We start from the raw sequence: 101,200 nt of genomic DNA, 5'->3' as shown, positions 1-101,200 counted from the left end.
CCCCTCCCCCAGGTCCCCTCTCTGGTTCCAGGCTTTCCACCTGTTCCTGCTGAAAAGGAAACACTGTCTGCAGGAGAGCCCCCAGCTCCCTGCAAGAAGGGGTGGGAATGAGGGACACCAGAGACTGGGTCCCCAAACCGGTCTCCCAGCCCCAGACAAAAGAGGGTCGTCCCTACTGAGCTGAAAGGGGATACGTCTGAGCTGGATTTCAGGACAAGACTGGCCTTTGGCACCCCGCCTCCACCTCCTGGGGTGAAGGAGGAAGGGAGCCTGCCCCTTGCTTGGGCCTGGGAGACAGGAGTATACCTTTCTCTTCATTCTTGGCTGATGCCAACGTAGGAGATGACAGCAGGAGCTAACGTTTTCCAGCCTCTGTGTCAAATTCTGTGCTTTGTGTGTTATCGCATTTGAGGTAAGGTGCTTCATTATCTTCATTTTATAGCTGAGCAGGCAGAGTCCAGGGACAAATGACTAGTGCGCGGCGGTGGGACAGGGATTCACCCAGGCAGTCTGGCCCCAGCCGGGCTCCGCCCTCCCCCAGGGCAGAGGCTCCACGCAGCGGTGGAAGGTGGAAGGTCTGGGCACCCACAGGCTCTCCCACGAGCCACTCCGGGCGAGGCTCTCACCCTGAAGGTGGGTGGGTATCAGATGTGCCTGGTAAATCTTCCAACATGAACCTGCCCTCTCCCCACTTGGGCTTGTATCAGAAGAGGCTGGGGTGAGGGGCATAGCTCACAATTTAAAAAGCTCCCCAAAGATTCTGCTGCTGCCCTGCTCGCCCCCAGGCGGGACTTCCAGAGACCTGTGCCCATCAGCCCCCCTCCCCCCAGAAGCAGCTTCAGCCCCATTTCATGTTCAAAGGAGCCCCAGGCTGCTGCTGGGTCAGAGGTTCAGGCCATTTCTGAGCCCAGATGAAGGATGCGGGTGCGACCCCAGTAACACGTCCAGCTCCATGAAACGTGGGAAAGGCACGGAGAGAGGATCCGGACCCCGAGATTCCACTTCCGTCGCCTCCACTGCCCTGCCCAGCCCCGCCCCACAGGACCTCACCGAGCCAGGCGGCATGGGCTGCGCTATGCCCCCCACTTGGCATACGTTTGAACATTTCTATCATTAAAAAGTGGGTGATTTTTTCCCTAATGGTTTGCAGTGAGGATCAAAAGAAATAGTGGATGCGTGTGCTTTGCCTCTGCAGGCGTGAGGGGCGATGGCCGGATTAACGGGCTCATCTCGTTAATTCTCTGGAGGAGGTCCTGGCGGAAGGTCAGGGCACCAACCCTGACCAGGAGGAAACACACCGAGGCCCAAAGGGAGTGACCAGTTCATAGATCTGCAGGGCAGGGACAGAGGGCTTCCACTTATACAGTGTTTCCGGAGGGGGGTGGGTAGTGTTTGGGGAACCAAGCCTCTATAACAAAGAGAATACAAAATTATAAATACAAAATTAGTACAAACACGAGCATTTACCTAGAATGAGAAAAGAAAGCACAGCAAGTTACAAATGTTAAAAAGCTGGACAGGAGGGGGTGGGAGGAGGGGGTCAGTGGGGGAAAAGGGGGGACAGCGGTAATACTTTCAACAATAAAGATAAATATATATATATTTAAAAAATAAAATACTAATGTAAAATAAAAATTTTTTTAAAAGCTGAGACATACCACAAATATCACAAAACCCACAAAAATAACCTGTTATTAGTTTACAGCTCAATCCACCTCTATTGTACTTTTCTTCTATATTTTTTGGCTGCACCCTCTCTGGTTACCTCTGCTTTGTGATGTTTTTCCATTGAGAAAATAGATACCAAATAGAAACCAAGTCCTTCCTCAGACTTGGTTGATCCAAATTTGTTTTTTATGATGGACGGTTTAGAAAATGTTCATGTTTACAAGTGAGTAACGCTGTAGTCATCTAAATGTTTAGGTTTGTTGCTAAACTTGGGAAAGTCTCTGCCAGTTTCTTTGGACGTGGGCTCCAGGAATTAAGGGCATTTCACGTTTCCTTGTTCAAATCAGCCAGAAATGTAAACATCAATATCTGATAGATTCTATTTCAGGAGATTCCCACTTAATAAAATATAAAAGTATGATGTGTATGTATTATGTTAAAAAAATGTATGTATGCCGCTTGTTCAAGATGGTAACGAAGACTTTATTCGGGGAGGGGGGGGCTAGTAGGGTCTTTAGTAGGGGAAAGAGATCAGGGCTTAATATAAGGGAAAGTGGGAGTTTGTAGGAGCAGGGCTGGGGGTTGTGGGTGGAAATTACTAACAGGAAACATCAGGAGTTAGGGGAGATTCTGGCTAAACTGACCTATAGGCTTCTCACTGAAGACGGGCCAAGGTGATCAGACATTAACGGGGAGGCAGTGGGGGGGGATCAGGGGGATCAGGTATGGGGGTGGTACTGGCTAAACTGACTAGGCATGATTCTTGCTAAAGCGGGACGATGAAGAGAGGAACAGGGAAGCCCAAAAGCGAGGGCCTAGTTGAGAGGACAGTTCAGAGGAGCCTGGCTGGAGTTTGGCCCAGGAGAGACTCTGTCCACTGTAGGACTGCATTTCCGCTTTGAATGGGGACTGGTGGGAACCGAAGTTTCTGCTTTTATGCATCAGATGGTCCGAAGAATGCTCCCCAGACTAGCTTCTGGCTCCAGCATTTCAAATATTTCTCCCACGACACCCGCATGTCCCCCAGTCCTGCCTCAGAGGCAGCTCCTGTGCGACTCGACCTCCGGCCCCGCACCTTCGCACCTTTGTGTTGCTGCTCGCAGTGAGCCGGGAATAGTCCCAGACGGCACTCCTACCCGGAGGACCAGCAACAAGCTAATGATGGAAGTGACCACGTAAACAAATCTCACTTAACTCTCCCTGTCCTGAGTTTGGTTCAGCAAATAAGGTCATTACCACAGCCACTGTAGTGACCATCAAACCTAAATAGTTCTGCCTTTTTTTTTATTAATTAATTTTTGTTACAAATGTTTCTCCTTTTCCCCCCCACTGATTCCCCCCTCCCCCTCCCTCCCCTGTCCCCAGCTTTGTTGTCCATGTCCATTGTTCATGCATACATGCATATAAGTTCTGTGGTTTATCTCTCCCCCACCACCCCCTCTTCTGGGGATTGTCAGTCTGTACCCTACTTCCACGTCTCTGAGACTACCCCATTCCTCAGACTGTTATGTTAATTATATCCCACAAATAAGTGAGATCATATGATACTTGTCTTTCTCTGTTTGGCTTGTTTCACTTAGGATGATACTTTCCAGGTCCCTCCCTGTAGTCTCAAAGGGTAAGAGATCTTTCTTTCTTACAGCTGCATAGTACTCCATTGTGTATATGTACCACTGCTTTCTTATCCATTCGTCTACTGATGGACACTTGGGCTGTTTCCAGATCTTAGCTATTGTAAATAGTGCTGCTACAAACATGGGGGTACATATATTCTTTCTGATTGGTGTTTCAGGCTTCTTGGGGTATATTCCTAGAAGTGGGATCACTGGGTCAAATGGAAGTTCAATTTTTAATTTTTTGAGGTAACACCATATTGTTTTCTATAGTGGCTGTATCAGTCTGCATTCCCACCAGCAGTGTACCAGAGTCCCCTTTTCTCCACACCCTCGCCAACACTTGTTGTTTGATGATTTGTTGATAGTTCTGCCTGCTTTTGCAAGCCTTCTACAACCCTCTGTGTATCCATCTAAAAGAGTCTCTTCCTGCCCCATCCCTAGTCTATTTTTCAGTAAAGAATCTTCACACGTGCCAGAGACACATTTACTTGACTGTAATATGACATTTATTAAATTTTAAAATAAGTCAATTGCAGAAAACTTGGAAAAATCAAAACAGCCCAAAAGGTGAAAAGCATCTCCCAACAGCCCAAGTATTAATGTTAATTTTCTTGCCCTGGCTGATACAGCTGTTAGTTGGAGCATCCTCCCGTGCACTGAAGGGCTGTGGGTTCCATTCCTGGTCAGTGCATGTACCCAGGTTTCAGGTTTGATCCCCAGTAGGGCATACGGGAGGCAACCGATGGGTGTTTCTCTGTCACATTGATGGTTCTCTCCTCCCCACCCCTCTCCCTTCCTCTCTTTCTAAAATCAACAAAAACATATCCTCAGGTGAGGATAAACATACATATATTCATTTTTTTGCAGTCACTTTCTGATGAATGTATACTTAATTGTATGCGTCTAACAAAAGTACCCATTTTGCAGCACACTTGTTCCTCTGAGCAGTAACTGAACACATTTCTTTCTGCCTCCTTGACTCTGCCTCTGAATTCACAGATTTTGAGTTGAAAGGTACCAGAGCAGGGCAGGAAACCTCCAGCAACATTCAGGGAAGAATGTGACTAAGAGCCTGCTTCTGCTTGAATAATCCTGATGACTGGGAACCCCTCCCTCCCAAGCTGTCCCATTGGTGGGCGGGACTACCTCCTGGGAGGCTCTTTAATTGGGGGGGGGGGGGGTGCAAGACCGGCCTTTGGGAGCCTCCGTGTTCTAGCTCTGCCCACATTCTTCCCTGCAGCCTGTCCCGTCTTCAAAGACCGATAGAGCATGAACCATTTTCTAGGTTCGACAATCCTGAACCCACCATCTTAAATATCACCCGAATTCCCACCTGGCCATCATTCTCCTTGGTCATGCTATTAAGCCATGTGGTCTTTAGTTACTTCTTTATGACCGTCTATATTTTCCAAGTTTTCTACCATGTGCTTACATTACTCCCATTATTAGAAAAAATAATAATTTCAGGTATAATGTCACTTCTCTGCTGTTCTGCTATTAATTACTGGGTGGGGCAAAAACAGGTTTACAGTTGTGAGTACGTGAAATAGAGTTTATTCTAGTATTATTGTTAATTATTGTATTATTTTCCATGCAAACAACTGTAAAGTTACTTCTTCCCATCCTGTATCTTTTGCTCTTAATTAGCCGAGTCTCTAAGTGCCAATGACATAGTCTGGCGTGCCATCCCTCCCCACCATGTGCTTCCTTTGGCTCGGTGACGGGAGTGGGCCCCATGGCCTGCCACTAGGGACACTCTCCTGGTTGATGTCCATTCACTCATGCAGTTCTGGGGGGAGCTGCTTCAGTTCGTACAGACCTCACCCACCGTGCATCGCTCTGTCACACTTCTCTCCCCTGTCCACACGGGGAGCACGGGAAACTTCATTCAGTGCGTTGACAAGACCGTCTTTGTTTTTCCAACCATGCTGATAAAAATATGTTGAATTAAAAAAAAAAAATCCCTTGCTAATGAAAGTCACTGGTTTGATATGATTTAATGAATTAATTTGGGAACAGGCATGGCTCTGTAATGTGCTCCCAGACCATCTGTTTAATGATTCTACAATGCTGCTGAGTGACATTAAGCTTATATCCAGGAGACATATTCTCTTTTTGAAAATTAGAACATTTTGCTCCCTCTGGCTGGTTAGTCCTTCCTCTCTTCTAACCCATCCTGCGGGTCCTGTCTCCTCAGGCCATTCAGGTTCATTCGGTGGCTCCGCCCTTGAACTCCCTAACCAGTCATAGCCAGAATGAAACAGCAGCTATGGCAATAGCGACCACTTATTAAGAGCAAAGTGTGCCTGCGCTAAAGGACTTCACATGCTTCATCACATGTATCACCTAATTATCACTGTATCATACTTTTGAACATACAGAATTAGAGTTTTAGTCTCTTGAGTAACAGGTGCTGTTATCATCCCTATTTTGCAGATGAGGACATGGAGATTCAGAGTTCACTGCTCATTGTCCCTCAGCCGTGAACATCCCTGGTTTGTTCAGCTCCAAGTCCAAGCTCTAGTTACCTTACCCCCAGGTATTAACACCTATGTCACCCAATTCTTCCTTTGATTCCCCCTCTTCTGCTGTTTCTGGGGCTTCCATCTTCACATGCCTGGCACCGCCTAGGTAGCACCTAACATGGCCACAGGTACACAGTCACTGGGTCCTTGGCTTTTCTTGAGCACTGTCCTTGGTCCCAGCCCTTGCTGGATGCTGGCAGCATCCGTCATCTCCACCAGCAGGTGCTGGGAGAAGCTGCCCTGGAGGGGGCTGGGCAGGGTGCACAGAGGGCCCGGCCCAGGGGTCTCCACCTCTCACTGCAGGATGAAGGACAGACCACATCACAGAAACCAGAGGGATGTACCCAATCCTCGGAGACACGGGGAGGACGACACTGTGAGAATTTCCCACTGAGCCTCTAGGGGCTGAGGTCCCACCGAAAACTTCTGATGATCTAATTCTCAACCAGGCCTTCCTGGTTGGTAATTAAATTCTGTGTTTTCCTCCCAACCCAGTCAGGGGGCCTTACCCCCACATCTGTTTGCAAAATACTGGGCCGGGCAGCCTGGGAGGGGCAGAGGCGTGGACACCCTCCTCAGCCTGCAGGCACGTAGAGTGCATCTGCCACAGGTGGCTCATCCTTGCCAGCTCTCCTTTCCAGGACAATCGCTGTGGTTAGGAGGGCTTCAAGGTGAGCCCTGCGGTGCTCGTGGAGGAGGGGTGGGTGGAGAGCAGGGTTCTGACAGATGTGGAAGAAAGGCAGAAGCAGGACAAAGGCCTGGGGACATCCGAGTGGCAGATGCGAGCCTGCGGGATGTGCCTGCACTGCCTTCAACCAAGGAGTGGTCTCCAAAATATTCCAACAGTTTCTGGGAAGTGTATGTACCAGGGCGTGGGGGGTCCACCTCCCCATGCCTATCACTGAGCCTCTGTCTCCAGAATGAAGAGAAACCTGGAGCCGGGGCTGGGCTGGGTGAAGAGGGGTGTGCTCCAACTCAGTCCATGGACCGCCTAGTTTGCACAGTCCTAAAATGGGACGTGTCCTTAGCTCCAAGTCCTGCCTGTTTCCTCCTTCTAGCAGCCCTCCACCAGGTGGCCCTCTGTCACATCTGACGCCTCCTGTGGCAACTAGCCCCTCCCTGATCACTCTCCTCCAGCCCTGTTGCTTTCTAGTACATTCTCCACACACATCTGCGCGTGGCTGCCCCACGCCAGACTCTTCGGAGGCTTCCCAGAGCCTTTACCTCCCGCGCATGGTGACAGAGTCCTCTGTGACTCTGTCCCCCATCTCGCTAGTGTCGTCCCTGCCACACTAAGTTCCCACGACTTCCTGGCTCATCTCCGAGCCTTCACCTCAATTTATAATTACGACCCCATCCCAGCAGTAATCAGTAGCATTTCTACGTGCTCCATCCTCGTGGGAGCCCCACGTGGATGAGGAACAGAGGTTAAAAGACTTGCCTGTGGTCACACCAGCTAGCGAGGGCGCAGCAGAATTCGCACCCAGTAGACTTGTCTCCAGAGCCCAGCTTCTTCAACACTGGATTACAGTCCCTCTGAACTTTCTGTGGCCACCAGCAGCCCCCTCACCCTCACATTTCCCTGCAGCCCATGTTCACTGACAAGCCCCCAGTGCATGTAAGGGTTCTGTCCACAAGACATGCCTCCAGGAAGCTTTCGGTGCTCCATACCCTCGGTTTGGGTTGGGGCACAGAGTCCCCTACTTCGCTGCACATTGGAATCAGTAGTTTTAAAACTACTGATGCTTGCGTCCCACTCCCAGACATGTGATTACATTGGTACAGGGTGCCCCCAATGACTGTCAAGTACAGCAAAGTCCGGTAACCACTGGCAACCATTCTCAAATCGGAATGGGTGTCAGCATCACTGGGAGAGCTTACTGAAACAGAGAGCCGGGCCCAACCCGGGGTTTCTGATCCTCCACATCAGAGTTAAAGCCACTGAGCGAAGGCGGCTGTCAGGTGCCCCCGTGTTCCCAGATCGCCCAGGGCCAGTCGCCACCTCCACCTATCACATCCGTTGTGACTGTCTGTGCGCTCCTCAGCCGGGCCCAGAGCTTTCTGCTCAGTTATCTTTGGTAACAGGTGTCAACACACGTTGGATCACTGAACCCATGAGATCCCAGGCAGGCCTCCGTGGTGACGGGCACTCTGCAGCACCCTGTTTCTGGATGGAAAAGGAGCTGTTATTGTAACCAGCACAGTCTTTTACTGAGGGGGGGGTTGAGTAAATCACCCTGGCCACAGATGGACCAAAGGGCAAAGCCCAGACTCCATGCGGCTGCCTGGCGCCCAAGCCCACACATCTAACCACTGTGCTAAGAGGCCCTTTCTTAGGCGACCCCAAATACTCCCCCCACACACACACACACACTCTCCCAGCCTAGGCTCCCAGAGGGTTTCTGAGTACAGGTCTCCATCTATTGGTGACTGGGGGCAGCATTTCTGAAAAAAGTAGAAATCGATCAGACTGCTCATGTAGTAAGTATTGCTTAGCAAAATACACATCAGTGCATAAACTACACTGATGTGCAACTCTGGGTCATGGTCAAAAAAGCCTGCCAAACCCTAGTGTAGAGAAAGAGCCTCCACCAAATCTCTGTGCACCTCCGAGACGTGGACAGAGAAGAGCGAGGCCGCCCCCTGCTGAGCGGCGGCAGCACTGCACCTGGAGCCCTCGGCAGCCCTGACTGGCTGGGTGTGTGGGTCTGGGGTGGCGGTACCAATTTTCTCCTGGGATGAGATCAAACTACAAGAATCTATTAATTAAGAATTAACTGATAATTAATTAATCAATTAAACAAAGTGTTAATTCATCTTAATTTCCAAAATAAGCACTTCCCTGGTCATCGGCCCCGCCTCTCAGTCTTCACCCTGTCAAATCATGTCATCTCCCCAGCAAGAGCTGAAGCTCTTGAGGACACATTGGGGTCTTCTCCCTCCAGCTGAGACCACCGTGGTGAGGTTCAGGGTGGGTGTCCGGCCCTCACCTGATGACTGATTGATTGACTAGCACTGACAAAGCAAATTGTCTAGAGTCACCAAATGATCAGCTAATGATTTTAGGCACCCAGGCCAGAAACACTGAGGCTCGGGTCTCTTTCTTACTGCAGAGCAGAGGGGGCTGCGGGGCCTGGAGCCTGTGAGGTAGCCACTATGAGGCAGGTAGTCACAGATCCTGTTTCATTAAGTCTTTGCTCCTCCCTTGTCATGCTCACTTTGCAGATGAGAACACCAAGGCTTAAGACCACACGGCTAGCAAGAAGCGGAACAAGTTCTAGAAGCTGGGCCTTCCGACTTCTGGGCCAATCCTCTGAAGACAAGAGGAGGAGGAGGGTCAGTTAGGACTCTTTCCCAGTAGGGCCTCTTATTCGCCTCTAGCTTTGCTCTGCCTTCTAACTTCTCCCCGAACTGTCTGGAAGCGCTAACCCCTTACAAGGCAACAAGATGGTCTTGAAGAGTGGGGCCTTCCCGGTTTAGAGTAGCTGCCGTGGCTTCGGGCATTCATCTTAGATGTCCCCACACCCAAACTGCCGAATTTGTTGTCAGACTTTTCGAGCACAGTTTCGTCACTTTTAACATAACCACATCTTTTGGAACCTAACAGGAAGTTTGCTTGTCCTCTGTGCATCATGACGGTTTCGGTACACCTGTCTGTGGGTGGGGAGCTCATGAGGGCTGAGGAGGATTTGGAGATGAGGACAATTTATGAGAAACAGATGAGCAGTGAAGGGAAGAGGAAGAGCAGGGTGCTCACAAAATGGCACAAAGGTGGGCACTGCAAGACCCCAGACCCGGACACACACCCAAATGCTTGGTGTGACGTGGTTTTGTAGAAGGAAGGAAGGGTGTCATGTCCAAGTTTAAAACCATGGCAGAATAGAGTACGTACAGATACAGGAACTAGGAGCAGACGTGGCCCCAAACACCTAAACCCCAAGTCCACAAACATCTGGAGTTTCAGCTGATGTCTCAGGGGAAACCTGAGTTTCCACAATAGCCTTGTGCTCACCTCTGAAACACGCCAGGCAAGAAAAAGGACAAACTTCCCAAGGTGACTCTTTTGGGAGAACAGAGCATGCAAATCACAATAAACAACCATATATAATCAATCCACTAGTAATCTTTAATCATATGCTTCTTATCCCATCACCCTCTCCTTACATGCTGCAGACAACTGTCTCCTGGACACACAAAGAACAGTCTACACTCCTTCCCCAACTGTATGTATCACTATGCCCATCCTTGCTTCCTTCCAGCTTCACAAGGAAGGTTTCCTTAGCTGACCAAGTTAGTGCACCTGTGCTCTGGGTTTTGCTACCCAAGATGTCCCTGGGCTCTCTCTTCCAATCATCCCATTTCCTATAGCCCTACTGGTTCTTCATCAGCAGCATATACAGGATGTTTTTCTTTACAGTATCTTTTTAACTCTTTCTCCAGTCTACAGCTCCTTCTAGCTCATCTGAACACCCCTTCCTTTCGTTTATCTCAAAGCTCCTGGAGTCTGTACTTGCCTTCACTAACTGCCTTCCAGTCATGCCTTCCCCCACTCCAAATGACTTCTGCCCCACGTCGCTGCTAAGCAAAGGTTCTTGTTGCTAAACTAAGTATGCGAGTATGGGTTCCTTCGTCCCCAGGCCCCTCTGCAGCACTGACCTGCTGGCCCTCTGGCCTGGGGAAACTCTGGCTTCCACAGCACCACTCTCAAGCTAAACAGACTCCCATGGCTTTGAACAAGGTCCTAGACTGGACATGAGAATGATGCACTCCTGCTCTTACATTAGGGTGTAGTCAGCATGAGACCATGCTCACAAAGAACTGTCTACTATGGCTGCAGCTGAAATCAGAGGTTGACGAAGGGGATGTGATGCAGGGCACCCAAAATGTTCTATCCAGTCTGCCCCTTGCACCGCTCTGATCTCCTTATGCCCCACAGTCAGTCTATTCAGTCACTGAGTGCCCAGGGCAGTGGCCAGCCATAATCTAGCAAAAATACTTTGTACAGGAGAGTTAGTGGAAGAAGCTACAACCCCACTCACTGCTGCAGCAGATCGAGAGACTAAACTTGCTGATCTTCTTCCTTCTCCACCACCTATTAGAGATTGTCCTCATTGTCAGCTGGTCTAGGATGCTTGACTAGCAGAGTGACCCCGATCTACATCCCTGAGGGGACTGAGCACTCAACCAACTTTTCCTTGTCAGGCCACGGTTGTTGCAGGAATCCAGTCTCTGAGATCACCAGGTGTAGAAGCCCTGAGTTCTAGACATATTCCTGAGTTAATCTCCTGAGTTCCAGACATTCTCTCACCGGATGCAAGTGCACCCGAGAGTGATGGTGAGAGGGACCAATCCTACATCCACCTTTGATTCCTGGCCCTGCGTGTTCTGGCAGCTGGGGATACGGCACCTTATAGCAGCTCTATTCTGGATGAGGGCACCCAACTCGAGTGTCAGCCTGGAGCTGGGACCTTAGCCAGGTTTTTTACAAACAGCCCATCATTCAACCAGGTCTACTGCTTCCAGTGATTGGGTATACACCAGACCAGAGGATCCCACAGTCACGCGCCCATTGTCACACCTCCTTTGCCACAAATGGGTCTTAGTCTGAGGTGACGTTCTGAGACATTGCATGTAGATAAATCAGGCACTCACTCTGTAAACCCTCGGATTAACGCAAGAGTAAGTGTCAATCCCAGGAAGAGGCTTTGCTGCTCTTTCCAAGGTGGAAGGGGCCAACGTAATCAACCTCCCTGAAGTAGCTGGCTGGTGAAGGGCTCCGGCCTGCCTCTGGGTTGACAGATCAGTCAGCAGGGGCTGTGGCCCGATCTGCCTTGAGGGAGCTGGAGCTGTTGGGCCCGTGCCTACCTTCCATCCCTCAACATAGCTACCCCATTCGCGGGTTCATCGTGCAAGCCCTGGGATGGCTGAGGACAAGGCTGACCTCCAGAGCGTCACGTCATCCACCTGGCTGCTCGGAACCTCCTGTGGCGGGTGCTGACAAGCATTTGCGTGAACGTGAAGACCCACACACTTTGTGCCTGCTCCCACAGGATCATACACATGACCTTCCCCGGAGCTCTTTATTTTCCTTGCAGGCCCCTAATGGACACACCAAGCCCTATGCCACCGCCCAAGGTATGTATCTTTATGGAATACACAGCTTCCCCCTCTAGATCACGTTGATGCACAGGTATACTGCCTGAAGTTCTGCCCACGGGGAGAGGTTCCTCCAACCACTGCCTTTCAAGGCTACCCTGACGGGGCCTTCAGTGAAACCGTCAGTCTGCTGTTGGCTAACACCCACACACTGAATCAGACCTAAGGTCTTTGAACTGAGAAGCCATCGATGCAACAGGAGGGTGTGCCTTGGAGGGGAAGAGGCGTGTGCAGCTAGTCTGTGCATCTCACTGATGCCCTCTGGCCCTGCTCACTCCAATCCTAGAGGTGCCACTCCCATCTTAGATCAGATTGCTGTTGGGTCTGCCTGGATTGATGAGGTGAATGGTATAAAACCCAGGTCATGATGAGCAGTTTTGATGACTCAGTCAATTGATGTCCCATAGGGCCCAAGAGCATAGTGGGGGCTGCTTTTCAAATGGTAAATAGTTCTCTACTGCGTAAGGCATGGCCTTGCTCCAAAACCCGTAGGGTCCATGACTTAGCTTTCCTGCTGGGACTTGTCAGAGACTCCACACTGCATCCTTCTCCACCGTGAATACCACCAGCACCACTGGACCGCTAGGTCATATGGTCCAAGCAGCAGGGCAGCTGGCTTGGTGCAGAGACCTCTCTTGCTCCGAGTCACTCAGTGAATGGGCTGGAGCAGTATTTCCAAGTACGACATGTATTATGTCCCAAAGCCAACAAAGCCTGTCTCCTTCTTAATGGCAGAGGCAATCACCCGTCCTCATCTTAGAGGGCTGTGACATGGGACATCAAAGCCCTGCTACACTCTCCAAACCTGATCCCTGCATTCCTTCTCAGTGGATGCAATACCTGGGAGCCTCCTTCCTGCCGCTTCCTTCCTCATTCACATGCTCTGCACCCCTCAGCTCCCCAACACTCTGCCCACAAAGTCCTGAAGATTCAACCTCTTAAACGTATTTCTTCATTCTGACCTCCCTGCTCTCTTTCCCACCCCCTTGATCCAGCCTTCTCCATTCATCTGTTCAATTCCTGCAGAAGCTTCCTAATCAAATCCCCCACTTCCAACCTCAATTCTCCTCTAAATCATGCCCTCGCTGTACTGCTAGAAATAGCTGCTCTTCTTCCTCCCCTCCATACAAGACCTCTGAGCTCCCATCGTTTCAGAGGTACACCTTTATTGCACTGGTGCATTTTTCAAAAATCCTCACCTGAGGACATGCTGAGAGGGAGAGACAGACAGACAGACTTCAATGTGAGAAACGATTGGTTGTCCTGACCAGGGATCCAACCTGCAACCCAGGTATGTGCCCTGACCTGGAATGGAACGGGGAACCTTTCAGTGCACAGGACAGTGCTTAACCAACTCAGCCACTCAGGCTGGGTGCATTTATGTGTTTAGATGTTCCTTTTCTGCTTCTAAATGTAGACTTTTTTAGGGTAACGGACACGTTCCATTGGTGGAGACCAATACCCAGAGTGCCTGGGTACATCAGTGAGGCATTCAAGGCCCTTGCTGCATGGCTCCCAACCGTGTCTCGAATTTACTCCCCACTACTCACCCCTGTACCCAACTAGCAGTTCGCCTATTGAGCCATGCTTTCTCACCGACATGCTCTCCTGAGCTTTGTACCTAGAACACCCTCTCACAACCTCCACTCACTACTCCCCTCAACCCCATAGTTCCTCCCCATCCTGCAAACCTAGCTCCACCATCACCCGCTCATTCCACCCCAACACTGGCTTATGAAGCCTTCTCTCCCCTCTTCCTGCATTGAGCTGTCTTAGTGCTCATCAGGCTTTGTGACAATGGTTTGTTACACCAGCCAGAGCAAGTTACTTGAGGGGGAGGAGTGGCTTCCAGTCACCTTCATGTCCCTGGGGTCTGGCTCAGTGCCTAGCACATAGCAAGTGTTTACTGTTTGCAGAACCAGTGAAATTTGCATGGTACAAAGGTAGACAACTGGCAGCCTGCAGGCTAAATCAGGACAGCAGACACGTTTTGTTTGGCCCACACTGGCTGAGCTAGACCACAAAGGACTGATGGGGTTACAGGGGAGATGAGATGATGGCACAGAATTGGCCTTCGTTTGCTTTGGTTGACTGTCTAACCAACCAGAGAGATGTATTCAGGCAATATATCAGACCAAGGACACAAGTGACCACAGTTCCCTGGGGTGCACTCTGTTCCATAGAACACTTACCTGCAGTTCCAAAGTCTCAGCAGCCCATACAAAATAAGGGCGGGAGCCCCAGAATGTCCCAGGCCCTCTGCTTTTTATTCCATGCCAGAAGGGCCCAGGGGTGGGGAGAGGGAAGTGGGGAGGAGGGGACAGCACAGGTCTGCTCTATTTTTATATCTTCCTGTACCAACAGGTCTATTCAAGCTGTATATCCAGCAGGTCTGACCATGGCCACACAAGAACATCTACAAACCAGAAATTTTCACATTTATATCTTTAAAATCCAGAGTTCCGTTTTCTGTTGCAAGTCCACAGATCTGGCATCATCAAGCCTGTACTCTCTCATGGCAAGGGATGCAGCTTTCCCCTGTGGACAAAGAACAAACTGCTGTTTGCCACACTCCCCGCTTGTCTGGCCCAACGCATTACTCCCACTACCGGCCTTGCTCCTGTAGTCCCTTGAGTCCCTAACTTCTAGAGAGCTTTGAATCATCCTATGCTATTCTATTACCTTATGTGATCACCTCGCCCATACCCCTTCGTAGATAAACAAGGTGAGATCCATAAAGGTGAATGACCTTGGTAGGTCACACAACTGGTTAGCAATGAAGGCAGGACTCAGGTCTAGATCTCAGGACTTTGGCCAATCCATGCCAGCTGTACTCCACTTCTGTTCCCAGAATGCTGCTATGAGGCTGTCAGCAGCCTACAGACAAGTTTTATTTGGTCTACATGCTTCCCAGCCGAGTTAGCCAAACAAGGACTGGTGCAGGGCTGGCAAGACTGATGGCATGCACTTGGCCTCCATTCATTTTCTCCTTATAACAATCCCAAATGGCAGGTACCGTTTTCCTCATTTTATGGTGAGGAACCTGAGGCATAGACAGGCTAGGTGAATGCTACATTGATATTCTGATGGTATACACTAGTTTGGTTCTATCAGCTGTGAAAATAATGACATCATTTTTTTTAACCCTCACCTAAGGATGTTTTACTGATTTTAGAGAGAGGGGAAAGGGGATGGAGAAAGAAACATCAATGCATGAGAGAAAAAAACATCAATCAGTTAGTTCCCATACACACCCCCACAGGAGATTTAACCTGCAACCTATGTGCCCTGACAGGGAATTGAACCAGCAACCTTTTGGTGCATGGGACAACGCTCCAACCCACTGAGCCACACTGGCCAGGGCTAAAATAATGTCATCCTTTAGCTGCAGTTGACAAACAGTTCCTGCCCTGAGCCTCCACAGCATTCCCCACCACCCAGTGGCTCCCCAAAGAGCCACAGCCCAGCCACAATTGGGCCACTCTTATGCCGGTCACACTCCCAGTGCTAGTTCTGACTGGCTGGTGTCTGTGCTCAAAGGATTTGGACTACTTCACTGCTGAGCAAAAAGTTCGCATTTTTAATGGTACAAATTTTTAATGTCACAACAAGTGAATGTTCTCTGCCAGAAGCCCAAAGAGCTTATCAGAATTTAGTCATCTACTTTGGGATGTGGAAAATTACTGAATGGATGAAAGAGAAGACGTATTGCCCAGGACTGCCTAAAGCCAAGGTCCCAACACATTTTCTACCTCAGTACCTCCGAGGGACACCAAACTCTGAGCAGAAAATGACAGTGGTTCGCAGCCCGAAGCAGCAGCACAGGGAAAGGGGCTTGTACAGTGAGAAACGGCCCCACCTCCAGCCCCGTGTGACTCACGGCCCAAAGGATGCGGCCAGGGCCACTTGGCAGGATGTCAGCCTTCAGAAATGGTCCTGCAGGGTAGCTGCACACTTTCTGGGCAAAAGCCAGGGGCAGGTCGCAGGACTTCATAGGCTCCGGTCCTGACCTTGCCCTGAGGGCAAGCATTCACATTTCAGTGGGCAATGGTTGGTTTCTTTCTGAGTAATCTTCACCCGGGGGTGGCAGGTTTGCACATGGAAACCTCAGCAGGTCACATCTCTCTTCACAAAGGGTAGGTCAGGGCAGTCTGTACTCAGTGAGGAAGCTGGTCATTCTTGCCTTCATCTTGGTCTAATGAGTTCCTTTTCACAGCTGGGTTGCAACTTCCTACTCTTGAATCCCCCAGTATCTAAACCCAGTTTCTGCAGATTAACAATTTACAGCATGGTAGCCCCAATTCTAAAGGTAATTGGCATTTTTTATGAGAGCTTTATTGATATATAATTATACATCATTGATATATACCATAAAATTCACCCTTTTAAAGTATACAGTTCAATGGTTTTTAGTATATTCAGAATGGTGTACCATTACCTATGGAATCCTAGAATATTTTCTTCACCCCCACCCCGAAGAAACCTCTTACCCATAGCAGTCACTCCCTATTTTCCAGCTGCCCCAAGCCCTTGACATCTACTAATCTAATTGGTTTCTGATGATTTGTCTATTCTGGACATTTCCTATAAATGAAAAAAATACATGGTCTTTTGTAATTGGCTTAACATTTTCAAGGTTCATCCATGTTGTAGCATGTATCAGTATTTCATTCCTGCTATGGACAAATAGTCCTCAGTGGTATGGTTACAGGATACTTGGGTGGTTGCCACCTTTTGACTATTAAGAATAATGCTGCTATATACATTTGTGTACAGATTTTTGTGTTTGCATTTCTTTTGGGTGTATACCTAGGAGTGGAATGGCTGGGTCATATGGTAACTGTGTTTAAGCATTTGAGGAACAGTCATACCATTTTCAAAAATGGCTACGAGTTTACCTTCATACTGGCAGTGCATGAGGGTTCAGATTTCTGCACTTCACCACCATTTGTGGTTTTGACCTGGGCTCCGAGGCTAAGGTGACTAGATTCCATTCTGATATAGGCCCCTTGGCTAAGGCAACTAAATGACTCCATTTTTATCATCAATGGCCCTTCCTCCATATTTTTCCAATAATAGTTTAATTACCCCTAGAAGTAAAGGAATTTTGCCTAAGGTTATGTTGTCCCATGTGTTGGGAGGTATTTGCAGTTTCCAGATACTGCAAATCATGAGCCCAGTGAATAATGCTAATTTTGACTTCTATAATCGCTGTAACACCCACTACTGCACCGGTCCCCTGGGGGGAGGGGAGCAAAAGGAGGATGGAACTTCTGTCTTTAAAATCAGATGAGCAAGAAGAATCGGGGCTGAGGATCTGGGGAGGCTGTACCTCCCCCAGCCCGCGGTGTAATGAAGTGCTCCTTTACGATTCAGCTGTGCATCTCTGGTCATCTTGCTGACACGTTACAACAGTTTGACTGACACTTTGGTTCTATCTGTCCTCGTAAGTGTGAAGTTGTACCTCACTGTGGTTTTAATTTGCATTTCTCTGATGACTAATGATGCTGAGCATCATGTGTTACTGACCAATTATGTATCTTCCCTGGAGACATGTCTATTCAGAGCCTTTGTCCATATTTTTTTATTGAATTATATTTTAATACAAGGCCCTCATCAGATATAAGATTTCCAAATATTTTCTCCCATTCTATGGATTGTCTGTTCACTTTCTTGATGGACAGCATCTTTTGAAGCACAAAATTACTTTTGATAAAGAAGAATTTACCAAATTTTGTTGTTGTTGCTTGTGTTTTTGGGGATACATCCAATAAGTGTTGACGGCACCTAAAAGGAACTGGCTTCAGATCTTATTCATTCCCACTAATACCATCTGGAAAGTCATAAGGGGCTTTCACTCTTTCTACTTGAGACAGAGGAAAAAATAATTTTATTATGAAATGTCTAAGATATCCATAAAGGTACAAAGAATAACATACATCTGCGTCCCCACTACTCAACTTAAGAAAGTTTACCAATAAAGTCTGTGACCTCATCCAACCTCAACTCTGGAGGTAACCATTACCCTAAGTTTGGTGTTTATTATTCTCATGTATTCCTTTATACTCCTACATGTGTACACGTGCTTTATCAATTAGTAGTACTGGTTTGTCTTTTTAAACTTCGTATAAAAAGCATCATGTAGTTAATATTCTGCCACTTGCTTTCCTCCACATTGTTGAGATTTATCTATGTTGATATAACTGGTATAAGTATATAAATATAACTCTAGTTCATTAACTTCTGCAGTGGCTGAACATCGTATAAATACATTATTTATCTGTCCTATAGTTGTATATTCATGTTGAAATGGCCAAAAACTGGGGAAAGTGACACTAAGCAATTTTGAGCACATAAACTAGTTTCCCTAGAACCATGACTTTTCATTATCTTTTTGACTGAAGCCCATAGTAAAAAAATACATTTTATAGCTCAACCCTATGCACATATACATTTATTTGTGTGTAGATGTACATCAGTATGTATCAAAATGTTCACAAAGTACTATCTCCTACTATTCTTTATGTTGCTATAGCTCCTTAAATATATAAACAAAAGATTTACAGACATTGAATTGATTTTATGACTTCTCTATTTGGATACCATCACTATTTAAAAGCTGCTCATGACTATCATGCCAAGGAGCGGAACTGCTGGGTCATAGGGTGTCTTGGCTCGGGCTGCCATAACAAAGTACGATAGAGTGGGTGGCTTAAACAACAGACATTTTTTTCCCCTCAGTTCTGGAGGCTGAAAATCTGAGACCAGGGTGCCAAGTATGGTTGGGTTCAGATGAAAGCCCTCTTCCTGTCCTACAGGCCTTCTAACTTTGTCCTACCACATAAGACTCTCCTCTTCTTAGAAGAGCACTAATCCCATCATGGAGGCTCCACCCTTTTGCTTGCCCTAAACGTAATTGCCTCCAAGGGCCCTACCTCCAAATAACATCCCATTGGGGAGTAAGGCTTTTTAACATATAAATTTAGGGGGGACAAAAACATTCAGTCTATAGCTTGAGGTAGACACATATTCAGCTTTACTAGACAATTGCACTCTTTTCCAAAATAGTTGTAGCAAATTATGCTCACACAAGAAGACAAGCAAGTTGGTGGATTTCAACCTACTCCCAGCTGATCTGCCTATGTGAAATGGCATCCTGTAATGTAAGTATGCTTTTCCATGATCAGTAGGGAGCCCGAGCATCATTCCTATGTTTACTGGCCATCTACATTTTCTTATTCCATAAACGATGAGACAGGGAACCTACCCACAGAAAATGTTTCCATGGCTATTTCAGAGCCTGAGCTGGAATGCATACTCAAATGTGTGGTTCTGGTGTTTAAATCTGCCACTGGCGAAGAGAAAAGGGAACCAATCAAACATTACCTTCTCAGGAAGACTTTCTTTTCAGGGCAAAGCAAGTAGAATCAGCAGGGGTAAAAAAAAAGAAGAAAAGCCAGGTAAAGAGGTTTTGTTTTTCTTAAAGCTAAAAAGCCCTTATTTGAACCACAGGAAAAAAATCTTCTCTTGCAAAGTCTAGCTATATAAATCTGGATACGCTGTTCTTATTCTGTTTTCAGCCTTCCAATCTGCACAATTAGGCTAACAATCTGTACTACTTCTTACCCTATGTGGAAATTTTGAAATAAACATTCTTTTAAAACTTTGAAAATAAAGAGTTTATAGAAATTCAAGGTTCTGTGAGCATTACTCATCCAATGCCTTCCAAAAGCTTGTGAGATGACAGAACTGTGGGCCTCTGAACAGCTTTTTGGAATAAGCAATTCTCCTGAATTCCTGCCTTAAAAGCCCAACGGCTCTGAAAAACAATAAATTTTCTCCTGGGCAATTATATCCCATCCACAGCCCTACCTTTCAGTCTCCAAAAAACAAACAAACAAAAAACCCTAAGTAATTCTTCATTTTACAGGTACAGAAATGAAATCCCTCAGTGGTCAGATGCCTTTCTGGAGTCTCCTGTTCTCTGGTTCAGGCATTTTATACACTAGCAACCCCACCCTCTGGGTCTGATCCCCCTCCGGCTGCAGGTGCCTAGATCCACCCTAACGTCAGACTTGCTTGCTTAGACGCGGTCACTACACTCCACCTTCCCACTCTTGAGATGAAGCAATCCTGGAAAGGAAACAAGTGACTGCTCTGAGATGTCAATTACCAAATCACACAGGGAAGTTAGTACCAAATAGCCTTTTACCAAAGAATAATTAGCTAGGTCAGTGTAATTTACAATGAAGGGGTATTCCCAACAAGCAGGCCACCAGCTGCCGCCGCCACATCTTCTTTCTGAGGTCTGACTTCTCTGGCAGCAGGCACTCATCCTTTACTTACATCCACCCCACCAAATGGGATCTCGAGGCTTGGCAGAAAGAGATCCCTGCTGCCTGATGCCATCTCCAGCTGGAAGGCATGCCACCTGCAGAGTGGCAGCTGAACTGAGCCAACAGTGTCACAACCTAACCTCCGCTGAGTCAATGGGGTGCTCGGTTTGCATCACTTGTATTTTTTTATTGAGCTACTACTGCCTTCTTTCCCTCAGGCAGATCCTCCCAGCCAAAGCTCCACTGTAGCCCAGAACCTTCTCTCATTCTGTGAATCAATGCTCCCAAACATGGAGTCAAGCAAGTGAAGAAAATTATACCTGCCAATGACCTAAGAGGATTGCTCCTTCATAGATTAGTAACATGGTTAAAACAAAACCTAAAAGAAATTCACCTTGGTTGCAAAATTGGAACTGAATAGATATTTATATACATTTGGTAAAGATTTATAATTTTTCTGTTTGGACTAAAGTTATAAATAGCTGTTATCTACTGTGAAAAACATGCAAATAAGGGAAGGGAAGACCAAAGCCAGCAAAGATAGAAGGACCAGAATGAGATTAAGTACCACCCATGGATTATTTTACTTACTTATTATGTCTTGTCTAATTTTCAAAAGGACAGCATCCAAGGAAAAAAGGGTTAAAAAGCAAGGCTACAGGTAAACAGTTTTCTTCTCAAATCCACGAAAGAAGTGTCCCATAGCAAGCAATAATATGTTTAGATCTCAGATACAAGATGGTATAGAAGAAACATTTCAAAAAACTGAAAACATTTTCTAATTGTTAACAGATCTCTTTCTAGTGTAAGAAGCACTAAAAAATTCTTAGGAACATTAAGAGATCCAGGAGTGTATGGTTCCTCATTCTCCTTTATGTGAAGTTACAAAAGTCATGAGATGTTAATATGGTAGTTTCTATAATTTTGACAACCAAATAAAAAAAATTGAAAATAGAACCAAATTAGTACAGAAGAGTTATTTTGGCTATTTTGAAACACCCTGTATTTGCTTCATTGTTCAACCACGTGCAAAGTGCATGCAGATTGTGTTTTACCCTGGTGCTCTGGTCTCTGGGAAGTAACTGTCAACTGAGTTTTACTCCCAGGAACAAAGGTGCTTGGCACTGAGAGCCATCAGCCCTTTTGAAATCTCATGGTCCTAGCTGGAAGGGGTGGGGGGCTGCATTACAGGAAAGCTAATGCAAAGTTATTTTTTATCTAGATCTAACACATCAGAGGACACTTGCAAAACATTTTGGAAGTAGGATACAGCCACTGCTTGGAAAAATCAGGTATCTTATAACAGTAAGATCTGTTACCAAAATATAATCCACCTCACATCCAAAAACTAACTTAGGAGCTGCTCCAGGCACCATCTAATTAACTGAAGCAGATAGAGAAAAAAATCCTCAGAAATTATTATTGTTTAAATACACTCTATTTTATTTTTGTCTTAAAATAGTTTAACCTTTATGCTACAGACTTATTTCAAAAAACAGAAAATCTTATCTTGCACCAAAAAATATATATATAACACTCTGTTTTATTATTTTTTTCTCCAAAGACCATTAAATACTAAATGGAAACAAAAACTAAATAATGAATGTAAAGAAGAACCAAATTTTGTTTTAAAAACTAGAGTTGCACATTTTAAAACATAAATCTAAGCAATGATTTGTCGTCACTGCATCAAGTCCACACTCACACTCCAGCAACAGCAGATCTGTTCACCACCAAGTGCATGATTCCTAGCCATACAATGGCTAACATTTCATTTTCACGGTAAGAGGAGCAAAAGGCTTCAATGACCTTTGTACTCTTTGAAAAAAAAAAAACAAGAACAAAACAACAACAAAAATATTTCCTAGTTATCCAGTGATTTTTTTTTTTTTTAGATCACTACCCTTTAAAGTTTGTTAAAAGAATAGGTACATAGTGTTTTAAATAAAATGAAAAAAAAATACAACAGCATTGGACTAAAATACGTGATTATTTTAAACAAACAGTGCACAATCTGAGGAAGTTTGGTTAGGGTGCAATCATTTTTATATATACATGGAAGTCACATCATACACATACTAGAAAACAGGGATATGGGGCTCTCTGCCTTAAAAAAAAAGTTAAACCAGAAGACAAAATTGTCTCCCCAGCTTTTTCAAAAACTGTGACACAGTACAAAAAAGCAGGCAACAAATTCATTTTTAAGTTACCTATGGTGCTAACCTGCTCAAAGTAACAATGAACAATTGATTCAATTAGTAAATCAGATAGTTCATATTCACAATTGATAATAAAACAGTTTAAGGGATGCTCAATTATAAAGAATAATGGAGTCCATTCAGTCTGGCCCCTTCCAACAAAATGAAAAGACAAGTACTGGTGAGCAGCAATTCCACATTACAGGGCAGTCATGATGATGTAATAAATAGCTGGTTAGTGCTCTGTGGTTTCAAACTGGGTGGAGGGGAGACTTAACCAAATTAGTGCCATAAACCAATCTGTGACCTAAGTGCACCATTTAGAAGAAATACTACTTTGAATGGACAATGTTCTATGAAGAATAAAGAAGTATTTATGCTACCAAATGCAAACTTTGGTTAAAAAAGATCCCCTTACAAGAAATTTCAAATGTCACAGGAGTTGTTTACCACAGAATTTTGTCATTAATACCTTGCCAGAAACCACATTCCTACTCTACTGGATCTGGCAATGAAAAAAGAGCTGGAACAGAGTCTCTCTATAGTTAGTATGTGGAAAAGTTCCCATCTAGTAGGGAAAAAAGCTGACTGTCTCTACTGTCCCTTCCCCACCCTTTTTGCATCTTAATTTCTAATGATCTGTTCTGGTACATCAACTCAAGTAGGCAGGGTGCTGGGAGAGGCACAGGTGAGGACAAAGTGCAACCTGTTGTAAAAGCAAAAGGCCAGGAAAGAGCTGGGTTACAGCTTCACTCTGTCCCCAATCCACAGTGCACACAGCACACCAAAAGAATCCTCTTTAGGAGGATGACTACTAGGGGCTAAAGAAAATATGTCATGGGAAATCACCAGCTCTATGAAACTGGACGAACATATCATTAACATTAAGAGTACATAACGCAAAACATTCTATGGGGCTCTACCCTGATACTGGGGACAAAATAAGCTGCAATAACTTCAAGTCAAATAATCCATTCTATTCTTTCCCAATGATTTTCCTGAAACACACAGACCAGAAATTGTACATTTCTGCTTTGTCTAGCATTTTAATTCAAGTCAAAACTAACATGTAACAGTAAAATTTAATAAATTAATCCTAAAGTAAAATGTAAAGGTCCAATGATACACCAGTAGTGAATCTGCAGAAGGTCCTATTTTGCTCTGGCCTCTGGGTCTTTGGTTTTTGTCTAGAACTGTGGTCATGTGAGAGACTTGAGATATGAGGTGCTAAAACTGGAGATCAGTTATCTTTTAAAGGCCTGATCTATTAAAAGTAGATTGACAGAAAAATAAAAAGATGAAGAACAGAGGCCACATCAATATTATCAGAGAAGCTCCAAGAACACATGCTGAAATACACTCCCAGGGAAGAGGTGTATGGAAGTAAAGCAGCAGGAAGAAGAGTAAAGGAACGACTGGTCTTTCCGAAACATAAACAAAGGCCAGGCAGGTGGAGTCTTGTGGTGCATGCGCACGCAGGGGTTGTCTCATTCATCTCAGCGGCCCCACAGCACGCAACCCGCAAGTGCCTTATGCGGAACAGGCACTTAGTAAATGAGTGTCTACTGAATGAAACTAAGAAACGGTAGTTCTCATGCTCTTATGATAAGGAAGAGCCAGCAAGGTGTTGGGAGGGAGGCAAAGGGCTTTAGCAACATTATGTGGTAAAAATGGAACCAAAAACTCAAAAAAGGCCAAGAAAAAGTGTAGTAAAACAAAAGGTAGGGTCTTCTAAGCCAATATTACTTCATTCCTCCTTGTGCACAGTACATAGTGTTTTAACTCTAGGTATTGCTTGTAAAATAATTCACTAGTAACTATAACATGTCATAGGAAAAAAGGTAGTAACTAATGCCACAAACTCTAACACTGGTATTTCCTGAATTCCCTGAAGCTCCTACTACCCTTTGCTATACCTTTTAGATACTGTAAAACCTACAGTGCCATTAATGTGCTTTGCATCTGGTTTCTTATGGTGTATTTTGGTTTTTCTAATTTTAGATGGTAGAGGAGAAAAATACCCAATTATAGAATCAGGTAAATTTCAGCTCAAGTTTGAACAGTTGTCGAATATCTTTTATGGAGAGACCAGCCATGAAAAAAGGCACTTTCCTCTCAGATTTACAAGTGCCCAAAGCCTTAGAAGCCACACAACTCTGTATATTCTAGCTAAGTAACAGGTTTCTATGTTCTTCCGTTATTTGAATAAATCAGGAAAAAAAAGGTGAGGAAGAGACATTTTCCTACTGATCTCTCAGTACTCTGTTCATATGCCCAGAAAAGCTCGTGGTGGCTATCTATCCAAAATGCCTCGGCCACAAAAGAAGACATTTTCCAAAGAGTTATGAATTATTGCAACAAAGAGACCAATTAAGTCATCGTAGCAGTACTTATAAATACAAAGGGGCATGTCAATTATCCGTGATGTGGAAAGTCAGCCAGGAACAAAGTCAGGAAAGAAGTTAGAAGACTTAAGCTAAAAGAAAAGTAATACTTTTGTCTTCTATTTCTAAGGACAGGTTTCCAAATGCACATGCCCTACTAGGTGCCAATAAGGACCTGACTAATATGTGTGCAAATGCCCTAAGGTGGGAGTGCCAATGGGTGGGCTGACAGTGGTCAAGTCTAGATATTAATTTTATTACACAGAAAAATAAATACAAGATTCAAACACTAAAATTCATTTTACCTGGTAATTAAAATATTATTCTAAAAGGAAGGCAGAGCTTCCTAAGAAAAAAGTCACTAAGTAAAATGAAGTTGTCTAATAAATTCATCATTCTCATATTCCTACTGAGGGAAAGAAATTCTTTTCTCTGTAATTAAGTTATTTTCCTAAGTGACTTCTTTAATTTACATAAAAGAAAGAAAAAAAGGAGGGGGGCAATTTTCCATGATTTTTGATTATACAAATGCCACAAACAGCTTCTGAGGCTGAAGCTATGACAATGAACTTCCATGTCATAAAGAGGAGGAGGAAGTGGAAGGGAACAGTGCAGAGGAAACACAGTGACATTGTATTACAGTAGGTATTTACGTCTGCTATCCTCATCCAAGGTAAGGTCAACAACTTCTGCAGGCGAAGCCCAAGTCTGCTGGGGAGTCACAGCAGTCCATGACTGTGTTTGCCGGTTGCTAACATACGGCGTGCTCGAGCCATGCTTCCATGAAGAGACACTCTGAATCACACCTCCTCGAGGATGGACACACCTGCAATTAAGATAAAGAGCAAAAGCATGGCTAACCATAAGAAAGAGAAAAGGCAATATAGCTTCACTAGTACTGATCAATACTTTTACTGAGATCAATCTACTATGCAAGTTCATGTAATCCACAACCAATATTCTTCCTTTTTTTCCTCCCTCCCTCCATGTCTGTCTGTCTGTCTCCCCTCCTCTCTCCCCCGTCTCTCAGTTTAGCCTAAAAAAGGTCAAGAGTTCTGTCCCAGTCAGAAACTCCTGAGTTATGTCTAGGTCTGTTATTGATAATGGATAAGATGATGTTTCTCTGAACTCACTAAAAACCTCTGAATCTTCAGGACTGGACACCATATAAATCCAGAACATAATGAACATGCCCAAACAATCTTAGTCTGAACAAACGAAACAGTAAGAAATATAAGTGAAACTTGTTCTGAAAATAAGTCCTGTGCCATATTTGGTAATAACACCTTCAAAGACAGTAATAGTAATATCCCTTTACAGATTAAATTTCTAAAAATCCATAAGTACTAGGTCATGCATAAAGGATCAATCTCCCTCATTCTGAAGGTCACAACACAAACACCTGGCTCCTTCATCAAACCTTCTTGTGCTTTAGTTCAGCGTAAGTAACAAGTACAGTTTAGGTTCTCTAAAGGTTAACAAGTAGTCGCTCAGTTTCGATTCTCTACAAGTACTCTATTAAAGGAACAGAACTGACTTGCTGATGAACCTCACCAGGAGTTCATTGGAAGAAAATTATTTCAGAAGTTCTAACACTGAATTTCACATTCCAGTCAAATGATAAGACTGTGAGCCTCCAGTTTGAACAACTAAGTTTTGATTCAAGTGAGAGGAAGGCAGGAAACTTCAAGTTATCATTGCTACTTATGTTCTCACATCTAAATTACTAACAAGTCCCTATGTAGCATGTGAGAGGTGACAAGTGGCATGATTCTAGTCACATAATCAACCACAGTGGAGCCTGAGCAGCTACTTTCACAACCAGTATACATTGAGTGATGCAGGATCACATGAGAATTCCAGCATTGATTCAATGCTACCTGCACCACCAAGTTCAAAGAACATTAGGGTAACAATGAATATGATTTAGTTGCAGAACCATCCCCAAGAACCTTAAGCTCCTGGAAAGAGTTCCTGCTCCTACAAAGGCTAACCTAAAAAACAACCTCCTTACCAAGAGAGGTGCTGAAAAACAGATTCGCAGGGGCCAGAGCAGGGGGCAGAATGTAGATTTGTTACAATACCAGAGACCTGACACCTCATAAGAAATTAGCTACGTAGGTACTAACCCAGGACTACTCGCTACATTTCAGAGATTTGCTAATGAAAAGCTTTAAATTAAGAGACATAAAGTCTAAAATCTAATCCAAATTTGTGCAACCCATTAAGTACACTCAGATTAAGTGATCATGTAGTCACATAAGACTGTCAGCCAAAGGAGTCCATTCAACATTCACAGAAATTGTTTTTGTTATTTTTTAAACCCTCACCTGAGAATATTTTTCCACTAATCTTTTTTGGGGGGTTGGGGGTGAGAAAAAGAGAAACATCAAAGAGAGAGAGAAAAACATCAATGTGAGAGAGACACATCAAATGGTTGCCTCTCGCATGACCCTGATAGAGGCCAGGGATCAAACCTGCAACTCAGATCCATGCCCCTGACTGGGAATCAAACTTAAGATTCTTCAGTCGTCAGGCCAACACTCTAACCGCTAAACCAAACAGGCCAGGGCTATAGAAATGGTTTTAATGACTGACTGCAACAGAATACTAAGTTTATTAAGCAGTTTTACCTCATTTGATACTCTCAATAGACTTACAGGTAGACGTGGAAGTTACATCAATACTTTACAAACAGGGAACTGAGGACTAAAGAGGTTATATGATTTGTCCAGGGTCACATTGCTTGAAAGTGGAAGTTCAAAGAACTTCAAGTCAGGTCTGATTTTGGATCCTATGCTTTCCACGACATCATGCTGTCGCTTTACAAATGTGTATATTAAATTACGTAAGGCAAATAGTGACAATCAGCAGAGTGCAAAAATAGGCCCAGACTAACAATTTAAAAATGTAAAGTTCTTCAACAATTCAAAAGGTCATCTGTACAAGTACTAATTGAAGTAAAGCTGATACAAACTTAGAAGGAATTCAGAGAATGAATGGCTACAAAGAAAGTCCATGTAATCTTTGGCAGAATTCCTAGAAATACCTCTGCAGTAAGAGAAGTATTTATTCCCAAAAAAGTAGTAATAGAGTGTAACATCAGGTAGTTACTTTAAAGGAGATCTGATCCAATCTGCTTGTTTTATAGAAGAGAAAAGACAACTGCCCAGGGTCTTAAGCAAGTTAAGCATAAAACCAGAATAAAATCAGGTCTCCACTGGGGAGTTTATCTTCCACTAAGTAACTATGCCTTCCTCAGACTACACCTAAAGTACTATATTTGATTTTAAGGAACACTACCTCCTCCCTGGGGGGTCATTCAATAAATAGCAACGCAGATTCTAGAAAGTGTCCAGAATAGGAGAGTGAGAGGTTTAGAGACAGTATTTACTACTGAGGAATGGCTAAAGGAGAGAGAAGAATAAGGAAATGAGGCACTTCTTCAACTATCTAAGTTAGATCACTTCTGTGGTTATGTTACAAATGGTTCCAGTTATCGGAAACCAACTTGGGCTACTTTAAGCAAAAAGGAGAATTAGTTGGAAAGACACTGGCATGTCTCAAAAACATGAGGATGATGGAACAATTAGACACCACTCATCTGACTCAAGCCCCAACTTTCTCAGTCTGTTTCTCTTAGTTCAAATTTTTCAGTTCTCTAGAGATGTGATAATTCCATCTTTAGTCAAAAGCTTTCCAGGACCCTTATTAACTGCAGCTGGAAGGGCACTGTCCACAGAAGGGAGAATCATCACAGAAGGTGGCTACTCCACCTTGTACAGAGATCTAGAAAGCATAATAAGAACCATGAATCAGTTTCTGGAAGGCAAGTTTTCAATGATCATTACTATACAACAATTATAGTCACTATACAATGGAGTAAACTGCCTTTAAACATTTAAACAGGTGCTGGGCTACCTATTAGGATAGTTAAAGAGGATTCTAGGATGACTTCTAAGGTCATCAGTAACTTTATGATTTTGAACAATACAGACAAGACTTCCCCATTAAAAGTCAGAATAGTGCTTACAGGGAAAGAGGTGGGGAAAGGTCATGATAGAAAGGTGGTTCTATTTCTTCATCTGAGTGCTGGTTACTTAGGTATGAGCAGTTTGCAAAAATTAAAATGTACATCTGTAACCTCTGTGTGTATGTGTAAGCCAATAAAACAGTAGTTCTCAACCTGTGGGTTGTTACTCCTTTCAGGGTCGAACTACCCTTTCACAGGGGTCACCTAAGACCATCGGAAAACACATATTTCCGATGGTCTTATGAACTGAGACACCGCTGCTCTATCTGTCTCCAGGCGGGTCCGCCCACATGCAGATACACCACATACAACACGAGGAACTGTATTAAAGGGTTGTGGCATTACAAAGGTTGAGAACCACTGCAATAAAACATTCAAAATTTTTTTATGATTTAATTAAGTCAACCATCTTGAATAAATGGTAGCTAGGAGCTGGATGATGCATCTAACACTTTTTTTTTTTCAAGTTCAAGGAAAAAAGGTCAGGCTAGTAAACAAAAGGGTGCTGGAATAACATTTCAATTATTTTATAAGATGTTATACATTACAGACTAACTTCTAATAGATAAAGAAGAAAGAAATTTCAGGAGGAAATAGGACAATTGTGATGAGCCCTACAGAGATGTCCTATTAAAAAAAAATGTGAGTCTCAAAATTTTGTAAGGAAACTAACACAAAGCACAGATTTTCATGTATTATCACGTTCTTTTTCTTTTCCTACATTATGAAAGGCATGGGGTAGAAGCATACTCAGGTATTTTTTAATTGGTCCAATGCCAATTCTAGTGCAGATATAGGCTTTGTTCTCACGTCTGCATATGATTGGCAATGGATATAAAGCACTATCTCATCATATTTTGAGTCTTATAACTAAGAAAATGCTTAGACCTTATTTAAAAAAAAATACTTTATAAACAATAACTTTTGATAGAATAATTTCCTGCTCTTCATGCACTGAAACCAATTAATAAGAGATTTCACAATAGAAAAGAAGAAAAAAACAAAGAAGAGGGAAGGCTCTGATGGTCAGCTTCTGATACAGTTAACTTACTATTCCAGAAAAACACCATTAAAAATTAATCATTTTTGCTCTCATTTAGAGAGGCTGAAGGTGACCTCTTCGATAACACTCCTATTACTTTTCCTAACTGAGAATGAAATGAATCCTTGTGGCTTTAGAAAAATACTCATCTGTCTCCCTTGCCTTTTTAGGACTAATGTTAGCAATTGGTTCTAGGAAGCAACCAGACTCAAATGCAAAACCCTTCCCATAGCAATTCTTTTGCTAAGAGATGAACCAACATTTACACCAAAGACTACAGTGCAATGAGGTAGGGGTTTGATTATCACAAAAGCTTCAAAGAACAAGTAATGAAGGAACTGTTCCAACATAGTTTCATGACAGAAAGATCTGCACTATATGGATTCAATTTCCTAGGGCAATTACCATGGAGGCTGGTAGAAGAAGAGAAGGAGAAAGGACCAAAAACCAAGAAAAATATTGGCATAGGAATCATAAATTAAAACTGTTGGCAAAATGAAGTGGCACAGGACTAGAGAAGTTGGAAGTCTCTCATTGGCAAAGAACATCTCATGCAATGACAACATTTAATTCAGGAGTTCATCACAGCAATAACAAAGCAGCCATAAATGATGCATTCACTCACTAGTTGAAAAAGCATGCTTTCTAGTCTATGACTAGAACCACAGAAGTGAACACGTCAAAATCTAAAGTAAAGGAGCAGGAAAGATATTAACATGCAGAAAAACAAAAGCAATTGTTTATCAAATAATAATAATAATAATAATAATAATAATTGCATCACAACTAGAATTGCTAAGTACAAAGGTCAAACAAAATACTTCCGAATATGAAAAAAATGGTACCCAAAGCAAGCCAGAGCAACCACAATCCCAAAGAGAACTCAAAGACCAAGTCTGAGTTTTTAAAAAACTTTCAGAAAGCCCACAACAAGGTAGAATATCATAAGAAAAAAATAACAGGGTGACTAAATCCAAACAAAACATCTGTGCATGCAAATCAAACTAGAACAAAAAGATGTCGATCAAAACCTAAAACCTTTTTCCAAGTGATAACCCTGCCAGAAGCCCATCAATACTTCATAACTGCAACCCTAGACCTGTAAAAGAAATAAATTTCAGATGAGATACAGGCAGCCAAAGGGGCAATTCTAAAGCAACCAAGAAAACTCTCCCCCACCTGCTTCTCAGCTATTAAATCTCAATATTTGAAAGCCTATCGGGCTTCTCTTCTAAAGAAATAGAGAAAAAATTTCCAGAATAATAGAGTCAATGAGACTCTACTCAGTCTGCACCCAAAGACCAAAATAAAAGATAGTCCCAAAATGATACAAGAGTCAATTCAAAGTACTCTGATAAGATCTGTTAACTCCACATGCCATTGTACGAACAAGAACCACTGAGATTTCAGAATGGACTTGTTACCTCCAAGATATGACTTATCCAGGATTCAAACTAAAGAATCAGAATAAAACACATCTTTATACTTCAGATCATGTAAGAAAAACTCCTTAACAGTAATGTTATAGCATGCCATTTAAAATGTAGCTAAAGTCACTTGACTCAGTACAAGAGTGAAACAAACATGTCTATAGAAGAAAATGACAATCTGGATAAAAGGCCTGACAAGTTCAGAGAAGGGTGTACTAGAAATCATTTGTGTGTGTTGGAGGTGAGGAGGGACTTAGAATTTACATTTCCAAGTTTAATAGAAATATAATAATTTTAACTCCAGATACCAATAGTATTGGTAGAAAAAGAAGCAAAAGGTTCCATGATGAAAGAAAAGTTGAACAGAGAAACTGAAAATAAAGATGTCTGGCTCATTCTGCAACACTTAGGCATAATAAGATAGTCAAGAAGGGAGACTTGAGAGGAGTTACTAGAGAACTGGACCACGTAATATGTCTCACCAGAATAAGAGATTAGATAAACGACACAGGTTACTATCTACTCTTTCCTACTTAAGTAGGAACACATGAGTTAACAGTGAATTAAAATTTGAAATGTAACTCAAGAGGCAGTTGGTGAATGGATAATGTGTTCCTGGCACAACTGAAGATAATTTACCTACATCAGTCATCAGGCAGGGTAATCTATATAGAATGGAGTCTGCAATAAAAAATACTGTAATATTCTAGAAAGATCCTGACATGGGGCCTATAAGGAACAATGGTGAAATGAACTAAATAGACATATGCTGAAGGACTAAATCATAAGTTCTACTTCCTCATCAAATAGATAAGTCAGCTTGGAGGGAATAAACAGAAAAATAGAAGAGAACTTAATAGGTAAAAGTTTTTGAATAGGCAGAAAAAAGAGGAAAATATGAGATAAAGATTAAAGAATGAAAATTCTGTCCCACCAGAATAGGGAATATAACCATTAAAAAAAGAAAAAGGAAACAGCCATAGAGGAATATTTATGGCATAATAAAGGACAGAGAATGAAGTGGTAAGATAATACTAGTTCTAGTAAAAAGAACTGTCCCTCTTTTGAGGAGATGGCATGTTAAACTATGACCTAACTCTGTTTTCTTTTCTTTCTTTTTTTAAGCACATTTTCTCTCAATTTTTTTTCTTTATTGATTTTAGAGAGACAGGAAGAAAAAGGGAGAAATAGAAACATCTATGAGAGAACTGGCCACCTCCTGCACGGCCCCCACTGGGGATTGGGCCCACAACTTGGGCATGTGTCCTAACTGGGAACTGAGCTGGCAACCACTTGGTGCATGGGTCGATGCTCAGCCACTAAGCCACACTGGCCAAGGTTTAACTCTGTATTCTTAAATTTCCAATTGTTTAACTGAAAAATGCTCTCGGAGTATAACCAGTTTTCATTAGAAAAAGGCACCCTCAATTTCTGTGTATGTGTATTTCACCCCACTGTCCAATTCTAAATTCACCTTTTACAACAATAGAAGAAACACTGGTGTATGTTTTATTGCTAACCAAAGAGTAAAATCAGATCTAAGGGCAAGGTAATACAGCTATTGGAGAAATCAGGAAATCACAACTTAACTCTTGTGGCACAGGAGAAAAGTTGTTTGCTACACAGAATACAGATTTTCCAAAGTCTAACTTTTTGCCTTGTCTCTCTCTCTCTCTCTCTCTCTCTCTCTCTCTCTCTCTCTGTGTGTGTGTGTGTGTGTGTGTGTGTGTGTATTTAATCCTCACCCAAGGACATTTTTCCATTTTTTGTTCAGGTAGAGTGGGAGGGAGAGAGAGGGAGAGAGAGAGAGAGAGAGAAACGCTGACGTGAAAGGGACACATCAAGTGGCTGCCACCCGCACAACCAACCAGGACCAGGAACAAACTGCAATCAAGGTACACACCCTTAGCGAGAACCAAACCCAGGTCTCTCTGGATCACAGGCCGACGCTCTAACCACTGAACCAAACCGGCCAGGACTCTCTATGTATATTAAATGTTCCCCAGGAATACCTCTGAGGGCTGTAATTAATCCTTATCTTAAAGCAAAAGTCAGTAATTTCTTTTTCTACAAAGGGATACATAGTATCTTATGCTTTTGAGGGCTATAAGGTTATCTGTTGAAACTTCTCCACTCTGCCACTGTGGTATAAAAACACCCATAAACAATATGTAAATGAACAAGTGTGGCTCTGTCCCAAAAAAACTTAATTCATGAATAAATTTTATTTGGACTTCATATAGTTTTCACATCACAAAATATTCTTCTTTTGATTCCCTCCCTAACCATTTAAAAACGTAAAAACCGGGGCGGGGGGGCATATGGGGACAGGAGGAGGATGTCAATAGGGAGAAAAGTAGAAATATCTGTAACAAAAATTAATTAAGTAAATAAAATATAAATTTTTAAAAATGTAAAAATCATTCTTATTCTTAGCTCAAGGTCCATACAAAAACAGAAAGCAGGCCAGATTTGGCCAGTAGGCTAATTTGTTGACCTCTACCTTAAAAATGCCAAACTTCATAAATTATTTTCATAACTGGCTGTCTTGTAGCCTTTATTTTTATCCTGAGAAACAGGACTCCCTGAGTCACATAAACATCACTAGAAATACACTCTGTTAGCTATAGACCAAAGTAATTTGCAATTTTTAATGAAAGACCAGCAGAGGTGCTCTAAGAAACAAGCAAGAGAGGTATGATGTCAGATGCATATTTCCCAACTGTTTGCTCCTGATATATTTCAAGATAAAGTAAAAGGCAAGAAAATATGCATAAGAGGGGGGAAGTACAGTAATACTTATACCCTAAGAACAAAATCTGTCAAGCACTCTAAGCAAGAAAAACATCAGTTCTATGGCATACATATATGATCATGATGTTCTTGATATGAAACAATATGCAACACGTTCTGAAGCTCGTATCATGTCTAATCAAAAAGTGTTTAAGCCAAAGGAAGCTGAAAGAGAGTACCAGAATTCTCAAAAAAAAAATCCTACCTTGCATGTTCCTGAACTCCCACAATCTCCACTTCACTATCTGAAGAAGCAATATTAATTTCTTCATTGAGTGGTGCACTGCCAGCAGATGTCTTGTCACTTGCTAGGAATCCTGGATCTAAATGACCTGAGAGAGAAGAGGGGAGAAAATAAGCACTACATTTTGATTTCTTACAATAGCATAAACAACTCATTGAAAGACTTCTCATCCAGGTTCAATCACAGAAACAGAATGGTCTTATGAGATCTTGCCACAGCAAAACTGTTACCCATGTCAAATAAACCAGGTAGGGCACTGTTCTATTTGGAAAAAAAAATTTTTTTTTAATTGAAAATAATTCAACAGACCACATGCTCACAGCTAAAAGAATGTTCAAACAACATGGACGTACATGAAAGTAAGAACTCACTCTCTACTCATATTCCTTAGGAGAAAAACCTTGGAGTACTTTGATAAGTATGCATATCTAAATGTAGGTAAACATAAATAGTAATAATACTCTATATTTTGTTCCATAATGCTTTTTGCATCCAACTACAGTCTGTCTTTAAATGACCCACATAACAATTCTGTCATCACCTAGAGGGCAATGGAGTTCTCTACTGCTTTCCATTTCAATAGAACAAAATTCTACCAGAAAAGCTCAAAGGCATAAAACAAGAAAAGTAATAATTAATATCATGTTTATACTGAGATGCTTTATGAAAGACTTAATACTTTTCTCTAAATTTTAAACAAATTTAACAATTTTCTCTAAAGGAATGCAGATTTGACAAAATCTGACCCAAAACCACATATAAAAGGGAAGATCACAATTTTTGCTCTGAGCAACTAAAACATAACCTGTATGTTGTTGACAGTTCTCATTAGACGGACACAAATGACATCTATTACATAGTACAATAAAACACATTCTCTAACATCACAGGAAGCATGAGCTTCCACAGAATTCTCTCTCAAGAAAAGCTAATGACATACACAGCATCAAAGTACACAACTCTATAAACAATTCTAGCAAGAGTGAAAATTCAGCCTATGTTCCCAGTTCTGGAATGTTCTGACTTAAAAGGATGAATTTTAGAATATTTAGAAGTTAGCATGAATAAACAGTTACAACGGGTACAAATTTGCATTTACTCTTTAAATGGTATTTTTATTTAAATATATTGTCATCTGATACCAAGTTATTTCTCCGTATTAAAAAAAGTCCTTTGTGATACCTTACATAAACTAAACCAATGCCAGTAAGATTTATACACATACAACTCTCCCTTCCCCTCATCTCACTCTTTCAAATGCTTTAAGGTCATTGAGAAATCTTGTACTTTCAAACTCCTGCCAACTTTTAGTGTAACATTTCTGAAAGTTATAGGTAGTCCCAAAGCAAAAGCCTTACAATTTTTATATCCTTTGACCCTGTAATCCCACCCATGACAATTCAGCCTAACCAAAAAAACTAACTAAATAAAATGTTATGATGTCCAAAGGCAGACACTACAGTGCTATGTAAAAACCTGGGGAAATATATGAACATTGTTAAGTGTCACACATAACACTATAAAAATATGTAGGTGCTGGGTAAAAGCTGTTGAAAGTAATCAAGTGTGAATACAATTGTAGGTCTTTTTTACAATTCTTTAGTATTATTTTTACTTTTTCCGATTGAAAATGATGCATATGTAAGAAAACAGAAGATTAAAAAGCTTAAAATGGCTTCTAGATACAACTGGTGATTAAGATATTACAATCTAGATACAATGGTTCTATGACTGGCAGTGAGCACTCATCTTTGAACCCTACACACAAAACATGGCATTCGCCACACAAAATCCAGTCCTGTTAAAGCTTGTGGCTGCCTAAATGGAATTTGGTTAAGTTTAGATCTGATAATTGCTCTGACAAAACAACCTGTTAATTTAATTATAAACCTAGATTCTTGCTCTAACTCTAATACATTGCTTGTGGCCACGTCTTTTATCCAATTTCTACTTTAATGTGGTCATCACTATTGTCATGCACACTATTCCTCACTGCAGCTCTAGATAAGTCTCTCTTTTTTTCAATTATTTTGTCTTGCTTTGTGCAGCTATAACAGTTTACTTCATTTGTTTGTTCTTACAATAAATACTTGTTTATAACATGCTATGCACTGTGCTAATAGGTAGGACTACTACGAAACAAGACAGGTGTGCTCTCTACCCTCAACAAGCTTATAATATAGTAAAACCTCAATATAACAGACTAATTTGGGCAAGGGGGTGTCTGTCAAAGCCAAAAGTCTGTTACATAATAATGTAGGTTTTCCGAAGGCATATGTTAAAAAATTGACAAATTAGTTAGTTTACCTGTTTTTACTTATGTAGACACATTTGTGTAAATAAAATCACGTATGTATGAAGTTTAATTTCACAGAAAAGTTTTCTATATGTATTACAGTAATTTTAAATTTATACTGGATAGGTCTAATAAATGCCTGCATTCACCAGTCCCTGAGAGTAAACAAATGCACACGGCTGCTGCTGGAAGTCACGACACTCAAAAATAGAGCCAACTACCCCAGCTCGATGTGGTGTGATCAAGTCCTAATCATTCACTGGACACTGCTTACAAGTGGTGACTCTTGGATTTAAATATGTAGACCATAGTTGTAGACATATAATATTTATTTGTCTGCAAAATTACTACCATGTTTTTCCTAACATATGGCCTATTCACTAAAATTTGTTAAAAATAAATTGAATTAACAACAACAAAAAAACAACCTATTAATTTAATTATAAGCAAATCTTGGTTAAAAGCATTTTTAAATTAACAGTGTGTTAATTTTCACATATGACATGTGGACTGCAAATTTGTCTGTTTAATTCAAAGTCCATTAAATTGAGATCCACAAAATCAAAGGTTTACTGTATATTCAGGAATAATAAAAAGCAGTCCACTGCACAATGGCTTGAAATCTGCTCTGACAGGGAGTTAAAGTGCTCCAGAAACACACAGAAAAGGGACATTTCCCAGACTTGAGGATAATCAAGGAAGCTGAGCTCTCAGGGCTAAGAAAGCACAGGTGAAGAGAAGTAGCATAAGAGATACTGTATTGCCCTTTAGGGTATAAAAGTTTGTGAGATTTGGAGAAATGGTAGTAAAATGAGAAATGAGGCTAGCCAAGTCAGCAGAAGTCAGATCACTGTAAGGAGTCTGAACATGACCTTGAGAAGTAGAAAGCCAAGGAGGGATTTAAGGAGAGAAGTGACATGATCTGATTTTCCACTTCTCAAAGTATAAAAATGGAACTCATTTACGGTAGTTTCCTGGGTGAAAAATGGTAACTGAACTAGAGAAGAAACAAAATGGGGAATACGTTATGTGTATGTGTGTACAGGTTATGTAATGGGAAACCAGACAAAGGAAAGAACACAAGCAATAAAAAATGATGTCTAGGCTTCTAATGTAGGTAACTGGATAGTTCCAATGCCATTCAGTGCACCAATGAATAGCCTGGAACATGATGATGTTCCTCTAAGGTGTTCAACAGGCAGTTGGAGGTACTATTCTGGATCTCAGGTCAAAGGTCTAGAGAGGAAATACAGATTTGGCAAGTCCTCAGCAATAGGTGAGAAGATAAAGGTCATCTAGAGGAGGTGAAGAGGGGCTTAGAACAGAACCATGTCAAACACCAATAATTAAGGGATGGACAGAGGAAGGGGAATTCACGAAGGTACACAAGGTAAAAAAAAAAAAAAAAAATCCCAAAGATATGACGCCAGAATACCAAAGAAAGCATTTCTAGGAAGACATACTTACCAGTGCCCAAAAGAGCAGGCTGGAAAGAGAAGGAACTAAATAGAGCCTACTAGAATCAGCAGAATCAGCAATAAGTTGACCATAAATGACCTTGGCAAGAAAAGCCTCAGAGGGACTAATGGGGCTGAAGCCATTGCAAATCTATAGCAAGAAAGTGAAGAGCAGACACATTTTTAAAGTTTGGCTATGAAGGAAAAGCTGTTAGGAGGGGGCTGAAAGAGGAAGATGGGTTTGAGGAAGGGAATGTGTATGTATGTCATTTTTTTTTTTTTTTTATCCTCACCCGAGGAAATTTTTCCATTTTTTGTTCAGATAGAGCGGGAGGGAGAGAGAGAGAGAGAAACATCGATGTGAAAGGGATACATCGAGTGGCTGCCACCCACACGACCAACCAGGGCCGGGGACAAACTGCAACCGAGGTACGTGCCCTTAGCAGGAACCAAACCCGGGTCTCTCTGTACCGCAGGCCGACGCTCCAACCGCCGAGCCAAACTGGCCAGGGCTATGTATGTCATTTTTAAAGATGGGAGAGACCTGGCCATATTTAGAAAAAAAAGGAAGAGAATAAACAGGGTTCTCAGAAAGTTGAGGTCATTTTGACCTGAGAAGAACGTGGCAAGGCCATCTGCAGAGCACAGGTGTGGTAGGGTAGTAGCTATGAAGAAAGAATGATGCCTTCAGAAAAGAGCTAGGATGAGGTTGCCAATTTGGAAATTAACGCAACCCTTAACTCTGCAACAATGTGATTTTCTCCAGTTATACTTAGTGGGGATACAGACTCCTGTGTGAGTCCAGGGATCAGACTTTGCCAGCTGGGTATAACAGAAAAGCTAGCAATACAAGGAGCTGAGGATAGTGTGAAACTAGGAGGAGTCTGATAAAGAACTGGATGATGGGTTTTATGAGATAGAAGAATAGTGTAGTGCAGATAACAGTATGAGAGTATAGAAAAGTCCCCAGTGGAAAAGGAGAACGCATTAGGAAGAGGAAGGAGGTAAACCAATGGTTATGAGAAGTAAAACACTGTATTTCCACCCTCTTGGTCACCCACAAAACATAAGCCTAGAACTATCTGTTTTCCTCCCTTCTTATCCTCCACTCTAGTGTCCTTCTCCTTTACCCGTTACCCACTACTCACCTTCCTTCAACTTTTCCACTGCCCTCTGGAATGCCAGCTCCATTGAAAACAGCCCTGAACTTGCTTTCGTCTCGTCTCCTTGTGGAAACCTGATTCTCCTGAAAATGCTACCTCCCCTGAAGTTGTTCCTACACTTAAGCTTTGGGATCAGGATCACTTACAAATTACTCTCCCCCATCCTCATGCAGCCTGTACCTTCCAAGATGTTTTCCTTTCATTGTCATATATTGATTCTAAGACAGTTTCACTCATCATGAAACACTATCAGCCTGTGGCTTAGTTTCTCTTTCTTTATCCCCACTTTACATCCTGCCATCATTATTATATGAATACTCATTGTTTATATGTACAACCACCCCAAAATTCTCCATGCCTAGCTGAGCCCCAACAGACACTTACAGCCCCCTGTGGTAGACTCATAGCAAGGGGCTCAGTACTTACCAAAAAATACTTTTACTAAAAATAAACAAGCTAATTGAAATAAACTAAACTACAAAGGCAGATAGGAGTCAAACTCTTCCTCCTTGATTACTCATGTTTTTAAACAACAGTAATTAATAAAACATAATAGCTTAAGTTAATACCTAGTATCTCTGTGCCCAGTTCTTAGTATCTCTGTCCTCATAGTTCTAATTTATAATTCCAACTTGTGGAACGTTCTGTGAAATGTCTCTTAGTCATCAATATTTCTGAATAACCAGCCATCATTGATTAGGCCCCTCATCATGACCCTACCACCTACATAGCCTCATTTCAAATCTGGAAATATCATCCCTCTTCCTTAAAAAAAAAAAAGGGCAGAAATTAAAAATGACTATGCTACTTTTGCTCCTAATTTTATACCTTAAGAAGAATAACATAACCATCACCAATATTTAAGATTCTTCTAACTTTATTTATGGATCCAGAAACTAGTCATTTATATACTGCTTTCACATCATTAGATCAATCCAAACCATTTTAGCAGTGCTATTTTGGCCATAAAAACTGTAATCTAACCCTGCTGGCATTAGTACTATTACAGAACTTGTATAATGCTCCAAAATTGATCACTTAAAATCAACGTATGCTCTTGTAGCCAATATTCTTCATTACTTCATTTATAAATCAGTACAAGCCCTGGCCAGTTTGGCTCAGCAGTTAGAGCGTCAGTCTGCGGTTCAGAAAGACCTGGGTTCGGTTCCCGCTAAGGGCATGTACCTCAGTTGCAGTTTGTCACTGGCCCTGGTTGGGTAGTGCGGGTGGCAGCCACTCGATATGTCCCTTTCACGTCGATGTTTCTCCCTCTCCCTCCCACTCTATCTGAACAAAAAAATGGAAAAATGTTCTCAGGTGAAGATAAAAAAAAAAAAAATCAGTACAAGATAAAATAAGGCACACGAGGTTAGGGGACTAAATACAAATTTCCTGGTGAATGTTAACTCTAGACTGATGGTGTGAGTTTTGCCTCATTTCCTGTCAGAGCCATTGGCTAAAACATGCTATTTAGGTAAGTCAGTGGGATGCCGTCCGTGCTCTTCAAGAGACACCAAGGCATTCTCCAATAGCCAGAAATGCATATCCCCTTCTGTCTACTTCAGAGCCAGGACAGTTAGTCTCTTTCTTTCAATGTAACCCTCTTTAGCATGTCACACATTCCTTTGGGAACTCCTGTGCAGAACGACATTCTCAAGCCTTTGGGCCAATTCCCCACTGCTTCCCCACCCTCCGCCCTCACAGGAATCCAGTGGCAGAATACTGCCGAAAGAATACACCCAAGTGAGCAAAGATGCTCTGAGGTTCTTCAAATACTGTCAATGGTTGTAATCTATTCCCATTCTAGGACAAGAATAAGCCCTGTAGAAAAAGTGTAAATACCACAATTACCATATATTAAGCTGAAAATAAATCAGAAGACTTATATTTAGCCATGTGGCAGCTGGCTATCTCTGTGTAAATCACTGCCTGTGTAGCTCTTTGGAAAATTAACCTTTAACTCGGAGGAAATTCTAATTTGTTGTCCTCCCACTACAGACATTTCAATACATAAGTCAGAAAGAAACACAGAAAAAGTAGTAACTAAATGATCATAGAAGACATCTTTTTGTCTTCAAAAGAAATAATGTAGCTACTTTTTATTTTTTAATTGATATTAGAGAGAGGAAAGGAGAAGGAGAGGAAGAGGGGAAGAGAGACAGACAGAAACATAGATTGGTTGCCTGCAGCATGCACCCTGACCGGGGATTGAACCCCAAATCTGGGTATGTGCTCTGACTGGGAATCAAACCTGCCACCTAATGGTGTACAGGATCATGCTCCAACCAACTGAGCCACACCAGACGGGGCTGTAGCTACCTTTTAAATCACAAATCTACTGGGTAAGAACTAGTTCTGGGCCTATTTGCAGCACATTAAAGGAAACTATTACATTCTAGATGCCAGTGACACATTAGCTATAACACAGGTTAATACTTTAGGTAGCTACTCATTTAGCTTTAAAACAAATTATTACCTTGTGTTTCATCCGTTCAACAAGAATGTTAAAAATAAATTTTAAAAGTGGAAGAGGTGGTCAGAAATCTAAAATCTTACAGTCCATATGAAGCCAGTAAATAAGAGGAAATTGACCAAACTTGACCTCCTTCACAAGACTGATATATTGACTTTAAACTGCTAATGACAGAAACATGGCCATTCTGGTCTGATTATAAAAAGCCCTCTACTAAGGACAGGAAAGCCCAGATTTGTTTCTCTGGACTACAACAAAGCATGTGTAATGGACAAATCAAGATTACCATCACACTGACTTCCGGTCAAGATGGCGGCATTGGTTAACGCAATATCGCGTCCTCCCACAACCACATCCAAGTTACAACTAAACTAAAGAATAACCATCATTCAAAACCGCCTGAAATCAAGCTGAATGGAAGTCCTACAACTACGGAATTAAAGAAGCTGCATGGAGACTGGTAGGAGGGGCGGAGGCGCGAGGGGCGGTGGTGAGACGGTGGTGAGACGGTGGTGAGACGGGCTGGTCCCACACCCACGTGTGGTGGATAAAAATCAGGAGGCTACCGCCCTGGCCGGTTTGGCTCAGCGGTTGGAGCGTCGGCCTGCGGTACAGAGAGACCCGGGTTCGGTTCCCGCTAAGGGCACGTACCTCGGTTGCAGTTTGTCCCCGGCCCTGGTTGGTCGTGCGGGTGGCGGCCACTCGATGTGTCCCTTCACATCGATGTTTCTTTCTCTCTCTCTCTTCCTCTCTCTCCCTCCCGCTCTATCTGAACAAAAAATGGAAAAATGTCCTCGGGTGAGGATTAAAAAAAAAAAAAAAATTCAGGAGGCTACCTCGGCTGGGAAGGTCCTTCCTGAGGACTGAGGGGTCCCTGTCCCACAACAGGTGCCCCGCTCAGGGTTCCAGTGCCAGGAAGAGAAGTCCCCATAACTTCTGGCTGGAAAAACCAGCAGGAACTGAGGCTTAGGGAAGCTGAAGCGGCTGAAGCCCCAGGTAGCTCCTTAAAAGGCCCTGCGCAAGGACTTATCAGACTCTCTCCCTCTAAGCTTGGAGGGGAGGCAGCTCTAGGGGCACCAGAGACATACGGGGAAGAACTGAGCTGTTTGGCACTGGAGCGAGGGCTGGAGAGGGGGCTTTCTCCGGGACAAATGTGCTGTCAGAGGCCTTTGTTCCTTTGGTGAGCCCTTCCCTGGGGCGGCAGATAGCCACCATATCTGGGACTCTAGCAACCTGGCTCACACTGGTAGCCCCGCCCTGGTGACTCCCTGAGGCCCCGCCCCACCCCACCCAACTTTCAGGCCCACCCAAGCTGTTGGCATTTGTTTCACCATAGGATTGGCCTGTCTTGGATCCTGCTTCAGGTTTTTCCTAAATTGTTTCAAATGAGCAGCATCAGGTCTCAGCTCGATAAGTAATACACAGAAACAAACACAGGGAGGCAGCCAAAATGAGGAGACAAAGAAACAGGTCCCAAATAAAAGAACAGAACAAAACCCCAAGAAAATAACTAAGTGAAATGGAGATAAGCAACTTAACAGATGCTGAGTTCAAAATACTGCTTATAAGGATGCTTAGTGAACTCAGTGAGGGCCTCAAGAGCATTAAAAAGGACCAGACAGAAATGATCGATGCACAGTTAGAAACGAAGGAGGCTTTAACTGAAATAAAGAATAATTTACAAAGATTCAATAGTAGAGTGCGTAAATCCAAGAAGCAAACCATTGATTTGGAATATAAGGAAGCAAAAAACGCCCAATCAGAACAGCAAAAAGAAAAAGGAATCCAAAAAAAATGAGGATAGTGTAAGGAAACTCTGGGACAACTTCAAGCGTGCCAACATTCGCATCTTGGGGGTGCCGGAAGGAGAAGAGAGAGAACAAGAAATTGAAAACCTGTTTGAAACAATAATGGCAGAAAACTTTCCTAACTTGGTGAAGGAAAGAGACATACAAGTCCGGGAAGTACAGAGATTCCCAAACACGATGAACCCCAAGAGGCCCACACCAAGACACATCATCATCAAAATGCAAAAGATTCAAGACAAAGAGAGAATCTTAAAAGCAGCAAGAGAAAGGCAGCTAGTTACCTACAAGGGAGTCCCCATAAGACTGTCAGCTGATTTCTCAAAAGAAACTTTGCAGGCCAGAAGGGAGTGGCAAGAAATATTCAGAGTGATGAAAAGCAAGAACCTACAACCAAGATTACTCTATCCTGCAAAGCTGTCATTTAGAATCGATGGCCATATAAAGTTTCCCAGACAAGGAAAAGCTAAAGGAGTTCATCACCACCAAACCATTATTATATGAAATGATGAAGGGTCTTTTTGAAGAAAAAGATAAAATATATGAATAAACAAAATGGCAATGAATACATATCTTATCAACAATGGAATCTACAAACAAAATGAACAGGTAGAACAGAAACATTCTCATAGATACAGAGAACATTTTGTTGGTTGCCAGATGGGAGGGGGGTTGGGGGAATGGGTGAAAAAGGTGAAGGGATTAAGAAGTACAAATTCGCCCTGGCCAGTTTGGCTCAGCGGTTAGAGCGTCGGCCTGCGGTCTGGAGAGACCCGGGTTCGGTTCCCGCTAAGGGCATGTACCTCGGTTGCAGTTTGTCCCCGGCCCTGGTTGGTTGTGCGGGTGGCAGCCACTCGATGTGTCCCTTCACGTCGATGTTTCTCTCTCTCTCTCTCTCCCTTCCTCTCTCTCCCTCCCACTCCATCTGTACAAAAAATGGAAAAATGTCCTCGGGTGAGGAAAAAAAAAAAAAAAAGAAGTACAAATTCATTGCTAGAATGACAAACCTCAAAGGGAAAGGGGTTGGGGGGTGGGGGGTGGGAAGAAATAAACCAAAGAACTTATATGCATAACCAATGGACACAGACAATAGTGTGGGAAAAGGCGGGAGGGGGGCGGGATTGAGGAGGAGGGGGTCAATGGGGGAAAAATGTGGAACATCTGTAATACATTCTACATTCGATAATAAAGATTTAAAAAAAGAAAAAAAAAGATTACCATCACTGTTTTAAGAATGAGAAAATGTTCAATGCCTACCTTCTTGACAAGAAGGCTGATGGGAGAAAAATGAGATCATTTGTTTAGAATTTTTAATTTCCCAGAGGAAAAAACTCTTAAATAAATTTACTTTACCACAATTAAGTCTTCTACACCAAGAGAACTTCAGACTTCTGCTTCTCTTAGCCTCATCTACATTTATGTTTACAGTGAGCTATTACTAGCAATAAACAAAAATTATGCCATTTTCAGATATACTGGTACTATTTCATAAACATGTCAAATGCAAGAGTTAGCTTGGGGGTAGGGGTGATTATTAAAAACAAATTCCCAGATTCCATTTCAGATCTACTTATACAACCTTCAGGGAGAAACCTAGGAATCTGAACTTTTTTCAAAGTTTAAGAAATGCTGTAGCAAGAGTAACTTATTCCAGGGCAGTACATAAATCAGTGATGCATTAATTGGGTCCTTTAATCACCACCTTATTCAGTCTATTTCCACATAAATATATTAACATCATGCTAGTTTGCATTCCCAAGGGCCTACTGTGTGCTGTATCCTATACTAAGCACATTATAACATGTTATTTTACATTAATGGTAACTAATCTTTAGGAGTGGATACTAGTTTTATCCCAGTTTTATAAATAGGGGAAACTGAGGCTTTATGTAAGTTACCTGAGGTCACACAGTTTGTAAGTGGATGCTGGTTCAAAACCAGGCTGTTTGTTGCCATATACTGTTCAATTCTAGCATCAAGTAAGAAAAAATAAACACATAGCAACGGTTGAAATGGGAAGTTTAGGTCTTTTATTGACCAGGGGCTTTCCGAATTTCAACTCTTTTGCCTTGGTCAAAGTTAAAAGTAAACAGTAAAAACTATTTTGCATACAAGAACATGATCTAACTGCTTGGAAAAAGAGGCAAACTATTCTATCTCCAATGACTACTTATGTGATCCTAAATGCAATAGGGCTGCTGACCAGGTCTGAGATGCTGCTATTAACCCCTGAATAGTCTGTTCAGTGTATGAGTTTTTATTTTGTTAGGAGGGAAAGAAGATTAACCTTTAGACTATTTATCTTAAACTCAAACTACAATTGATATTAATTGTTCAAATCTCTAAACGATAAACTGGCAATTGAGGATAAATTCTTTTAACATTTTGTTGTAACATTCTCTAAGTATATTCAAATTCATAAAATGAGTTTCTACAATGACAGTTATATTAAAACTCAAGTATACTAAGTTTTTATTACATACCTGCATTGCCGTATTTAGGGGGCTAAAAAAGACTTTTAATGAGTCAATAAATGGCTTCGTAAGAAAATGTCATGGGGATCTGTTGAACAGTGATGACCACATCCTATGATATACAAAAATCAACACATAATTTATAGCCTGATACAAACATATTTTCTCTCTCTCTCGATATATATATATCCTAGAGAAATTATCACACACATGCACCACGGGACACACACAAGAAATGTTAAAGGCAGTGTAATTTGGAATAGCACCTTAAATGTCCAATAAGACAATGGGGATATCAATTGTGATATATTCATACAGTGGAATACTAAATAGCAGTAAAAAAATGAATGAACTAGAGCACATTTATTAACAAGAACAAAGCTCACAAAATGTTGAACTAAAAAAGCAAGTTGCAAGTGATTTCTTCAATGTAATACCAATTAGTATTAAAACATGCTTGTTTACAAATATGTAACAAATGCAATAAAAATATTAAAAAATACAGAGTAATACCAAATTCATGACAGCTTTCGGGGGGACGGTCAATAAGGTTGAAGCTATGGGTTTTTCCCCCCTCACATATTTTTGCCATGTTTTATTTCTTAAGACTGGTGGTACATAAGTAATATATTCTTTATAACTTTGTGTGACTGAAATTCAAAAAAACAATCAAATATAGAATTAAGCACACAAGGCTAGAGATGTTTTGAAAAATCAAGCTAACAATTACTTGAATCTGAAAATGTGATGCTATCCCCAAAGCTGGTAACTTTAATGATACAAGATCCCAAACCTTATACTATTTGGGTGAATCATGAAATTGCTGGCTTTGTTGTAGGTGAAAAGTCAAATATGAACAACTTCATATGGCTCAAACTAATATTAAAATTCTCTATATGAAAAGCAAAAAAAAAAAGCAATTGTCCATGCTTTTCTCAAGAATTTAGAATAAGGAATGGTCTACTTACTGGCAAGGCTAAGAAAACATGGAAATAAAACTGAAGTAGAATGAACCACTTAATTGTTGATGGACAAAAAATGAAGATAAACTACCCAACATACAGAACAAATTATAAAACTTGAAACACATATTGCAGAAAATGTGGTCAAACAATTCTCCTTTGATATAAAGTATTAATATTTAATTCTTTTAAAAATACTTGTACATATTAATAAATCCTTAAAAGACCTTTGTTGGGCAAAGCAAGTATTTATACATATAAAAATTGCAGTCCAGAGGAATAACGGTTTGTCTAAGGTCAAATAAGCAGTTAGCAGTTAAAACTAAGTCCAGGTCCTGCTCTGCTCCAAAATTAATCAAAACAAAACAATCGGAAGCTCAACAATAAGAGATTTTTATTCACTTCCATCAAAAAGTTTGAAAGGAAGAATTAAGGACAATGATCTATGGAATTTTCTTTTCTTTTTTATTTCCTAACAATTTCAATATTAAGAATTCTAAACTAAAACCCATTACTTGTGTAATACAAAACTCATTTCTCATAAACATTTTAGGTAGTAATTAAGTTACTAGATTCGCTCATAAAAGCCAAAGCAATTTATAATTTAACTAGAAAACTCTCTATAACATGAAAGAAAAATACACACTACATAAACAGTCTGTCAACAGCCTCCTGCTTCTTTCTTAAGCTTAAGTATTAGTACTTTTAGAAAAAAGTTTAAATAATAATGTTGAAAGAGTTTTGAGAAACATATTGAAGGAAATCTGGAGGTACCTGTGCAAGGTTTCAAAGGTAATAGCAATAGGATTTTTAGTGAATAAATATCACTCTTAAGAATCATCACAGGACCAAGATGGGTAATACAAGACGGGGGAGAGATTTTCCTGAGATAACAGAGGTAGAAAGTGAAAGAAAATGGTTATAAAAGACAAATATGAGTACAGTAGAAGAAATAATAGGAACATTTCACACCAAGCGGTGGAAGAAACAGTGCAGCACTATATAGAACAGCCCCCTCCCCAAGCTGCAAGGCTGCTGTGCAGCTAAGTGAGTGAAACCACTAAATGGGGATAAAATGGGAAAAGGGGGTTGTGGGAGAGCATTAGGTCATCTGAGTGGTTTTTACATGTCAGGCATTTTTAACTCAATATGCGTACTAAAATCTATCTCTGCCTACAATTATTGTCTATTGTCATTTTTGTTTCTTCCTGATTAGGAAAGATAAATGACACGTTACCCAAATCTCCTCTTTAGTCCGTTATAAATGGCACCTTGGATGGTCACAATCACCTGTCTTCTAGAAGCCTCTGGTTTGCAGGGCCCACTGAGAAACACAGTTGCCAGGACACATGCACATTACATTATTAGAGCAGGGGAAGGAGAGGGAGACCAACCTGCCTCCGCATTCAGCTCCTCTAGAAGCCCGCTGGTCCTCCAGGTAGCTCCTGTGTCCTGGCCTCCTACAGAATTACTGTGCTCTTGAACTACTGCAGCCGCCAATAAAGTGTCCACATTTACCACTTCTGGGTCAGAGCTGGTGTCAGACATATCATAATAAGCTACAACTGGAGGTCCATCTAGGGAGGAAAGAAAATGTATACTTGTATCTAACTTGTGGGGTGAAAATACTTCTGAAACTAAGAGCCCTCTAAACACCAATTGCCTTTATCTTATTACTCTAGCTGATCAGAAAAGCTATGAACTTTATACACTAATATTTTGTACATGATGTGAAAGTGAAAAAGATAACCCAAGCTTACAAAGATGAGGGACACATTTGGGAAGGAGGAAAAGGAGTGTTATGAAGAACACAGACAAGACTATACTGAACAATATTACACTGAACTGACATCATACTCTTAAAGAGCAATAGATTAAGAAAAAAGGGAAGATTCCACAGAGAAAGTGAAACTTATTTTTAAAGAAAAAAACAGATGCAAACTATTAAAACTCAATTTATATTTTTTAAGAAAATGGGTATAGTTCATTCTCTTAGTAGCTAATACTAAAATTCCTTAGTAGGCTCAAAGAAAATATGTATTTTCCTACTTCCTAAAGAAATAAGATTTAACACTAAGAGCACCACCTGATTGACTTTTTTCGAGGGAAGTCATTTTATGATATCGGGGATGTTACACATTTTACAACATTATACAAAAAGACAATACAAAATCCATCTTCAGAATTTTGCTTTGGATGTCTTGTGAGGGATACTTATATTTTCCTTTCCCTGAAAAAGACAACCAGCTCACACCCCAAGGAAATTATATGCAATCTTATGGGCTATTTTAGAGGAAGATATTAAAGTTCTTACTGGAAAAATAAGAGATGCCTTCTACCTCCAAATCACCCTAACTAGCTGAAAAAAAAAAAGGCAGCTAAATTCCAAAGTAATTACATGTCAACAATTCATGCTAAAATAACTCAGTATCATGCTTGTAGAATAGACACATGCTTTAAAATGCTAATATTACTTTTTTCTAATATAACAGCAAAAAGCAAATTTTTCATTCAAGTATGAAACACATCACTTACTACTACCTCCAATTTAGAAGAAAGCAAAAATAACAGAATGTTGTTCCCTACCCCCCACAACTATTTATGAAGTGCAGGTAAATCATTTATTTCCATAAAGAACTTTTAATATCACCCTACAAATTAACATTAAACACATCTATTTTATGAGACTTTTGACTATAAAGGAATACATATGCCAATTCATCATTAAACTAAAACACAATGAAAGATTACCCTTTTGATATAAACATCCATTGTGTAAACTGTCACTGAACAAAACATGGAACACATGGGATATTTATCTGTTAAAACTAAGTTCCCAAACCACAGGTTTATGTAGCAACATTAAAAAAAAAAATGACCAAACATAAAGGCAAATGAGTTGTTAAGTGCCACTGTATAAAGAACAGACATGTCACAATATGAAATTCTGATGATCATAACAATTTTTCACTACTTAAAAATAATTTCTAATTCCCCCAAAAGGGTAAATCAAGTTCATAAAATTCAACAGTGTGGCCTCAGTATCGGTTGGCAATGGATTTTAGTTCAAATAGCAAAAAAGTTGACTCATGTTTGAGGTTTTTCTTTTCTAAAAAAGAAAAGAAAGCTGTATCATTTATGGAGTTCTCGTCAGAGTTCAAAATGATTACTTGAGTGCAGAAAATACAAAGGTCAAGTACAATATTGACTATTTGACCAAATGTTCTATTTTTAAAAGGGCTTTATTTTTTAAGTGTTTTGTATTTACAAAAAATTAGTTACTTTAAAATGTGTATCACTAATACCATTCACAGCTACCTGCCCCAATCCCCCACCACAATCATTAAATTGAGACAACAGGTCAAGAGTCAAGTCAAAATTGTACCACTTCTACATGTATAATCATGCAAAAAAGTATTAAAGTGTATGTGTACATGCAGAGTGATATCACCTACCCATGGAAATAACTTGTCTGAAAGTCTTCATCAGTAGGAAATACAAGCATAAAGTTGTTATCTGGCTTCATTCTTGCATCTTCCACATTTCCAAACAGCACACCTTATAGCTTAGCTTAAATTTAGTATTCATCATAAACAAAGACAGTAATATTTTCATATTTTAATTACACTTAACAGTTAAAACAAATTATCACTGTCATTTTCTTCATTTCTAGGATAGTCAAATGATGACAAGTCAATACTATACAAACTTTAACAAAGTAAAAAAGTAGTTGCCTTTCCAACTTTCTTCAACAGAAAACCACAATTAAGGATCTTGTATTCCAAGGTCATTTTACACTTATCATTAGCAAATCAAGATTAACTAAGAGATGTTTGATGCACTTAACATCAGGGTTTAGACTTTAAACCACTAAAATGAGTATTAGCGAACTGATGGTGACAATTTGTAATATTCTTTTAAAACGTGACTCGCTGCATAGCAGAATTAGGAAACATGTAAGATCTTACAGTTATATTATGCGCCTTTTAAAAGAACTATCTCTCTTGCCCTAGTTGGTTTGGGTCAGTGGTTAGAGCGTCAGCCCAAGGACCAAAGGGTTTCAGGTTTGATTCCCGGTCAAGGGCATGTACCTCAGTTGCAGGTTCCATACCCGGCCCTGATCAGGGTCCTATAGGAGACAACCAATCGATGTGTTTCTCTCACATAGATGTTTCTTTCTTTCTTTCTCTTTCCCCCTCCCTCCCACTCTGTGGAGAATCAATGGAGAAATATCCTCGGGTGAGGATTTTTAAAAAAGTATCATTTAAAAATAAATAAAAGCATCATTTAAAAATAAATTAAAAAGGTATCTCTTATAGAAAGAAAGAAAAAAAAAGCAAAGCACTGAGAAGGAGCTAGGAAGCCATTAACATAAGACACAGCAATCTATGCTTCCAATAAGACACTTCTCAATTCGTTACAGGATGGAATAAACATGGATATTCTGTCCTTCCTCTCACTTGAGTACGCCTCTATGCTGTTAAAACAAAAGCATTGCTACTAAGATTCTGACTTTCCAAAACATCCAAATAGTCACTTCAAACAGTTATACATGGAAACATTTCCAATTTAAAGTTGTCATTAATATAAGAACATTCCATGTTATTCAAATTCCACATTCTCCTATCAGCTAATTGATCTGTCACAATCTTCAAACAAAAATTTACAACAACGCACTCACTAGTTTTTCTACAAAAGCATCTCTCTATAAAGGTAAATTTAACACACTTAGTTAAGAACTGTTTGGTCTGTGGTTAAGCCAAGTCCTATTTTTCCTCCTGATATTCTGAAATGTTGCTGCTCATCACAAGGCAAGCAAAATTAAAGGTTGAGCAATCCACCGGCTACTTTTTTTATTTAAGAACATCAACTCATCCACTTTATGCTAGAAATAGGTTTGTACCCTCTCGCTGACCTCCTAGCCTATAAATAGGTTCTAACTTTTCAAATACCAAAATGCAGATGTATCTGTGTCATCACACATTCCTGACTGTGAGGTTTACCCTTTTATGACCTTAAACCTTCTGTATTATTGTCATCAAATATTTAATTTCATGAATTAGTTTTCTTTCAAATATGTTCCCTTAATCTCATGGAAACAATCTGAATCACAAAGACACACACACACAAAAGCAAAATAAAACCTAACATCCTTTATTACAGTTATCCCTGACAAACCCATCTTTTCAAATTTGAGAATCAAAAGCACAGAATTTTGAAACTATACAGGGAATATAATCTACTGCTTGTTTTTACAGATAAGAAATTTGAACCCTATAAAGAAATGAACTAGAAAAAATATATAAATCCTAGTTAGGTGTAATCAGAATAGATTACAGCTGTTCTCCCAGTTGAGGGAATGAGGGATATACAGGATGAAACTGGGAGCAGCATAGAAGTATACACAGATTTTTGGCAGCAAACACATAATTTGAAGTCCTGCCTGCTATTTCCTGGCTGTATGACTCAGTTTCTTCACAAGGTTATGGTGAGGGTCAAAGAAAACATAACACAGAACTCAATAGGAGTTCAAATGTTGGTCCATTGCCCCACCTTTCCATTATAATTAGCACCTCCCTTACTTCATTATTTGTTTGCTTATCTTTGTATGTAAACTCTGCTATATAAGGCATTCATGCAAGAAAGCTTTAAGAAAAACTTCACGCCCTTACCGGTTTGGCTCAGCAGTTAGAGCATCAGCCTGCGGTTCGGAGAAACCCGGGTTCAGTTCCCGCTAAGGGCATGTACCTCGGTTGCAGTTTGTCCTCGGCCCTGGTTGGGTCGTGCGGGTGGCAGCCATTTGATGTGTCTCTTTCACGTCGATGTTTCTCTCTCTCTCCCTCCCTCCCACTCTATTTCAACAAAATATTGAAAAAATGTCCTCAGGTGATAAAAAAAAAAAAGAAAAAGTAAAAGAAAAACTTCACTGCCTGAGCTGGTACATTATATTAGTCATAAATTAACCCAACTTGTTAAGCAAATGCTTTGCTGGAATTAATTGAGATCATCACAAATGTGGCTTTCCTATTTTTATTTTTGTTTCAAATGAAATGTCAGCTTGGATTTATTCATATAAAAGTGACTCAAAGCCAAATAGAGGTTATTTGCATTATTTTATATTTAGCGTCACCCTTGCCTACAGAGCCCTTCCACTAATACAAGTGCTGTCAGTCTCCCCATATGAATTCTAATTAGATCTAGGAAGCAGGATTCCTCTAGTATCCCCGAGGTACTTGAAAATGTCACTCTTCCTCTTCTCTCTATTGCTAAATCTTAGGCCCCCCAAAAAAGTGGGGTAATGAACCAATACATGGTTTCCCCCTTCAACTCCCATTTCTCTGGCATAGTAACATACAATAAAGCCCAGAGAAAATTCCTTCTCTCCTCCCTACTACAGCCAACCTCCCCAAAACCCTCACTAGGAGAGGAAAAATCTATCTTGCTGCTGCCAAAAGACCCTACACAGGCTCTGTCATACCAGTCATTAAAGGACCAAGGCCCAATGTCATTATCTACATCATCAAGAGATGGTGGAGAGGGTGGAAATCACACACAGCCTCAATCCAGACAGTGAAATTTTTTGAAAAGTTTACCTCAAGAGTTCTTAGCACTTACCTAGTCAAAGTGTCTAAGAAGGACTGTGTGTGTGGCTAAGTGAGGAGAAGAGGAGCAGCTGAATGAGGTGTGGGCTTTAGGGATTAAGAAAAAAGGCAACCTCAAGAGTTGCAGAAGGGAATTTGCATTTTAGGAGACCCTATCTAAGGAAAAAAAGCAGCTTTTTCTCTACACACCAAAATAAAAATTTGTATTTGCAAATGAGAATACTTACAAGAATACATAAGCTCTATTTTTACTATTATCAATAAAAAATAAAAAATATATACATAGGACAATTTGAAACAATAGAAAGCTGGTATTTTCAAAATATCTCTTAGAAAAGTACACCAGAAAAAACAAAAATCTATATAGAAAAGTGCCATCTCTAGAAAAACAGCTTTAAATACAAAAAACTGCATTGTGTATATATTCTAGACAATAACATCATAAAGTGATTTTAGTAAAAAGAAAAATGTCAAGAAGAGAGCTAAATAGACATGAAATACAGTAATATGCACTGAAATTTTGTTTGGGAGTTGTCATTTATAAAACAATCCATGTCTATTTTGTACTTTACCCATTATACTCATCTCAATTACTACAAATTTAGATGTTATAAAGTTTCCAAGGCAGAAAATAAAATTTTGTCTATCCTTATATCATCCTGGTAAATGACAGGTCATTTGTCCACTCAGAAAAGTTACCTATGATAATGATGAAGAGTAAATTTTGGAAGAATCAGAGAAAAGGTAAAAGCAAATATTTAAGATTATCGTGGTAAAAAGTTGATCACAAGAGCCCAGCCTGTGTGGCTCAGTGGTTGAGCGTTGACCCATGCACCAAGAGGCCACCAGCTTGATTTCCAGTCAGGGCACTGGCCCAGGTTGTGGGCCAAATTCCCAGCGGGGGTGGGGGTTGGGGGGGGTCATGCAGGAGGCGGCCAATTGATGTTCTTGCTCACTGATGTTTCTCTCTCTCTCTCCCTCTTCCCCTCTCTCTCTAAAACCAATAAAGAAAAAAAATTTTTTTTAAGTTAATCACAAGAAAAAAAAGCATTTTAAATTATACCCTTCACCAGTAACTACATACTTGGAAAAACTGATTCAAGAGGTTATTCAAGACAACTCAGGTAATTTATATTGATATTCAAGAGAATCTATAAACAGAGAAAACAGGGTACTGGAAAAGGTCACCATCTTTCAATTTATCTTTCTACTTCAGGGACAGATCCATAGCCTGCTACTTTGAGGATTCAGATTTATAGAGAACAAAACTAAAATATTCACACTATAGACACAAAGGAAAAACATAAAAATCAGATATGATTTTAGCCATATCCAAATGTCTGATGTGCCCTGCTAAGGATTCACCCATTCCAGCTTTTTTATTACTCCACAAAGTAGTCTAAATTTTATTTTCCAAATATTCTTCAATTTTTAATAGCATAACCTGTAGGACATAGAAAGGATAAGAATCTTCACCTTTAATGTAAACATTGGTATTCTGTTATCTCCTTTTTCAATATACCAGTTACCAAAAAACTTAAAATTATCCCAGAAAACATGTAAAATCTATCATTAATTATACTAACTACAAACTAATGCCATTTATTTCATTATAGAGAAGCGGGTTTCTTGATTCAGGAACATCTAATGTGGATTAACAACTCATAGGGAATCACTAAAATAACAACACTATCCTCAATAGAGTAACAAGAAACATTTCCTTTAAAAAATTTTTATTTATCTAAGTTAGCTGTTACACTTCAAATTCATAAATAAAAGATGTAAAAGAAATGCACTAAAATAAAAATCACAGTAATTTGATAACATTCTTCCCAAATCTGAAAGTTATAAGTAAGACTTTGTTACCAAAAAATACACTTCCTTATGGATTATTATCCCTTCATTCTAGGGTATTCTATTCTATGTTGTGGTAATTTAATATAATATGAAAAGATCAACTCAATACCAGTAAACTAAAATTTGGTTTAAATTCTCACTACCTTTCCTAAACTTCTGAGGAATTAAAAACAGAATTAAAAATAATTTAAGTCTTTCATGCTGTTTACAATTCATATACTCATAAAACTGTTTTAGACATTTAAAACACAAGTTTTTTATCTATACAATGACTGAGGGCATATATGCCATTTTTGGAGATTTTGAGAGGAATTTTTCTTTGAGAATAATTTTATTTAACAAATTTAATAATGAGATAATTTTAATAAATTGCTGAAATTTTTTCATACTGTTTTTTGCCACACAAAGACTTCACAAGATCTTTTTCATTGTGCCCTTACTGTATGTACCACTTAAAATAATACAATTAGTCCCAAGTGAAACAAGCCAGAGAAAGACAAGTATCACATGATCTCACTTATTTGTGGAATATAATGAACACAGTCTGAAGAACAGGGCAGTACCAGAGACGTGGAAGTAGGGTACAGACCGACAATCCCCAGACAGGGGGGCGGGGGGATAAATCACAGAACTTATATTCATGTGTGCATGACCAATGGACATGGACAATAAAGCTGGGGACAGGGCGGGGAGGGAGGGGGAGGAGGGTGTCAATGGGGGGAAAAGGAGAAACATCTGTAACAAAAATAAATAAAATTTTAAAAATAATATGATTAGGAGACAGTGAAATCAATATAAGCTAAACAAAATATGACAGGTACAATTACTTAAAAGGTCACTGTATGTAGGATAACTTGCCTGTAATTTTTTATTCTAAACAAATGAAGATAGCACAAAGTCTGTATATCATCTTTCCTATAGTTTTCATGTAACCATGCCATTAGGCAAATTCAGTTGATATTAAAAATAAAAAGTATCAGTAATATCAATTTGGGACGCTTTGTTTGTTCAACAAAAGGATTCCTATAGCATTTCTTTCATTAACATGCAGATTTAAAAATGATGTCATTTCTAATATTCTGGCTTGCATACAAATTTATATAATAAGTCTTATGTAAATTGAGATGTACCTATATATTCAGAGACCCTTGCTGTTAAATCTACATACTAGTAGGGAATGACAAAAGCAAAGAAACAAAATAAATTTTTGTATATTCTTTTACTCAGTCTGCTAGTGAAACAAACATAAGATTCAAAACCCTTCACTGACAATTTTAAAAGATAAAGTAGTGTTTTCCCCACCAATTTAATCACCATAACTAGGTTTATATGTGGGCAACATTTTTTTTCTTACATATATTTAGGAAGCCATGAATGGATATTATATTAATGACTAAAATCCATGTAGACTATTGCACAGTTATGTCTCCAGCAACTTTTCAACTATGTTAATAAAAATACAGGATTGATTATTACAGAATTCTGAAGAAGGTCCATACCCCCCACCAGACTAGGTTTATTCCTCTGAATTGGTAACATAAAACCAGACTATTTGCCCTGGCCGGTTTGGCTCAGTGGTTAGAGCGTCGGCCTGCGGTCCTGAGAGACCCGGGTTCGGTTCCCGCTAAGGGCACGTACCTCGGTTGCAGTTTGTCCCCGGCCCTGGTCGGTTGTGCGGGTGGCAGCCACTCGATGTGTTCCTTTCACGTCGATGTTTCTCTCTCTCTCTCTGTTCCTCTCTCTCCCTCTCACTCTACCTGAACAAAAAATGGGAAAATGTCCTCAGGTGAGGATAAAAAAAAAAAAAAAACCAGACTATTCTCTTGGAGCCCCAAAATGACACTATCCTTTATTCTACTTCTAAGATAAACACTTCATGCAAAATATTAAATCTTAAGTTTTTAATTTCACTGTTGTGTTCTAAATTAAAATTTTATTAGTGCTTTTATTATATTGAATAACACAAATAATCAAGATAATTAAGAGAGTTATTTTATTATTATCTAATAAGTAGCTCAAACAACCAGATCATTCTAATCTGCTGGTTAAATTCTCTTAAAATAATTAGGTATCTATTGTCCTAGAACACTGAATTAGTACAAACTAGGCAGAAAGATGTCTGCAGACAGATTATCAGAAAACACATTTACCTTTAGTGAGGGAATAATGCCTTCTTTGAAATACCAGAAACTAAATTCCATATACATGTATTAGAGAAATGAAATAACCCAGATATGGAATTTTATTCCTAAATAAGTAGCATTTCAGTCATGTCTAGATTAATGTTATAGGTTGAAAGAAGTTTCTTTCCAGCATTAACCCTTTATAAAACTACAAGAGTCCAAAGAAGATACACTCCTTCATCCTTCTTAAAATTCTTAAGGGAAGACCACTATGCACTTCTAAAAACACCACCTACATAAAAATACCACCACACAATGCAGAAGTAATTCCCACTTCTTAGCATTAGTATTCATAAGCACTTCTAATCTTAGAAACACAGGTTTTGCCTCACTGAAAAGAGAATTAAATAATGCACAACAGCAGTCGTGTAAAAAAAAAAATTAAAACTACTTCAAATACTTGATGCTTATTTAAATGTCCGTAATACAGAAACAAAATTTTTTGAGACATTTTTAAATTGTGCAGTCTGAAAAAGATGTAATCATTTTAAAGCACAAAACAATACTCCTCAAAACAGCAACACACTTTCAACACCCTGTGAGAAACTGGAAATCAACACAAAACCTGTATATATGTTTCTGCTACACTGTTCTTAAGGTTATACTTTCCAAACCACAAAATATCAAATTGTACATTAAAATAAATTTTAACATTTTGGCATATAGTCTATGAATGTATCAACGTATCCTAATGTTCTGTTTCTTTTACAAAAACCTCTTTCCACAAAATCTTAATCCAAAATTATGTAGAAAGGCTTCCCAAAATTATTAGTATTTTAATATCTTCTAAATATTCATAATATTATTCTTACCTTGAATATCAATTATTAAAATCTATGTTTGAACTCTTGTGCACTGTTGGTGGGAATTGTAAACTGGTGCAGCCACTATGGAAAACAATATGGAGTTTCCTCAAAAAATATAAACAGAACTACCATATAATCCAGCAATTCCACTTCTGGGTCTAGATCCGAAAAAAACAAACACACTAACTGGAAAAGACATATGCACCCCATGTTCATTGCAGCATTATTTACAATAGCCAAGACATAGAAATAACTTGTGTCCATCAATGGATCGATGGATAGATAAAATGTAATGTTTCATAAATATGTATGCACATATATAATGAAATATTATTCAACCATATACAAGAATGAATTCTTGACATTAGTAACAACATGAATGAACCCCTGAGGGCATTATGCTAAGACAAACCAAGACCAATGCCTATGATATCACTTATACAATAAACCCTCAATTTTGCAGACCTCCATTTAACAAACTTCAAATTTAAATATGAAAAGTAACACCCTGTTAATTTTAAAATGCTTTTAACCAAGATTTGCTTATAATTAAGTTAACAAGTAATTTTTTTGTTATTAATTCACTGTTATTTTTAACCAATTTTAGCAAGTAGGCCATATGTTGGAAAAAACACTGTAGTAATTTCACAGACATAAATAAATATTACATGTCTACAATTATAGTCTACATATTTAAATCCAAGAATCACCGCTCATACACAGTCTGGCAAATGAGTAGCACATGATCACACAACACTGAACTCGGTAATCGGTTCTGTTGTCGGTGGCCTGACTTTCTGCAGTAGTTTTAATGTGTGCCAGTGGATCTCCCGACGTGGGCTAAGCCAGCCCCAGGTGCGTGCATTTGTTTACTTTCAGTGACAAGTGAATGGCACAAATTTATGACTGTAATTACTGTAACACATATAAAAAACTTTCCTGTGAAATTAAACTTTCCATACATATTTAATTTTAATTACACAAATGTGTCCACATAAGTAAAAACAGGTAAACTAATAAATTTGTCAACTTTTTAACTACGCATTTGGAAAACCTACATTATTATATAAGACTTTTGGCTTTACCGGGGACCGCCGCACCCCCACACAAATTGGTCTGTTATATCGAGGTTTTACTGTATGTAGAATATAAAAAACATGTTAAGCCAAAAACCAAGCTCACAGATTAGTGGCTGCCAGAGGCAGGGTGCAGCAGGCAGGGGGGAGGGGGAGAGGGGAGGAGGGGTTAAGGAAGGGGTATATGGGTGAATGGAGTCAAAAGTATAAACTTCCAGTTATAAGAGTAAATCTTAAGTTCTTGGCACACAAAAAAATTCTGTAACTATGTGCTGTGACAGATGTTAACTAGACTTACTGTGACTAGACTTATTGTGATCAATTTGCAATATATACAAATATTGAATCATTATGTTGTACACCTTAATTAATGTTGTATATCAATTTTACCTCAATAAAATAAAATACAACCTTTGTAATTTTCCATTGTAATTTTTCATTTTTCTCTTAATGACAAAAGAAAAAAAAAAACTCCAGACGTCTTACTTAGTTATCTAATAACAAAAGTTAGAACATATCCAGTCAATACTAGGACTAATCAGTGTATATGCTAGTCTTTAAAAATAAATTCATATTTTGTTTTAAACATAAAAAGCAACCCGGCCAGTTTGGTTCAGCGGTTAGAGCGTTGGCCCAGGGACCAGAGAGTCTCGGGTTTGGTTCCCGCTAAGGGCACGCACCTTGGTTGCAGTTTGTCCCTGGCCCCAGTTGGGGTCATGTGGGTGGCAGCCACTCGATGTGTCTTTCTCACATCGCTGTTTCTCTCTCTCTCTCTTCCTCCCTCTCTCCCTCCTACTCTGTCTGAAAATAAATGCAAAAATGTCCTTGAGTGAAGATAAATAAATAAAAATAAAAAGCATTCCAGAACATGCTTAATACATCAACTACTAAATCATAAAAAAGAAACCTGTTAAATGCTTGAAGCAGTTTATACATGCATAGAAAAGTAGTCATGTTAACATGCTGAAATTAAACTAATATTTTCTTTTGTCTAAAATTCCATGTCTAATAAAATCTGTGACCCCAGGAAAAAGCTGAAGACAGAACAAACTTTCCTGAAAACATCTCAATTTCAAGTAAAGGTTATGGAATTAGTTAAAATTTGGTCAGTCATCCAAAACCAATATGCTCTTCTCTTGGTATAAAACTTACTTTTTAAAAAATATTAGCTGAAGTAGTTTAAAAGTATTGCACAATCATTTCAGAGAAAAATCTATTGGTTATAATAAACTTATTTGTTTCATGGTGAAAATTCATACTAATGTTATGCAAGGGCTTAGTATATTATGTCAAGAAATTTATTGTGAATTGCATTGGTGTTCAAACCTTACTCCATTTGTCAAATTTTACATCAAGAAAATCTGACAGTCATTACACAATGACCAGTCTTTTTCATCAATTCATACATATGTCCTTAAATGAGAACTGAGCATATTAACATGCCTTGGGCAGAGATAACTCCCAATTCTCATACACCAAGTTCTAAAAAGAAAACACCAAATCACAGTTATTTTTCAGGTCAAACTAGAAAAAGAAAAAAAAACAGGCTCAGTCTATTACAGTTAATTACGAGCTGCAAATATTTGGATAAAGAACTGAATAAAAATGTGGTGACAGTTTTTCTGAGTAAAGTTACCGATAAATTATTAAAATAAAGGTCTTGATTATTTATATATGAAACTCCAAATATACTACCTATCCTTCCTCTTATAAAACACAGTATTAGATTTTTTTCCAAAGTTGTAACTTCATTAAATAGTACAATAATTAACCCTTTTCATATTGAGAAATGATTGTTATCAATCTGAAGGGAAATAATAAAATTTTATTATAAGTAAATCCAGTAGAAAGCAGTTTTTAAAAAACCAGTTAGTATTAGCAAAGTTATGTATTCCTATTGAAAAATTTCATCCTAATTTAGCTGTTTCTCACAATATTCCATACCAGTATTTCCCAATCCTAAACTACATATACAAACAAGTATGTTGTAAGACTTTCAATCTTGTGATATTTTCTTCCCTTTGACACACTCCATGGGAATTTTAACATGCTGAAGGCCATTTATTTTCAGTCCATGAACTGAAAACAAAATTAAATTGGTAGTACATTAGCTAATACATCTAACCACTAGTAACTTAAAAATCCATTCAATACATACCCTTTATAGAGACCATGTCATCTCTCTCCTCTAGAGTACCCTTTACACATCACAGGGTACCAAACAATTTCACTGGATGATGTCTGCGCCAGGCTATTCAGGCACTGAGCTTCAAATTAAAGCTCAAGATAAAAATTCACCTATGTAGCAAGGAAAAATACTATTTTTCTCATGCATAATACCAAATGCCAGTCTAATCTGCTTTCCTTGCAGTATCTTGCACAGTAGGTACAGGGTATATTATTTGCTCAAAAATTAATTCACTCTTGCCCTGGCCAGTTTGGCTCGGCGGTTGAGCATCGGCCTGCGGACCAGAGTCCTGGGTTCGGTTCCCGCTAGGGACACGTAACACAAAAAAGAAAAAAAAATTCATTCATTCTTCCTGCATACAAATACAATATTATAATTTATTAAAGGCCAGGAACAAAGGCCTAGTTCATCAAGTGATATATGGAAGAATGACATAAAAACATTCATGCAGTATTATCTAGTCATAATCTCCAGAATAAAATTAATTATGTGATTTCCCCCCACTGGAATAGAAGCAAGTCACAGAGTTTATAGAAAATAAATGCTAAAAGGAGTTAAACTACTTACCCATTTGGATTTACTAAGATTCCCTATTTTATACCTTATTTACATTTTACTTATATTTTAAAATGAGGATCACTGCTATTATCATATAAATATGATACTAGTTCCAACCATATGCAACTCAAGCTAATATCTGTCAGACTCTGCTTTGTTTTGAATATCTAATTTTTTAAAAAGAAATGGTTTACTATTATAACTTTTAAAACATCATCAAAAGAAACTTACAATGGGCAAATGCATATTACTTCTTACATAATTCAAAAAGCAGATAGTTAACACAATTAATTTTGTGATAGATTCAAAGATTATTCTGAAATATTTTCAGCAAAGTTAACTGAAAAACTATGAGAAGTCTTTGGGAATTCTCATGTACCGTCAACATTCCGGCAAGTCACATAAGAATCAAAGGGCTTCTGTGGCAGTTCTTGGGAACCAGGCATCTGCGTGTAAGCACCTGATGGGGTGATATGGGAAACGCTTTGGCCAATTAGCTGCATTTTCAGTTCCCTGGGTTCCAGTAGCGGCTTGTTCTCTTCACCAGTGTCAAGACGAGTTAACTTTTCCATCCACACTTGGAACTTCTCCTCTGTCTGCCTCTGCATCTCGGAAAAACATCTCATGGCCTCTTCTAGGACACTGCCTATGCAGTTCCTATCACACACAGCACCCCTGTCAAGTAATTCTGGAATTTCCCTGGGCGCTCCTTCAGATCCCCCAGCACGACTGAAGTCAGCTTTAAAGACATTGAGGCCATTTGATAAAACATCATTATCAGAAAATTGTATTTTTATTAAGACATGCTTATTCAGGAAAATAGCATAAGCATTAATAAGAACAGCCATATAAATGAAACATTGATAAGCAGCACTTAAATTAACCAAACTAAAATAAAATAACTAAGATATTACCATTTTTCATAGCTTCTATGTATCTTGGGAACACGTATTTTGTAACTATATAACTATTAATCTATAACAGTAATTTTAACCCTGTGCTAAACACATAAAAACTAGGAGTGGTTTAACAAATACCAAAACCTAGGTGGGCTCCAAGGCATTGTAGGTTTGTTTTGTTTTAAGTTCCCCAGGTGATTTAAATGTATAACCTTTGGTTGAGAACCACTATATCCTTGAGTATTTTTATTGCTTTGACTTTAAAATTCTAAAAGTCGTTTTGGCAGCTGACCCATAATAAATCAGTATACAATAATTCTTAGCAGACAGTCTCATCAAATGCTCATTTTAAGTTTTACAAATTCCTTATGGAAAACCACATAAAGGATATACACAATCCACGTATATCTCTCAGTCAGCTTTTTACAAAGTCTAGTCTGTGCAAGGTGTTACAAGGTATGCCTCAAAAAAAAAACAAAAAAACAAGTTTTGTGGTTAAGTTTGTGATATGCTACAAATCATATCCTCCCACTCTGGAGAGCACATTAATGCCTGAGTTGTCTTGCAGTAAAGAAACCTGTTTCCACATGTTCCAGCACTTCCCAAATGTGTGCATAGCATACAGGTAGTAATATCCAGTAGAACACTGGTTTCATAGGATTCAGTTTAGGATATGCTCCTCTACATATACTGTTTTATCCTTGAAGTAGGCCAGGTCATCTTTGGTTTGGGTCTCTACAAAAAAAATAATTATACTGAGCTCTTCATTTCTTCAGGGAGCTACAAAAAAATGTTACCTCCTCAGACCACTTTGACTACACTATTTAAAATGGCTTTGCCATCCCATTCCTAGTCTATCTTTATCTTGTATATCCTGCTTTATTATTCATAGTATATATTCCTACCTGATAGCATATGATAAATGCACTTATTGTTTGTCTTCTCAAAAACAAAAAAATTAAGTTCCATGAGGGTAGGGACTTCACATTCACAGTTGCGTTCCCAATGTTCAAATATTTGCTGAATAAATGAATGACTGATGGAATCAATCAATCTTGGCCTTATACCATCTACTTGTATCATGAAGTCTTATATAAAGGACAATCCTATGAAATGCTCAATTATAATTAATCCCAGGTATTTTTCAAAATATGGTTCACTTTATCTCATAGTGGCTTTTTATGAAGATGCAAAAGAAAAATTTATCAATTCTCAGTGTTAAGTGTTTCTCTTAGACAATGAGAACTGTTTAGTCCATCATGCTAACTCTTTTCAATCCCTAAAAAGCTATAAGACAAATGTCTAGCCCCATTCTACCTAGCAAAGAAAAACCTCATGAAGTTTGTTAACAACCTTCCCAATAACTTCATCTTATTTCTTTCCCCCTGATTATTCCATCCCCTTTCTTGTTATTTTTTTAAATCATTTTTATACATAAACTTCCTCTAGAAGGATGTACCTTTCTCCCAGAGGACAGTATATTTAACTTATGGAAAGACTAAGTGGAATTTAAAGAGTAAGCTTCCATTAAGCAGTTTATTACCATTTTTAATGCTGGGTTAACTTAATTATATAGGACAGGAAATCTGTTGGCTACTCCATCTGTTGCAGATTCTGGCATTGCTTATTTTTCAACAAACAACGAAAAATGGTACGTAAAAGCTGAATTCAGAAAATGTGAAAATACTTATGCTGGATAAGACACAGCCTCATAAAAATGTCTACCAGCAATAAACATGGATAAGCAAGGCAGTTCCAGATCTTAAAAACAGGGATCAATTATACATTTGTCAAAACCCATAGTGTATAGTACACCACCATAAGTAAACCCTAATGTGAACTATGGAATCTGAGTGACAATGATGTATCAGTGTAGGTTCATTGATTGCAACAAATTTACGGCTCTGGTGAGAGTCAATGATAGTGGGGGAGACTGCGCATGTGTGGGGGCAGGAAGTACCTGTATATGTGAAATCTTTGTATACCATCTGCTCAATTTTGCTGTAAACCTAACTGCTCTAAAAAATTAAATCTATTAAAAAAACAAAACAAAATACCAAACCAAGGACCATATTTTCACCTTAAACACACATACGTTCTTTTATTGATACTAAGATATATCCTACTTTGAAAAAAAGAATTATATCAAAAGCAAACCTTACGCTTTTGCATATACAAAGTTAATATAGGTAAACTCACTTCAGGAAATAAGTTAGAAAAGCATGCTGAAAATAATACTTTGGTGCTTTAACATTCAAGATTGCCAAAGGATAGCCTCCAGTAAGATATCAAAGCTTCTAAATTTAAGGTAACATTATCCGGACATTGTAGCATAGAGAAAACCACATTTAAACAATGCATGCTTTTAAAATTATCACTTAAATGGAGTAAAAGAGCTTATTTTTATTAATATAGAACTGTGCTGTGGTTTTTATAAGATTTTTTTAAACTAGACTCCACTGTTCAGAATTTGATACCCATTAGCAGTAACAGAACTTAACTGAACCAGACTACCAGTTTCACAATTGATATTTAGCTATGACTTAAAATATCACTGGCTCAACTGAGTTCTCAGCCCTGGCTGCTGACTGTCATCACTGGGAGAACTTTAAATATGCTGATGCCTTTATGCTAAATGAAATAAGTCAGACAGAAAAAGACAAATACTGTATAATTTCACTTATATGTGAAATTTAAAACTGAACTCAAAGAAATAGAGCAGATTGGTGGTTGAGGGAAGGCAAATGAAGGTGATCAAAGGATATGAACTTCCAGTTACAAGACAAGTAAGTTCTAGGGATGTAATGTATAGCATGGTGATTATAGTTAACAATACTTACTGTATTATCTATCTGAAAGTTGCTAAGACAGCAGATCTTAAAAGTTTTCAATATACTCACACATCATAACTATGTGAAGTGATAGACAAGGTGTTAACTGACCTTGCAGTGGTAATCACTTCACAATATAAACATTTACCAGATATTCATATTGTACACCTTAAACTTATAGTGCTATATATATGTCAATTATATTGCCAAAAAGCTGGGGGGGGGGGGTGTGCTGATACCTGGGTCATACCCAGAGATTCTTATATAATTGGTCTGGAGTGGGGCCTGGGCATCCAAAATTTTAAATGCTCCCCAGATGATTTATATATATATATATATATATATATATATATATATATATATGGCCAGATTGAAAACTGCATGGATTTTACCTACCTCATTTGCATTTACTAAACTGAAAATAGGCAGTTATCACCTGATTACTCCGTCTCAGTTGTTTTGTTATCAATGTATTATTGAGTCTCCTAAAATATTACCAGATTATAAAAGTGGGGATGTAGGACTTTTAGCCACTTCATATTCAATCTAAGAAAAAGGCTGCAGTATTCCCAGTGTAGGTTTCTGGTCTTATCATCTACCATGAGACCCCAACTGTTTAAATTAATATTAAATTTTTCCCAAGTAATACAATCCCCAATAGGTTAAGAACCCTCAAAAATTATAAGAAAAACAAATGTGGCAGGAAAACATGCAGAGAACATGAATGGACTGTTTACCAAAAGGATATAAATGGCCAAACATGATTTTTCAATTTCACTCATGATCAAAGAAATGCAAATTAAGATACAATTCTTCCATCAAATCAGCAATTTTTAAAAAAACACTCAATAGCAAGAATGTAATACAATAAATATTTAAGCTCCTAGATGGAATAAACTTAGTATATTCTTTAAAAGCAATCTGGCAGTATGCATCAATAGCCTTAAAGTGTTCATACCCTTTTTAATAAGAGCAAAAACTAAAAACAGCCCGAAGAAACATCGTTAGGAAAGTTCTCTTAGCTAAATTATTTTTTAAATATATTTTAGAGAGAATATTGTTTTTGTTAAATGCTCAAATTGCAATTAAGAGGGAAAGGAAAAAGAATTATTATGTATACATAATATATTAATTTTTGTTATATATTACAGAAGGCAGCATACTCAATGTTAACAAAAGCAGGATTATGAATGTTTTAATCTGCTTCACAGTTTTCCAGTTTCAAAAAGTCTACAAAGGATTTACTTCAAAAACTTTTGTTTTTAAATTTCCAAGCAAGAGTTAATTGATCAAGCATAAGTCTCAACCTCAGAAGAACTGTGAGGTAAAATGACAGCTTATCATGATGCATTTCAGTGTACAAATGTGTATGGTGAATAATGGGTGGTGAGATCCTGGTTTCAATGGGGCTAAGCTGTTCTGTCCTAATCACAGTTTTAGAATTCAGGTGATCTCAGACAGCTGTCTTCAACAGCCTCCCTGACATGCTCCAAAATAGACCAATTAGATTTTCTAAATGCAAACCAGACAAGGCAACTGACCCTTACCTACCAAGGTGGGTACTATTTTTGGAACCGCAGTCTAAGTAGGCATTTATATGGTGACTATTAAACCAAACAAAAGCAGGTTATTTTAGCCAAGACAAAGTGAAGCAACCCTATGGTTTTAATCTAGGGTAAATATTTATGAAAAATAACAGTTACTGAAAAAACTTCTCCTCACTGCCATGTACACTGATGATGAACATAAGTTAGTCTGTTCAGAGAATTTTTTGAACTGAATGAAGTCTGATGTCCATTATTCATAGTCACAAATCAAGATTTTCTGCAAAAGCAGAATTTACAGATCTAGTCTCAACTTAAAGTGATTTTACAGAGAGAAATACCTACCACCACCACCACCCTCCCCGGAGAAAAAAATGTTCTTGTAAAACTGCTGAGTGATTAATAGTATTTTAAAAATCATCAATAAAAATAAATGAGACATTTGATAACAGCCTTGAACACTCAAGACCACCACACAGTATTTTTATATTAATATGTGCTACAAAATACTCTATTTTCGCTCATCGCCAAATCCTCAAATGAAAGAACTGCCAAAATTATCTTGGTATGATACCTCCAAACAGATTCATTCTTAAAACAGTAATATAGTTTCAAAAACTTCAAGAGAATGATCCAGTGTGCATACTAAGCTACCCGCTAGTTAACTGTGAACTAAAAAAAAGGTTTTCATAAACACCTGTTGTCCAAATCCTAAGCTCAATTATTAAGCATTATCATGCACTATATATTACTTATTTTTACTCTTAAAAAAAAAAACACATTAATTGTTAAATTTGGCATAAGGGAACATTTAGCATAATTCCTTCAACATTTAAGCTGCTGCCCAACAAAAGCTTCTAAATGAAGCATTTTATGAATTATTAAATTACCTTGATAAAGCAAGAATCTCAGTTTTTACTTTTCCTCTTGGTTTCCATTCTGTGTAAACAGCTGGATTCAAATTACAACATCTAAGAGATTCTGTTAGGCATGTCCAGTTTAAGGTTCACCTGAATGTCCATGTTGTTGCAGTCAAGTCAGTTCAAAATTTATCCCATTCTTTATAATTTACACAACTTTTCAACTGCCCTATTAAAAGGCTGAGTATATCCCCCTTCTCCAGTCATGTGACTGAGGAAACGGTACAAATTATTATATCAAAAATACACAATGCCACAATTTCTCTGGGGTAACAATATGGTCAGTTGAAATGATATTTCAACTTAATATTTAAATTTAGGCTGTTCTATCTTTGCTGCTTTGCATAATTCTAGAAAGACCATTCATATTTGTCTTACGTGAACAGCACCTCCTGAAACTGCAGAGCACAACCTAGGCAGTCATATACATGCAGCGACCCTGCACCTTACCTATACCATTTGATTCTCCATGATTACCTTAGAAAACTCGACGTATTTTCAAAAGCCAAAACTTACTAAATGGTGTGAATAACAGAAACTAACTTATAGATCCAGATAATTTACTTTGAGGTTTTGGTTAGTATACAATTCAGAATAGACAAGAAACAAACCTATGATGTTGAGGTTTTAAACACTGATCAAAGTAGTCAAAGAGTAAAGAGGTTTGGAAAATATGAACAAAGCACACCTAACCTATGTAAACCAAACAGAGAGACTACCCATGAAGATATTTCTCATGCTACCTCTACAATAAGGTCTATCTTCAAAGAGATTTTTGTTCATCCACCTTCTTCTCCCTTCCCATAAAAAGGCAAAGTATTGGGGTAGTTACATCAAATTTTGTTTAGTGAGTGAAATCAAGCACTGTATCAAGAGATCCATCATGATCTTGATTAACAGATTAGTGCAAAACATAAGAATGCATGAACAATTTTACAGGCATTAAAAGCTTTCTTAAAAAATGAGTGCAAAACTGAAATATACCTAGAACCTGCTTTAGAACAACCTCAAAGTCTGCTTCTCTCATGCATTCAACTGATGAACTTCAATTAAATCCCCTCCCCATTAATTTTAACACAAAGAACTACCATAGGAATTCAATAGCTATTAAAATAGTAAGCATTTCTAATGACTGTAAAACTATTTAATATGCCATATGAATGAGACTTTATTATAAATTGAATACCTATAAAGTGCTTTAAAACCAATCATTCTTGTTGAGTTTATATAAGTTTGGTTAGCTACAGGTTTAATTAACCAATATTTTTTCTTCAAATGTTCTTCATATATCAGCAATATGTTGTTTTTATGTGTAAAAACAAACAAACAAAAACCTTTCAGGAAACTAAGAGGAAAAACATGGTCACCCATAAAACTTTGAAAACCAAAACTTCCCCCTTTAATGTAGTAAACAATGCTGTCATGTAGTTTACAGAATGTTCCCAATCATAAGAGTCTCTTTAATAAATGAGAACTCACCAATTAAAAACAATTCAGACCTCATCTTTCTTCTACTAACAGATCTCAAGACTGCCTTTGTAGTGCATAGTACCAGGTATGATAATATGGAGAAATCAGGTATGTCAAACGTAATAAATTAAACCCTTATACCAGTGAAAAGCTGAACAAGCAGATTTCTATCAAATTTTTTAAAGTTTCAGAGAGTAAGGGGGAAATTTTGCAAAAAAGCATTCTTTTCAGTGAGAGTGACAACTTAGAAAAGAAAAATGTGCAAGAAGAATAACTAGCTTATCATGCACTGAAAGAGGAAAAACACATAAAACTACTGTTTTAGGAGAAACAGTTATTAGAAAATTTTAACGAAAGATAAAACATGTTATTTCAGACACCATGAGCTCGAGTGCAGTGGCTATATAATAAAGCAATGTGCCTATTCCTGAGGATAATGTACTTAGTAATAATGCTGAGCAGTGAGTATTAAACCTAAGCAGTGCTAAAAAAAGGCAATGATGGAAGTTCAGGTAATGTGTTACAGAGAAAGAGACACGAGAAAGAAATTCCATTACTTAAAAATAATCTTGTCCCTATCATTAACCATTTAAATATTTTTTGCTAATGTGCTAAAGTGCACTGAAAACCTCAGAACAGGTTTTTTAAATTGGCCATGTCTTGTTAATACACTGCAGTCTTCAAATTTACACAGAGCTGCAGGTCTCCTGGATTTTTTCAAGTGTCACTCATTTAACTGAGCCTGACAGCTGAGAAACGCCATCAGGTGCTCTACAGTCAGTTTAAAAAACATCCTCTACCTGGTATTTCTGCAGTGATTGTCTTGCTGCTCCCTGAAACCTCTTCATCATCATCTGATGAGCTTGTACTTGAGTCACAAGTCAGGTCACTATCACTGGTACTACTGTCCTGCAACAGGTTATATTTCTTACGCGCAGCAGCCTCCCGTTTCTGCCTCAGTAGCCTGATTCTCTCCTTTTGCTTTTGGCTCCGGTGACCTTTCACCTTGGCAACTCGGCCATTCTGTTTATCACTGGACTGCCGGTTTTTCTTGGCAGCCATAGTGGATGTTTCACTTTCAGATCGGGACCGCCGAGACTTGCGCCCAATTGTGGCACCAGACACCCCGGAAGGGTCTCCTTCTACAGCTGTTTCTGCCTGGGACGGTTCATTCTCTTCTGCAGAAGACAACGTATCTGAATCAGCCAGGTGACCACTAGAGGAAGGGGAAAGCATGCAGTGATTAGAGGAGTCACTCTCATAAACTCGACCAGTTGTTGGCTTGTCGCTCTCTGTGGATGCTAACTGAGACTCAGAAGAGTCCCTTCTCAGTTCCATCAACAAGCAGGGCATTGAAGAAAGAACTGTAGAATCTACTACACCATCTTTCTGAACTTGAGATTCCAGTTCTACAGATCCATCTTCCTCCTTAGTTGTCTCTTGTTTGGATGTTTTTGGTGGGACTTCGGACTCAATGAGTTCTTCGACTTTTCCCACTGCCTCCTCCATCTTCATTTCACACTCTTGAGTTAATCATGGAGCAAGGTCTAGGAAACTACGTCAAAGATGCAACAGGAAAGCAACCTGGATAAAAATACATAAAATCAATAAAGAGAAATGGCAAATTATTTAATTAACACAACATGCCCACCTTTCTAAGTGGGTAGCAAAAGTTACCATCATATAGGCTTTTAAAATACATGTTATCACCCTGGCCAGTTTGGCTTAGGGGTTAGAGTGTCGGCCTGCAGACCAGAGTCCCGGGTTCACTTCCCACTAAGGGCACGTACCTAGGTTGCAGTTCGTCCCCAGCCCCAGTTGGGGCTATGTGGGTGGCAACCTGTCAATGTGTCTCTCTTACATCGATGTTTCTCTCTCTTTTCCTCCCTCTCTCTCCCCTACTCTATCTGAAGATAAATGCAAAAATGTCCTCGGTGAGAATTAAAAAATAAAATAAAATAAATGGTATCTTCATATACTCAACAGTCAAATTCAAAGGACTTATTACTATTAAAATACTAGCACATACAGCTACCAAAAATGGCACAATATTAATTCTCTATTCCTGAACTTGCAAGGCCAGCAAGCATCCAAACAAGGATTTTCAACTTTATTTATTTATTTGGTATGTTCCCCTAGCGGGAACCAAACCCAGGACTCTCTGGTCCACAGGCCAATGCTCTAACCGCTGAGCCAAACCGGCCAGGGAGGAATTTTCAACTTTAAAACTTAATTTAATGTGTTTAAGAAAGAGATCCTCAAAATTCTGATATAGTTAATATGTACACTTTGACTTTAATATAAATGAAAAAGAATGCTTAAAAAACTGGTCTAGAAAACAAGTTAAATGAAATGATTACTTTTACACTCAAATCATCAAAGAAAGACAAAGGGGGTAGATACAGTGAAGTAGCATCCAATGTGCCCTTGTGTTTAAAAAACAAAAAAACCTTCAACTAGGTGCATTTTGCAAATGCGTGACCAAAGTAATTATATGCATCAAACATGTCTGCCATTCCTCTCAATAGGAGTTACTCTTAGAGGGCATTAAGATGAAAGGCCCAACTCTGCTATTTCCTCACTACTCCTAGTTCCCACAGACCTCTCATCATGCTGAATGTAAGTCTAGTGTTTAAACATGTTTTATTTACTAAACAACAGCCACTAAATACTGATCAACTACTTTGTAAATACAGAAAATCTAGTGCACTCTATTCCAAGAATGTCTTAAGGGGTTTAAGAGACAACACTCTATACACATTTTCCACCTTATATACTAACATTAAAACCTAACACTCCTAACCCACTGTGTGTGCTACAATTCCACTTAATCATGCAGAACAGGGCATAATCTTTAGCCCACAGGAGTTGTGACTTACACAGTGCAAATTCCATTAACTGATAGTTTTTAAGAGGATGCTAAGAATGTACAAAGCAAGTAAATACCTCACCCTATACATGTGATGTTAGGGCAATCATCATGACGTCCCATAGGTCACACACACCTATTAAGCTAGACAGTATACTTAGTCAGGTGCAATAAGACATCTCCATCAGCCAGGCCGGGTAGTTCAGTTGGTTAGAGCATTGTCCCAATACACCAAGATTTCCGGTTCAATCCCCAGTCAGGGCACATACAAGAATCAACCAGTGAATGCATAAATAAGGGGAACAAGAAATCGATGTCTTTCTCTCTCTCTCTCTCTCAAATCAATCGATAAATGTCTTTTAAAAAGACATCTCTACCACTTTACTCCTGGTTATTTGATAGTTAAATATATGGTAGGCAGCAACTAGAAAATATCTGAAAAATCCTTTTATTAATTTAATATGCCACGCCTACCTTTTGTTTAGTATAAACATAAATTCTCTATATACCTGGGGTTTTTTTGTTTTTTTTTCATGGCCCTCTTCTCAGCTGCTAATAAAACAGGCTATTCGGATGGAGTTTCCTTAACAAGTTCATGAAAAACAAAACATTCACAGCCCCTAGAAACATTTATCAATTTAAAACAATCCCATGTGGCCCTGGCCAGTTTAGCTCAGTGATTAGTCGGCCCTCAGACCAAAGAGTCACGAGTTCTATTCTGATCAAGGGCACATATATCAATCAGCCCTGGTCGGGGTCGTGCAGGAAGCAACCAGTCAATGTGTCTCTCACATCAGTGCTTCTCTCTCTCTCTCTCTCTCTCCCCCCTCCCCCCCTGCACCCACTCTATCTGAACATAAATGGAAAAATATCCTCTGATGAGAATAAAAAATAAAAAATAAAAATCCCATGTGTAACCTATTTCATAAGCATATTTACATCATTATTAATTTTTAAATTAAATAAAAACAAGCATAAAAGCTATTCCTAACATTATTACAAAAGGAATGTTACATCTCTGAAAGTCAACAGGGGTAAAAGTTAAACCAATAAACTGTCAGTGTCACAAATGAAGCATGCTGGCAACACAAACAGGAAATAAAATATTCATAGATATGAAATACCCATGGGTATGAGGAATAAACCAAGATTTTCTAACTGAATTAAAATGAGAATTAATTCTTCTGTAGAGAATGAACTTATGTATTCTGGACTCAAGCTGCTTCTTAAAGCTGAAATATCTAAGAAATGTATGAAATTAACATCAGCCATAAAGCACAAGTGTCAAGTCTCATTTAATGTCTGAAAGCAGAAGGTGCAGGAGTTTATTCAAACTACATAATATAGGGTTGAAAACTAAACTTATTAAAATGACCACAAAATTCATTTCTTCTGTAAATAAATTGCATAGGTAACACAAATGAATCTAGACTGTTTTTCCTTGCAACAAACCATGACATTATTAATGTCTTTCAATGACACACCAATCAAATAATTATCTTGCATTTCACATTTCTCCAATTTAAGTGTTTAAAATGTATAATGACTTCTGCTGCCAAAAAAAAACACTTAAATAAGTCCAAATCAATTATAAATCATAAATAGGGCACAAATAATTAGTTTATCATGGTTTATCAATACAATGAGACCACAAAGAATGAAAAGATTCTCTATATAATAATATGGAGCAATTTTCAATACATAATGTTAAATAAACAAAAATGGCACACTAGCCCAGCCAGTGTGGCTCAGTGGTTGAGTGTTGTTCCATGCACCAAGAGGTCACTGGTTTGATTCCCAGGTTGTGGGCAAAATCCTCAGTGGGGGGCATGCAGAAGGTGGCTAACTGATGTTTTGTCTTATTGATGGTACTCTCTCTACCTCCCTCTCCCTTACTCTCTCTCTAAAATCAATAATGAAAAAAAATTTAAAAAGGTCCATTATACCATTTGTGTAAATAAGGAACAAAATTATATGTAAGTCTGGCTGTAGATGCACAGTCTCTCTGGGAGGATACTTAAGAAAACACTAACACAAGCTGCTTTGGCAACAAAAGAGAATAAATGAGGAAACAGGAGTCAAAGAATTCTTACTGTATATAGTTCTGTACCCTTCAATTTTATATCATGTACAAGTATTATCTATTAAAAATCCACTCTAACATAATAATCTATTGAAAAATCTTCCAAAGTAAAAGGAGTTATGCTTCTGCTCGTGACACCAAATACTAGTCAGGTCAAATGTGGTCCGTGAATTCTATAAGAATTTCCCTCTATAGTGGAATTTTGTTATAATTCATAAAACACAAGGGAAAAAAGTCATAGGAAGTAGAAATACAAGCTCTGACATCACTCCCTGCAGTGAAATAAAAATAAAGTGCCCCATACACAGGGGGGAAAGATGTCCTATATACAGATTAATCTTCCCAATCAGATTATTTTTTGCATATATTGTTTTTGGTGGGGGGGGGGTAGTTCTGGTAGAGGTAGTCAAAAGTAGATGGCAATAAAGAATGATAAAATTATCAAATGGCATTTTATTAATGGGATAAAAGACCCTTAACCCTCTGGTTTATTGTTCATGGAAAATTTACTATGAAATAGGATTAAAATAATACTTCCCCCAGTGCTATTCTTCCCTCCAGTCTGAAGGTAATCCTCTTCTATATAGATATGATACGATATGAGATATGATATGATATGACATGACCTGACATGACATGATATGATAATCATTCTCCTCTCACCTCCCTAGAACCTTAGTGATTACTCCTTGGCACTCATCAATATCTCACACTCAACTGGACATCCATCCATTCATTCATCTGTTTATTCATTTTTAAAAATCCTCCTTCTGCATACCATCCCAACCTCCCCTCTCCCCCTTCAGGGACCACTCTTCTTTCAAAGCCAAGCTTATTAAGAGAGTTGTCTAAACACCCTACATCTATTTCTTTACCTCTCACATTCCCTCTTCAACCCAGTCCCATCTGATATCTGCTTCTATAAAACCAGTAGAACAGCCTGGCTGGTGTGGCTCAGTGGACTGAACATCGTCCCATGGACTGAGAGGTTCTGATTTGATTCCCAATCAGGGCACATGCCCAGGTTGAGGGCTCGATTTCCATTGGGGGGCATGCAGGGGGTGGCCAACTGATGTACTCTCTCTCATCGATGTTTCTATCTCTCTCTAAAAAAAAAAAAAAAAAATCAATAAAAACATACTTAAAACCAGTAGAACAGTTCTTACCAGGGTCACTAAAGATCCCCATATCTCTAAATCCAAGACACAGTTTGGTCTTCATCTTACTTAATGTCTAAGCAGTATTCTAGGCCTAACCAGACTCCCTCACCTCCTTGAACTTTCTTTGGCTCCCAGGTCTCCTACTCTTCTTGCTGTTCCGCAGCCTACTGTGTAGGCTTAACTTCCTCTACCAAATCTCAGTAGTTAATCCTAAGGCTAGGTCCTTTACTTACCCACCCAAGTGACCTCTTCTACACCTAGTTTCCAATACCATCCCTATATTAGTAATTTTGTTACTCCATCTTACACCTCTGAGCTCTATACTAGTCCATCCAAATAGCCACCTGACATCTTTATTTAGATTTCCAAGGGCACCACAATCTCTTCATGTCTAAAACAAAACTAGTTACCTGACTCCTCCTTAACTTCCCTAGCTCAATAAATACCACCACTATTATCTCAATTGCTCTAGTCAAAAACCTAAGGGTTGCCTTTGATAATGCCTTCTCCTTTACTCAGTGTATCCCATCATTCATTAATTCCTATTAATCTTACCTCCTTAAATTTCTAACTGGTCTACTATTCTACATTTCCATTATCAACCACTCTAAACACAACCTCCGCCATTTATTTTTCAGTGGAGTGACAATCACCTCCTGTCTCTGTATATTCAGTTTTGCTCCTACCAACCAACCCATTCTCCATACAGCAGGCAGAACAATATTTTCACAAGGCAAATATGTTATGTTTATATGAGAAAGAATTTTTATTACACATATATAGAAAGTATTTTCTAAATGCTCTATAAGGTTAAGATAGGGGGATGACCAGGAGAAGAGTAGTTAAAGGCAACTTGAGCTTTACCTGATGATGTTTTTCTCTCTCCTTTAAAAAGGATTATATGTAATAATTTTTAAAACTAGCTGTTAATTCTGGAAAATTAAAATGCAACATTTGGCCCTGGCCAGTTTGGCTCAGCGGTTAGAGCATCAGCCTGCAGTCTATAGAGACCCGGGTTCAGTTCCCGCTAAGGGTACGTTCCTCAGTTGCAGTTTGTCCCCGGCCCTGGTTGGGTCGTGCGGGTGGCAACCACTCGATGTGTCCCTTTCATGTCGATGTTTCTCTCTCTCTCTCTCTCTTCTTCCCACTCTATCTGAACAAAAAATGGAAAAATGTCCTTGGGTGAGGATTAAAAAAAAAAAAATGCAACATTTGTTTTCATTCCTTGTACTATTAAGAAACTGAGGTAAGGGCAGGTAAAGAGTTAAACCACGGAGAGAAAACAGTATATTGCCCCTCTGAGAAGACAGGGAAGTGGGAAGTATAAGGCTGAATGAGGCTACTGTGAAAATCTGGAGGAAGTGTGTTTTATGTCAGACCTCCTTCTTTGTCAGCAAAACTTAATACAAGGTAAAAAAGAAGGCAGGTTTTGGGAGTTTGTGAAAAATGAAAAAGGGTTATAACATTTGTTACAGAAAAATCTGACCAAGAATAAAACAGTCAAAAAGAACCATTCACAATACTCAATTTCCAAACTACCTAACAACATTAACACAAATTTAATGACGGGGAGAGAGTGATTGCTCTCCCCTGCTCAAAATTTTTGCCTACATCTCCAGTTTTGTCTGGGCCACTCACAACCAGATGCAAAGAATGTCACATGAACAGTTTTTTCAGATCTCTGACCTTTCACACTTATTTTTGTGCCTGCCTTCTTGCTGATATTCTTCACAGATATCAGAATAAATATTATTTCTTTGGGGAAGCCTTTGGTACTTTGTAGACTAATAAAATCCCCATAATAAACATTTTACACAGTTATTTTCCTTCATAACATTTTGCACAACTCTAATTACGTAATTGTATTTTTGTATATTAATACATTAACATGCATCTCCTATACATAAGGACTTTTAAAGTTTTAAATAAAAATTATATAACCAATCCCCCACTATAGCTGATTTAACACAATAATTAATAGGCAAAAACATACCTTAAGGCAAAAATTATCACCAAGAAAAAAGGTATCATTCTAATCTTGTATGGCCCAATGATAAACATAATGGGAATCTGGGGGATTTTCTTCTAACAGCAAATTTCTCAAGGAAGTAGACAGCAAGGACATCAGTTAAGAATGAGGATAAAAAAGGTAGTGTTGAGGCTGATCAGAGGACCAGATGTGAAACAGTAGTAAGAACGTAAAAGAAACTAGAAGTGCACTATATGATTTCCAGACAATATGGGCCTACTTTAAGGGTTGTAGTCATGACTTAAGAGTGAGGCTGGTAGTTTCTGCACAGCAAAAGAAATAAGCATCAAAATGGAAAGAGAACCCACTATATGAGAGAGCATAACTGCCAACGATGTATCAGATAAGGGGTTAATTTCCAAAATATATAGTTCTCATACAACTCAACGAAAGGAAGACAAAGAATCCAATTAAAAAATGGGTGGAGGACCTAAATAGACACCTCTCCAAACAGGACATACAAATGGCCAAGAGACATATGAAGAAATGCTCAGTGTCACTAATCATCAGAGAGATGCAAATTAAAACGTCTATGACGTATCACCTCATACCTGCCAGAATGGCTGCCATCAACAAATCATCAAACACGTGTTGGCAAGAGTGTGGAGAAACGGGGACTCTAGTACACTGCTGGTGGGAATGCAGACTGGTGCAGCTACTATGGAAAACAATATGGTGTTTCCTCAAAAAATTAAAAATTGAACTGCCATCTGACCCAGTGATCCCACTTCTAGGAATATATCCTAAGAAGCCTGAAACACCAATCAGAAAGGGTATATGTACCGTTATGTTCATAGCAGCACTATTTACAATTGCTAAGATCTGGAAACAGCCCAAGTGTCCATCAGTAGATGAGTGGATAAAAAAGCTGTGGTACATATACACCATGGAATACTAGGCAGCTGAAAGAAAGATCTCCTAAAGAATATTGTGCTAAGTGAAATAAGCCAGTCAGAGAAAGACAAGTATCACATGATCTCACTTATATGTGGAATATAATGAACACAATAAGGTGATGAACAAAACAGATCCAGAGGACATAGAAGTAGGGTTCAGACTGACAAACTTCGGGGTTGGGGTGAGATAAACCGAAGAACTTATGCATATAAGCATAACCAATGGACATAGACAACAATGCTGGAGGAGGTTGGGAATGGGAGGAAGGTGTCAATGGGGGGAAAAAGAAAAAACATCTGTGACAAAAATAAATTAATTTAAAAAAGAGTGCCCTGGCCAGTTTGGCTCAGCAGTTAGAGCGTCGGCCTTCAGACCAAAGAGTTCCGGGTTCAATTCCAACCAAGGGCACATACCTCAGTTGCAGTTGGTCCCTGGCTCCGGCTGGGGTTGTGCAGGTGGCAACCAGTCAATGTGTCTCTCTCATTGATGTGTCTTTCTCTCTCTCTTCCTCCCTCCCTCCCTCCCACTCTGTCTGAAGATAAATGTAAAAATATCCTCGGGTGAGGGAAAGAAAGGAAGGAAGGAAGGGAGGGAGGGAGGGAGGGAGGGAGGGAGGGAGGGAAAGAGAAAGAAAGAGAGAGAAAGAAAGAAAACTGAAAAAAAATCGACCAATGATGGATTAGAAATAAATATATACTGGTCCTTCACAACAGATAATTCAAAAAGCATTGGTTAAAGTAAGACTATGGAAGTACACTGGCTGAGGTAAGGTGGAGAATAAAATCATTATGGGAAAGAATCATCAATGTGTAATTAAAGTTACAAAGATTTAAGAGGAGTAATATAGACAAAATGACACTAAACAAGGAACAAAAATCATCACAATACAAAGGGGTCAGTGGTAAAAAGATGACAGCAATATGGGGACAAATGGAAGAGAAAAATTATCTGCAAGGTGACAATGAGAACAAGGAAATTACCCACCACATTCTTCAGGCCAGAGGGGAAGGTGAGTGACTTATCAACTAAGAATTCTATTATCAAACAAAACTATTCTTTCAAAATGAAGGGGGAGAAAACAACAAAGAAAATTTCCAGCTAAACAACGGATTTCATTGGTACCAAACCTGCTTTGCAAGAAATAATAAAAGACAAATTATTTAAGCTGAAAGGAAATGACACCATACTGTGACTCAAATTCATAAAACAATTGCAGGCAACAAAGAGTGGTGAATGTGTACATTAACATAAAAGACTCTACAATAACCCTTTCTTCTCTTACCTTTTAAAAAAATATGTAAGATTGTACAGAGCAATGCTTATAACTCTGTATTGCTAGGTTTATAATATACAAAGATGTTACATATATTAAAATAATAGTATAAATGGAAGGAGGCCAAACTCCCCATACTGGAATAATGTTTCTACATTTTACTGGAATTAAGTAAGTATTAATTTGAAGAAGACTGGGATAACTAAAGCTACGGATGCAATCCCTAAAGCAACTCCGAAGAAAATAACTCAAAAAATATCATTTAAATGCCCCCCCCCCAAGGCAGTAAAGAAGATACAGAGGAATAACAACTAAAAAGAGACATTAGAGAAAGAAAAAAGAGAGAGAGAAACTAGAAAATAAATAACAAAATGGCAATTGTAAATCCAACCAAAGTAATAATTAAATATGAGTGGCCCAAACACTTCCATCAAAAGGGAGAGACTGTCAAGCTAGATAAACAAGATGCAACTCTACAAGAGACATAACTTATATTCAAAGATATACTATGTTGAAAGAAATAATGGAAAAAGATATACTACACAAAGAGCAACTATAGGAGAGGCTGATATGTCTCTATCAACAACATACAATATAATATTACTAGATATAAAAAGGGATACATTATAATGATACAAGGGTTAATATATAAGGAAAATATAATAATTGTACATGCATACACATATATAAAAATATATGCACTTAACAGTCTCAGAATACATGAAACAAAAACTAACAGAATGGAATGGACAGAGCTAATTCAACACTAACAGATTTCAATCCTCATTCTAAGCGGATAAAACCAGACAGAAAATCAGCAATATAGAAGACTTAAACATTATCAACCAACTCATCACATACAAATTATATATAGAGCAAGCATTCCATTATGTACTTGTATGGTTACTGACATATACAATTGGATACAAGGTAACTTCAGTAATGATATGAACTACAGGAAGAGAAAAAAAATCAACTTGGGTTTGAACTAAATAATGCCCACAGGAACAGAGGTTTCAAAGAAATACAGAAATACAGATTTGGACGTTATCAATATAAATAGAGATGGTAGCTGAGTATAACAGTTCATCCAAGGAGAAAGAATAGAGTGAACAAAGAAAAAACTTTAATAGATTTTAAAATTAAAAAAATATGTGCAAATCAGTTGCTTCATTGTATAAACTGATAGGTAAGATATTTTCTTGGAAGAAAAAAGGATATAAAGATATCCATTAAAGCACACAGAAGAAAGCCTTCTTGCAATATATTCTCAGATATTTAACAATTTCCTATAGACTTAGAACTGAGAAAGGACCATGATTAATGGGATCTTATCTAAGACCAACCATACAGGAAAACCTCCTGAGGGTTTTGACATAGCAATGTATAAATTCATTCAGCATTCAACATAAAAAAGGCTTGCCTTTTACATCTTTCAATTTTACCCCTTGTGAGCAACAACCATCATCACTAGCTACTATACTGACACAAAAATGAATAAACTGAAACTGTACTGTCCTTCCTGATGTGGCAAATGCAAACTGAAGTCATTTGCTGTTACAAGTTTACTGTTGCTACAGGCACTTTCCGTTGAAACCACAAACTGACACAAGCACAGCCCATTAAACTGCTTCTAGACAAGATTTTGTTCTACAGTCATGTAAAATGAGACTTTTTAATTGCTAGCACTCCTGCATCTGTTTATTTCATATCACCACCCCTAAACTGTAAGGAACACAAGCAGCTAATGCCTCAAACATGATCTATATGAACCAGTTAACAACTTACACAGATTCTCTATGTGTACAAGCCATAGTATTAGATAATTCATGAATTCCTACTCTGCTCTCTTACACAAAACAATATTCTAAACTAATATTTAGATAAAAAAGCAACTGTGAAGAGGGTCAATGTTTTACTAACAAAACAAGAATTTGTTTGCCACTAGAGTAGAGGGTACAAACACTTCCCCAGCACAGAAATTTAAGTTAAGAAAAGAAAAAGCCTTATAAGTGATCCTGCCTATTCCCTTGCAATGCAGGATGGTCCAAATAGGATACCTTCTTCTGTTTTATCTAATCTAGCTTCAAATACCAAGTGATAGGGCTTATACCAACTTCCCTTGAGACCATTGTTTCAAATTGAATTTATGGCACAGTATTTTCCAAGATTTAGTCTACTGTAGTACTTCCTTTTATTTAAAACTGATGATAAAAATCCTGTCTGTATCTGCGACCAACATATGTATCCAACATAAAAACAGTCCACAAGGAACATACTAAAGATCAACATTTCAGGTGAGTCTGTTTATTTTCAGTATTTAAATTCTTTACCCACTACCCTTCCCCTCCAAAAAATCTATACCCACAAATTTTCAAAAGTACCAGTAAGTGGGTGTTAGACCAGTATAAAACAAACTTGGGTACTGAGTTCTCTGCTCTTTAAATCAAAATTGATTCTGTCCTCTTAAGATTTTTTCTTTTTTAAAAACATTTGATTGAAATATTTCTCATTAGCATAGAGAAATCTACACATTATAAGTGTGCAACTTGCCCTGGTCGAGTAGCTCAGTTGGTTAGAGCGTCATCTTGATACGCCAAAGCTGCAGGTTTGAATGGCCGATCAGGGCACATATAAGAATCAACCAGCCCCGGCTGGTCTGGCTCAGGGGTTAGAGCGTCGGCCTGCGGTCCAGAGAGACCCGGTTTGGTTCCCACTAAGGGCATGTACCTCGGTTGCAGTTTGTCCCCAGCCCTGGTTGGGTCATGCGGTGGCAACCACTCGATGTGTCCCTTTCAGGTCGATGTCTCTCTCTCTCTCTCTCTTCCTCTCTCCCCCTCCCACTCTAGCTGAACAACAACAAAAAAACGAAAAAATGTCCTCGGGTGAGGATAAAAAATAAATAAAAAAAATCAACCAACGAATGCATAAATAAGTGGAACAATAAATAGATGTCTCTTTCTCTCTGAAATCAATAAATTTTTTAAAAAAAAGAAATGTGCAACTTAATGGATTTTTTAAAATTAACATATCCATGTAATGAGAACACAGATACAGAATATTTCCAAAACCCCAAAGCCTTTGTGCTACCCTCTGGTCATTACCTGTCCCTCAAAAGTAATCATTATTCTGACCTTTTCTACCACAAATAAATTATCCTTGTTGTTAACCTTCAAGATGATATAAATAAAGTGAAAGACTCATTATTGTTGAGATGGCAAATTTCCCAACTTGATCCATAAATTCAATGTATTCCCAATCAAAATCCCAGCAAGGTATTTTTTAGATAATGACATATGGGCCCTACATTTAGAAAGGCAAAATACCCAGAACAGTCAACAGAATACTGAAGTTTGGAAGACTGACACTACCCAACTTCAAGACTTACTATAGAGCTACAGTAATCAACACAGTATAATACCAGCCAAAGAACAAACACATAGATCAATGGAAATTAATAATATAGAGAGCCCAGAAATAGACTCATATAGTCAACTGACCTCGGACAAAAGAGCAAAAGCAATTCAATGGAGAAAAAGTCTCCTCAATAAATGGGTGCTGGAACAACTGGACATCCACATGATAAAATATTAATGTAGAAACACACCTTACACAAAAATTAACTCAAAGTGGATTACAGGCATAAATATAAAACAAAAAACTATAAAACTTCTAGTTGAAAACAGAAAATTTAGCTGAACTTAGGTTTGGCAACAAGTTGGTTTTCTTTCAATTGATTTGAGAGAGGAAAGGGAAGAGAGAGAAATATTAATTTGCTGTTCCACTTACTTATGCAGTTCATTGGTTGTCTTGTATGTGACCTGACCCGCCACCTTGGCATATGGAGATGATGCTCTCTCCCCACTTTCTCTCTCTCTAAAGTCAATTTAAAAAACAAAAACAAAAAAAACACTACCAACCCTAAGAAAAGAAGGGAACTCAAAGTGCTGCTGCATGTCCACTGACAATTAGTGATATTCTTTAAGCCTCTGTTTCCTTGTTTGTAAAACTTCAGTCCTTGGTAGGATGAAATGAGTAACATATTTAAAGCACCTAGTGCAAACAAGCAGAGTCAAATATCATGAAATAGTATTTGTTAATCTTTATAAGCCACTTCCCTATAATCAAAGTCATCTGGATTCATTTATACATTCAACACATATTTACTGAGTACCTCATGTCAGCTACTATGCTAGGCACTGGGAAATATACAGTACCTTCCTAACAGAACTTACAGTTTAAGGAAGAGACAATCAAATAATCACACAACTGAATAAACACACAAATAAATACAAAATGTACTGCTGTGGTAAGTCTGGTAAAGAGAAGGTATGGTGGCACCATGAAAGGAGAAAAAAAGAGGAGTATAACATAGCCTAGGTGATCGAGGAAGTCTTCCCTGAGGAGTAAATAGAAACCTACTGTTTTAAATAAAGGAGGGAAACATAAATTTAAGCTGATTTGTACTTCAAGATCACTCTGGCTGCATAGTGAAGATTGGATAGAAAAAAAGACAAGTAAATGTCAGAACAATTTGAAGGCAAGGCAAAAAAGTACAGTATCTCTGGACTAATGGTAGTAGCAACAGAAAGATGTGGATGAATCTGAGAGATCACAGAGTAAATATGGGGCATGAGAAAGGATGGTGTTAAGTAGGGCAATGAAATGATTCTGTTAGATAGGCATTAGACATATTCAAAACCCACAGAATGGTTATTCTGTGTTATTCAATATAGTATCTGTTTTTCAATACAAAATTGAACCCTAATGTAAACTTGGACTTTAATAATATAGCAATATTAGCTCATCAACTATAACAAATGTAAACTAATGCAAAGTGTTAATGGGGAAAACTGAGAAGGTGGGTATATAGAAATGCTGTACTTTTTGCTCAGTTTTTCTGCAAACCTAAAACTGCTCTAAAAAATAAAGTTTATTATTAAAATATTTTCATGCGGAGGAAACTTGTTAGCTTAGAGCTGCTGTGGGCCAACTTTACCCTCATGAGAAGAGAGCCTAACTGAAAATGAAGCCCTCCAAAAGAGCAGCTGGGTGGCTCAGCTGGTTGAAGTGTTATCCCATACACCAAAAAAAAAGGCTTTGGGTTCGATTTCTGGTCAGGGCACATACCTAGGTTTTGGGTTTGATCCTGGTCAGTACATGTATGGGAAACAATCAATGTTTCTCACATCAATGTTTCTCTCTCCACCCCACTTCCTCTCTCTTTAAAAATAAAAAAAATCAATAAAAACATATCCTCTGGTGAGGATTTAAAAAAAAAAGAGGGGAGGGGGGTCAATGGGGGGAGAAGGAGAGGACATCTGTAATACTTTCAGCAATAAAGATTTTTTAAAAAAGAATGGTTGATACTTAAAATAAATAAATAAAAATAGTTAAAAAAAAGAAAACAAAAAACGTAGTAGAGAGCCAGTACACAAAGATAGAAAAATAGTGCCCAGACCCTGGCTGGTTTTGCTCAGTGGTTAGAGCATCAGCCCAAAAACCGAAGTGTTTCAGGCTCCATGCCCAGTCAAGGCCACATACCTGGGTTGCAGGTTTGATCCCTGGGCCCAGTCAGGACACATGCAGGAGGCAACCAATTCATGTGTCTCTCTCACTGCGATATTTCTTTTTCACTTTCTCTTCTCTCTCTCCATCACTTTCACTCTCTCTAAAAATCAATGAAAAAAAAAATACATATCTTCGGGTGAGGACTAACAAAAGAAAAATAGTACCCACGTATCAAATGAGTTCCTTGATCCAAGTAGGCCAGAAGCCAATTGCACATTGGACTTATTACAGTTAAATATACCTATTAAATTTCACTTTTGCTTTTTAAAAAATGCATGTGAAGCTACTTTCTACGTGCATACGCACGCTACAGTCATCTTCTGCAAAAACATTTTCCTAGGAGCTAGAGTCAGAGCATACAGAAAAACCACTGTAGTTAATGGTTCTACTTGTAGACTTCACGGAAAAGGCAACATAAGAACAATTTGCGCCCTGGCCAGTTTGGCTCAGCAGTTAGAGCATCAGCCTGCGGTCCGGAGAGACCCAGGTTCGGTTCCCACTAAGGGCACATACTTCGGTTGCAGTTTGTCCCCGGCCCTGGTTGGCCATGCGGGTGGCAGCCACTCGATGTGTCCCTTCACATCGATGTTTCTCTCTCTCTCCCTTCCTCTCTCTCCCTCCCACTCTATCTGTACAAAAAATGGAAAAATATCCTCGGGTGAGGATAAAAAAAACAAACAAAAAAAAAAAAACAAAAAACAATTTGCATTATGTTGGCCTTTGCTTCTTAGCATTAGAAAACTAGTGCCTCTGAGTGGCACTACTGTTGCTGTTGGTCAATTTTAGACACAGCATAAATATTCAACCATGATTTATTTATCCAATTCCTCAAAGTTTTCAAAAAGTTTCAAGGGATATTTTAAAAAGCAAAAAGATACAGGTAATTTAAGTTAAAAATAAAACCCACTAAAAGAATGCTTTAGTCACTAGTGATTTAAAAAAAAAAATCAATAAATGTTTTATTGAAAATATATAGGAATATATACATGTATGTATATGTGTGTGTGTGTACACACACACACGTATATAAAAATATAAATTTAAAATGATACACAGCCCAGCTGGTGTGGCTCAGTGGACTGAGTGTCATCCCATGCACCAAGAAGTAGCCAGTTCGATTCCCAGTCAGTGCACATGTCCAGGTTGCAGGCTCAATCCCCAGTATGGGGCGTGCAGGAGGAACCCTATTGATGTTTCTCTCTCATCGACGTTTCTCTCTCTCTCTCTCTCTCTCTCTCTCTCTCTCTCTCTCCTCCCCCTCCCTCTCCCTTCTCCTCTATCTAAAAGTCAATAAAAATAAATATTTTTAATTTTCTATAAAAGATACACAGAAGTGGTCTAACCACACTGACAATTATCTAAACAATTCTATTTGGGTTTTGAGAACATTTTAATTATTTTTATCAATTATTGCTCATAGTTAACCTGAAATATATAATCCTCATCTCTAAGAAAAGAGTATGTAGGTCAATGGCCAAGATATATTTAGATAAATTTAGACAGATATATTTAGAACTATTTCTGAATTTCCAACCTGTTTCTTAACCTAAGACTAGATCATGCTACACGAGAAGCTTTCTCTAACCAAAATAAAAGTTCTGAACATCTGGATCTTTACAAAAGTTAAATTAGGTTATATATTTAAAAGGTAAGGTTTTATTTCATTTAAAATTGTTTCTTTATTGATTTTAGAGAGAGAGGAAGGAAGAGGGAGAGAGAGAGAGAGAAATATCAATGAGAAAGAACATCGACTGGCCACCTCCTGCATGCCCCCCACTGGGGATTTGGCCCACAACCTGGGCTTGTGCCATGACCAGGAATAGAATCGGCAACCTCTTGGTGCATGGGTCAATGCTCAACCACTTGAGCCACACCAGTCGGGCTAAAAGGAAGGTTGTTTTGTTTTGTTTTGCATTTATTTCAGAGAGAGTGGGAGAGAGGGGGGAAAGAGAGAGATAAACATCAATGTGAAAGAGACACATCGACTGGTTGCCACCTGCACAACCCCAACCAGGGCCGGGGACATACTACAACCAAGGTACGTGCCCTTAACGGAAATTGAACCCGGGACACTCTGGTCCACGGGCCGACGCTCTAACCACTGAGCAAAACCAGCCAGGCTAAAAGGTAAAGTTTTAATACAGATTCCTTTAAAACAAGTTTTCCTAGAGTATTTGAAGATCGATACTTAAATTTTGGTTTTATCCACAAATATACAAGAATACATCTTTTGTATAAATTAAGGCATATCTACACTTTACACTTAATAAGGTAAACAAGACTGCTCCTTTGATAATTTTCATTAAAAACAAACATCTACTGTTTTAATTCATTTTATACAAACTACACAACTACAACTTGTTATCTTTATACTGGAAGAAAACTGTATAGTTTTCCATGTGCTTACTCTAAATTATGCCCAAGGCACACCAAATGGTTCATCAATAAGAGTAAAAACTATGCCATATAAAGAGGGAAGGAATTGCCCTGGCAGGTGTGGATCAGTTGGTTGAGCATTGTCCCGTGAACCAAAAGGCTGCTGGTTTAACTGCTGGCTGAATTCGACTGCTAGTTCAGTTCCTGGTCAGGGCACATGCCCAGGTTGTAGGTTCAATCCTCAGTATTGGGGCACGCAGAGGCAGCCGCTGGATGTTTTGCTCTCACATCAATGTTTCTCTCTTTCCCTCTCCACCCCCCTCCTCTGTCTCTAAAAAGCAATTTAAAAAAAAACATTAAAAAAAAAATTTTTTTTTAAGGAAAATGGTTATAAAGCAAGAGAGCTGCAGTTTATTTTTTTATTATTTTTTTTAATCCTCATCCAAGGAGGATTCCATTTTTGTTCAGATAGAGAGGGCGAGAGAGAAACATCAATGCAAGAGGGACACATCAACTGGTTGCCTTCCGCACGACCCCAACCAGGGCTGGGGACAAACTGCAATCGAGGTACGTGCCCCCTTGCCCAGAACTGAACCCACAACTCACTGATCCGAGGGCCTATGCTCTAACCGCTGAGCCAAACCAGCCAGGGCAACAGCTGCATTTTAAATAGCCTCCAACAGTCTAGTATAAACACATTTTTAAAAGTTATTAGCTTCAAAATCCTTAGCTGGCTTAGAGTTTAAATAGTCAACTATGCATGTGTATTACTGAATAAAAAATGATGCACTCCTAACAAAATCAAAACAATTGTACTATTTTTAAACTGCTGTAAAAACACTTCTTATATGGATGGGACTTTTAAAACAAAAGAAAGTCATGAAAGCACCAACAGAAATGTAGCTAACCTTACAAGTTTCTGCTTCAAGTTATTTGTGTAAATGTTTTCACTGACCCCCTCAGCCCCATTACAATCTCCTTAGAAAACAGTGATTATGTTAATCATCTTCAGTTCACTCACAGTTCCTAACACATATTTAATAAATATTTGTTGAACTGATGAACTTAATCATTTTTTAAAATCATCAAGACCACTAATGAAATACCTTGTCTGCTTAAAACTTAGTACTATAGACTTGTATATAAAAATATATTCCACTACATAGACTCAATCTGATTTCTGATAGAGTAACTCTCCTTGTACCTTTGCACACAAAATTATAAGACAAAACTGACATAACTGCTAACACTCTAGTAAAGCTGTTTCCTTACATTTAGAATACTGTATTATAAAATGATTGTGTATACGCATAAAGATTAAAAAACCAGCCACTACAAAACTAAAGAGCAGTATCTTACTAAAAAACAAAATTAAGCCCTATCTCCCCAGATGTTTAGGTCCAGGAAGAGATTCCATTGCATCTATAACAGTGATGCCCCCCAATTTTTTGAATTGGAAAAATTAACCTATTTTCTAATTGTTATATAAACACTAACTTAATTTAGTAACAACAGTACTTTTTTTATCCTCACGCGAGGACTTTTTTTTTGCATGTATCTTCAGATAGAGAGGGAGGAAGAGAGAGAGAAACATGGATGTGAAAGAGATACATCACATCAACTGGTTGCCACCGGCATGACCCCAACCAGGGTCGGGGACAAACTGCAATCAAGGTACATGCCCTTAGCGGGAATTGAAGCCAGGACTCTGGTCCGCGGGCTGACGCTCTAACCGCTGAGCCAAACTGGCCAGGGCAACAACAGTTATCTTTTTTTTTTTTTTATCCTCACCCGAGGACATTTTTCCATTTTTTGTTCAGGTAGAGTGGGAGGGAGAAAGAGGAACAGAGAGAGAGAGAAATATCGATGTGAAAGGGACACATCGAGTGGCTGCCACCCACACGACCAACCAGGGCCGGGGACAAACTGCAACCGAGGAACGTGCCCTTAGCCGGAACCGAACTCTGGTCTCCGGCCAGGGCAACAACAGTACTCTTATCGTAAATAAGCACCAATGCTGTGAAACAAATTTTGCTTTCAAAGAACATCTTCCCGTTATGGGTCGGATTTGGGATTAGTTTTTCTACTGAGAAGTTGTAGCATGGATAATGTGGACAGTGCAGGAAACAAAGATCAGGATTGAAGTGAAAACACTACAAAATTACAATAGACAAAAAGGTCCTTTTCTCCACAGCAACTCTTCCCTTCCCTTCACTTAGCTCTAAAAAGAAAGAGGTTGAACAGGCTATAAACAAGATACAGTATAAAATACTCAGAACTGGGAATGATAAAAGGCATTCAGAATGAGGAATTATTGGAGTTAGGCAATAAGCATCAACAGCTGCTAACACCACAAAGAACCAAACATTATGTGTTTCCTGATACAAGTACTCAACATCATCTATAAAAGCAGTTTTACCCCCTCAAAGGAAAAAACAAAAAAGAAAAATGAAAAAAATGAGAATATACTTCATAGAAACCAAATCTGATCAAGCCTCTAAACCTAATACCAATTAATAAGAAACCCAGGGGACAGAGGAATGTGTTTAATACCAACACAGGAATGTAACTGGCAAATTCAAACCGGAAAAACTTCTGTTTCTTCAACAAATAATATGCCACAAATAAGAAAAGGAGGGGAACCTATAGATTACAAAACAATACACAGACCTTATTTGACTCTTGATCTCAATGTCAATAAAAACACATTTATGAGATAACAGAGAAATATGAACCCTGGATATCATATGATGTTAAGAAGGTATTGCTAATTATTTTTCAGTGTGATAATAGTTATTTGGCATTTTTTTCCTTCAAGAGTGAAGTTAAGAAATTGGAGTGCTACAAGATTGGTGTACAGAAAGGGAACACTAAAAATTAATGCAGTTCAATGATCTGGCCTACCCGGAACTGAAATATAAATTCTGAGATTGCAACTATGGGAAGAGAGCAGCTTTGCTTGCTTGCCAGCCAACCTTTTCTCCACTGATACAAGCTCTATAAATAGGGCAAGAGTGATAATGGCTGCTCAAATCACTTCATGTGGCAGCTACTACCACTACTGACATGTATCAGGCCCAGGACCAGAACTGTGTATAAAATAGCATCAAGTAAGGCAAGGAAATTATCAAATGCAAAGAATGCACTGTGACTAATGAGAGACCCTCCAAGTACTCAAAAGTATCAACAGTGTAAATCAAGATTAACTTAAAACACAGGTTCTAGATTTCCTCCACGATTTCTGTTTAGGCCATTTTCTATCTCCCTCAGAAGACAGTACACATAAAGAGTCACGACATGCTGGGACCTCAGGTCTCCAAAATAAATATTGCCAAAAACTATCCACTATACATGCATGCCCTCAGGCTCATCCCAAGTTGTTTAGTGGATTGCAGTGCAGAAAAATAATGGGAAACTCTTGATGATAAAATAAACCCTTAATTTAAGAATAAACTAGACTTCTGTATGTTGGGTTAAAACTAAGGCAGACAGAATACTGCTTAAAATCTTAACCACATGAAGTTTTTGTTGTTAATACAGAAACAAAAACAATCCTGTTTTCCTCAAGTTTTAGTCCACACCGAACTTCCCTCTCGCCAACAATACCTTTCTCTAATTATAAGGCACCTAACAAAATGCTAACTCTGGACATCATAAAAATTCTTTCTTTATTTTTTTTTTAAACCAAACAACTCACTATAAAAAATAACTTCCACTGATCCCTTTGGTATCTTGTTTCCCTAATGCTAACCATGCTAATGAAAATTTTAATTTCGAGATTACCTAAACACAATCCTAGTTAATCCAGATTCATGGGAATGGCTGTGTAAGGTTTTTTGTTTTTTGGGTTTTTTTATATAAGAAAGTTTTAACAGATTTAATTTTGTTTCTCTTTGAACAACAATCAGAACTAATTTACTAATACATGGACTTGAATTTCAGGCAGAGTAAAAAAGTATTGTGTAAATGAACTGGCAGTACAAAAAGAACATTCGAGACTCCAATCATTTTTATTTTTTAAGCTTAGAGACCCATTTAAGAAAAGAGCTATTTTCCAATACCTTATTTAACATGATTTTTTTTTCCAATACTTACCCTAGGACACCTTTCTATCTATCCTCAGACAGAGTGGGAGGGAGGAGGAAGGAGAGCGAGAGCGAAGCATCGATGTGAGAGAGACACATCGACTGGCCGCCTCCCGAAAGACTCCAACCAGGGCCGGGGATGAACCACAACCGAGGCACATGCCCTTGACCGGAATCAAACCCATGGGCCTGTGGACCGAAGGGTCTCTGGTTCTATTACCGGTCAAGGACACGTAGATGGATTGCAGGTTCTATCCCTGCCAGGGTATGGCCCCTTCAGGAGGCAACCAACAGATGTGTCTCTTTCACATCTATGTATCTGTCTCTTTCCCTCCTCCCCTCCCTCCTTTCCACTCTGACTAAAAATCAATGGGAAAATATCCTCGGGTGAGGATTAAGCAAAAAAAAAAAAAAAAAAAAATCATCTGGTTCACATTTGAGTTTCCTGGGCAGAAAAGACTTCTTTTCTCTTTGTACCTATCCCCACCTGGCACCTAACTGCTCAGTAAGAGTTTTTCATTTAACCAGTTATTAATGCCCCCACATACAAATAAAAATAAGTTCTGTGGAGAGAGTTCTACTTTTGCTTAATCATACTTAACTAGAAAATATCCATCCCGGTAGTTTTAAAATTAAATAAAGTCAAATTAATAACAGGATTTACAACATCTGTCTATTGGCTATTAAGTGATAAAATCTGAGCAAAGAGGAATGAGGTCTCTATTTTGAATAAAGACATGAAAGAGAACAGAAACAAAACTTAAACACTATAAATTAAAGCCATAAATCTTAAATAAGACAACCATCAAATCTGAGTTACACTGGTTATTTTACTACTATAAAATAACATTTAAATTACACTTACTATTATCAGCTGCTACTGATACATTATGATAAATATGTATAATATATACCACACATATTTCCTCCCTTGCAACTCAGGAATATATATAAGAATAAAACAAGCAAGATATGTTTTTTAAATTCTCACCAGAGGATATACTTTTAGTGATTTTAGAGAAAGGGGAAAGGAGTGGGGAGGGAGAGACGGTGGGGAGAAACATCAATGTGAGAGAGATAACAAAGATCAGTTGCCTCCAGTCCTTGCCATGAATGGGAATCAAACCCGAAACCTTTTTTGGTGTAAGGGACAATGGTCCAACCAAATGAGCCACAACAGCCAGGGCAAGCAAGATACTTTTTAGTTTCATCCTTGTCCATTCTTTTACCACAAGGACCTATAGGCTCAGTGTGAAAACTGACTGAATGAATATCAATCCCAGTACTGCTGAAAAAAACTGCCCACACAGAAGCAGAAAACAGTACTTCCCTTAAACTCATTCATGAGTCCTTAAAGAGCATAGGAAAGTAGGTACAATAAAGATAAAAGTTAAACATTTAGAAAAGTTCTACAACAACAGTCAAATTTAAATGACTGGAGTTTGACAACTAAAAAATGACTATCAAAGAATCAACCCAAAATAAAAAAATAAAACCAATAAAATTTCTACTCACTAAAACGAAGGCTAAAGAAAAATCTTTGAAAAGGAATGTCTATCTCATCTTCTATGTTCCACCTGAGTTTTTTCCCCCTCTAAAAGAGGTAATAACTCATTAGCAGACTAAGGTACTGTACTTTCATAACCTGGCCCTACCTTCTTCTACCCTACCCATCCGTCTGTAAACTCAAGTCTCTGGCCACACATAACCATTCAAGATCATTGATATTCACAACTTTGCTTAGGCTGTCCCCTAGCCTGAAATGCTCACCTGGAAATTCACCTCAAACCTCAGGTTTAATGTGTAAGTTCTGCCCTGGCCGGTTTGGCTCAGCAGTTAAGAGCGTCAGCCCAAAAACCAAAGGGTCTCAAGTTCAATTACCGGGCAAGGGCATGTACCTGGGTTGTAGGTAATCCATGGACCAGGGCCAGGGTGGTTGTGTGGGAGGCAACCAATTGATGTGTCTATCTCACATCAATGTTTCTCTCTTTCTCTCTCTCTCGCTCTCCTCCATTCTATCTAAAAAAATAAATAAATACACAAATAATGGAAAAATATCCTCAAATGAGGATTAACAAAAATAAATAAGTATGTAAGCTCCTGTAGCATCAGGACCCTGTCAGTCTTAGACATCACTATAGTTCTAACAACTAGAGCACCATTGGCACACAGTCAACTTCAAGCGTTCAATAAATTAGTGTTGTGAGAATGAAAAGGTGCCACCTGAATGTTTTCTCATCTGTTTTCTCAATAGCGCTTCCTCCTTCCAATAGTCTCACAGCTTTTTACTCGGTTATTAATGTGTCTATTTCATTTTTACTATATAATTACAGCTATCCAAGAAACTTTATTTGGCCCCAAACTTTTTCCTAAAATATTAGAGAATACTGAAATCAGTATGGTTCGAAAGAAAACATATCATAGTGCATTCCTCATTTTTTACAGGTTTTCTAAAGTATTGTTAATTCCATAAACATGTTCCCTTAGTTACATGCAGAAAAATTAGAAAGTTCTAAAGTGATTTATTTACCAAAGTTACAAACACAGGATTTGGGTCTCTAGCATATACCAATTCCAAACTTTAAGAGAAAAAAAAAAAATCCTAATTGCCCATATATCAAGTCTATTCATGCACACTTCCAAACAAAACCATAAGATCAAAGATCCCAGCAAAACAATCCCTTGAATAATGAGTGATTACACAAGCTCCCAGAAGTTACTAGTCATATAGTAAGGATACTTAAGTTACCAATGTCACTTATGAAAATAGAAACCTTTGAAGGACATATACTGAGCACTCAGTTCTAATAGAACTACATTAAATTAAAACTTAAAGCTTAGTTTATCTTTAATATATCAGTCTTGGATAAATCATGAAGACTATAAAAAAAAGTATTATAACACTCTTTCATAAATTCATCTAAGAGTAACAGAAACTGAATTAATGAGTAATGTAACTGCTACACTGTGAACTTAATATGAAGCTAATCAACAATGGGAAAGTTTCCAGCTCCAAAATCTAGTACCTCCAATTTTTCACAAAAATATGTCAGGAAAAATTTCTTTCCATTAAGAAATCATATTTAGTCCAGCCAATGTGGTTTAGCGGTTGAGAGTCAACCCATGTACCAAGAGGTCACCGGTTCGATTCCTGGTCAGGACACATGCCCAGGTTGTGGGACCGATCCCCAGTGGGGAGCATGTAGGAGGCGGCCAGTAGATGTTCTCTCTCATCAATGTTTCTATCTCTCTCTCCCTCTCATTTCCTCTCTCTGTAAAACCAATAAAGGGGAAAAAAAGAAAAAGAAATCATATTTAGCTGATCTATATAGGTGTATAATTACCATGACACTTCTTCCTGCCTTTCATATTATATACACCTATTTTAAGGTTTACATCTATATATTAATATCATGAAGATGTGGTTTCAAGTTTTAAGGTTACAGTGGTACTGAAAAGTAATCTAAAGGAATCTAATTTAGAAATGTCTAAAAATGTTTTTATTTCTCATTTCATGGAACTGCAAGAAATTTCACTTAAGCCCTTTTTAAAGTAGCATACAGATTATCACAGTAAATTTCATCTAGTTTCCTGAATTCAAATTTAATTCATAATTTTGTATTACTGAGCATAAAGTACTCAGGTTACTCTGCCAAAATATTACACTTCCTACACTTCCTAGTGTTGTGACTCCTCAGGACATCAGGTATTAGCTACCAACTGTAGGCCTCTAAAAAGGATTGTTAAACCAAAAGGCAATGCTTTTACTGGAGGATTCCAAATTGCCAGGATCAGCAAAACTACATTAGAAAGTTAACCTCCATCCTTAAATATCTCAGGAGAAGAACGGGAGTGATTCAAACTGTTAGCATGTGCCCAATGACACTACACACTAACGACCTAAGCAAAACTGCCAGATGTATTTGTAATTAAGAGGTCCAACCTTGACAAAGCATCAACAATAGAGTTTTCATCCTACTGGGTGGAAGGATTCAGAAAGCAAAAGTTCAAGCAAGAAACCAAAAGCACATCCAAGGATAAACTGCTCAAGCGGTTCCCTCTGGCAGAACAAGTACAAACGTTCACTCCTTCAACCAGTGAGCATCTACTCTGTGACAATGGAGACCACGATTTAAAAGGCAGAATGAATGACGAGCAGTTGACTCTTGGGGGGGTGGGGGGGGCTGCTGCTCCAACAATACATTGAGGTCGGTGCTATGAGAAATAACGTACAAAGTGCTACTGGGGAAAAGAAGAGAACTCTCTGGGAACGGTCAGAGAAGACGAGGATCTTTAACTTGGGGCTCGTCACTTTACATCCTCGTCAGTTTCCTACATAAAGCTGACAAACGCACCAGAAGAGATCAATTTTGGAGATTGACGCATCCCTCCCGTGGACCAGAGGCAGCTGCCGACAGAAAGCAAGCGAGCGCCCAGAGGCAGTCGGCGCCAAGCCTGAGAAAGCCTCTCCTCGCTCCTCCTAGGCCACCGCAGCAGCGGCGCGGGGACGGCCGCCTGGGCTCTCTGGAGGAGGCAGGTGTCGGCGCCAGACCACGGCCGGCGGAGCCCGCAGAGTTGGCAGAGCTGCCGCCACGGCCCCCCCTCCGCCCACCGGGGCGCCGGAAAGTTGCGTGAAGGCAACTCCAGGGCCGTAAAGTCGCCCCGCCGCGCGGCCCACGGGCTGCGGCACCTCCAGCCTCCTCTCAGCCCCCAGGGAAAGGGACGCGCCTGGCCCGGGCCCCCGCGGTCCAGGGAAGAGAAGGAGGGGCTCGGCCCGCCAACTCGGCCGAGCCGGGAGGACGAGAGGGTCACCAGCCCGCGGGCCGGCGAGCGAGCGAGCGAGCGAGCAACCACCACCCCTCGTTAGCCCCCACGCGGGCCGCGCCTCCCGCCAAGTCCGGGCGCGAACACCCGGCGCCGCCAGCGGGCCCGTCCCCACCTCGGAGCACGGACTCCGCAGAGCCCTCACCCGTGCGGCCCGCATCCCTCCGACTCAACCCGACCCTCCCCGGCACGCAGCCCGGGTCCCGCGGCTCCACACCGAGCCAGGCCCTGCCCTGCGCCCCTTCCCGACTCACCTGCGCTTCGCGGCGGCCCCGCACCTCCTCGTCCGCCCCGCGCGCCCCGTCGGGGTACGCGCCGACCCCCCCCAAGCCGGGACTCTCCCGGCTGCGGTGACTCGGAACGGGACGGCCACCGCCGCCTTCTCCTCCTCAGCACAAGCCCCGGCGGCGAGCAGAGAGGCACAGTCAGAGCCCCGCCGGGGCCAAAGGGAATCTCGCCGCCTCCGCAGGTTCCACCACACCAAGTCCCTTCACTCGTCCGCGCCGACCGGAGAAAATGTCACCAGAGGCCGTTCCACTCGGCGCCTCACTTCCGCCCGGAACCACAGAGCCCGCACCGGCCGGCTAGAGCGGCCGCTACGGCGGGAGCCTCTAGGGACCGGAGCGGGAAGCCGAGGGAAGGCCAGACAGCGCCATCTGGCGGTAGTGGACCCGCGCTCCTCCGCCGGCTGAGAGCCGGGCGCGCAGACACCGGCTTCCCGGGATTCTTTTCCGCGCTCCCTCCACCTGATCAGTCAGCTCCGTTCCATAAATCTTTCTCGGAAGTTCGGAAAGCCAGTCAATCCAAGCCAAAGACAATACCCTTAAAAAAGGACATCTCTCCCTTTTCCGTGCGCGGATCCGTACTCACCCTTCCTGAAGCCTTCCTGAATGAAGCTCGTGGGGTCTGAATGCTCGAGGAACTCCAACAGGAAGTCCGCACCTTTCTCTCCCCACTTTTTCGCGGATGTCCACGGCTGCGCTCAGCGAACTGCGGCTGTACCCTTCTCACGCAGTGCCGTCAACATCCCGTTCAAGTTTCTGCACGGGAACCTTGAGGCCCGCAGATAGACCGCCACCTGCTGGTGGTACAGGTTGCTCCAGGGAGACCCCGCACGGCCCCAGGCGCGTTGCAGACACCCCAAATTCCACCTCTGCAGAGTCACTCCTCTGATTGGCACTTCTCCCTAGCCAGGGTGATGCACAGGCGCACAATATGTACCAGCTTGGCTTCTTCTCCTGTTTAATACCAGTAAGTCAATTCCCTACAGTGAGTGTACTGTGCATATTTCTGGAGGCTGATGCATTTAATATTCTACTTACTATTGTCCCCATTACTATCATATTCAGGTTGCTAGAAAGGGCAACTGCTCTCTTCTACCCCTTATATAGGAATATGAAGGTTTGGACAGTTGATCCTACTGCTGCCTTGGATTTGTCCCCTAGAATCTCCTGTGCATCATATACTCAGCTCTCCCAGCTCCTGAAATCACACCTCCACAAAAGCAGCCCAGCCCTGACACCACCCACATCACCACCACCCTTACCCTTCCCACCCCCACCCCGCTCCATCCTGTTGCCTCTGCAGAAATTTCTGTCAAGTTTCCTCTACTCACAGACACAATCCTACAAATATGTCTATCCACTGGTCCCTCTGCATTGTTACTACTGAATCATATCCATGGTTCTCCTCTCAACTTCTGTAAGCTCTAGAGGCCAAGGTCAAGCTTCTCAACATTCGTGTTTGCTCATGATGCAATGCCTGGGTCTGCAGCAGTTGCCTGTTAGAAATGGTGACCTGAGCATCAGAATGTCACTGGCCTTGCTTTGACTCTTCTGTAGTCTGTTCCCTCCTGACCAAGCAGGTTACTCCCCCCCCCCTTTGCCCCTTTAAGGTGGAGACTATTATAAGAATCACTCTTTAATGAAGAAAATGGGGAGGGGTCTAAGGGGCAGAACCCTCATCTCTGGGCTCTGGGCCACCCCCTCTTTTCTGTATCAGATTGCTAAAAACTGGGCTACCCCTCCCTGTGCATAGCCATCACCACCCCACCATCCCAGCGTAACCAGCACTCACTAGATCTCCCAGCACCTCTATAAGGTAGTTGAATGGGGGTTGGGGATGGAAATGAACCTCTACATTGAGGTGACCATGTAACCTCAGACAAGTCATCACTTCCAGAGTTAACATTACTTGTTCTGCCCCAGAGCATTATTCCACAGACTTTAATTACATCCTCCATATGGAAGACCATCCTGAAGCATTCTAAGGATTCTGAGTAGCAGAAGGTAACAGTCATCAGGACCAGAGGCTCTGGAGTCTGACAGATCTGAATATGGATCCGGTTCTGCCTCAGTTCCATAACCTCGCAGAGCCTCAGCACCCTCACCTGTCAAAATGCAGATGACCCCTGATACTACCTTGCAATTTCTCGTGAGGGTGAGGGTGAAATGAGTCATGTGTGTAAAGCTCTCAGTACAGTTCTTGGCTCAGAGAGAATGCTCTATAAATAGGACCATTATTCTGATGGCGACACTGCAAGCCAGCACCTCCAACAGGCACAGACACAGACACAGACACACTGGTCAAATACAGTGGCATTGCCATCTCAACAGACTCATTTTTCCAGGGCAACAAGTTCATGTGGAACCAGAATGGAACAGGGCAGAGGGATGTCATGATCGTGGAGCCATTTGGTGGCCAGGGGTGACTGGAAGGGACCCCTCCCTCAGTTCTATCCATTCTCTTAGATGGATAGTTGAAGCTCCTCTGTCTTGGGCTCCAGGTCCCTCTTTCCAATCAGGTGATCCTTCTGATACTGCTTCTATATTGAAAGTCTATAACTAACTTCTAATAAAAACTGGAAATAAAAGCAAAGGACGGGTTTAAATTTTTCAACAAGGATGTATTGCACTTTCATTTTTCAATGAAAAGAACAGCTCTGCATAACACAACGCCCAACTTTGTGGGACCTCTGGGGTCGGAGGGGCAAGGGGCTCCTCTGATACCCCAACTGAACCAGCACGCCCACTGCCCATCATGGCACTGTTTGTTTCCATCACAAAATTTGCCCTCCTGTGTACCTATTATGCATGTTCTTCTTTCTTATCCATCTGACACACCACACCACAGGGGAGGGGTTAGACCGTGTTGTTCTGCTCTGGGGCAGGCACTCAGTACACGGATGTGAATGGAGGAAGTTCATCTAAGTATCTAGCTGGGGAGACACAGAAACCTGAAAGAATGTCAAAACAAGGAAGTGGCGCCAGGTGCCAAACACGTGAGAGGCTGGGAGGAGGGCAGTTGGGGGTTGCCAGGACCTGGAGCCTGCCTGACAGTTGTGTATAAGGAGGAAGAGAGCCATGCTGCCCTCCTCGTGCTCCTCCTGGCGTCCAGCACAGGGTCTGGCAGACAGGGCACATTTAATAAAATGTGTGACTGAAAGAACAAGTGTTCAGGGAGGCTGACCTGGAGAAGGGAAAGGGGGATGAGGTGGGAAAGGCCCCGGGAAGTTTCGAGGATGACAACTCAAGGGCAAACCTAGGCGGCAGACAACAGATAAGGCCAGAAGCGAGGTGGGGAAGCTGAGTGTGAGTGTGAGGAGTCTGGGCTTCATTTTTTAAGCACTAAAGGGGAAGCAGGTGTGACATTCTCACCTAGACTCCTAATAAGCGTTGTCGTCAAGACCCGCAGAAAGTGGTTCCTCTCTGGCCCACTGACAACTTGGGGAGAAAGGCGAGCAATTGATCCCAGGCTGACCACTCCAGGAAGCAGGTGGGTCTCTGGGAGGGGAAAGGGCAAGAAACTGAGGACTGCTGAAAGAGAAGAAACAAGGGAAAGCATGAGGACAGAGAGGAAGGGCCTGCAGCCCTAGGGACCCTCCTTGTGGGTGGCAGATGGGACACATTCCAAAGGCACACTGATTTGGAAGAAAGGACTCAAGGACTGGTAATGGCTTCAGAGCAATTGAAACACCAACTTTACAGAGAATGTCCCCTGACCTCTACCTTCCCTTCCTCAGCTCTGAAAACTCCTAAGAGCAAC

General features: G+C 39.7%; 1 protein-coding gene across 5 annotated transcripts; it reads right to left on the bottom strand.

The window, feature by feature from the left end:
• Positions 1 to 14,429: 14,429 nt before the first annotated feature.
• Positions 14,430 to 98,130, bottom strand: CUNH18orf25 (chromosome unknown C18orf25 homolog). 5 transcript variants are annotated; one of them, XM_036244265.1, is made up of 7 exons: positions 98,027 to 98,130; positions 70,790 to 71,573; positions 48,450 to 48,632; positions 34,387 to 34,513; positions 25,537 to 25,709; positions 19,233 to 19,316; positions 14,430 to 14,503 (listed from the first exon to the last, which is right to left on the bottom strand). In XM_036244265.1, the coding sequence occupies exons 2-7, from the start codon at positions 71,502 to 71,504 to the stop codon at positions 14,463 to 14,465; spliced, it is 1,323 nt and encodes a 440-aa protein (XP_036100158.1). In that variant the 5' UTR covers positions 71,505 to 71,573; positions 98,027 to 98,130; the 3' UTR covers positions 14,430 to 14,462. The 5 variants fall into 5 exon arrangements, with proteins under 5 accessions (XP_036100158.1, XP_036100157.1, XP_036100160.1 ...); XM_036244264.1 differs by lacking the exon at positions 14,430 to 14,503 and adding an exon at positions 17,761 to 17,828; XM_036244266.1 differs by lacking the exons at positions 14,430 to 14,503; positions 19,233 to 19,316 and having other exon boundaries at positions 25,327 to 25,709; positions 98,027 to 98,126.
• Positions 98,131 to 101,200: the final 3,070 nt, after the last annotated feature.

This window comes from Molossus molossus, unplaced genomic scaffold (genome assembly GCF_014108415.1).
Source record: "Molossus molossus isolate mMolMol1 unplaced genomic scaffold, mMolMol1.p scaffold_m16_p_6, whole genome shotgun sequence".
Classification (NCBI taxonomy): Eukaryota; Metazoa; Chordata; class Mammalia; order Chiroptera; family Molossidae; genus Molossus; species Molossus molossus.
This window is presented reverse-complemented; position numbering and strand designations above follow the sequence as displayed.

Coding starts and splice junctions, on each gene's coding strand:
- CUNH18orf25 (XM_036244264.1), bottom strand. CDS start 71,504: ATGAAGATGGAGGAGGCAGTGGGAAAAGTCGAAGAACTCATTGAGTCC. Junction 19,317..25,536: donor CTTGGATGAGGATAGCAGAC/GTAAATACCTAC, acceptor TCTCTTCGCCAG/TGGCAGATTTAAACACCAGA. Junction 17,829..19,232: donor CATGGAAACATTTTCTGTGG/GTAGGTTCCCTG, acceptor TGTCTCAAGTAG/AAAGAGTGAAAGCCCCTTAT.